The sequence below is a fragment of the Dunckerocampus dactyliophorus genome, chromosome 2, assembly GCF_027744805.1.
Source record: "Dunckerocampus dactyliophorus isolate RoL2022-P2 chromosome 2, RoL_Ddac_1.1, whole genome shotgun sequence".
In the NCBI taxonomy this organism is placed as follows: Eukaryota; Metazoa; Chordata; class Actinopteri; order Syngnathiformes; family Syngnathidae; genus Dunckerocampus; species Dunckerocampus dactyliophorus.
Window position 1 is genome coordinate 4,316,333 of NC_072820.1, and position 117,044 is coordinate 4,433,376.

Genomic DNA, 117,044 nt, shown 5'->3' on the forward strand with positions numbered 1-117,044 from the left:
ATTGCAACAACGCTTCCTCATTGTCACGCGACAGAGTGCGAGAAGCGTTCACAGACACTCCGAAATCACAACAACATTTTTATTATGCATGTACAAGTCAAACCTGTCTATAGCGGCCACTAAAGGGAAACGGCAAAAGTGGCCGCTATAGGCAGGTGGCTGTTATAGACAGGTTGGTGGCCATTTTTATTAACATGTCTGTGATTAGAAGCTTGTTGTGTTTGCAGATACATATAATTATACTGTTACATGTTGACCAGTAGAGGGCACTGTGGGACTGCGGATAAAAGTTGTAAAGCACTCCTAGGTTAATAAACCGCTGTTAATAAAGCGATTAAAGTGCATTGGCGACGTGAGTCTCTCCTTCCCCACAACAAGCGGCATTACAGTATTGACCAGTGCACATTGTCGCACACCAGGAAATAAAACGGTGTCACTGTCTGCAACAAACTCCAAAGAAGATGACTTTTTTTTATGTTGAACAACTGACAGTTTGTGTGGATCTTGTGAATGATTGTGACTGAGCTACGACTCAGTAATTTAAGTCTACACACGACGGCTTCATTGCTTAAAAAACAAAACTTTTTTGTGCATGAAGCTTCTGCTTGAGTCGGCATTTTGGCCGCTATATGGGGTCAGATATTGACCAAGGGAGACTAAATGGGTGGCCGCTTGCCGCGTTAGACAGGTGACCGCTATACACAGGGTCTACAACATGCACATTTTCTGCGGGGGATTTTTCAGGGGCCGCTATAGGCAGGTGGCCGCTAAGACAGGTTTGACTGTATTTGTGGTCTAAATAAACAGAAATGCAATGAAAATAAATAAGTGGATATTCTTAACACTCACTTTGTAACTTTTAATGCGGAAGTACAATTTGCTGAATTTTAAGTGTGCTCGGAAATCCCAGAAAATTCACTCAAAACGTGAATTCAACTTAAATGAAGTGGTGTCTTTGAACGCAACTCCTCGTTGCTCGTAACAACACAGTTAATGTCTGATTCAAGTATTGTGCTATCAAAGAAACCAGTGTTAGGTAAATACATTTTCAGACATGTGTGCCATCTCTTATCGTGATTTAAATGTTAAGTTAATTTGGCGCTGTTAATACGTACAAATACATATAACCCTGCACCGTCATTTATCTTTCTTTCAATAAAATGCAGTCAAAATTGGCATATTTCAGACATGGCAACGGAGTAGGAAGAAGCAAAGCTCATTTAATCTTACCCCCCCCCCAGCCATTCGTTCACTTCCTGTATTCCAAATGTAGTCTTCGCTGTTTAAAATGCATAGGAAAATGATACGGTAATGTGATAATATGAGGTAAGATAGTGTGACATGGTGATTAATCATGATGAATTAATTTGAAAACCGTGATTAATCTGATTAAAATTTGTAATCATTTGACAGCCCGAGCTACTTTACAAATGAAATATCAAAGTGGCCCTTGCATCCTTTCATTGTCAGCATGTGGCCCTCTGTGGAAAAGGTTTGGACACCCCTGATGGAAGTGATGCATTTCCATCTACTTAACATGCAAGGTCGCCGTTTAATGGCAAACCTTGGCTTCAACTTCTTTCGTTTGACTCCATCCCCTCCCCGATGGGCCCGGTTTCTCCAGAACATTCATCTGTCTCGTTAGGAGTGAAAGCTTGGCTGGTGAGCCTGGTGCAGCCCGCGGGGGTTTGCAGCTACAATAAAACTCCCGCGGCTCGGACCCATTCTGCACCGTTTAGCGGGGAACACTCTCTGATGGCTTTTGTCTCGTTCGGACTAATGGTCCAGTGGCTCTGCACGACGCTTCTTTCATGCATCTGATGTGGCTCATTAAGAGTTGAAATTTACACCTGCCGCGCGCATTCCTGCGGGATCCCCCTCGTGCGGGAGTGGGAGTGTTTGTTGTTGTGTCAAGAGCCTCCTGAGCAGCACATTTCTTAATGAACTCAAGTCACAGCTTATTGGCTTTTAACATATTTTTGCATGTTGATGCCTTTTAAAAGGTGCGTTTTAATAGTAATATGATGTTAATGAGACTTGACTAGACTTGGGACTAATGATACAAAAACATTACAATTCAGCCCAAAGGGTAAAAAGCAGACTGTGGGCTCACTGCAGGGAGGTGTTCTCCTTAGTTAATAAATGCAAACATTTGTTCCTGATGGCTCACTTAACCTCTTAATTTATGTATGACCACCAGATCTCTATTCAGGGGAGAGCCACTGGTCAGACGTGGTGTACAGAAAAGGGCACGGCATGCCCTCTCTCTCGCTTTCATCCCCGCTAGAATCAGCGCGTCCTTTCACGCAGCGCAGTCAGAAGTGGCGCCCAAATGTGGCTAATTGTGCCCTGTATTGTCCGAGTCGGTTCCGGTGTATTAGCGATTTTCCGCTGCTTCTCCGAAGGAGCTCCGGCTGAGTTTGGGACATCTGTGGCGGGTCAGGGGTGAGGGCGGCCCTGAAGCAGCGTCCATCTGCCCCGCAAATGCCGTGCAAGTCTGTAGACGCATGGCTGCTAAACACCTCTAACAGCATGTTTAACATTCTCATTAGGAGCCCTAATGAGCCTAATAGGGAATGAGCCCATTGCTTTATCAATTGAATAGCGCCTATAATGAATAATAGCTACAGAGTGAAATGAAAATAATGACACGGTGAAAGCAAATTCTCCCCATTATCTCAGCCCAAAGCTGCACAGCCTGACTTGCCTTCTTTGTACAATCAAAAGGATATCAAGAAGGATCTAGGACACACACATGAAAGCAACACTTTGAAGATGGTTTCCTAATCCCCCCTCCCAACACTTTTTTTCTCCCCCACTCTGAGATATGTACATAAAGTTTGTGGATTTTTATGAAAAGTCAACGGCCTTGCTGCAACTCTCTCTAGATATTTCCAGTCTAAACGTAACAACTACACATAATAGGACGTAGGCAAGGTATTAATTTAATAAGTTCATTGTCGTAATTTGCAATGGTGTATCATACCGACAGCTAAGTATTATTGGTGTTAGAAACACAGTATGGCGTACTGCATCGTATAGTTTCAGAGTTAAATAGATCATTCAATTAATTTCTTGAGGTTTTGTACTTTGTTCGGCGGCCTTTGAACGCACCAGCAACTGGCTATGTCAGGGGTGGTCCAACTTTTATCCACCTAGGGCCACATACTGAAAAATGGAAGGATCGGGCCACTTTGATATTTTGTAATATGCTAAAGAGTTACACAGTCGTCCCTCGCTGCATCATGCTTTGAACTTAGCTCCCTCACCTTTTTCGAAAATTAATAGGGCTGTCAAAAATAGCACGTTAACGGCGGTAGGTAATTTATTTCATTAATTACATGAACATTTTTAGCGAAATTAACGCATGCGCATCACGTCAAGCCATACCGCTCTGATATGACGGCAGATGGAAGCATAGTTATTCTGACCTGAACACATCAACAGCAGTACAGTTCCAACACTACATGTGTACAGTATCTCCAAACTCGCAAAACACGTCTCTAGTCCTCCTCGGAACTACACTTCCTCATTGTCACGAGACGGCCCGAGATGCGTTCACGGACACTCCGAAAATCACAACAATGCTTAATGATGCGCGCATGTGTGTTCTAAATAAACAGAAAGACACAGAAAAACAATAAATGGATATTCTTATCAGTCACTGACGTAACTCTTACTGCGGAAGTACAATCTGATGCATTTAAGCATGCTCGGAAATTCCCAGAAAATACATCTGCACTCAAAACGTGAATCTATCTTCAATTACTTGGTGTCTTTGAAGGCAACTCTGCCTGGCTCATAATAACACGGTTAAAGTGTCATTCAAATGTGCAACTATTACAGAGACTAGAGTTAGGCTAATAGATTTTCAGACGTGTGCTATCTTTTAGCGTCAGTTAAATTTTCAGTTCATCTGGAGCTGTTAAAAAAAACAATTATATATAATTCTGTCCTCTTTTTGTTCATTAAATACAGTAAAAAAAAAAGGGCATATTTCACACATAGTTGCAAAAGTTGATTAATCATGATTAAGTCAGTGGAAAACTGTGATTAATATGATTACAAATTGTAATAATTTGACAGCCCTATTAATTAATTAATTAATGACAGCTGTTTCATGGTTGACTATGGCATATTATTAGTCAAAAAATATTGAAAAACAAGTTATATGTAGTATTTTGGCCACTAGGCGTCAGTAATTTTAAATGACATTAGATTAGATTACCTTCACACTGCATGTAGTCAGCCATGGCGTATCAGAAACAACAGAATTCTCCTCCCATTCCATGTGGAAGTGGTAAGGTTTTGGCTTCTTACTCTGTCCCGCTCCCCCACTCTTTTTTAAACACTTTGTTAAGTTTAGAACAAGTGAATTGGAAAGGCTGATAAGTTAGCTCGGTAGCATGCTATGCTAGCGGCGGCCGTCTCTTGCGTCCCTGCAGTGATCCCGTAGCCAACGCATTACAGTTGAGCAATGTGTTGCAAGCAAAGAATAATATTAGTGTAAAGGTGACTATAGGGGTGTTATTTCATGTCTACAGGGCTCTAATAATGCTAAAAGCGTATTTAGAAAGTCATAAACAGGTTTTCTATGCTCTAACTACGAAAATATTCCATTTATTAATATTGCATCCTACAATCGCGATAAACGAGGGACGACCATATATATATATATATATATATATATATATATATATTTCATTTTTGATGTTTTTTTTTACATTGCCCAAATATTTAAACTTTCTTCTTAAATAATCTTTGTAAAAAAATTATTTTGTAATATTATAACTTAACTTTTCCCCAAACTTTATTTCCCCAAAATTACATTTTTTTTGGCTTGTTTGTTTCTTATAATATTATGACTTTTGGAAAAATTGCTTTTTCTTTCATATTTCAACTCTGCTACTAAAATTGCAATATTTTTATTCTCGGAATATTATGATTTTTTTTCTCATTACAATACAACGTTTTCCTTGTAATATTTTGGTTTTATTCTTGTAAATTTACAGCTGTTTCTTTCCATTTCTGCTGTTTTTTTTAATTCAACTCTTTCAACTTTCTTCTTGTAATTTTTTGTTTCGCAGTGGTATGACTTTATTCCCATAATATTTTGACTTTATTATTTTAACATTACAACGTTTTCTGCAACCTAATTTTCCAAAAATTACAACTTTAGCTTGTTTCTCATATTATTACTAGACTAAAATAATATCCCTGAGATCTCCAGAGTACCAGAGTCTACACACACACCACCCATCTGGGTGGAAGTGCACGTGGGCGGTGTCGAGAACGTAAACAAAGCCAAGGAAGGCGCGAAGGAATACGAGCTAAGCTCAAGCTAACACCGCAGAGACTCTAATTATCGAGCATTTTCCTTGCTAACGTGTGGTCTTTGGTGAGCAAAATGGACGAGCTACGACTCCACATCACCCACAGTAAGAGACTTTTGGATTGCAACCTCGTGATTTTCACTGAAACATGGCTCAACATCAACAGCATTCGATGGTTAGTTGACGATGGACACAATCTACGAATCAGATTTGACTATGAAAATCCTCGAAAACAGCCCTATAAACCTGACTAAGAAGTCATAAAGGACAGTTGGTCCTTCGTATATTTGGTGTGAGCACAGAGTCTCATTGTAATAAAATTGCTGATTTTTTTCGGAAATTCTCTTTATCTCCCAAATAAGGATTTAAATACCTTGCCTTGAGTGTGTACTTGCTTTTTAACAACATTCAAATGTGCTCAATAGCAAATAAAGTGGACTTCACAGCAGAACTTCTTTACGAAATCAAGGTTTTTAGGATCTGACCCAGCCCCCTCTACCCCAGTCAACCCCGCCCACTGTGCACAGACAAAAAGGCCGGTGCTCTGGCGGAACGAACCATATTTGGCCCACTCATTGCATTGCTTAGCCCCACAGAGACCCTGAATATAGAACAGCTATTCTATCTAATGAGGCAGAACTTCATGGTTGCCTCTATAAAAGTTTGTCAGCCTTCTGTTCTCTGGCAGCAACAAAGCCTTGAATTTTTAAAAGTTTCACTCTTTTTCTCTCTCTCCCTTTCTCTCTCTCAGTGACACACAAACTGTTAAGATGAAGCAAATGCGCGCTTTTTTTCTCTCCTTTCCGCGATACTGCACAAGTGCAGCAAACAAAGATGGCTGTGTTGGAGAAATAGGGCGCTTAGACGGGGGTGGAGGGGGGGGGGCAATCAGGAAGAACGCCTCTGCAGGGAGATCTTTGATGGCATGGGGTTGTAGTTTCATGATGTTTGTGTCGCGGGTCTGTGAGGACTACATTCCCCCATTTAGGTTCTGCTTGGTAGACCGACCGCACATTCCGATGAGATCCAACACGAGAGCTGAATCAATCCTTCTGCCGATTCCATACGATTAACAAAGACTCGACTTCACTGACTCACAGGGTGTTCAACGAGTTTTACTGATTGACGGGTACTTGACGAAGTCTCGGGTTTCACTGACTCACGGGTGCTTGATGACAACTTCAGTTTCACTGACTCATAGGTGCTCAACAAAGACTCGAGTTTAACAGACCTGCTGGTTGACAAAGACTTGAGTTTCACTTACTCATAGGTGCTGAACAAAGGCTCAAATTTCACGATCAGTGAAGACTCGAGTTTTATTGACCTGCAGATTGACAAAGACTTGGGATCACTGACTCACGGGTGTTCAAGGACAACTCGAGTTTTACTGACTGACGGGTACTTGACGAAGACTCGGGTTTCACTGACTCACGGGTGCTTGACGACAACTTGAGTTTTACTGACTGACGGGCATGTGATGGAGACTCGAGCTTCACTGACTCACGGGTGCTTGACGACAACTTGAGTTTTATTGACTGATGGGTACTCAATGATGACTCGAGTTTAACTGACCTGCTGGTTGACGAAGGCTTGAGTTTCACTGGGTGCTCAACAAAGACTCGAGTTTAACTGACCTGCTGGTTCACAAAGACTTGAGTTTCACTTACTCATTGGTGCTCAACAAAGGCTCCAAATTTCACAAACTCACGGGTGATCAGCAAAGACTCGAGTTTTATTGACCTACAGATGGACAAAGACTCAAGTTTCACTGACTCACGGGTGCTTGACGACAACTTGAGCTTCACTGACTGATGGAAACTTGACGAAGACTCGAGTTTAACTGACCCACTGGTTGACGAAGACTTGAGTTTCACTGACTCACGGGTACTCAATGAAGACTCAAGTTTAACTGACCTACTGGTTGACAAAGACTTGAGTTTCACTGACTCGCGGGTACTCAATGAAGACTCGAGTTTAACTGACCTACTGGTTGACAAAGACTTGAGTTTCACAGGTGCTGAACAAAGGCTGAAATTTCACGAACTCGCAGGTGATCAGCGAAGACTTGAGATTTATTGACCTACAGATTGACAAAGACTCGTGTTTCAGTGACTCACGGGTGCTTGTTGACAACATGAGTTTTACTGACCCACGGGTATGTGATGAAGATTCAAGTTTCACTGACCCACGGGTGCTCAACCAAGACTCGAGTTTAACTGACCTGGTTGACGAAGACTTGCGTTTCGTTGACTCACGGGTGCTCGACAAAGACTCAAATTTCACTGACGCACTGGTACTCGATGAAGACTTAACTTTCACCGACTCACAGGTTCTTGACAAAGTCTGGAGTTGTAGCGACTCACAGGTTGACAAAGACTCGAGTTTCACTGGCTCATGGGTATTCAACACAGGCTCAAGTTTCACTGACTCGATTTTCACTTGATTTTGTGACACATACTTGAGTGGATCGAGTGAGTGACTCTTAAGGACTCAAGTCAGGAAAAGGAATCAAAGCAAGGTCCATAATGGCCTCCTTGGATACGTTTGGTGTGGAAGGGGTGGAGATCCCCGACCCTAAGAACATCAAACACCCCTGGGTTCAAGTAGAACAGATTGTGAACCAGCAGGCCATCTCTCATGATTCCCACAGACACACTCCAAATCCTGTGGATGGTTTCCCAGGGAGGGAAACTTTCCTGCAGAGACAATGATGCAAAAATCAATAACAAGTCTCGTACAAAGATGCATTTAAGGACTCTGATGTACCACATCTCTTCATGACTGCCACCCAGCAAAGGTCTTGGTTTGGTGGGCACATTGTCACCTCATTAGCCCTCCCGTAGCCTGCATCAACAACAAAACCGCGCTGATGAAATATTGATCAACTCCAGAGTGAGCATCATGATGTGTTTTTTTTCCCAGTTTTTGTGGTGTGGGGCATATTTGTCGAAGGCAGCCTAGTTACTCGTCTTCAGTGGTTGTTTATTCCCGGGGGAATCCAATGCGCTCCCCTTCAAAGTCCCGCTGGCACACGCAGCGAGGATGCACAGAGCGCGCGGTGTGGTGTACAAGCTTGTTTATGTGTGCGAGGAGCCCGCGTGCATTATGGGGAGGTGCCCCCTCGTATTTAGGAATTGTATTATACGAGGCGCGTGCCGTGACGTTCAAAGAGAATGATAAAGTGTTGTTTATGGAGGGTGAATCCATAAACGGTGGCTTTATTGCTCTGTGAGGGAGGAAGCCGCCAGCTGGACTTGTGTTACCTGCACAAGCCTCTTTAGTCACATTAATATGGCTGCGTGCCACGCTCTAAATAGCACTGCGGGGACTGGGAAAGAGTGACAAAAAAGTCGAGAAAAAGAGAGATATGGGGAAAAGGTAAGATGGGAGAGGAGTGGGAAGGGAGATAAGAGGGCGGATTTAAAAAGTAAGAGAGAGTGGGAGTTCTTCTCAAATACTTTGGGAAGTATTTCCACCTTGGCTGCGATTGTCTCATGTGACTCATACTCTCTAAAGTAGGTTAGTGGGTTATCGTTCAACGCTAAAGCGCTAATAAGAATTTATTTGCGACGAGAATCATTCAGCAATAAAGACACTTGTAATAAAGTTTGTGTATGCTAATCAGATGTGTCATTAAAACAGAACCTTTACTGGCCCACTGGCACATTATTGGCTCGCATGAGGAGGAGTCCGACATCATTCACCCTCGTAAGGGAGCAATGGCGCTCATAAAGTGGGATACAGTGGGAGCAGCTGACTGACGTTGGCATGAGCCAAACTCGCCACTGCTTGCACTTGATGGGTGACGATAACATGGATATGTTTCATATGACATTTAGCTAACACAGGGGTCGGCAACCCACAACTCCGGAGCCACGTGGGGCTCTTCAGCCTCCTTTGCTGAGCGCAATGATTTTTTTAAAAACACGGAAGTAGGAAAAAAATGCGAAATATCCGACTCACCGCAAGTCCGTGAATGCATCTAGACTGAGTTCCGACTGCTGATTGGATGAGCGGGAGGGTGGGGGAGGCAAGGTAGTGTATGCAGTGAGTCTCGTTGGAGAGAAAAATGGTGAGGGATGTTTGAGTTGAGTCTGACGCAAGTTACTGCACAGTAAAATAAAACGAGAGCATAGCACTATCTTATATAACAGTGCGCTTGTGACTGCTGTGAGGCGGGGCGGACCTCTCGGCAGCAACCGCAGGACAATACATGCTTTTACTTTCACGTCTCCAAATACCGCTCCCTACATTTGTCGCTAGTCGCTTTTGGGGAAAATAAATCACCGAGAGGTTATGGAAAGTCGGCAGATTTAGCCAGAAAATGGCCACGTTGGCAACGCGGGGCTGCACACGAGATGGGAAGGAGGGGGAAGCCGTTTACAGATGGAGAATACACGAAAGAATCGTTCGTAATGAAAATAGCAGAGCATCTATTCTCCAAAGTAAAACATGTGAACTCCGATGAGCTCTTTTATGTTAAAGTCGGCTACATTTTGTTTTCATTTTAAACAAATACGGGTTAAAAAGGCTTAAAGAGTTCAGTGTTTAAATGACTTCAGAGTAGCGCTTTATATGTTTAATTTTGTTGTTCTAAAGGTAACATTTAAAAAAGATTAGTTTATTACCTGTGTAATGCTTTGCGGCTTTTTTTTTTAAACTGGAAAAGGCGGCAAAATGGCTCTTTGGAAGCTAAAGGTTGTCGACCCCTAAGCTAACAGAACTGCTGCAGTAATTTTGTTCTATGTCTTGACTCCAATGACAATAAAGTTTTCACACACGTGCAAATCTTTCTTTCTAAAATATAGAAGCATTGTACCTTTTCTGGTCGCCACCTTCTTTGCAGATGAGTATACAGTGGATCCTCCCATTCACATTTTTGGTCAAAATATTAATTTTTAAAATGTTTTCCCTCCGAAAATAGGCCGCTTTCCCCGAGGAAAACACATCTCATTTACCCTAAGTGGGTAATCATTTATAAATACGTGATAATACAGGTAAAATGTACAGCATACATGTACAACTGTTGCAAAAAAAAAGTCCACAGTTTTTACATGTTTATGTCTTTATGCGTCACTGGTCTGTTATTTTCGTCAAGCGTTGCCATTTCGCACCTTGTATGGTGGTCCTCAAACACACCATAGTTGCCGTGAGACACAAAAATTCAACGTATACATTAGGGGTGTCACAAGATCTCACGTTACAAGACCTTGCGAGATTAAAACATGACAAAATTTCTCATTCAGAAAAAAATGGTCTCATACTCACTCGGCCCGGGACGATAATAAATAAATCAGTGAAAATGAACTTGATCATTTTGCTGGCCTCAATATATTGCCATGTGCTTGCGTGTCCTCGTCTCCCGCTTCCAAACAGGCAGGAAGAGGGTGACTTTTGGATACTTTTTTTCAAAGTAAAGTTAAAATCTCGTCTCTTCTTGTTCTCGTAAACCAAATCTCGTGTATCGTCTTGTGAACCGAGTGTCTCGTGACACCCCTATTATACAGTGGAACCTCGGTTAGCGTGTTTTTCAGTTAACGTCGGAAATTGACTCCACAATTTTGCGTACATTTACAATATGGTGTGCGTCTTGTCGTGTTATTAATACACTGCGTGAGCCCAACTGTGCCCTTGATGTATTATCCTTGTTAGCAGCCGGTTAGCTTGCTAATACATGGATACATACTTTTTTTTTTTACCACAGCTGCAAAATAACCCAAAATGGAGCCAAAGAAAGTTGTAAGTCCCTTCAGAGTGAGGTGGAGGCGGCCCCGCAACACGCCAGCCTGTGACCCCGATGCATCCGTTCTATCCATCATCTTTGTCACTGTTTAGGACTTAAACCTGCACTGCCCATTTAGCTTGCTAGCAAACAATGGCAATTGACGAGAGAAGGGGAGAGTTCGGAAGCTAAATCTAATATCATAATTCCAACAGTCACTTTTTTTTTTGCAAATGTCGGACGTCAACGTCAAGCTAGCAGGAGGGTTTGGAGGGAGAGGAGCGAGGCATGTGTTAAAAATAAACATTTTTATGGGCGTAACAATTACTTGATTACTTCATTTTTGCCTTTTGCCGGTAGGCGCAGAACGTAACCCCAGCGAAAAGCGGGCATCTACTGTATAAACGACTCCCCGTCACTATGCGAGGAATTTCAGTAGGGCTTAACTTTTTGGGGGGTTTTGGGACCCCCAATGGGTAAGTCACTTGCTGACTTATTTTTTTTGTAGCTGCAAAAAAATGCTCTCATTCTGTCAAGACGTTGCATGTGTTTTGCACAAGGAAGAAAATATGTTGCCCCTTTGCTTCAATTGACAAAATATAATGTAATAATAATACAGTCCCAAATACCTCATTAACTGGGGGGAATTGCTACATTATTTTGCTCACAAATGAAAGATCGATCCTTTCTTTCTCTCGCTAAGCAATGGATGCAATGAGTGCGATAAACCCAGAATAGTATAGTATGTGTAATGCTTAGACAGGCTGTAATGAATAATAAATCCAGCATGAAATGAATAGAGCCACAAATAAAACATCAGACTGACGCACATCAGCCAAAACACAAATTAGCCCCAAACTTCTCTTATGGCCATAATGTCCTGGAATGGTTGACTGATTATCACCATTAGAGGGCTGACGTGCATTTTTAAACACACACACAAGGAGGAGGACAAAAGAACTGGAGACATAACTTCATATGAGCGATATCCAAAAGTCTGCCACCCCTCCCTTCCATGCTCCTCTTAAGTGACCCCCCCACCCCCCATCTGTTCATCCAAACACACAACACAATCTGGCTCCCTGCAGCCATCAGGTGCACACACACACACACACACACACACACACACACACACACACACACACGCACACACACGCACATTCACCAGAACAATTTAAGATTTGTCCTTAAATATTTCAGCAGACTACCCCCCCAAAAAAGAGCACCCTTTCTTCCGGCCTGATGTGCGAATCTTTATGGATGTCCTGCTGACATGTCCCCCCCCCCCCCCGTCCCGGAATAGCAGTGAGGGGAAACAGCCCCGAACAAAAGGACGAGACATTGAAAAGCAGTGAATGGGAGACAGGGTGAGTTTTTAGGAGCCGGGGGCTGGGGAGGCGGAGGCCGTGCCAGCCTTTAAATCATCATTGGAAAGTCATTAGAAAGCTGCTGGGGCCGGGCGGAGACGGCCGCACAGATTGCGCGCTCCCGTGCACAATACCAGCAATGAAGTGGAAGCAAAGAGGGAGTGTCCGCCGACAGATTTCTTTGCACGAGTTACTGCGCTTGCCCTAAAGTTTCCCCACAATCTGCGTGGCGGCGTAAAAAGGCTGTATTCATGAGGTGTTAACCGTTTTGTTTATCGGGAGGAATTTATTCAAAGTGTTGCAGCAATCAGCAACAGATGGGCCGGAGTGTGATGGATAGGAGCAGGAGTTAACTAAGGATAGAAAGGATAGAAAAGGGGGAGAATAAATGTTTCATGTAACTGGACATTAGCAATCTGGTGGCGTTCCGGTGCCAATCCTGGTGCCGCTGCTCCGTTCACACCGCACTCAATTTGCTGCCTGTTGCTGCCTCACAAAGCGCTTCACCGATTGATGAAGTGTTGCAAAATGATTCCAGACTTTATACACCAAGTGTGTCCAAAAAGCAAGTGGAACCTCGGTTAGTGTGTTTTTCGGTTAACGTCCAAAATTTACACCAAAATATTGCCACTGTTAGTCCGGTTAGTGTAGAAAATGGCGCGCGTTCTGAATGTTTTTTGCTTTTTCACCACAAAATATTGCTAATGCATGCTAGAATGAGACGAGACGAAGCTTTTAACAATACTTTTAAGAAAAGTACAATGAAAAAATACAAAAAAACGAGGATATATTGAATGTAATGTAATTTCTACTACGTTACACTCTTCTGTGTGTATGCTACCAGCCAGTGGCGAAGCAAGACATTTTTCATTGGTGTGGCAATAAGGTGATACCTGAGTTGTCTGGATGGCCAGTGGGGCGGTCGGAGAGTGACCAGGGGTGACCACGGCCACCACTTGCCACCTCGTAGCTCTGCCACTGCTTTTGGACCGTCTATTAGAGCAATTAATAGCTGGGCAGTGTGCCGAGGACATGTTTTCAATGCACAGTGTCTGGATTCTGCTCTCCATTATGGCGGCCAAACCCGCACAGGGCATAATACGAGAGTGGATGGCGATCGGCACTCCTGTTTTAGCTCTAGACTCCTTGGCTTACATGCCCACTCATGCTGCTACACACAGCTTCCATTATTAACAGGTTCATGTGCTGACTCACGCTTCAGTGTTTAAGTCAAAGTCAACATAGTGAGAAAACTTGACCGGAACCAACAAAAGTAATCACGGAAAACTTAAATACCACCTGCAGTTCATGCAAGACGCGGTTTTATTGACAGCTCCTCCACACGGAAAGTTGTGTGCTGCAGTGAAACGCATCCAAGCGGAAACGACGGTTAGGCCGAACTAATGTTCTGCACCACAGAGCCGCGTTTGTCAAAATTGTCCGTCAGCTGTGGGGGCGGTCACTGGGGTGACGGAAGAGTGACCAAGGGTGGCCACGGGTGGCCTCTGGCCCACCCCGTGGCCCCGCCACTGCTACCAGCCCCGCTTCTATGGAACAAACGCGCCAAGGTGCTGAACGCAATGCACAGAGTGAATCCTCTTCCTGCCAGTTTGAATGCGAGAAACGAAGAAAACAGACACGCATGCACATGGCAATATATTCAGGCCAGCAAAGTTATTGAGTTCATTTTTTATTTATCGTGCAACTGCAATCAATCAATTAACAACTGCAATCAAGCATTTGTGATAACTTGCAATGAGTCTCTTACAGCAAAACTGAAGCAGCAAAACAGCCCCAGACCATCACACTACCACCACCTTATTTTACTGTTGGTATGATGTTCTTTCTCTGAAATGCGGCGTTACTTTTACTCCAGATGTAATGGGACACACACCTTCCAAAAAGGTTTCCAAGAACTTTTGTCCTGTCAGACCACAGAGGATATTCCCAAAGGTTATCAAGATGTTTTCTGGCAAAATTAGAGACGAGCCTTAACGTTCTTTCCATGCCGACTCATGCTGCTGCACAGAGCTCACATTATCAACAGATTTATGTGCTGAATCACGCTTCAGAATTTAGTCAACATAGTGAGAAAACCGGAGCCTTAATGTTCTTTTCGTTCAGCAGTGATTTTCATTTTGTTTTTTCCCAGCGTCTTTCTTATGGTGGAGTCATGAACTCTGACCTTAACTGAGGCAAGTGAGGCCTGCAGTTCTCTGGATGTTGTTGTGGGGTCTTTTGTGACCTCTTGGATGAGTTGTCGCTGACCTCTTGGGGTCATTTTGGTTGGCCGGTTCAAGGTTCACCACTGTTCCATGTTTTCACCATTTGTGGATAATGGCTCTCACTGTGGTTTGCTGGAGTCCCAAAGCTTTAGAAATGACTTTATAACCTTTTCCACACTGATAGATCTACAGTTTTTACACATTTTACAGCATTTTGTGTTCAGCTGTGTTGTCATTGACTGATACTGAAATGTGTTTGATGGTCTGAAACATTTAAGTGCGGCAAACATGCAAAAACAATAAGAAATCAGGAGGGGGCCAAACACTTTTTCCCACCACTGTATCGATCTGTGCAATGGACGAGGAGAAAAAGCGCAAGATAACGTTTAAGGCGGCTTTTTCACCGCCAAGTGTAATGACGTCACATTCTTAACCTTTCAGCCTTAATTGTAGCGACCAAACACACTCACACACACACACACACACACACGCACACGATTGATCCGCACACCACTTTATCATGTTTCCAATTTCCTTAAGAGTTGAAGAACAATGCAGGCACTCCTGTCCTACTAAGTGAAGTGTGATCCTCACTTAAAGACTTCTTTCTTTACAGGTCAGTGACATAAGTGCTGCATTCACGACTAATCATTTTACTAGAGGATGAAGCCATTACACACACACACACACACACACACACACACACACACACGCACGCACACACAGGCCATGAAGAGGGGTACTCTGGTGGAGAGGTGATAATTGGATAATTAGTGCTGGGAACCAATTAGGACTGAGCCGCTTGTGATGGCACGTGAGTTAAGCAAAGGTTAGCTGAGTGGGGGGGGGGGGTTCATGGGGACTTGTGATCGATTATGTCCCCCCCCATCCTCCTGCTCTCTCCTCTCACTCTTTCCCCTTCCATTGCTTATGCGGAGGACAAAAGAGCCCAAATCGTCCATTTCCATCTGAAAGAGATAAGCCCCAACAAGAGGCAGGGGTCGTCCGAGCAGCCTCCCAGCCCAAATACCCTCCGATCACTCGAGCAAATGGCAGCACAATGGTGAAGAATGGAGAGGGATGGGGGAGAAAGAGGGACATCCAAAGATGTATTTATTTATGTTAAAGAAAAATGCTAATACGTGCCGTGAAGAATGGAGGGGATTTGCAGACGCTTTCTAAGTCCGCTATTGTACAACTCGCGTGCAGACGGGCCAGAGCGACACGATGATCACGTGACTGCTTTTTCTGCCCAAGCTGGGTGTCCTTCAAATGACAGCTTTGCTTTTTTTTTTTTTTTTTGAAGGGAGAAAGGGGGGATGCCTGACGCACATGCACACGGTATAATCCTCCATGCAACATGGTGCTAATTTGCATCTGATTGCTCCTTGGCACCGAGTGTGAGAAGTGGAATGCGCGGGCTTCCGGGAGTCTTGTGCACAATGCATACAAATAACGATCAAGACGAACAAATAAATACATCAATGCATGACATTTGTCAGCTTTCACTTGCTACTAGCTGCAGTCAAATGTACTGTACCTTCTACTCACTATTAGCTTTGCTCACTGCTAACCACTAGGGGTGTCGGAAGAGTCTGATTCGACTATCAATCTTGCCGTCTAATCATATAAAAATAAGGTTTTACCATTCTAACTACAGGTGGCGGCCAATGGCTGATGCTGGTGATACATTTTGACAAAGAATGTCTTTGTTTTTGTTATAAATAGCCTATTTTGATTCAAAAACAGCCTCATTTGTGTTAATAAAGGATTGACAATGACGCGTGTGTTTACCGAAGAACTACACTTGAATAAAATCACCCGCTTCAGTGGCGCAATCCAGAGGAGCTGAGGCGAGCGCTAGCTTTGGAAGCTAGGAAGACCGTCAACATCGACGGACTTAGGCCCTGTCCACATGGGAACGTTCCAGAGATTTTTTTGGGGCCGGTTGAAAAGAATTTGTGTCCACACTGTGCCAGATTAGTCAATAGTTGCATCCATACGGGAACGGTTCTCAGCGGGTGAAAACGACGTAACATACCAGGCACACCTACGTGGGACACGCAGACGGAACCGCGTGACACACCAAACTATAGAAGAAGAAAGAAGGCATGCGCATAAGTCCGTCGTCTTCTGCTTTCCAAGGCTCATCACAGACTTACGATGAAGGGGAATGACTTCTATGAGTCATTTTCAGGAAAAAAGACAACAAAATATCAGGAAAATGTCGACCAGGGTGAGTCATGTGAGTGAGGGTGGGGGGTGAGTGAGATATGATGTCGTTAAAGCTCACTTTGGACTTCAGGTCATGTGAGGGCGACGGGGTGGCGGACGGTGACGTCATCGTTTCTGAAAAACAGCGGTTTGGCCGTCTATACGAAAACGACAAGCCGGCTTTTTCAGATTTTCCTACTCCGAAAGCCGTTTTCAAAAATGCATCATCCAACCAATCACGTAATCAAGTAGTTTGTCAGCAGCTCTGTACACATCACGTGACAACAACCAACAGCGTATCATTTCAAACAGTTAAGGCCGTTACGCCAACTTCCTGTTATATCCCAACCGTCAATTTTAAGGCAAGAAATGAGGCTGCCAACTGAGAGTCGTGACAAGTTGTTGATTATCAAGCCACGTGGTTCCTTTTCTGATACGGGCCGACAGCAGCTGTGTTTCGGTTTCGTTCACCTTGCTTTCTGTGTCACTAAATACGGTGGTGCCTCGGTTAACGTCCGCCCCCGGTTGGCGCGTTTTTTGGTTAACAACCAAAATTTTTGCAAAAATTTTGCCTTGGCTTGCGTTCACCCGCTTGTTTAGTGTCCAAAATACCGTCCGGTTTGTTCACGCCACCATCTTGGATCATGCACACAAGACGAAATCTCATGATACTTGCGCGTGATCGCGCATTGCATTGTGGCCATTTTGGGATGTTTGTATCAGAGAGAAAGGCGATGGACCCAACTGAGACAAGAGTGCAAGACCTCAGAATTTTACGGCTTAAAGGGAAGATGGTTGTCATTTCAGAGGTACAGTATGTAAATATGACGGTGAATATATCGTCTGCGTGCACGCGTGCATCCACAGCGTGCCGCGTGACAATCTATCAACCTGGCAGTGCATCGAAGGTGCCTCTGTGTCTCATTTTACGTCCATAACACTCATTTCTGCTTCCAACAACAAAACATAAGCATTCCAACTTACTGTAGCACAGTCAAGCATAGCACACGTCACCACACATAAGACGTCCTCGCTGGCACACTTGCCGCCAGCGTTTTTTTTCCATATTAAACAGCAAGGTACATGTTTATCAGTTCTAGAACGTTGATATTTAGTTTGATAGAGTTTTTTACATTTTTGTAAATTGTGGTTGCAGCAAAATAATGTGTTTATTTTTTGTTGAAATTATGGTTAAATGTTCAGTTGTATATTCATTTGTCATTTGTAATTATTTTCTGCATGTAAAACTATAATTATTGTATATAAAATGTGTTTGGTGTTAACATTTTTGGGTATCTGGAACGGATTAATTGGATTTACATTATTTTCTATGGGAATGTTTGCTTTGGTTAGAGTCCGCTTTGGTTTAAGTCGGACCTTCTGGATCGGATTAATGACGTTAATGTACTGTTGTTGCACACCTACCATGCTTATTTGTTTATCTGAGGTGGAAAATTTCCCAAATGAGATCTGCTTATTTGTCGGGATCGTCACTAGCTCTGCTCGTAAAAACAAACAAACAAACAAACAAAAAAACAGTAGACAATGGGCAAACTCTAACAAATCAGATTTGACTATGAAAATCCTTCGTCGACAACACCCCTACTATCCACAGTCAAAAGTATCTATCAATCACTACTTGCTACAGTCAAATGTAAAGTACCTTTAACTATCTACTAGCTAGAGTCAAACGTCTGTACCCTTCACACACTACTAGCTTCTCTCACTACCTCTTTAATTTACTACTAGTTTCAAGTAAATGTACTACAGCAGGGGCGTCAAACTCGTTTTCACCGTGGCCCACATCGCAGTTATGGTTATCCTCAGAGGGCCACTTTTTATAATTCTATTTTAGAAATTCGTTAATTATTACATATATTTTTCATTAATAAGTAACAAAAAAATAGTCATTTTAAAATTGGATTTGACAACCAAAAAATGTAAGGTTTTCTGTCAATATTGACAACAAATACATTTAGCAAGAAAGATTGTGTTTTTTATTTTAGTTGTTTTTGTTAGTAATATTAATTTTGTTTTTACTTTCTTAATTTATTATTTATTGTAAATGCAACGGCAAATGTTGATTAAATGATGGTAAAAATATGTTTTAAATAGTAGAGTTTTTATATTATTGTAAAAATATTTTGTATATATTACAATTTTTACTTATTTGAATATATTTATATTACGTAAAAACAAACATTAAATTACAGCATACAGTACGTATAAAAATGCAATAATATAAATATAATTTTACAATACTGTAAAAGTAAAATAATGAAAAATGAAGCTTAAAAAAGTAGACAAAATTAATATTAATAACAAAATTACAATATAAATACAATTAAAAAAATAAAATAAATGTCCTTTTGACATGCATTATTTCAAGGCTTTCGTGGGCCACATAAAATGATATGGCGGGCCAAATCCGGCCCCCGGGCCTTGAGTTTGACACCTGTGTACTACAGTATACCTTTCACTCACTACTAGTTACAGTCAAAAGTACAGTACATTTTGGGTAAATTGTTAAATTGCTGTCAAATATCAAAACCTGAGTAGCATGTAAGGGTTAACTGTGTTGACTGTAACATCACCTGTGTGCTTATCAACATTTCACCCCCTTCATTTTCATTTATTCCTTAAATGTGTGTATCTTTTAAATGACAGGCTGCTCTGTCACGCTCCGGTGGTGAAGCGCACGTAATTTCAGTGACTTGTTACCAAGTTTGCCTTTTACAGCGTTATTTATTACTGTTTTTTCTGCTCGTAATTCAAATAAAGCGATAGGTCATTATGCCGCTACAAGTTCAAATGCAACGTAAAGACGTTTGCACAGTGAAGCGCTCCAAGGAGCTGAGAGAATACCATGCAAGCTGCGCGTTTGTGTCCATTCAGGTGTCTCCTGTTTGACTTTGTGTGGCAGATGGCTTCTTTATAGGACATGCCAACTGATATTAGCTTCTACTGCAGGGCAAGTGTTGCTCCTGCAAAGCGTGGTTGTGTGCGTGTGAAGAGCGCGGAAGGAGAGAAAAGGAGGAGGTGGAAATGAGAAGGGGGTGTGGATGAGGAGAATGAGAAAATCTCCTAAAGAGCCGTGACGGGGCCCCAATGGCTCTCTAAATATATTTTAATAGGTGGGACCCTCACGTCCAGAGCAATCCATCTCCCATCTCGCTGTAATGAAGGAGTTATGGACGAGGGTGTGGATGGAAGGATGGAGGGACAAAGGACGCAACAAAGGATGCATGCTGCTTTGCGTCATTGTGCTGCACTTCGGCAGAGGTCTGCGTGGAAGCGGCGGGGGCGAGGGTCCCCACAGACCGGCTCAGGGCCCACAATGCCGGCGTGGATGGCCGCAAAAGGAGACCCTGCCATGCCATTATCCCCCCCGATACTAACGAGGGCTTCATATGCCTTTGATATCATCTCACTATTGAAACCCGCAGACAAATCCCATTTGTAACGCCCTCGTGAAAGACTGTGCTCGTGTGCGTGCATGTGCGTGTCGTCACCTGCTCGCTCTAAGTGTTCGTGGGGGAGGGTGGATTGATGCAAATATCGATAGTGCCGATACTAAGCGTAGTGTGGGTATCCGATTGATACTAGCGTGATTAGATTGACATTTTCTACTCTAGTCTATGTTTATTGTCACAAATATCTGCTTTTGTCATGTCCATATTGTTGATATTGTGACATTTCTATATTGTCAGGGAATAATTACAACACAGGAGGGTTGGGGCAAAAATGTGATAGATTCGATTTTTGTTGTTGTGGTTTATTTGTTCGGACATGCTTAATAAGTTACATTCGTCCTAGTTCTTCGCCATATCTATTACTGATATTTAATTCACACCAGTATCCTTTACACGTTGATACTTGATATTTTGTTGCTTTCATTTTGCTCACTTAAAGAAAAAAAAGGAAGGTGTCAATAAAAGTGTCAATAAGCAAATAGGAGTTTAAAACTGACACTGACACGTAGCTTGTGCAGTGTGGAAAATGTTTAAAAAAAAGGATAAAAAAGGATAAAAGTAAAAATCTAAAGTCTTTTGTACTGTATGTAATAAAAGGGAATGATGGTATTATTTTGTTGAAATTGTGACATTGCCTCACATCGTTGTGCTTATGTAATGTAATTAAAGGCAACATCTCAAAGGATCTTGAAAAACCTCACGTGAAAGGCATCGGTATCGGCAATAATGGCCCTGCACTTACTTGCTATCGGATCGACATGCAGTATCGCCCCGTTTCGCATTTTACGGCGGCTTTAATTAAAAAAAATCCCCTCACTGGCGCGCAAGACATCTCGTGAGCTCATCTGAAATGAGAATAAGCGCAACGTTTAAGTGGATGTTCTTGATAGGAGCAGATAGGCAAACAATTACTGGATTACAACACTCAAGGGGGATGAATAATAGACGGCAGAGGGAATTTATGGAATTTATTAATGAGAATAAAACGAGCAATAAAACGATATTACCAGCAGTTAGACCACTTTACTTTCACGCGTGATTTAGCGCAATAAGCAAATATGCAAATGACGTTTCTGGCATGCGTTAAGTTATCGCCACGATAACGCAACAATGGAAAAAGATAAATCTATATGGTGTGCAGAGCACCCTCCCTATTCTAACGTTCCGTCCTCGAGCTCGGGGACACCGCGCCTCCCTGCACTCATTTAACAGCCGGTGGCGCATAAACAAGCAAGGGAAACTATAGCGCTGCTAAATCACGCCGTGCATTTAGCCCACATATTGGATGCCAAGCTTCTTGACAGTCGAGGAATCTCTATATAGGGTTTGGAGGTCTTTCAGAAGTTACCCCCCTTCCTCCCTCCCTCTCCAACTTCCCTATGGGAGCCCGGATTGGCCACAGTGAGGCTCATTTGCATGCCTCCCCGTATAAACCCTCTTGCAGACGCTGCAGCTCTCTTTGCTGTGAGCTGCACACCTTCACTGGGAAGAGAGCAGAGCGCATCCAGTGCGCGCTGACAGACTTATGGAACATTTTTTACTCTCATTTTAAGTGTGAAGCTGTTTTTGCACGACTTTTTTTTGTACAAGTCAAAAATCAAAGAGTTGGGCTGATACTTTGCTGAATTCAGGCTTGAAAATGGGGGGAACAAGGTGGCTGTTGTTGGTCTCTCTGACAAGCCTGGCGGCCGTCACAAATGCAAAGACTGTGAAGTATCAGACGTTCGAGGAAGACGCCCCGGGCACAGTGATTGGTAACTTAGCCAAGGACGTCTCCTCCACCTCCGCTTATTCCTCGACGGGCTCCCGGTCCAATTTCAGGATGATGAAACAATTCAACTCCTCTTTCATTCGTCTGAGGGAGAGCGACGGGCAGCTGAGCATCGGGGAGAGGATAGACAGGGAGCGAATCTGCAAACACACCCTGCAGTGTCTCATCGCTTTTGATGTGGTCAGTTTCTCCAAGGAGCAGTTCAAACTCATCCACGTCGAGGTGGAAGTCAAGGACATCAACGACAACTCCCCGGAGTTTCCCCGCAAAGAGTCCAGCATGGAGATCTCAGAGAACACCGCCGTGGGGACGCGGATCCCTCTAGATTTCGCCGTGGATGAGGATGTTGGAGTGAACTACATCCAAAGCTATCAGATCTCAGTCAACAGCCACTTTTCAATTGATGTGCTCAGCAGGGCTGACGGGGTTAAATATGCGGAGTTGGTGCTCATGAAGGAGCTGGATCGGGAGACTCAGGCTTCTTACGCACTGGAGCTGGTCGCCATGGATGGCGGGAACCCGTCCCGCTCCGGAACAACCCGCATCAACATCAAGGTGAAAGATTACAACGACAACAGTCCTGTTTTTGACAGGAACAGCTTCTCCGTGGACCTGCCAGAGGATGCTCCAGTGGGCTCCTTGCTGCTCGACCTGAATGCGGAGGACCCAGACGAAGGGCTGAACGGTGAGGTGGTGTACGGCTTTGGGAACCAGGTGCCCTTAGAGATCCGCCAACTCTTCAAAGTGGACAGAAAAAGCGGGCGGCTCACCTTGGAGAGGCCCATTGACTTTGAAAGTAAGAACACATACGAGTTTGACGTCCAGGCCACCGACTTGGGTCCGAACCCCAGTCCAGCCATATGCAAAATTGTCGTGCAGGTGCAAGACGTTAACGACAACGCACCGGAGATCTCCATCACGCCCATGACGTCAATCACTGCGGGGATAGCATACATCACTGAGGCGGCGACTAAGGAGAGTTTTGTGGCTCTGGTCAGCACCTCAGACAGAGACTCAGGTGCCAATGGACAAGTGCACTGCACCCTTTACGGACATGATCACTTCAGATTACAGCAGGCCTACGAGGACAGCTTCATGATCGTGAGCACCAGCCCGCTAGACCGTGAGAAAATCCCTGAATATAACCTCACAGTTGTGGCTGAAGACCTGGGCTCCCCTCCTTTCAGGACCATCACCCAGTACACCATCCGCCTGACGGACGAGAACGACAACGCTCCGGTGTTCAGTAAGCCAGTGTATGAGGTCGCCGTGGTGGAGAACAACGCACCAGGCGCCTACATCACCACCGTGGTGGCACGGGACATGGACATGGGGCCAAACGGAAAGGTCACGTACAAACTAGCAGACAGCTACTTCATGGGCTCGCCCGTTTCCACTTTCGTGTCCCTGGACCCCGCCAGTGGGTCTCTTTACGCGCTGCGGAGCTTCAACTATGAGGTCATGAAACAACTGGAGCTCCGTATCTCAGCCAGTGATGGTGGCTCCCCGCCTCTGTCTGGCACCGCCAGTGTCTTTGTGAGAATTGTGGACCAGAATGACAACACACCCGCAATCACTCACCCGGCGCTCAACAACGGCTCAGCTGAGGTCCTCCTCCCCCGGGATGCTCCGACCGGTTACATCATCACGCGGGTGGAGGCCAGGGATGCAGATGAGGGCATCAACTCGGAGCTTTCCTTCGGGCTGGCCACCGGTGAACCCTCCGTGTTCTCTGTCAACAAAGTCACAGGGGAGATCTACCTGAACCAGGTGCTCAGCCATGATGTGGACGACACCCTGAGCGTCACCGTGACGGTGAGCGACAACGGCAGGCCGGCGCTCACCTCCACAGCTACTCTGCACTTTCTCATCATCGCCGGCGCCCCACCGAGCGACCGCACCGTATACCAGGCAGGCAGCGGGGGAGAGGTGACCGCGCAGTGGGACCTGTCGGTGGTGATTATCGTCGTCCTGGCGGGGAGTTGCACCCTCCTGCTGCTTGCCATCATCCTCATCGCCACCACCTGCAACCGCCACAGAGGGGACAAGAGCGGAGAGGACAGCGACTCGTACGGAGAGAAAGGCACGCTGGAGCGAGGCAGGAACCACGTGGCTGGCAACCCGCTCCTTCCCCTGCACGCAGCCACAGGAGAGGCTGGCTTTGAGGGACACTCCTACAGCAGCCAGGCCGGGGGCTTCAACTCAGCCCACGTCGGGGGTAGCGACATGTGCTCGGCCTCAGAGGACGGCAGCGAGGTGCCATGCGTTTATGACTCTGACACAAACAGCAAACCGAGGAATAAACATGAGGTGAGTGCACCTTTCGGGACATCAGGTGCGATTGATATCATTTTCATCCTGCGGATGCTTAACTCTCTTTTCTCCTCTGCAGGGATACTCAACTCTGCCTGGCTATGGCAACGGGAAGGAGGCTGTGAGGCCAATCACCATCTGGAAGGGCAACTCTTACACCACCATCTCTGCCAGAGACCCCGCCTTCAGTGGGAAGGACAGCGGCAAGGGGGACAGCGACTTCAATGACAGTGACAGTGATGTGAGCGGAGACACTGCCGGCTTGAAGAAAGATGGAGCTGTTCCCCCGATAGGGGCCCAAAATGGTAAGAAAAGGTCAACGTGATGCTTTAACACAAGTTTCGTCAGAGTCTAATGCTTCTCTTCTTTACAGCGTTGTGGGCTTGCACCAGTGAGTGTAAAGTCCTGGGCCACTCGGATCGCTGTTGGAGCCCCTCGGCGGTGAGAGCCAATGCGGCGCCATCACCAGCACCGACCGTCTCCTCCTTCAGCAGTCAGTCCAAGACAGCCTCCCTGCCCAGAGACCCACACCGCAGGGACAACTACTACCAAGCACACATACCCAAAACAGTGGGGCTGCAGAGCGTGTATGAAAAAGTGCTGCACAGGGAGTACGACTATGTCATGGTCACCCCCACTCGGCCTATCAGGGTCCAGGAGGTGTGCAGTGATGTCACTATCCCCGTGTACACACCCACCCCGACACACTGCAACGACGACAACTGAAACAGACTCTGCACATGTGCTCTCACGTAATTATACTATATTCCAAAATATTTAATTTATGATCCGCTGACAATGAGAGTGATGTAAAAATATATGTGGGCATATACCTTCATGTTTGTGCATCTTTGTTTAATGTATAACCAATTCAATCACTTTTCTTCTTTGTTGGACGTGTATTATATGCAAGTTTTGTACATACAGAGATTTTATATTTTTATAAATGCTATAATTAAGCAGACATGTAAAAAAAAGAAAAAGATCTTTAAGCATGCTTCTATTTAAATCTGCCCCAGTCCTATTTGGCTGGTACACTAAGAATCAAGTTGATAAAAACGTATGAAAGAATTTGAATGTAATATGTCATTGTACAGAATTTTTTTATTATCACAATATTGTGACAAGAAATAAACTTTTGAAATACTGCAACCGCTGCAAGATTGTTTGTTTTTTGCCTTGTAAGGAATTACACACAAAGGCCAGCGGGTGTCGCTGTTATCGCAGCAGTGGTATTCCGTCCTTGCGTCACACTGAAGGTCACTTTTAATTTTTTAGAGCATTTTTTTGTTAATACAATAATCTGCAGGTAGCAGTAAATCATTGTCACCTCAGTAACGAGACCAAAAACTTTTGAAATGACCTCATAAATTAAACTACACTCAGGCTGTCGTCATATAAATGAATCACAACCCTGTGAAATATGAACACCGACGCTACTCTCCCATAATTTAAAGTTTAACTTGTCAATTTATTAAGGATAAACCTAAAAACACGACGCTTTTATGTATCTAATCTATTGGCAAGTGATACAACAACAGGAAACAATGAGAGGAAGTGGAAGAAGAAACTGTGGGTACTCAAATGGGGGTACAAAGTACCCTTTGGGGTACTTGAAGACACTCAAGGGGTACTTGAGATTTGAGAAAATATAGGTGGGAGCAACAGCTATTTGATTGCCTGTTGATTTTGTAAGGTTAACTTTTAATTGCAAGTTTATTGGAACTGTTCTTTCTTTGTTAGCAATTTCAGATGGATTTTTGTCCAAATGTTTCAAACAAGACCACTACAGATGTGTACTGTTTCGGACAGTAAGAAATCAAACACGTGGCAAAAAAAACAACCTAAAAGTGCCTTTTTTCCTGGTTAAAACACATGTACATTCCTGACTACAATTTTAAGACCAGAATTTACATTTTGGATCTTAAGGAGGTTCTACGTAGAGCTTAAAAATGCAAAAATAAAAAAACGGGAGTGAGACAAAACAAAAAGTGAAATTAGAAGTGAAATAGGCTGTTAATCAGCTGATCAAAAGTTTTGGATTCAATGTCATCTTCTGTCACTGTCATGATCTCTTGATGGCAAAGGCAAAAAAGCTTTCTCTCTTTGAACGCCGTCAGATTGCTGAGCTGCATGAGCAAGGCCTCTTGCATCGCGCCATTGCTGCTGAGGATGGACGCAGTAAGGCAGTCATTTCAAACTTCTTCTAAGCTCCTGAGGGTTGTGGGCTGGAGGATCCCACTGGCTGTCCGTCAAGACAAGACACGGGACAATTATCGGTCCAAATAAAGGTTGTTACTGGTGCCGAGTGCAGTCCAATAACCATCAGATGCCATCTGCGAGAGAAGGCTCTTAAGAACAAAAAACATCTTTAAAGGCTTCATTTCCATCAAAGCCACAAAATTGCCAGTTTGGAATTTGCACGACAGCATGAAACATGAGACACTGAAAGGTGGAAGACAGTTTTATTCTCCCTTGACGATACTGATTTGCTTCTAACGTTACCGGCATGACAAGGAGATCCCACCTGAGATGTTTTCCACACGGCACAGTGGAGGGGGCGCCATCACGATCCTCCAATAGAACAATGGAGCTTCGGGTTGTGCAGGGGCGTCAAACGGCAGCTGGCTACGTGGGGATGTTGCAGGGGGCATCCCTCATGGCCCTCGTCTGTGTGGTAATGAGTGGGCTTTTTCAACAGGACAACGCTGCACTTCACAAAGGACTTCTTCCGGAGGAATAAGCTCACTCTTTTGGACCATCCTGCGTGTTCCCCTCATCTAAATCCAATTGAGAACATTTGGGGATGGATGGCAAGGGAAGTTTACAAAAATGGACATCAGTTCCAGACAGTGGATGCCCTCCGTGAAGGCATCTTCACCACCTGGAGCAACATTCCCACTAGCCTCCTGGAAACTCTGGTGTCAAGCTTTCCCAAACCAATTTTTGAGCTGATTAACAAGAATGGCGCAGCTACTCATTACTGACTCCTTTTTTGAACATTTTATAACATTTTATTTGTATTTTAGGTTTGTTTAGGTTTGTGTTTTGACTGTGGTCTTAAACTTTTGATCAGCTTAAGAACAGCCTATTTTACGTTAATGCTTGTTTGCAACAAATTGCTTACTCAAAAATGTTTTGTCTCACTCCCGTTTTATTAGAACCTCCTTAAGATCCAACAGTGCAAAATGTAAATTCTTGCTATTTTTTTCATTATCAGGAGTGTAAATTTCGGGATAAAAGTCATCTAACGTACATGAGCGTCTTAAAGCAGTGTAAAATGTAAAACTATGCAGAGCTTTTCTTCACAAACGTTTGCATACAATGGCAAAGAAGTTCAAGTGGATTGTGGAGGCAACCAACCTGCGCGTCATTTACGCAGAGAGATCGGGGGACTTCATTTATGAAGATGGGAGTGGTTGGAATAGCCCCCACAGTTCCTCCCCCTAGAGAGAGAGAGAGAGAGAGAGAGACGGAGCCATAGCGAAAGTGGACCTGCGTTCCTCAGGTGTTTGGGATCCAGTCATGGCCGGGAATTCAGAGAAAGTACCGATCGCCTCAGCGGGACCGGAGGACGTGCAGCAGCTCATGCCTCCGGTGAGAGTCCATTCATGTCGGACTAAAGTGGCTTTGCACGGCGGCCCACTGACTCTTGTTAAAAGTGATCATTAATGCTTGAGCTCTTCTATTATACATTACAGTTGTGTTTTGCAGGCATACTCTACCTTGGCGGTGAAGCCTGCCGCCACCGGGCGCGTCCTAAAGGCCGGGCTCGCGGTGCTCATCGCCGGGGCCCTGCTGCTCCTGCTGGGGGCCGTCGGAGCCTTTTACTTCTGGAACAACAACGAAAAACACGTAAGACAGTAAGCGTGTGTTATAAGACACTTAAATGGGACATTAGAGTCTGCTCATCCAATTCCTCTTGGTTGCAGCAACAATTTGACTGTTTTTTTGAAGCATCAGCTAAAGTTCCAGAAAAAGTCATAAACTCAAGGATTTGTTTGCAGAGGGCTCCAAAGTGGACGATGTGTTTTTGCAGGGTGGGCAAACACATGAATTTAAGTTCAACAAGACATGGTTCCATGATGGAGTGCATGAATGAATGGAGCCCTTGTGTGTGTGTGTGTGTGTGTGTGTGTGTGCAGGATCCTGGCAGGGTGGGGTGGGGTAGGGGGTGTCCTCTCTGGTCCGGCTGATGTTCTAGGGGCAAGAGGTGTGAGGAAGGAGAGGAGAACGTGCAGTTTCTTAGGTGTTTTAACAAAGAGTAGACATCATCAGAGATAAGAGCAGAGTAGTGATATCACTCTCCCATCTAATCTGCACAGGGAGGATGCTCAAAAGTTTGGAAATGTCAGCAAAAGAACACACTGTCGTGCAATTTAATAATACCTGATCCATTTCACAATTGCAATTAATCAGATGATTTGAAAGAGTGATGTACATTTTTGCACAGAGGGCGATGATCAGCAAGCGTGAGTCCTCTGCATCCATTTCCAAGTTCATCATTTAATAAGCAAATTCATTCCCTTTTGGAATTGTGCAGCATAAAACCATTGTATGAATAAAGGTGCATTCCATTCTTAAGGTTAGTTTAGTAGTGAAACATCAGCAGTTGTTTGTTTGCAGGCTCAAAATGCCCAGAAAGAAAGAACTGTCTTTAGAGACCCATCAGTCCAAACTTAAAATCGCTTACAATGCTGTTAACTACAACCTTCAAAGTGCAGCATAAAGCGGCTCTAACAAGGACGGAAAAGGGGATGGGAGGCCCCGATACACAACTGTGCACGAGTACAAATACCTGAGTGCGTGTCGTTTCAGACAAAGTCGCCTCACAGGTTGTCAAGCGGCGGCTGCAGTAAGTAGTACACGTCAAACGCCAGCGTCAGCATCAACAGTGAAGACTTCAGGATGCTGGGCTGTATCACAGATTGGCCATTAAAAGGCTGAGATGGGCACTTTCAGGCAGATGAGTCCAACTTTGAGGTCCTTTGCCTGCCATTACGTCCAGTAAAGTCGTCCCTGTTGGTGTTTGACGAGTAGCTGCTAGTTGACAACCTGCAAGGCATGTTTGTCTCAAACTTCGCCCTCTCAGATACAGTACAGCCCTGATATTTGCTTGGGTTCCATTCCCAGACCACCTGCGAATGCCAAAAAAATGAGTGGCAAGTAACTGAGAGGCCCATGAAGATGTTTATTTTTGACACTCTAATCAAGCCTGGGCTACGGTACATAACACCAATTTGCTTAAGGAAGTACTCTTTATTTGCAAAGAATTAGCTTGACATTTAGACCGTTACTCACGCGACATAAACCAATTGGAGTTCATCAAAACGCCTACGCCGCTGACGGTGCAACCACAAATAACGCATGTGGAACACACAATGTAACTGCACTACTCGGAATATGCTGGTGTCACAATAAACGCTTACATACTAATATACATGCAAAGCAATGCTATTTTATATTAGACCCACAATAACCACTTATAACCCACAAGGCATGCTGGGCAGGGTCCTGTTGGGGAAGTGTGCATGTGGGCTTCCCAGCATGCCTTGCGGGTTGTAAATTTGTATAAAATAGTAAAGTAAGTAAAAGTACAGGTTAAATTTTTGCACGGGGTAACGTCTCGGGGCCACCAGCAAATAGCAAAAATTTGTGCGTAATTGATACGCCCATGTTTTCAGCGGGTGCTCCGCCTTCCTCCCACATTCCAAAAACATGCATGTTTGGTTAATTGGAGACTCTAAATTGCCCATAGGTGTGAATGTGAGTGTGACTGGTTGTTTGTCTATATGTGCCCTGCGATTGGCTGGCGACTCGTCCATTGTGTACTCTGCCTCCCGCCCAAAGTCATCTGGGATAGGCTCCAGCACACCCCGGCGACACTAATGAGGATTAAGTGGCATAGAAAATGAATGAATGAATGATAAGCCCATAAAAAAACCTCCTCCTACCTCTCCAAACCCTCCTGCAAGCTTGACGTTGACATTCTTCTTTGATTTTGGATGAACATTTGCAATAAAAGCGATAATAATAATAATAATAATTACATTAGACTCATCTCAAGCACCAATCCTCTGTCTCTCTTTACTATACCTCACATTTTGAAGTATAAAATGTGTTTCATAATTGTGTGACCACTAATGAATGATAGTGTAAGAGGATCAATGTGAGTCATGGTGTAGACCAAGGGTCACCAACGTGGTGCCCGCGGGCACCAGGTAGGGAGGGAATGAGAGGGGGGAGGGGGACAAAAAAAAAAAAAGAGAGACAAGAGACTAGGACAACAGCAGCAACAACAACAATTGTGACAACAAGAACAGAACAACAGTAACATACAGAACGACATCAGCAAATAAATGTCTGTGACAACTATAAAGACGAACAAGGACTTAAGGACAAAGGACAAAACAATATCAACAACCACAATGATAACGCTGTCAATGACAATCACACATAATAGTAGTCATGAAATGATGAATTATGATCGTGATCACAATGACAATACTGCATTGAAACAGTCACACATAATAGCAGTCATGAAATGATGAACTATGATAGTGATCACAATGATAATACTGCTTTGAAACAGTCACACATAATTGTAGTAATGAAAATGATTATCCATGATTGTCCCATTATCAATGATTGTCCCATTATAAAGCCATTTCTAAAGCTTTGGGACTCCAGAGAACCACAGTGAGAGCCATTATCCACAAATGGCGAAAACATGGAACAATGGTGAACCTTCCCAGGAGTGGCCGGCCAACCAAAATGACCGCACAGAGCGCAGCGACAACTCATCACTCATCAACAACATCCAAAGAACTGCAGGCCTCACTTGCCTCAGTTAAGGTCAGTGTTCATGACTTCACCATAAGAAAGACACTGGGCAAAAATGGCCTGCATGGCAGAATAACAAGACAAAAACCACTTCTGAACAAGAAGAACATTAAGACTCATCTCAATTTTGCCTGAAAACATCTTGATGATCCCCAAGACCTTTGGGAAAATACTCTGTGGTCTGATGAGACAAAAGTTGAACATTTTGGAAGGTGTGTGTCCCATTACATCTGGCCGTATTTCAGAAAAAGAGCATCATACCAACAGTAAAATATGGTGGTGGTAGTGTGATGGTCTGGGGCTGTTTTGCCGCTTCAAGACCTGGAAGACTTGCTGTGATAAATGGAACCATGAGTTCTGCTGTCTACCAAAAAATCCTGAAGGAGAATGTCCGGCCATCTGTTGGTGACCTCAAGATGAAACCAACTTGGGTTCTGCAGCAGGACAATGATCCAAAACACACCAGCAAGTCCACCTCTGAATGGCTGAAGAAAAACAAAATGAAGACTTTGGAGTGGCCTAGTCCAAGTCCTGACCTGAATCCTATTGAGATGCTGTGGCATGACCTTAAAAAGGCGCTTCATGCTGGAAAACCCTCCAATGTGGCTGAATGACAACAATTCTGCAAAGATGAGTGGGCCAAAATTCCTCCACAGCGCTGTAAGAGACTCATTGCAAGTTATCACAAACGCTTGATTGCAGTTGTTGCTGCTAAGGGTGGCCCAACCAGTTATTAGCTTTAGGGGGCAATCACTTTTTCCACACAGGGCCATGTAGGTTTGGATTTTTTTCTCCCTTAATAATAATAAGTTTCATTTAAAAACTGCATTTTGTGTTCAGTTGTGTTGTCATTGACTAATATTTAAATTTGTTTGATGAACATGCAAAAGAAATCAGGAAGGGCCCAAACACTTTCACACCACTGTAGGTACCCACCACTCAAGGATGATAGTGTAAGATGATCGATGAACAGATGGAATTGGCGTCATGGTGTCGAAGTTATATGCAAGTTTCATTTTTGTGTCTCACAGCAACTATGGTGCGTTCAAGTACCACCTAACCAAGTGTGAAATCTCATTGCTAGGCAAGATTAATGAGAAATTGGACAAATGGTGCTGAGGGTGACTCTCTTACCTTACACACCAACCTAAGGCCGCGTGTATGTGTGTGCGTGTGCGCAGGTCTACAATGTCCACTACAGCATGAGCATCAATGGCAAAGTGGAGGAGGGCACGATGGAGATTGACACAGAGAACAACATGGAGAAGTTCAGCACTGGCAGCGGGGCGGACGAGGCCGTGGAGGTCCACGATTTTGAGATTGTGAGTGGTCCATCACCTCAGGAGGCTGGTGTGCAAAAGTAAAACACCGCCCACACTCATTGTCATTGCCTGAGCAACTTCAAGCATGTGAGAGAAAGTTAGATCACAATGAAAGAACCTTGTGGGTAAACACAAAGCGTTGTCTTCTACAATAATTTAGCATTGTAATGAGCACACTATAGACAGACATCCATGCAGAACAGCCACGAGGGCTAATTATACATTTTCTACAGGGAATCACAGGGATCCGGTTTTCAGGGGGTGAGAAGTGCTACATCAAGACCCAGGTGAAGGCTCGCCTGCCTGATGTGGAGGCTCTCGACAAGGATTCAATGACCTTTGACTTGGTGGGTTGTTCCTTTGTGTGTTGTTGCATACGCCTGAGAAGGCATTTTCTCTCGCATGCCGTATTTCTATGATCCACACACACTGCCAGAGAATAATGCAAGAAAAAAAAACAAACAAACCATCCTTTTGCTCTAGAAAGGCTGCATGGAAGCATGCAAGTGCACCAAAGTCAAATGGGAAAAACCAAAAAAGTAAATAAACAACATTTTTTTCCACAAAGGTTAGCCATGGCTGAAGGTTTTGGCAGTGACTCAAATGTTGTGTTCCTCTAACTTTGCTCTACCAGGTTTTTTATTTATTTATTTTTACGCATTTTTGTTATCCACTTTGAAAGAATAATACGTATTTTTATGTTTGAAAGCCTTGTGGTGGAACATAAATTTCAGATCAAAATGGAAAGCTCTGCTTCTTCCTACTCCTTGTCGGGCAATGTGAACGTTCCTATTTCAAGACTTCATAGTCAGAACTAGTTTTAATCATGGCTGCCAATCAATTAAAATATGTAATTGTGATTAATTGCGATTGTCCATAGTTAACTCATAATTAATCACAATTACTCTCAGATAACGCTAATAAATTCCCTCTCGAGCCTTAACTGCCATCTCATTGAGCGCTGTGTGTGTGCCTTTATCCCCACACACGAAGGAGACGCCAGCCCTCCAAATAGGTGTCTTTGGCTATGCCTGCCGCCAACTAGCAGCTCGTACCCAAAATTTGAGCTTGCAGCCGAGAGACGACTCATAAATAAAAAAAACACTCGTTAGCTGGGAACCGCTGTATAAATGACAGTAAAAAATACCTGCGGCGCTCCATCTCATTCTCTAGCTTCCCCGTGTGAGTCAAGCAAGTGGCAGTTACTCGGCGTACACCGGTGACAGTTCAACTCACAGTGACAGTAGGTGCAAAGAACTTTTGACTTGTTGAGAGAGCCATCTCCCAGGGCTTTGAAGCTAAACTTACCATTCAAAATACCCTTTTTAAAATACCATTTGCTCCCGCAGCAGCGCTTTCTCAAACTACAGGGCGCACGTTAATCGTGCAGCCAGAAAATAAATAGTGGCGTTAAAGGGAACTTCTGTTAACTTGTGTTAACTTTGACAGCCCTGGTTTCAATATAATTACAGTACATGAAAGGTGAATTTTTTTGCTGATATTTTGGCGCCCCCTGGAGGTCACTAGCATTCGCCTATATTTTGCGTAATAGGCCATCCGGCTCTGCCTCACACGCTTAACGCGTGCATGATCGATTAACATATGCAATCAATGTCATGGTGCTAAATGCAAGTTTCACTTGTGCGTCTCACAGCAGCCGCGGTGCGGTCAAGGACCAGCGTACAAAGTGCGAAATCTGAATGCTTGATGAAAAAAACAGCGGTTTTATTTATTCTTTTTTTTTTTTTTTACATTCAGCATCTTTCAGTTTTACATGAATGAATGTGTTTTCTGCAGGAAAACTATTTTTTAAATTAAAAAAATATATGTGTTTTTTGACCACAAATGTGCAGGGATCCCTGTACTTCAGTGTAACACCGTTAAACATTTTGAAATAATTTCCACCATAACCAATAAGCTAAATCATACATGTGTCCAACATGTCAATATTTACAATGTACAACTCTACTCTACGGAATTTTTGCAAACATACAGGATTTAGAAAAGATTAATTAAATGCAAAATCAGAGATGCTGTCAAAACCTTTGCCATTGCCCTGAACCTACTTTTTTAGAAGGGATAGCTAGCAAAGTGTTTTTTTTTGGTCCTTTTTCTGCTTTAACATGATTTGTCTTGTTCGTTAAGGGTGCTCCTAACAGTGCAAATTAGTTAATGGCACAGCACATTAGCATTAAAGCTACAGGCACACAAACTGCATGTTCCCATTTTTAAACTTAATTCTAGCATCAAGACTAGATTTAGGGAAATACACCATAACGGGACCCCCCACCCCAATTTTATTTAAAATTGCTGAAAAATAATAGAACGTGACACCTTTTAAATCAAGCGTGAATCAAGGCACGGTCAATTAATCTTTTCTTTGGTCTAGAATCTAATATACAGGTATTATCTGTCATTGGTGAAAAATTGTAGTTACCAAATAAAATACTGTAGCTCAACATTTACAGATCACCATGAACATTTGCTGAGGGTTGAATATGTGGATGGAATTTTGTCAATGCTTGTTGTCAATAATGCGGCCTCAGAAGACACACGCACTGCTTTCCATCATAAATCATGAAACGATAAAGAGTGTTTACCATAAGACCAGGGGTGTCCAGACTTTTTCCAGCGAGGGTCGCATACAGAAAAATCAAAGGATGGATATATTTTGTGTATTAAAGATGCTAAAAGCAATCCAGTGTAGGACAATATATGCTAAACTATCTGAACAAATGATTTGTGTGGCAAAGCAAATTAATGTAACTTCTAATTAATTAGGGCTGTCAAATGATTAAAATTTGTAATCAGATTAATCAGCGTTTATCAATTAATCATGATTAATCACCATTTGCAACTATGTCTGAAATAGTCTTATTTTTACTGTATTTTATTAAAGATAAATGTCAAACCCGATTACATATACAGTATTTAACATAATGTTATTAACAGCTCCAGTTGAACTGTACTGTACTGTAACAGTATTGTAATTTTCAATGCCGTTCAGTACAAATCAGATTGTGACAGACCTGCTTCTGTTGTGTTGTGTTTATGTCCGGAGTTCGGAGTGTCCGTGAATTCACTTTGCGGTAGTGTGGTGGTGAATGAGGAAGCGTTGTTCCGAGGAAGAATGAAGAGAGGTGTTTGCGCGTTGGATATACATATATAGTATAGTATAGTCTATGGTGTTGGAATTGAGCACTGCTGTTGATGGGTTAAGGTAGGAATAAAGCCATGCCATGTATGCGTTTCAATGTAATCAATGAAATTAATTAGTTGCTGCCGAAAATGCGTTATTTTTGAAAGGCCCACCATGAATACACTCCTGATCAAAACTTGAAAACCAGTGGAAAAATGGCAAGAATTGACATTTTGCACTGTTGGATCTTAAGGAGGTTCCCAGCAGAGCTTCAGAATGCAAAAAAAATAAATGGTGGTGAGACAAAACATTTTGAGGAGGCAATTTATTGCAAACAAGCATTAAAGTGAAAGGCTGTTCATAAGCTGCTCAAACATTAAAGGCTACAGCCTTTAAAAGACAAAATCTCGGCAAAAATGTGCATTCAATGTCATTTTCTGTCAAGTATTCACACTCTTATGATCTCTTGATGACAAAAGGCAAAGAAACTTCCTCTCTTTAAACGCGGTGGGATTGTTGAGCTGCATAAGCAAGGCCTCTTGCAGCGCGCCATTGCTGCTGAGGTTGGACGCAGTAAGACAGTCATTTGAAACGTCTTCAAAGATCCCAAGGGTTATGGAAAAAAAAAAGTAAACTGGTAGACCCAAAAAAAAGTTACTGGAGGATGCGACTGGCTGTCCGTCAAGACACGGGACCATCCTTGGCCCAAATGAAGGTTGTTATTGGTGCCAAGTACAGTCCAATAACCCGTTTGGAATTTGGACGAGAGCACCAAATATGAACGTTTTATTCCCCCTTGACGATAGTTTTATTCTCTGATGAGAAAAAATGTAACCTTGATGGTCCTCATGGCTTCCAACGTTACTGGCATGACAAGGAGATCCCACCTGAGATGTTTTCCACGCGGCACAGTGGAGGGGGCACCATCATGATCATTCAATGGAACAATGGAGCTTCAGGTTGTGCAGGGGCGTCAAACGGCAGCTGGCTATGTGGGGATGTTGCAGGGGGCATCCCTCATGACTGAAGGCCCTCGTCTGTGTGGTAATGATTGGCTTTTTCAACAGGACAACGCTGCAGTTCACAAAGGACTTCTTCCAGAGGAATAAGCTCACTCTTTTGGACCATCCTGCGTGTTCCCCTGATTTAAATCCATTTGAGAGCATTTGGGGATGGATGGCAAGGCAAGTTTACAAAAATGGACATCAGTTCCAGACAGTGGATGCCCTCCGTGAAGCCATCTTCACCACCTGGAGCAACATTCCCAGAAATGTTTTTGTCTCACTCCAATTTCTTCTTTTTGAATTTTCAAGCTCTACTTAGACAAGTGTATATGTCATTAATAATGAGTTAATTTTATTTTTAGACTATTCAGGGTGCCAATAAAAACGAGCTGTGGGCCAAAAATGGCCCCCTGGCTGCACGTTGGACACACTGCATAAGCACAAAGTGCACAGGCTTCCGTGGTTCCCGAGCTAAGGCATGTCTACTGTACATTCGATGCACTGTGTGCGCTTACACACATCAAGTCACGTGATTGTGCTCGTTCAACTGAAGCTGTCTGATAATTAACATCATTTCATTCCCCATAAGCTTCACGTCCGCATAAATCCACATCACCACGACGACGGCCTGCGTAAACACACACTCTTAAGTTGCACGCGTACACACAAGTCATTATCACGCTAAGGCTGCTCTTATTGCCTCTCACTGCCCCATAAACGGTCATTTATTTCACATTTGTGCTTTTGTGTGTCATTGTGTTACTCTCTTTGCCATCTAAATGATTGTTGTGTGTGTGTGTATGTGTGTAAACAGGAAGATGTTCTAATGGTTGCTGCAGGCTGGCCATTTACTATAATTTAGAGTGATGGCAAATAAGGGTTAGATAGGCGCTCACACACACACACACACACACAAATCCCCCAGCAGAGAGAATGGGTCAGATAAACTCTTATCAGTTGTGCAGTGGAGAAGGACCCCCGCCTTTATTTTTTCCCTGTAGCAAATCATTTGTGCTGGGGGGGATGGGGGGGATTTTCAACCACAAAAAACGCAGAAGCATGTCTGCAACAACAAATGCCTGCGGGTACAAACCACTAACACCTGCAGGCTGTGTATACAGTATGAATGTCTACAAACCTCATTAGTTTCTCTGCTGCTCATTTTTTATCAACCTGGAAATTTAGGCCATCCAATCTCCCCCTCCCTGCAGATGTTGATGAGTTGTGACATTGTGTATTCAGCTAAATGTAGCGCAAATAGGATTGTTATACTCAAGCCTCAGGGGTTCCTTGCTTGATTTGTTGTTGCTCCGGAGGGGGACAGAATGCACATTGAAAAGGATAACAAGATCAATGACGTGAGGTTTGACGCTTTCATCAGCCAGCCGCTGTCATGTCGACTCTTTTCTTCTTACCGCTTTCATAGGACGACGAAGTGATGCCGGCCAAGTTTGAGGAGGATCTCGTGTGGGTGGCGGCTGGTGCACCTCTCTCGGACTCCGCCTTCCTCAGCAAGAAGATCAAGGATTTGTGTGGCGATCTGCCAATCTTCTGGCTCCGCCCCACCTACTCCACCAGTAAGCAATCATTAGCAACTAAACTTGCAGTAGACAAATGCTTATAAAACGTATAGTTGTTCACCACAAATGAATGACAATGAACTCTTAGTACAGATGGATGGGAGTACCGGGCTAGCGCCTGTAGGCCGCTAGGTCGTCTGGCTAGTCGTCGGAGAAGGCATTTCTCCAAGCCCAGTCTACATAATCCATACCGCTTGCCTGTTGTAACTTCAGTAATGACTTACGCTCATATATTAACTTGTTTTCAACTCGCTATGAGTTTCACTTTTACGTCTCACAGCCATGATGGTGCGTTCAAAGACCACTGAACAAAGTGCGAAACGCTAAGACAAAAAAATATTATCTGTGACGTGAAGCATGAAGGTATGCAAATGCTGTACGTGCTGTATATTTGACCTGTATGATTACGTATTTAAAAACGATTAACAACTTCGGTTGAATGAATAAAACGCGAAGAAAACCCGGCCAATTCTCAGAGAAAAAAAAACCTTGTTATTTGGGGGACCAAAAATCCACAAATTTGCGGGGCCATTGCGACTGTGCGGGGATCCACTGTTTAACTATTAAGATTCAGTAGGATGCCAAAAATACACCCCCTGGTCATATTTTGAGTTTGTTGAATGGGCATACCTTGGCTGTAAATGACAGACGTGTAATGTAACTTCTAATGTTATTGTTGTATGTGAGCTGGAGCCTATCCCAGCTGACTTTGGGCAAGAGGCAGGGTGGGCCCTTGATTGGTCATAGGATACATACTGTATGGGTCCGTCTCCTGAAAAAAAAAAGAAAAAAAAAAGCGTGAAATAGCAAGCAAAATTGAAAGTTAAAAAAAAAAAACAATTTGCATATTAAAATTAAGTATCACTTTAATATATATATATTCATATGATCTATACCAGGTAGCCCCCCATGACCACATGTGGCCAAATCTGGCCCGCTGAACTGTTTGGAAAATAGCACTGTGTTGGCCCGCCTCACGCCACCTTATCAAACAAAGTGCTTACAGCGAGCTGCGTAATTAAGCAATTCCTCCGGTATAAACTACTCTTCTGGAATTTTTTAATTTTAAAAGTGTGCCAGATTCAGACCAAAAGTCAAAATAATTTAAGTGTACACGACTAAAAACAGCAGCACTTTAACTATTACACCCTGTCTGTGCAAAATAACACCTTAAAAGAGGCATAAGACAGTCAACAGTGATCATTTTAACTACAGCAAAGCATGCTGGGAAATGCCGTAATCTCGCGGACTGTGATGTTTTTGCGTTGAAATAAAATACCGTAGCTATTGCCCGGACATTGAGAGAATGACGAAGAAGTGGTCGATCAACACTCACTTTATCCAAACGAACAACCACACCAAAACAACCAGTCATATAGCCGCAAATCGGAAAGTACAAATTTCAAGCAGGAATGAGTGGACACGAAAAAAATGCACATTTCCCAAATACTAACTACTATTTTTCAGCCTGGATCTTTGGGGCATGTCCTGTCATGTTGGCCACTTCAAATGAGCGTCTGTGTGTGTGCACTGATGATGCATATGAGTGTGCTTCGTTCACCAATTATGTTGGTTAAAAGGACAAGAAGGTTTTTTATATATTCAATATGCAGAAATATACAAGTGTTGAAAATTTCAGGATAAATAGTAAAAAAAGATACAAAGTTGGGGGGTTATGTCCACTTAGGTAGGCTTTGAGTTTTGGCCCCCTGTGCGATTGAGTTTGACACCCCTGATCTACAGTCATGGAAAAAATTTTTGTTTCTTCAGTTTATTGATCCATTTTAATGCCTGGTACAACATAAGCTACATTTGTTTGGACAAATATGATGATAACAAATGTAGCTCATAAGCGTTTCATTTAAGACCTGATATCTAGCAACTTCCATGGTTTTCTTCCTAACCGAAATCATTTAAGTTCTTACATGAATAGCTATAACATTCTACTGCCAAAAGAATGAGTTCTCATGAGCTATTTTTGTTGTCAGTGTTATATTTGCCCATGCAAATGTACCTTTATTAAAATGAACAAGAAACTGAAGAAACTGATTTAGTGTCTCCAATTAACCTAAAATGCAGTTTTTTGGGATGATACCCACGCACGCATGAGAACATGCTCCAACGGCTATTTAAACCCTCTTTTCAACACTGTGGGCACAATCAACATAAAATAGTCTTTTTTAAAGTTTCCCAACTGCACTTTTTTTTTTTAGCCTGACAGGAGGTTAAAAGTTGTCAAAAGTACAACCTTCTTCAAAATAGCCAAAAGAATGCATTCAGAAGCCCTCCTGCAGCAGCGCCATTCTGCTCTTGCTCAAAGTTTCTGATGTCGTGCAGGCGGACAAAGGAAGACGGGGGGCACCTCCCGCCGCCGCCGTCAGGCACACAGGGATGAGGAGGAAGAGGACGTGGAGGCTGAGTTCAACCCCGAGAACCCCTATCAGGTGAGTCACGAACGCGGACGTGCAAATTTGTCCTCTTCCTCCTCGCTACAAGAGCCAAAACTGTCCGCTCGAATCTGCTATCCACCTGAGGAGACTTTGTGGGAGGAGGAGTTTCTCACAGCAGCAGATGCCGAGGTCACGGCGGAGGGCCGTGAATTGTCACTGCAAATCTGAGCGTATCCGTTGGTGAGGAGCTCTTTAGGAGAACTTTCCTTTCAGCGGTGAGGCTCCATGAATAATTCCACAGACACCTCCTCCTCCTCTGGCCTGTTTGCCCTGCTGAGCTCACACAGACTCCATACATACACATGGTCACCCTTGCCCTTCATCACTCCATACACACATCTTTGTCCCTTCATGCAGGGCGCGCTCTTCTTAATCCCCTTCCTCCCCCACCACAACCTCTGCAACACACGCCTGACAACTAGAAGATGGTAAACAGAAAGTGGTTTGAACCCTGTGTGCTAAAAGAGAAAATATTTAACAACAAGAACGCTCAAGAGAGCGCAGACCTCCGCCAAAGCTCAAACATTTGCTTGTGAATGGATATGAGGATCTCAATAAAACTAATTTCTCCTCGAGTCTAAGAAACGAAATCTGATGATTTTTGAAAATGACCCCATTAATTAGAGAGCTGGCTCGATGTGGGAAAAATAATTTCCTCCTTAACAAATCATCCCATTAATGACAAAGCAGAGTTCAGTTTCAGCAATCACACACTGGCCTGACTGCTGCAAGACTTGATCAGTCTTGACATCACTTAAATGGTCCTTGTGCCACAAAGTGAAGTTGGATAAAAGATCTTGTAGAGGGTTACAAAGCTATTTCTAAGGCTGTATGTAACTAACGCTGGGGCTCAAACCACGGTCCGCCGAATGAGAGTCGAGAGCGCTAGGCATCGAGCTGAAACCCTAACCTGTCAACTCGATGTGGTGTGCCACTCTAAAGGCGTTAGTGAGTGAGGTTTACCAATGTACCTTCGCACGGCTACAACAGCTGGCATTTGTTATATTTAGGACTTCATCAAACTATTATCCACAAATAGAGAAAACATGAAGCGGTGAACCTTCTCAGGAGTGGCTTGTTTACCAAAGTTACTGCATGGTAATGTCATGTGTTCATTATTCTACCACCCATCCATCTTCTTCCGCTTATCCGAGGTTGGGTTGTGGTGCCAGCAGCCTAAGCAGAGAAGCCCAGACTTCCCTCTCCCCAGCTACTTGATCCAGCTCCTCCTGGAGGATCTTAAAGCTTCCCCAGGCCAGTTGAGAGACAGTCTACCAGTCAAATGTGCCCTGAACACCTCCCTAGTGAGGCGTCTCGGAGGCATCCTGATCAGATGCCCGAGCCACATCATCTGGCTTCTCTCAATGTGGAGGAGCAGCGGCTCTACTCCGAGTTTCTCCCGGATGACAGTGGTTCTCACCTTATCTGTAAGGAGACACCCTACGGAGGAAACCCATTTCGGCTGCTTGTACTCGCGATCTTGTCCTTTCGGTCGCTACCCAAAGCTCACAATCACAGGTGCACTATCGAGGCAAGGATGGAACGCAAGATCGACAGGCGGATCGGTGCGGCGTCTGCAGTGATGCAGACTCTGCATCGGTCGGTTGTGGTAAAGAGGGAGCTGAGCCGAAAGGCAAAGCCAACAATTTACGGGTTGATCTAGATACATTCCTACCCTCACCTATGGTCATGGTCATGATTCTACCATATGGTAAAAATGTCATCATAACACTAGAGCTGTCCTATCTTGTCTTTGAGCATGACCTGAGAGGGAAAACGTCTAGGAAGACAACCTGAACAACCAGTTGCGATCAGTTCAATGCCCTTACAATACAATGACCTGGATGAATGAAAATATTCAGACATGTCATCCACAACTGAGTTCTAAAGTTCAAAATACAACATTTGCCAAAAACATCTTGACCCAAGATGCAAAATTGTATAAACTGCAACTTTTTGGTACGCTTGTCTCCAGTTCTGCACTAAGTCTTAACCCAAGTCCATTGCTTAGAAAAGTAGCTTCCATGCCTGATTCTGATCTCAGTCCTCTGCCTCTGCTTAGAATAACCTCGAGGGGGAAGACACCATGAACATTGACCCCATGTTGGACCATCAGGGCGTTTGCTGCAGAGAGTGCCGTCGCAGCTACACCCACTGCCAGAGGATCTGCGAGCCACTGGGAGGATACCACCCTTGGCCGTACCACTACCGCGGCTGCAGAGTGGCCTGTAGGGTAATCATGCCTTGCAACTGGTGGGTGGCGCGCATTCTGGGTATCGTCTAGACCCCCGGCACGGAAGATGGCAGAGGGATGGATGGCGAGAGTTGTTTTTGTTCTGGTCTTAACAGATATCTGGGCATAATGAACCACATAAAAAGCTATGCTGAGAAGATAGGACACTGGCATGTAAAGGTGCTTGTAAACTGCATATCACATTTAATTGTGCATATCTATTCCAAGCTAGAACATGAAACACTTCTAATAAAATGAATGAACCTGAATAATGTATTACATTGTCATCTGTATCTATAGGGTATGCAAGTATTTATGAGGTAGTAATCTGTGCAATCCCGCCTTCCTGTTTTGATGTAAATAAATGTAATGGGTGCAACATTCTTCTATCAGCATTCAGAATCTTTGAACTTCTCATCGGTCTAGTGAGAAATATTTGTGACGCTTGTGTTGTCCCCACCCCCTTTCCCACTTTACAAGCAGTAGTGGCACTCATTAACATACTGTAAGCTTGCAGATCTATCTAAATTTATCTGTATCTGCGTCAAAGGAGAAATATCGCACAATAAAACTTTTTTTTAAGTAAAATACACTCTGTACCTGGAATTGTTTGTCAATATAAAGTGGTTTAAAGGACAGGTTGTTGGGGGACACGTTCGGTGCATGCCAGAGGCGGGAGCAAGTCAGCGTTTTGCAGGTCAAGTAAAGACGTGCAAGTCAAGTCCCAAGTCACAGGCTTGAAATTTTCGAGTCCTTACAAATCACATGTACTGTTTAGGGTCTCCCCAATAAAATGCCATTTTAACAATGTCGACATATTTTACTCAACATATTCAGTGAGAATCTCAAGTTTTTTCGAGTCATCAGACTAAAGTCAGAGTCAGATCCCAAGTCATTGATGTCAAAGTCCAAGTCAATTCGTGTCCAAAGTCATCAAAATTGTGTGACTCAAGTCTGGAGCATACCTGTCACCATTTGCATTTGAAAATAAGGAACATTTTCCAAAAAAAGCAAGGGAAATTCTTTCCTCCCAACGCAAGAACAAAAAAAAAAATGTTAAAGACACCAGACTGCCCACTGAGCCACGCTTCAGTATTGTCCTTGCAGATTGCTGCAGCTCCAGCGAAGAGTGGATACTGTCACCATTGTCACTTGCAGTACTGGAGTGTTTTTTTTGTTAGTTTTTTTTTTTTTTTAAATGAAAGTTAAAATACGAGAATTTTATGGGAAGGGTGATGGGGAAAGAAAGGCAAAATAAAATGCCGGGAAAAACGCAAGGGTTGAAAGGTAAGATATGCAGAAAGAAGTTTCCAGACTTCTTTAATGCGAGCTGCATCTCTAGAAGTCTTTCATGAGACTAAAGACTGTGTAACCGTCATGCTACCAGATCTTACCCACGATGCAAAGCGCTTAGCTCCGTTTGATGTCACAATGCCGCCTCAGGCTTGGGTCGGGGGGGGGGAAAGATGAGGGCAGTGAGTTTGTGAGTGTGTCAAGTATCCTGGATGAGGTGTGTGTTTATGAGTGTGTGTGAGAGCGCGCTATAAAGCTAAGAGTTCCATCCCCGCAAATGAGTGTTTGATCGTCCCTGGAGATGAAACGATGTGTGAAGAATTTCACACGTGGTTGAGTGCGAGTGGCTTGATGAGGCGGTTAGGGGGCTGATCCATATTAATGCTCTTGTGCCACAGAAGGCCGCCCACTCATGGTCGCAGCTTCAGCATGTACGCGCTTGTGGAATACGGGAGGGGCATCCACTCCCGCATCTTCAACTGCTCTTCAAGGCTGGGCCAAACATCTCCTGGCATTCTGAGATGATACCGAGCAAAGCTAAATCCTGCAGCTGCAGGACATATCTGAGCCCCCTTCAGTCGTATCAGTGACGCCACATTTCATTCGTCTCAGCACAAACACAGAACTGGGATCCCTGCCATCTCGTATTGATGTTCTCGGGGCTGACGGATCACAACCCCCCGTGAGACTTTCCAACCTGTACGAAACAGTTTTCAGAGACAACAAAACACGTGACAGCATTAGTGAGACACACAGTAAACCTTTTATTGAGACCTTGGATTGAATCACACTGAACAAGCGATGCAAAGCCACGTATTGATGCCGCGGTATCTAGCTGTGTCCAAGAAAATCATTCCCAGTTATCGTTTAAAACAACTAAATTACTTATTGTCAACTATACATTTTTATACATGTGCTGATAACAGGAAGTCATAAAGGGCTTTAAAATAGAAAGGCTGAAGGCAAACAGACGGGTAAATTATGTTCTAAACCCCTGATATGGAAGTCGAATTGGATTGTTTTAAGTGTCAGTCATATCCTAATCCACTTTTTCCTTCTGAATACGTTGGCCTTAAAGAAATCATATAATGCAAATCCAAAGTTTTCAAATTAACAAGAGAGGACAAGGAGGGCTTGTGTGGTTTTGGGAGATGATAATAGGAACTCTACGACCCTGTTTCCACTAAGCAGTACAGTTCAGTTCAGTTCGGTATGGTACCATATTATACCTTAATGGTCAAAAGTTGCAAAGGTTACAGAAATGTTCTATATCGCCACTAGCACTCTGTCATTGGGGTACAAACTGCTGTGGAAAATAGTAGACAGAAAGTCAATACTGCCATGCAACAACTGGATGGGAAAGGAGCATTAAAAAGCATTTTTAATGTTGTTATATTGACGCTAACCAATGATAAAATACTTCTTACCATTAATGAGACTTCTGACGCTGCATGGTTTTGTACTATACTTTCTTTCTTTTCACCATCTTCTTCGTCAAAAGGGTTTGCTCTGCAGAATTACGTAACTGACTATCTCATTAAAGGAAGGAAGTTTACTTCTTGACCTCTCGATGACCCTGGTAGGCTACTGCATTATCCAGTAATAGTCAAGTTTTGGTGTCTGACACAGAAAATATCAGAAGGTCAGCTGGCATATTGTGGTAGAAAATGAATGGATAAAATTAGGGATGCTCTGATACATTGGCCACCGATCAGTACCGAACGATTTCTGTAAAAAAAAAAAAAAAAAAATCGCAAATGCTTTTCAACGGCAATCACAAAAGACGATCACCTGTGGTTAGCACTTTGCAACCAGCAGCGATCCTTTCATGCAGTGTAGTGTCTTTCCCTAACTAACATCTTGGACAGTGTCATCCTCCCACCTTCCCTCAAAACGAAAGCAATCACACCTGCCGTGTGGAACCTAACTGCTAACACATGCCACGAAAACAATTTTGCGGGGGTAAAAAGCTTTAATACGGCAATTAAAGAACAACACTTGACGGAGTATGGCGAGTTTAGGAGGCTCATGACAGCTCACGTCAAACAACAGCTAACGCAGCCACTCACCCGTGTGCGTGTGACCGTCAGACGGCTAAGCTAATAACCCCAAAAATAATTCGGACAAGAGCAGCCTCTCTTAGAGGTGGAATTTTACCAAAGTCTCCTTAAAGAAGGCGTCTCATCCTCTGGAAGTTTCGGGAGTTGTCTAGTAAACATGTTTTTGTCTAAATTTGATTTTATGGTTCCTTTTTTCCCCCCATATAGCCAGTAGCAGGGGTGCAGCCAGGAATTCTGCGTCCCATGAAAAAAAAAAATACTAATTATTATTACTAATTATTATACTATTATAATTACTAATTTCATTAAAAATTACCAATTTCCCTGGCAGTCAAGGGACCTTGAAATCGTCCTGAATTGTCCCCTTTATACAGCACCACTGGCCACCAGCACTCATTATAAATAAATTGAAAAATATATAATTAATCCATAGGTATCGGACGATTTCAGTCCTCCATGATCGGTATTGGAATCGGCAGCATAAAACTCTGATTGGCGCATCCCTAGATAAAATACATAAAGTTTTATAGTTTGAATGTTTTTAACAATGTTTTGACTTTAAAATGTCAGCGAAAGCAATGTAAAATACATTTTATCGTGTTAAGAAATGTGTGAGAGCCAGATGCAGTCATCAAAAGAGCCACATCTGGTGTCAGTCCAAGCTGAAGCCCACCTCTATCCATAGGATAGGCTCCAGCTCAGTCATGACCCTAATGCAGCAGTCGGCGTGGGTTTGATTCTCGACCAGTGTCACAACACCTAGCCATTTGAGTTGCTCATTTTCAGGGGCTCAAAAGTATCTCAGAAAAAGAGTATGTATAAACATAACATGTTCATAATTCACAGTTATTGACCACCTGAAGCCGTGAGGTCACGGCCATGCCCAAATTCGGAGTTTCCTCTTTGTTCTCCTCCTTGTCTTCAAAGAGTGAAAAACATGTTCTGTTGGCTGGAAATGAAGCCACCGACTTGTCCATTGAATTTATTCATCTGCCCTGAGAAAGATAGCAATTTGTTTGATTTCAAATCCAAAATCATAAAGTGCAAATACATGTGGACATAACTATATGTAGCTGCTGCAGCTATCACCAACCTACGCCTACCTACACACTCGGCCCAGGAAACACGAGTCACATCAGAGTGTGCTCTTCCAAACTGCATAGCGGTGGGCTGAACTGAAATGAACTCAACTGAACTGAACTGTACTGGCTGCTGGAAACTGGTCTGAGGGAATGGGCAAAGGAGGAGGAAACTGACTTTTTTTTTTTCCTTCTTAAAACACCTGCTGAACTTTGGAGGGGGTAGATAGGGAACGGCAAGGTCAAACTGAGAGGGAAAAAAAAAGAGGGGGGCGAGACAGAGAGACGGAGGTGTTCAGTACTTCCTCAACTCAACATCATCCGGTGGGCTCACGTCCACTTTTCTCTTGCCCACGTCTTTCCAGTTGGTGCTCAGGACCGTACCATGTGACTCCGTCTGCACAGGCAAAAGAGGCACAGCAAGAAATCACTGCAGTGGAATGTGCTATTTCATTAGCAATCTAGTTATGCAACACCTTCCCTCTGCTTTAAAACGCTTACAGCTTAGATTAGTTGACGACAGCAGTATTGCTTTTATTCATTTAAAAAAAAGAACACTTAAGGGCTCAACCCGACTCAGAAGATCCAGTCGGCTGGCAGTCAGCACTTCACGCTGATGAATTGACTCGTGGGAAAAGATGAAGACCGAAAGTTTTTCTTCCAAAAACTCCATATACAAATAAAAGCGTACAGTGTGCATTATCCACCCAGAGAGCCAAACAACCACATCATGTTTATCTCCGAGACCTGCATCTTTATGCCTCTCTTCCTCATCATCTCACAAGAATTGCGTATGAAACTGTACAAAAAGTGCAGTACAGTAATAGTTATTGCCTACTGCTGGCTCAAAACTCTAACACACTCAAAAGCATGCAGGGCCAGAGTCACACTCACAAAAGACTTGTTCATGGCGCGCTTAATCTCGTCAGAACCATCAGAGTAGATCTGCTGGAAGAGCTTGTTGAGGGCCGCATCTCCCTCCAGCTTCTCATTCTTCTCCTCCTCGTTGATGTCCACCACCATTTTGTCCCATTTGCGGCTGTGGTGGGACGATGACGGGTACTCATCTGATGGGAAGCACATTTGTTTGGAGTGGATGTGCTGTACCCCTTCATTACTGACACAAATTATAGCTTTTACAAAACACTAACAGTTTTCTGATGTCTGTACAGTTGTCCCTCGTTTATCACGGCTAATCGGTTCGAGATTCGACCGCACTAAGTGAATTTCTGCAAAGTAGGATTCTTTATTTACAAATCAACATTTTCGTGGTTAGAGCATAGAAAGCTCTTTAAAGCCCAAAGATCTTTTAAATAAGTTTTTTTTTTTTATCATTATTAGTGTCTTCGAGACATGAAATAACACCCCTATAGTCACCTTTACACTCGTATTACCCAATACAGTTGTCCCTCGTTTATCATGGTTAAATGGTTCCAGACTTGACTGCAACAAATGGATTTTTCTGCAAAGTAAGATTCAATATTAATAAATAGAATATTTTCATAGTTTGAGTAGAAAAAAGCATGATATGACTTTGTAAATATGTTTTTGTAGATATGTTATTTACCATTATTAGAACTCTGTAGACATGAAATGTCACCTTCACACTACTATTATTCTTTGTTTACACCACATTGCACAACTCAGGTGCAGGCTACAAGATCACTGCAGAGATGCAATAGATGGCCGCCGCTTTAAGCATTGCACGCTCCCGAGCTAACTAGCTAGCCTCCAATATATTCATTCTAAACTTAAAGGGTTTCAAACGAAGTGGGGAAGAAGGACAACATTAGAAAGCAAAAGGATAACTCATTTTCACTCCGTAATGTCGGTCATGTCACTAAGTCATGTCGGTCATGCCACGGCTGACTCCATGCAGTGTTAAGGTAATGTAATGTATGGTAATCACCCATCAATGTAACATTACTGACGCCTGGTGACCACAATACTACATAAACTTGTCTTTCAATATTTTTTGACTAATAATAGGCCGTGGTCAGTGATGAAAATTAATACATTTAAAAAAAAAAACGTGATAGAGGGAGCGATTTTCAAACCACAAGTGGCGAGAGACAACTGCAGAGTAGACAAAAGAAAATAAGACATGGTATAGACACACACACACACACACACACACACTCCTAGCCGACAGTTTGTGTTAAGCTTCCTAAATGCTTATATAATAATACTGCCGTACATGTACAGTATTTGTATTTCAGTTAATTTAGGCCAAAAATAATATTTTCTTAAATATGCATAGTTTTGACTAATAACAGCTGTAGCCAGTAAATTTACACGTCCCGTATCCAAGCTGACTACTTTACATTATATCCAATTGCTGTTTCTGTAGTGTCGTCCCATGAAAAAACAAAATATAGTATGACATACAGTCGTCCCTCGCTATACGGCGGTTCGATTATCACTCTCTCACTGTATCCTGTTTTTTAAAAAAATTAATCAATAAATGATTGCTGTTTTGTGGTAGACTGTGGTGTATTATTAGTCAAAAATATGGGAATCTCAAGTGATATGTTGGTTCATGGTCACCAAATATCAGTAATAAAACATTGATGAGACATTACCTGAAATGACATTACCTTAACACTTCAGGAAGTCAATCTTAGCCATGGCATGTCCGACATGATAGAGTAAAAAAAGGTTCTCCTTTCATTCCGTGTGGAAGCGGTATGTTTTTGGCTTCTTAAGTTTAGAAGAAATATATTCAAGGCTAATTGGTTAGCTCGCTAACTGCCGGCCTGAGTCATGCAGCAGAAGAGTTGAGCAATGTGTTGTAAATAAAGAATAATAGGAGTGTCAAGGTGACTATAGGGGTGTTATTTCATGTCTACAGGGCTCTAATAATGTTAAAATTGTATTTAGAAAGTCATAAACAGGTCTTTTATGCTCTGCGTTTATCGCGGTCGCGCCTGGAACCAATTAACCGCTATAAATGAGGGACGACTGTACTGTATATACTGTATGAGTTCACTTTTCATTCAAGGCCTGATAAAAAAAACATTATCCGTGAAGCATGAATACATGAACATGTAAAAATTGTGGGCTTTTTTTTTTTTTTTTTAAACAGTGGTACATGTACGCTGAACAGTTAACCTATAATATCAAGTATTTATAAATGATTATCCACATATGGTGAAGGAGATGTTTTTTTCTGTTTTTTTGCCATCATTTTGAGCTTTTAAATGTTTGTGTGAGACGTCAGCTAACCCACATTGGGTTAAGAAACTTTTATTTCTGAGACATTTTTTTAATATCGCATTTGTATGGAGGGATCACATCATCATTTAATTACTGCATTTCCTGCAAGCCTGCAATAAGAGATGAAGGGGAAGGGTGATAAATGTAATCCAGACACAGATTTGCATAAATAAAGCGTCAAACCAGCAGTCGACATATTGGGGCCAAGTGTGGACATACGGCGTTGTGATCTCATAATATTGGGTGTCAAGGCTTGTGTTCAAAAGTGACATAAGTAAACAGGAAGCCTAACGTTGAGCTGGTTGAATGCAATGGATAGTTTGATTGCATTTTTTTTTTTTTGCGTATTATTTCTATCTCCGTACATGCTTATATAAAATGACTAATCCTGTCAGCAGAACATGTGGGCTAAAATATTGAGTCACATTTAGCTGTCAGAACGCTCCCTTTTTGTCCGTATTTTTTGCTGTCACGCTAATGAAAAGACTGTAGGAGAGCTGAACTGCCCACTTTCATTTTCGTCCTCATAATGATTTTTGCAAAGACAGAAAATGAAGAGGAGGGTTCAGGCAGGCAGAAGTGAGGAGAGTCAAGGGAGGTGGCATCAATGCAGAAACTGGACTGACTGGGATTGAAGTGTTTGATGTTGGATTCCTGTCCCTCTCCTTCCAGATTCTCCCATCGGATGGCATCTGTCTTCTTCATCTTCATCTCCACCTGACAAGACAAGGGGGGGGTGACAGTGAAGAAAGGGGTGGAGGCGGGGGGAAGAAGGGAGATAACAATGTGTAACAAAATGTTTTTCTTTGGTGCGTGGGGACAAAAATAACACTTCTATTAAAGTGACATCTTGAAGGTACAGGACATCAGATCATTACTGAGGCCAGAAAGTCTGTTTGTTCTCTGCTGTCGACTCAGGCTGGGAGTGTGTGCGTGCGTGCGTGCGTGCGAGAACGAGACATTGGGGATACACGGGGGGCACAGCTCAATCTCGTACCTCACTGACAGACATACTGCACTAACGAGATGCCTGTCAGCCAGAGGGCCCGTGTGAGAGATGGAATGAGCAGGATGTGTATGTACAGTATGTGTGTGTTGTGGGAGGATCGGGTGGAATTTGGAGCATCTGATTCAAATCATTACACCAGGAAAACATGGTCGACGAGGAAAACAATACGGCTAACACTGGCGTGGTTGTGCATTTTACGTTGAGCTACATTGACAGGGCACATACCAGCGAGACATGCAAGATGGACCCCCCCCCAAACACACCCACCTCCCTGGCCAAACTCCAGCCCCACGACTGTGCTGCCACCAACCATTAATGATGCGTGCGTCTGATATGTGCGTCCGTGTGCATGTGAAAGGCAGTGCTGGTTATGTCGGTGCAATTAGGGGACATTTCTGCTCTGCTGGGCAATGCGATGCTTCATTTATGAGGGCCAGGATTGGAGAGGGAACCGGAGGTGGACAATGTCAGCAACAAGGAGAGCAGCAAGGATGAGGGAAGCGGGAAAAAAAGACAAGACACTAACCTTCGTGTCAAAAGACGCAGAGATTCCTGCTACCTAATTAATTACAGAGCTGCCAACCTTGAAGACATTTCTTACGTACAACCCCCTTGAAATGGAGGGGTTCTTTAATGCGTGTGCATTCAATTTCAGTTATACATATTTAAACAGAAAGCTTTGTGTTACGATTAGTTATTAATAGCAACATCGAAATGTTGATGTTTTTGTATCACATTATGCCTTTTGCTCAATTTATTTATATTTTATTTTATTTCTATGTGCCGTGAGCCAAGAAAATAATGAGCCCCTGGGCCGCATTTTGGACACCGCTGCTTTTATGGCATCAACACTGTGAGCAACCACAACTTTCATCGACTATTTAGCCTGTGAGCTTGCCTTCGCGAGTGAACAATGGTAATTAAAGAGACAGGAATCGTGGAATTGGCCAGTAACAAATGAATCTATTGCTGAACATGGAATCTCATGGAAACTGACATGATGTGAATGAAATGCTGTCGTCGTGAGGAGGAGGATCGTTTGTGTGGGGAGGTATTTCCCCGGTGGAACGCTCAATCGTGGCGGAATCTCCTCACGTAACCTGCACTGCAAGAACTATATTTCAAGAAAGTTAAAAAAGTCCCATTTTAAGAAACCACTTCTTATTTTTTTTCCTGAAAAGAAAAAATATCTTATATTAAGAAAGTATAGCTAGCCAGATCTCAGCTTTTTTTTTTGCCAGAAATTACTCATTTTTTGTAATAACAAGCTAAAAACCTTATTTTGAGTTTTCCTCAACAACAGATTCATATGCATTTCTCTTAAAATAAGAATAAAAATGGTTTCTAAACTTTCTAAATTTAAGAACGGACTCAAATACAGAAAATGTATCTACAGTATACTGCAAAAACTAAATTTCAAGAAAGTTAAAAAAAAGGCCCATTTCAGGCAACCATTTCTTCAAGATTTGCTGATTTCGGATTTTAGATACAATCACACTTTTTTCTTAAAAAAAAGAAAAAATTGCTGAAAAGCTCAGACCGCTGAAGAAGTAACCGACATAACTAACATGCCGACAGGGGGAGCCCTTAGCTGCACGGTGGGCTGAATGGTTAGCATGTTGGCTCCACAATCAGGCAACACAGGTTCAAATCCCATCGGAAAACCTCAGTCCTTCCAACATTTCAAAACTATGCATGATAGGTCATTTGGAGACTACAAAAATTGTCCACAAGTATGAATGGTTGTTTGTTTACAGGAAAATGTCTCTTAAAGAACGATACTCCCATATCTAGAATATGTAAAACATTTCACATAAATCTAGCTACATGAAAGCACATTTTATCTCAATTTAGGAATCTTATAAGAGCATTTGACTTACTTCTAATGGGCGCCACACACGGGAGGCGACATCGCCTCGACTCCATTCGTTTTCAATGGAACCTCCAGCCAAGTGACACGCAAAAGTAATGCGTGTGAAAGTTTGTGCTCATGCGTGTCATGCGACGCGATCCCAGAAAGTTGAAAAATGTTAAACTTTTCATCGCTGTCGCCCAGACGAGGACCAATCAGCGGGAGTTTCATTGATCGACCAATGAGCGGACAGGATGCTAATCAGTACGTTATACTCGCTGTGTCAGATTTCCCGGGGCTATTTGACATTTCTTAAAAAAAAAAAAAAAAAAAAAAAAAAAAGAATATAGAGATATACAGAAAAAAGCAGCGGTATGGGAACTCGTTGGCGCCAGAGTAAACATATGGGGTAAGTTTACATTAATTTACACGGACATTTATGTACGTTTATCTTCAATACAAGCAAGATCCAATACTAGCAAGAGTACTCCATCAACATCGGCTGCTTTTCCTCCTCTGAACTACTTTGATACCCCAAAATTCCCTCCACATCTGACAGCCAATCAAACTGTGGGAGACTCCCGTGTGTATGGTTTCATACGCGATGGCGATGACGATGACTTTCGCCAGTTATGGTCGGTTGTCGCCTCCCGTGTGTGGCGCCCATTATTACCTTGTAATAAGAACATTTGGATCTAATTTGGAAAAAAAAACAACTAATTTCATAGGGCACTCTTGAGTCTTTTTGCAGCAGGACCTAATCGATGCGTGGCAACACTCAGTGGCTCTGAAATCATACTACAAGCCGACCACTCGCAGCCTTAATGTTCAGCGTTGCCGCAGCTCGAGGATTTTTGTTTTCCCCCCAGGAGGTGCACGTCACACTACGTGCAGACTTAAAAAGGAAACTGAAACCGGCGAAATGCAACAAAACGTGTACCTGGGAGCAGAGAAGCGTACAAGCGTATTCACGAGTCAAGATGCGTGCCGTGTAGGAAGTGTACATCCTGACAGGTCTGTAATTACTGGTGTGTAAGTGGTTTGGGCTCCACCAACGGCCACGTTAGTGGATGGATCAGTGCAGAGACAAAATTAACTTGGGGCTCACCTACAGTATGAGGGGGCCGTAGCAAAAACAAAAACAGAATTGGAATGGTCCAGATTTAAGTTAATAATTGCAATTGCACATTTACAGCTGGCTTTGTTGTGATCTGCCACTTTGCTTAATTTAACCCATTATTGTTATGTTTATTGTGAATTTAACAAAAAAAAGAATTTATAACAGATATAACACTATGCTCAGAACTTTGCAATCAAACCATCACCAAGATTAACACTACTAGCAAGCAGAAACATATTTAAACGTAGCTGTGTTGAAACGACTGAAATTGGGGGGCGTGCAATACGTGTTTTTCATCTTCTCTTCCAGCAGTGTCTCACCGGTATCAAAGAAGAGAGACATCTTTCAGGAGAAGACAACTCCGAATCAAAGGGGAGTAGAATTGATCTGCATCACATTGATGTTGTCCTATTTGTTTACATGAGGGCAAAACAGGAGCAACGCCTTTTTAGCACAACACTAAAGAGGTAACAGTGTCAAATGAGCATTTTTGACACAACTCTTTAATTGAATCATATCACGGCTTGCATTTCTGGTAAGCAAAAAACACTATTCTATCTCTAGATCAAATTAGTTTACTAAAAAGCGCGGGAACGTCTGAGACAGTACGGCTCATTTCATTTTGACATGATGCATCAGCAAGGGATCATATTATGTAACACTAAACGCTGCTAATTGACACTTATGAAGGAGTGTTTACTTTAATTCTTTATTCTCGTTATTTAAGAAAAAAAACATTTGTTTCCAGCTGCTCTTCTTAAGCCGGAAGTCTGATCAACTAATAAAATGTCCATTTGGAAAAAAAAAACATGGTGTTCCTTCGGTGCTTAATGTGGCGGCCCTTGTCTTTGTGCATGCACGTGTGTGTGTGTGTTTATGTGTGCGTGCTCCTGGGCCATACAACATTAATCTGCTGCCACATCTGCGTTTCCTGGCTTTTAACGACATGGCAGGCCGGGCGCTGCGTGCGTTTCCGTGTGTGTGACAGGCAAAGCGACGGCCTGTAAAGGGATGTGACAGCACAGCCACATGGAGGGCCACCACCCTCAGGACCTCGGGGCCACACACACAACACACACAGGCAACCGTGGACACACATACATGCTATTTACAGAGGGGCACTGGGGTCTCGTGTCACTTGTCAACTGCCCCCCCCCCCCAAGCATCTTCTCTCTTTTTTTACGTAACCCTGCGAATTTCCAAACCGCCTCGCCTAAAAAGATACAAACGAAAGAAATCTCAACATTTTCGGACACTGACAGGCATGAAAATTAAAGAGGGGAGACGCTACATTAGCTATTTGCAGGGAAAAGATTAGGTCAAAATAAATGCGGAATCAAAGCTGTGTCGGAAGTGTGTGTTTGTATGTGCACGCACATATCAGCCGTCTGTTCTGATCAAACACACTCGTGAGTAATTGGCTCCCCGTTGTCGCAGTGACCCCTGCGGTTGGAATGTCTGTCGTGGTTGAGGACAGGAAGAGGTCATACTGACGATAATGTGCTACCACTGACACACACTTTATGTAAACGGCACAAGTGTGTCGAATGTTGAAATGACTGTTTGGCCTCTGTATTCTTATTTCAATGTGTGTCTGTATGTGCACGAGCGCACTCACACACGCCTGGCTTATCACCCCTACCCCCCGTTAAGTTGTCTTTAAAGACAGTGAGGACATGAAGCTTCATGCCGGGCAGACAGACAGACGTTGGTTGGAATCAACAGCACCCGGAACGATGTATTTTTTAAAACGCTCATTAGGGATGCATGCCAAATGTGGAGAAACTTGATTTGCTGTTGTTGATTTGAATTTTCCCCCCCAGTGGCTTCTTGGCTTGAGAAAATTAAAACAGCTTGAGAAAACCGTAATGAGAGGCTTTGAGAAAGTGGCGATTTGTGAGGCTCGCTCACATTGTGCACACATCACCTACACACTTAATGAGGACATTTTCAAGGGTCAGTGACATGATTTACCATCTTTGCTTCAATATGTTATATTGTTTGTAATTATGTTCTACATTGTTTTTTTTTTTTTGCGAAAGGTAAATTCACAAAAGCAGAATAAAACCCTTCTCGAAGTAGCTCGCCGACTTGGTTCAGTATATTTATCATCAAAATAGTAGTCATGCCAAAATGTCGTATTGCTGCTGGATGTTCATAGTGTCCGAGTGATACTGTAAGTCTGTTTTCTTTTCCAAAAGGTGAAGATTTAAGACTACAATGGAAAAAGAAACTACAGACAAATGGTCGCCCACCTCAAGTTCTGTTCTGTTGTTTGGAGTGAACAATTCACTGATGACTGCTATGAAGGAACACCTTTACAAGAAGCATTTGGCTTGAACTTACGGTATAAGCACATTTTGGAAAAGGACGCTATTCCTGATGTGGTAGACAAGAAAAAAGACAAGAACAACAAACGTGAAAGTTGCCACAGAACAGTAAGTCATGTCTTGTTTGCATATTGTATTCTAAACACCACCATAGCGACAAACCTGTACAGCATTATACATGTTATATAAACATCTTTTCACAGTGATATGTTGACTGCAGGGGGCAGGGGCAGCGGAATATCTAATAAAATAAAAGTGCTATAAAGACCCCTTTTACGCTCATTAAGAAGTTGATTTAAAACAATAACTGAAGGATAAGCAAATCCACAGTAATTTACACTTACCATTCTGTGTTTTGAAGGCGACCAGTCTTCATTTTCATGTCTTAAGACCATGTTCTGCAAGTTCTCTATTTAATCTCCAAATATTTCTCCCTTCTTTTCTCCTTGAAAACTATTGACACATCGCTCAAATCTTTGCTACAATCACTGTAAACATCCTCTGTCTCGTACACCACTATGTTTGTTTACCTGAGTGATGGTACTCAGATGACGTCACTTCCGTAAATGATGCTTTGCTGCGACGAGTTCGTCATGGCTGGTATAAATGTAATTTTTTGAAATTTTGAAACAATGTAGAACATAATTTAAATATACAAAATATTTAAGCGAAGTAGATAAATCATGTCAGTGACCCTTTAAGTCATCTCGGAAAGGCTGCCATTAGCAATGAGGGCGTGTGTGTGTGTGTGTGTGTGTGTGTGTGTGTGTGGGTGGGGTGGGGTGGGGTGGGGTGGGGGCGTGTGTGTCTATGGGCCATGTGTACCCAAGGAGCCCAGTGGACCAGTAAACAGTCAAGGCTTTGTGAGTGAGCTGAGAGTTTGAACACTCTGCTGAGTTAACCTTGAAGTAGGTGCATGTGTGTGTGTGTGTGTGTGTGCGCGCACTATAGGGTGTGTAAGAGCAGGCAGTGTGTACGTGTCCATAAGGAAGACTGACAATGGAAAGATAAAGATGGATATAAGAAGGACAAAATGGCAGCACGACTGTAGATATACAAGAGGCTTTCTAAAATCATTGAAAGCTGTGGTGTCTTTCAAACTGGGCCCGTGTTTAAGTTGCAGCACACGTGCACCTCTGGTATGCAGTGTCCGCTGTTGCCATGGAAAAGTCAGAGTGTTTTTTTTTTTTTTCTGTGCAACTTAGCCTCAGCTCAGCACTCTGCAGCCAGCAGAGACGATGGGCAGAATGTTCTTTCTAACTAATTTCTTCACTCTGAATTTTAAATCATTTGTCCAACCGCTGTGAAAAAGTACTGTTCTTCCATTCTCTCCATGCCCTCACTGAGGCAATATCACTGATTCGAAGATCTTACAATGGACATCGTAGGTCAACATGCCCTGTCCAAATACCAGGTTTTGAATTTTTCGGAACATCGCAATGTTAGTACCGGTTCCCTTCAATACTCAAGACTTGATGCCCAACCCTACTTATATATAAGCTGTTTGAGTAGAACAAACATCTTAGATGTCTATTTAATTGTCATTTTTGGAGGTGTTTGACTTCGCCATGAGAGTTTCAAAGTAAATTTGCAGCGAGCTAGCTTCAAAGTAAAGCCTCTGAAATGGAACTCAGAGTCTTTGAGAACTTATCAGTTATCTGAGCTAGCAAGTAGAGACCAAACATTCGTAAGAGCATTTGAATTGAAAAATATTCTGACTTTGGGTCGCCACTTAAGTGGTGATGGTGGGTTGCAGCCAAGCCAGTTGAGAACCACTGGCTTAAATGACAGCATTCAGTCTGTTTAGATAGGATTCTATCTTCACCTCACCACAATATTTGCACTCTTCCTCCTAAAAGTAACTCAACCTGTCACTGAAAGAGCATCTCTTGTACACGGCACCCTCCAGGAATTAGGTCTGAGTATTTTCCTCATTCAAAGTGGTTTCTTCATTATTTGGATGTATGGTCAAGCTGAGAATGAACAAACTCCCATCATCACTAAATCCTCAGTTCCAGTTGAAGAACTAAAACAACAAGATGATGCATGATGAATCATGGGTATGGTGTTCTAGTGATAGACACCGTTACTTCGGAAACAAACTATTTTTTTTCAAATTGTGGAAAAAATAAAGAAAAAGCACGTGAGAAAGGGAGTTACGGTCTGAAAACAGCATGGCTTTTTTGGCAACAATTCCAAAAGGTAGTTTAGTACACATCACACTGAGAAGCGTGGCGTTGGAAGCGATGGTGTTTTTCTTCCGCTGGAGTGACTTAGGAACAGCTCCAAATACAAGTCAGTTTTGGCCCAAACCCTTCAAATGTCTGCAACTGCCAATGAACAATTCCAGCATTGTCTGAAGCTGCAGACTAATAGCAACACACAAAGAGTTTCACTTAAAAAGAGGTCACTACAAGTTATTGTCTTTTGGTAAATGTAACGCAGCAGCTTCTTTAATGCTCTCTCCCAACTTATCCACTCTTGTGTAAATATTTTGTGTGTCTAATCGATGCAAAGACACCTTTGTATTGAACCAATCAATTGTTTAAAGGCTTTCAACCCAGCACGTACACCAAAACTTTAAGATTTAGAAACTAAAATATACTTCTCTCTGCAAATTATACCAATAAAAACACCAGAAACTAAAACTTTAGTCCTTACACTGAAAACATAACCTGACAGCGGACACGACTTTAAATCTGCACAGAGTCATTAAGAGCCAAGCTGTAATACCCACTAATTAGTTTATGGGTTTAAAAAAGTGCCCTTTCTACTCATTAGGCCTATAATCACTTCAAAAGTGCTGAGGTATTTGAAGGGAGTGTAGCCTGAATGACTGTGAGCGGCCTGAGGATTTGAGTATATATGGGTGAATCTCTGACCTGACTGTGCACAGCCAGAGAGGATTTTCTCATTTCTTCACCAGCTTCGGAGAGCTTTACCTGCATTAAGGATCTATGGACAGTGAAAGCCCAGTTTTACACCGTTTTAAAAGGAAGAGATTATGATCTAGTTGCTCAAGTAACTATTACAATTTAAAAATGTAACTTCAGAAAAGAAAAGCTCTCTTGGAAAATTGTTATTAAAAAAAGTCACCTAAAATATGTTTGCTTCCTTATTGTTTGGTGCCCGACCTACGATTATTCTGTGTAGTTGCATGACTTTGCTGATTTTGCCAAACATTGCAATTAAGAATTAGGGACCGACCACCGATCAGATCGACTGTTTTTCGTGAAAAAAAGCACATGATTGGCGTATGCCTTTCAAAGCAGATCACAAACCCCGATTACCTGTGGCACATATTGCAGCCTACAGAAAACAGTGTGTGTAGTGTAGTGTCCTGCTCTAATGTCTTCTGTAGCATCCCCCTTTCCGTTTCCTTTACACTGCGCAGGCATTCAGATGCAAACCAAAACAACCATGTCCGTGTGTGGAACTTTTCTGCCATTTGTGAGGGTGATGTAAAGTTTCACATCCTGCAACACATGCCACGAAAAATATATTGCGGGGGTAGCACGTTTAATAGCTTTAATTTAATATGGCATTTGAAGAACAAACATTTTGACGGAGTAGTTGAGTTTTTGAGGCTCACGGTGAAGCATTAGTCAAACGCCAGATAACATAGTCATCACTCGCCTGTATGTGCGTGAAAGTCCAGAAGGCTAAGCAAATAACCCCAAAAAAAATTGAATTCATCGGACTAGATGAGCAGCCTTTCTCAGCAGTGGAAGACACTGGGTTCTGCCGACTGCTCTATCACTTTGGGCTCCGCTACCTGCTACCTGGAAGGAAATTTTTCACAGATGTAGCACTGCAGTCTGAGGTCCATCAGACAAGGTACTCTCACATCAGAAAGTCTCCTTATTCGGAAGCAGATTTGAAATTCATAAGCTTGGTTCCTTTTTGACTGGCAGCACAACGAGACGTACCAGAGGCCGGTTGTGGAGTTTGGCTCCTTTTTTCTTTGGTGGCATGACGTAATGTGGTGGTGGTGGACCTAGGCTCCTTTTTTCCTTGGCAGCATTACATGATGTGCCGGTAGTGGAGCTGGGCTCCTTTTTACCTTGGCAGCATTACGTGATGTGCTGGTAGTGGAGCTGGGCTCCTTTTTACCTTGGCAGCATTACGTGATGTGCTGGTGGTGGAGCTTGGCTCCTTTTTTCCCTTGGTGTATGAAGTGATGTGCATAAGGTGACGCTTCAGAGGAAGGTAGCTGCACTTTTTCCCCCCCGAATGTGATCAGAATGTTTGGAATGCTGTTGGAATACCATAAGAATATTTAGAATGCAGTCAGAGCGCAATTTGAATACCTTTTGAATACAGTTCAATATGTTTCCACTTCAAATCCACCTTGAACGTTTTTAGTATGCTCAAAACATTCGGGTCGGCCACAAGAATGGGCCTTAATATTTGGAATGCATTCAAAATTTTAAGACTGCACTTTGAATATCCAGGAATAAACCACAAATTTTCATTCCGAAGGCATTCTGGCGCATTCTACCTCTAGTGTGACTAGAAGTAAAAAAGAAGGCTTCTCATCCTCTGTAAGTTTCATGATTGACATATATTCTCTTGAAAAAAAAAAGGTGATTTTATTGTTCTTTTTTTCAGATCATATAGCCAATAGCATAGATGCAGCCAGGAATCAAGAAAAAAAAAAATCACCCCCACCTTTTTAAAATTGTAATAATTGCCTATTTTTGGTCCCAACTTTCCCCCCATAGGGCACCTCTTGGCAATAGCACTCATCATAAATACATTGACGCATGTGATCTGTACCGAATCAGCTGTTCTCACTCATGGTTGATCGGACTCAGCAGCATAAAGCCTTGATAGGAGTATCCCACTTAAGAATGAAGACTATTAGATCCTTCTCTGCTGAATTGAGCCGTCTTTACAATGTTCATTTAGAACAGGTAAGGTACATGTACTAATGGAAATAACTAAGGAAATCACCAACACTCATGATTATTGTGTTGGCTATTATAGTTTGTAGCATACCCTAAGTGTCAAGACTAGGAACAAAGTGGAATGATACAGACTATCAATTAACTTAAGCAAAAATAAAATTAGGTTATTCGGCAACAGCAGAAAAGACATTGAAACAAATAAGATGCGGGAATGCTGAATTGAGCAAGTGGAACCATATTATGTTCCTCATTGTAGATTTTAAGCATATTCCAAACAAACTATGCCATACCTATTGCCATTAACTTGGTTTAAGGTTGTGGAACAAAATCATGCTGGTTTCTCCCCATGTTCTTTAACACCAAGCAATAAACAGCATGTGCCTTTTAGTGCATATTGGACAATTTAACACAACTGACATTTTTGACAGTTTGTTTCTGCCTCATGAACTTGTCTTCTGTTGCACTGAACTGTCAAAACATTTCAAATATCTGAAAGCCCTGTGACTCATTCAGAAACAAGCGACGCTGTCCATTTTAACATAATTTTCCTCATGAATGTTCACAGTATACCTTACCTTAGTGGTGAGGATCTTGAAGGTGCTCTGCTGTGGGACGATGGGATGCAGAAGGTGGAGATTGAGGTTGTAGTTTTCCCCAGACGCGAGCCTTATTGAGGCCGAGAGCTGGAGAAACAGCATAGATGTCAGGTATTTACACAAATGCAGTAAACAAGCAGTTAAAACAAATATGAATACAATTTATATCGGATCATTTCAGTACTTTCAATTCTACACAAAAGGTGAAAATTCATTTAAAATTCAGGATATTGTTGACTCCAAATCAAAGCGCTAAAGACTTTAGAGCCCGAAGATGTCAGCATGTCCGCAAGAATAAGCATCTGATCTGGCTAGTGTGACAGCCAGAATTCTGCTGCTGTCCCCTACAGCTGCAGAGTGATTAGAGACGATGGAGGGTCAGACAGCTCCTAACAGCCTGTCACTCATTGAGAGAGGATGGGTGGCTTGTTAGCTTACAGGGGCATGGCCTCGGCTCTGGCCCAAATCCCCACACACATATCACACGATTAAAGTTGCCCCGATATAGAACATTACTAGAACGCTACACAAGCTGAAATTACAACAAAGCAGCTGTGCTTCATTAGGACATAAATGAACAAAATCTTAAGAGAGTTGCCTGGTCGTTTTTTGGCAATCAAAGCCTTAATATTCATTGTAGTGATGAATTCCTGTGCTGTCTGTACATATTGGGCTGCAGCACACTCATCCACCAGGGAAAATAAATGCAACTCTTGCCTTTCATCTTTAAATTTCCTTTGTAAATAGTGACCTAATAAAAATATGTGAGCGCATCTGCGCTTCACAACACAGAGGGAGCTTTGGTGTGAAACACAGATAAGTGACTGCGATTTAGAGAGAGTAAACTATTTCTTTTGAAATGAGGGTAAACTTCATTTATTCCATGGAGGAAAGACAAAGCTGCTCCCTGGGGTGCCCTGCAGTTAGCCCTCAGAGAGAGGGGAAGAGAAGTGAGGAGAGAAAATAACAGAGAAAAAGAAAGACTGTTGTCCCCGGGGGCAGCCACTAGGGCTGATCCACTTGTACCTTCTATCTTCAGACAATTAGGAGGTTGGAGAATGTGCAGTGGGTAAATTGTTCTTAGATCTGTACTTTGGGGCAATGCTAACAAGGCACCACTGGAGGCATAGTTGGGTCTGTGGGGAGTGTGTGTGGATGTGTGTTTGTGAGAAAGTGTAGTTTTGTAGGAGACCCATCTAATGGAACCCCTGGAGGAACCCACCCCTGTCTCATACATGCACGCACAAAGCAAAAATTCTTTAATTGCAAATAGTTTGAGTTAATACCTGTTGTTCCGTGAAGTTCACAAACACGCCGTCCTTAGGAACATTTTTTGCCATAACAGTGACAATGACTTGAGATTCTGTTTGGTACCAGTCGTACCTGTAAAAGACACACCGATTAGCTGTCTGAAAAACAGGCAAACAAGGCTTTATTAAAGTTATTTTTTTAAATGATTGCCAATAAACTCAATTAGCAACACCAGTAATGACAATTTGACTATATTTACACATTCCATTATATTCTTCCAGCTAAGCAATTTAACCTTGTTGACTCAAAATGACAGCAGACAGTGGCTTGTTAATCACTTTTTGATGGTATTAACAAATGAACTTAAACCCAAAAAGTGTAATAATATTGATGTACTCACTTCACATGTGGCCCTGCTGGTTTCTGTTGCATAATGCAGCACCAAAGGCGACATGATGTATAAAGAAGACAACATTGTGATAAGCAGGCAACAATAAGGAACAAAACAAGGGCTGAAGAAAATAACACAACAAAAGGGCTTTGTGAGGCTGCTGCACACAAGGCAGGTGCTCTTTATTAAAGCGGAGGGCAACAACGCCCCCAAATGGCCATGCAGAAAAACTCACCGTGTCCACGCTGCTGTTCTGCGTCTTCTCTGCAGGACAAAGAACAACAATGTAGTTGCGTGGCAAGTGCTTACGACTTAACAATTAAAGCCTGATTTTTTTCCCACAATTTTTTTTTCCACAGCAAAAAAATGTACAGGACACACAAATGAGCAACAACACTCATATTTGCCACCAGTTTGTATTCTGGTCCGTCCACGCCCAATGAACACCCTGTGAGCTCCAACGAGCATGATCCCAATTTACCAGCATGCTATCATACATTATTCACAGAAATCAACATACAGAGAGCATGAAGAGTGGAGAGAGATGAGATGATAGGAGGCGTGTGATGTTGTCTTAATCAGGTCATGGAGAGGGGATAAGGCGGGGGGTGGGGGGTCTGGGGGTCTTACATGGCTTATGAAGGGGTTCGGTCTAATCGGGGCTCTCTAGCTGATGAATCACACCCCTCCAGGGAGCGTGTGCGCTCGCAGGATTTAAGCATGTTTGTCAAAACTCTTGTTTACCTGAGACAGTCCAGACATCACCAACACACACACACACACACACACACACACACACAGCCCACCCAGACATGCTATACATCTTTTTTCATTGAGCCAAGCAGCTCTGGCTCAACATTTGATCACAGTAATCAGTCAGATTTATGGATGTGTGCATGCTCATTTGTCTGATAAACATGGAATGGTCAGCTCCCTGATGGTGCCATTTAGAGGTCCAAGTATGAATTAATGGCTGTAGAAGTCTGAAGGAGCAATTTAACACTTATTTATACCAGGGCTGTCAAAAGATTACAATTTGCAATCAGATTAATTGCATTTTATAAATAATCAATCATGATTAATCACCATTTACAACTAAGTCTACAGTAATCCTTCGTTTATTGTGATTAATTATAGTTCCAGACCCGACATGATAAGTGAATTTCGGCAAAGTAGGAGTACTACATAAAAGGAATATTTTCATAGTTATCTACATCTAACATCTAAATAAATTTGTTTACCAGTAGAGTCCTCTAGACATAAAAAAACACCCAAATAGTCACATTATATTACCCAATATAGTATAAAAACTATAGCATAAAAGCATGTTGTTCCGGCAATCAAGTCTGGTGATTGTCTCAAGGAACAATTACTGACACCTAGTGACCAATGTAGAATACTACATTCACAAATTGAATCTTCAGGTTTGTAGTTTTATATTCTTCAATGTGTGTATTTTTTGACTGACAACAGAATGTATTCAACCATGAACCAGAATGATTTATTAATAGATTTTTGAAAAACGGTGAGAATGAAGCTCTGAAATTCGAACCAAGATGTAGCGAGGGATGCACTTTTTCCAGATTTTTTTTTTTTTTTTTTATAAATAGAAAGATAAATGACAGGACAGAATGATACTGTAGATATTTAACATTAAGTATTCTTAATAACAACTTAAAAACTCATATTATCTTTAATAGTTTTTGCTAGTGTTGCTGCATTAATGCACCAGAGGTGCATTTTTTTTTTTAAGTGTCAAACTCTGTGTGCATCTGTGAATGTCACTATGCAATCTTTACCGGAAACACAACGATTTTGATTTTCCGCATGTGTGAGACCTATGTCACTTCCTTCTGTTGCAACTTTTTACGACAGCGCTTCTGCGACGTCACGTGCTGTGGTAGTTAGTTTTTAAATGTATAACATAAATGGTCAATATCCATACTTGATATATCTAACACAATGGTGTGAAAAAGTTTTGCCCCCCTTAAATGTTTCAGAGCATCAAATTTAAATATTAGTCAATGACAAAACAAATGAACACAAAATGCAGTTTTTAAATGAAATATTTTATTAAGGGAGAAAAAACATCCAAACCTACATGGCCCTGTGTGAAATCGTGATCGCTCCCTAAACCTAATAACTGGTTGGGCCACCCTGAGCAGCAACAACTGCAATCAAGCATTTGTGATAACTTGCAATGAGTCTCTTACAGCGCTGGGGAGGAATTTTGGCCCACTCATCTTTGCAGAATTGTTGTCATTCAGCCACATTGGAGGGTTTTCCAGCATGAAGCGCCTTTTTAAGGTCATGCCACAGCATCTCAATAGGATTCAGGACTTTGACTAGGTCACTCCAAAGTCTTCATTTGTTTTTTCTTCAGCCATTCAGAGGTGGACTTGCTGTGTGTTTTGGATCATTGTCCTGCTGCAGAACCCAAGTTGGTTTCAGCTTGAGGTCACCAACAGATGGCCGGACATTCTCCTTCAGGATTTTTTGGTAGAGAGCAGAATTCATGGTTCCATTTATCACAGCAAGTCTTTCAGGTCCTGAAGCAGCACAACAACCCCAGACCATCACACTACCACCACCACATTTTACTGTTGGTATGATGTTCTTTTTCTGAAATGTGGCATTACTTTTACGACAGATTTAATGGGACACACACCTTCCAAAAAGTTAAACTTTTGTCTCGTCAGATTGCAGAGTATTTTTCCAAAGGTCTTGGGGATCATCAAAATCTTTTCTGGCAAAATTGAGACGAGCCTTAATAATAATTTTGTTCAGCAGTGGTATTCCGCTTGTAAATCTGCCATGCAGGCCTTTTTTGCCCAGAAACACTGACCATAACTGAGGCAAGTGTGGCCTGCAGTTGTTTCTTGGATGAGTCGTTGCTGCGCTCTTGGGGTCATTTTTGTTGGCCGGCCACTCCTGGGAAGGTTCACCACTGTTCCATGTTTTCATCATTTGTAGATAATGGCTCTCACTGTGGTTCACTGGAGTCCCAAAGCTTTAGAAATGGATTTATAACCTTTTCCCCACACATAGATCTCAAATAATCTCATTTATGTTTTAACAGGAAGGTAATAACTTTTTCCCCAAACAGGGCCATGTAGGGTTGCATTTTTTTCTCCGTTAATAAAATGTTTTTTTTAAAAATTGCATTTTGTGATCAGTTGTGTTTGACTAATAATTACTTTCATTTGATGATCTGAAACATGTAAGTGTGACAAACAAAAAAATAAACCGGGGAGGGGGCAAACACGTCTTCACACCACTGTATATTGGAGGGTTATTTTATTAGTGACTCTTATCTTCCTTAGCATGCGGATATTTCTATCGTCTTTACTCAGACTGAGCGACGTTAAAACTTACGCAATGCGCCGCAGATGTAAACGTCATATCCGATTACGTATACAGTGTTTCCCTCACTATCGCGGTTTACCTTTCACAGATTTGCTGTTTCGCTGATATTTTTTGTGCTTCTTTTTTGTTATTACAGCGTATGAACACTGTTACAGACCGAGCCTGGCCCTTAAAGAAGAATTGTATTGTGGGAAGTTGAGTGTATCTCTTCTCTCTCTCGTCTGTCTGCACTGCCCATTGGTTTTCTGCATCCCGATTGGCTGTAGACCATTGTCAATCAATCTCCTTTGTACCGTCCTGCCATGTCTCCTGTGTCATCACTAGCTTGCTAGCTTGTAAATATATCTTCAGTTTGTCTGCAGAAATGTTTTAACAAGGATACAAAACACTACAGTACAGCGGAATGGCACCAGGACAAAAAGGCACGGACATGAGTGAAGTAAGTTTGAGTGACTTAATAATGTATTGTGTTCATCATTAAAATTCAAACGAAGGTTTGAACTTTTTTGACAGTGTTTAAACAAGAGAGATATGTGAAAACATGTTATTGCCTGTCTGAAAGAAGTGCATAAAGTGTATGGTGAGGGGTTTTAAAGCTTTAAAACACATACAACATAATGAAATAAATTAAGATACCTCGGTTCACATGTTATTTTTGACAGTCTTAATGTATACGACATCAACATGTTGAAGGGATAGTTGGAATTTTTTGACATGAAGTTGTATGACATCCCCATCAGCAGTGTAGTCCAATAACAGCAACTTACCCCCACTTGGTCTCCTAAGTCCAGTTCTGGTCAGATTTCCGTGGTGAAGAACTTAGGGCCTCATTCACGAACATCTTCTTAAAAGTCTTCTTAAGAAGTGTACTTAAGAAGGCGTGGGTTGGAAACTGCGCCACATTCACGACACGTTCTTAAGTAGGGATAATCGTTCGCACCGGTGTTCTTAGGTTGATGAATGCCAACAGCAATGCACATGCATGTAAGGCCTAATTTGCATAGGTCACCGTCTACTATTTCCTATATAAAGGTTAAAAAATGTGCCGTGCGCAACAGGCAGCTGGAGGCGGAGATGGCAACGCGCAAGGGCAAGACTGAGGAGCAGCTGGACAACAAACGAAAAAAAAAACTTAAATTCTACTGAAATAGAGGTGCTTAAAATATTTACACAATCATGATGGAAAAATAAAGTCAAAATACATAGTTTGTGTGTGACAATTTATTTTTTCTGTGGTTACATTTGATTAGACGCTGCCTAATTAATACAGCAGCCCCGTGCTCTGGCTCTGGGGGTGCATGTCGTTATCTGGGGGTGCTACGTGCGCAATAGACACACCACATTTCATTGTGATGTTATTCTGATGATCCTGCACACCTGCAAGAACAGAGAGGGAAGCCTGAAGCCTGAAGCGGGACATCAAATATTTGTCGCTTTCAGCAAATAAATCTACATGGTCCCTTTACATTCTCTCTCTGCGCAGCGCACGTCCAGCCAGGTACATTTTTTTTTTGATGAATTGGGATTTTAATATATATTTATCGATGGAGTATATTTTAGTTGTTTTGATGATAAATAATTGTTGGGATATTTTATTTGCACTACATTTTTTGGGATCAGGTTGCAAAATCCATCATGAGGGCGATTGCGCATTGAAAGTGCAAGCTTTGCTTGTGCGTAAGAGTCCCCCTGAGCGTTCGTAGAATTTGTTCTTAGATCTAAGAACTGTGAGTTGAGAACACGTTTCGTGAATGCCAAAAATCTTCGTAAGAAGGCTTTAAGAACACATTTGTGCGTAAGAACGTTTCGTGAATGAGGCCCTTAGTTCCACTTAGTCGCTGGGGACAATTAAGTAAAGACTTTGGCATCTCAAAACAATATGCAAAAGATTAATAATCAAAAAAAAAAAAAAAAAATCAGACCTCACAAAATGCTTGGCTCCCGCCGTATTCCTGCGCACTGTCGCGTGTGCGTTCATGTGTATGTGACAAAGACGCTCGCATCTACTTCCGGACGGAGCACCGCGGCCATCTCGGTTACATAGGTGTTCCACAGAAAAAAGTGTTTTCGTCACATTCACATGAACACACAGGCGACAGTGCACAGAGATACGGCGGGAGACAGATCTAACGCCGAACGTTTTGTGAGGTTTGACTTTTTGAGAATGCATTTTTATGATGCAAACGTATTCATCTTTTGAACGCATATTGTTTTTAGAAGCCAATTTACTCAATTGTCCCCAGCAACTAAGCGGAACTACGTTTTTCATCACAGAAATCTGACCAGAACTGGACTTAGGAGACCAAGTGGGGGGTTAGTCGCTCTTACTGGACTGCAATGCTGATGGAGATGTCATACAACTTCATGTCTAAAAATCCGAACTATTCCTTTAAGTGAAACTACAAACTTTGCTTCTGTGTAGGCTCTCAGTCGTACAGGAGTTGTCCATCGAGGAAAAGGCTTCTTGAGACGTCATCTGTACTTCTGTGTAGAAGGTGTCGGACGTTTCGCTCCTCATCCGAAGAGCTTCGTCAGCAAACTAATAAGTGCTGGTAGCTTAGGCCTTAAATACAGTAAGAGTGGGCGGAATTGGTGTGCCAACACCCTCCTCCTATTGGTTCGTTACACTAAGCCTGGGCGGAGCAGTGGTATAATCCTATCCTGTTATTCACACCTACTATAAAAGGGAAGTGTCGCTCCCTGAATCAGCAGTACATCTACACCTGAAAGCTACCAATCACTCTTTTCAGGACAGTGAGGTAAAGATTTTGGCCAAAGAAAACAGATGGTTTGAAAGAGGAGTAAAGGAAGCTATTTTTGTCAAACAACAGAACCCATCATTGAATCGGAATGGTGGTTTGAGGTTTAATTTGGACCCTGTGTTCAGCAGGTTACTGAGACCAAAACCCATAGCTCTTAGTCTTGCAAATGAGGTGAAGGCAGGGCCGAGCCAGAACAATAGATGCTAACAATCCAGTATCAGAGTCGTTCATACCCAATTCAGGGAGCGACACTTCCCTTTTATCGTAGGTGTGAATAACAGGATAGGATTATACCACTGCTCCGCCCAGGCTTAGTGTAACGAACCAATAGGAGGAGGGTGTTGGCACACCAATTCCGCCCACTCTTACTGTATTCAAGGCCTAAGCTACCAGCACTTATTAGTTTGCTGACGAAGCTCTTCGGATGAGGAGCGAAACGTCCGACACCTTCTACACAGAAGTACAGATGACGTCTCAAGAAGCCTTTTCCTCGATACAAACTTTGCTCTAAATAATGGTTTGACTTTCTGAGAGATACAGATAATACTCACCATCCAACATTTCCTCACATCGCTTGATCCAAATCTCAAATGTTTTTTCAGAAACTGTCAGAATCACAAAACACAAAAAAGGCTCTCAGTTTTATATATGAACCTATCCCCTAGAGAAATCTGTGCAGGCAGCGGAGGGCATCTGAAGTGGTACAACTAAATATCAGGACAATAAGAGCACTTCAGAAAAACATTGCTTTGGATCTTTGAGGACATGTGGCCTCATTTTTTATTTAACTCTTCATCCAATTGATTTTGAGTCCTCAAATGATAAATCCAACTTTGATGCAAAGCTAATAATACTACCTAACACACACACACACACACACACACACACAAAATTATATTGTCTGGATCTGCTCCGTATAAAATTTGGTTTGACAATACATTTGCTGACTCAGCATTCACACACCATGTACAGTAATTTATTTGTATCATATAAGATTTGACAAACATAAGCTTTGTGACAAATTATGTTTTTATGACATCCTGACTGTGTTACTAAGTGTGCAAAGGTCTGAAGCCACCATTAGATAACCCTCATTTCAGCAACCATTTTATTTATCTTCTCAAGGAACCATAATACAAATGAAAGAATATAGTAATATAGATTTACTATGTAATGAAATGACTCAAAAAACATTATTTCCATTACAGTGGAACCTCAGTTTTGGACCAGAATTATTGCTAAAAATATGTTTTGTTTATCGTATGGCCAAATTGAGTACCCACAGAAAGCATTCACACATTGGGGCCAGGATGGATAGTGGTTCTTTTAGAGTTGAGACACTATAGACAGATTCCAGCTAGGGAATCCTTTAATCATCTTTATTATGTGTGTGCACGTGGGTGGTTTATTTGTTCATGGAATGCGCACAGAACGATGTACAACTGTTGTATTGGTTTCCTTTCTTCCTCCAAATCCTCTCATTTCCTCAGACTAGAGCTGTCCTACCTAGTGAGAGCATGAAATGAAACCTGCTTGGATGAGAGATAAAGCGTCTAAGAAAACATGAACAGTTCAGTTATGCATGCGGGCCTCCGAGGGCAACTGACACCCGCGGTGAAAACGAGTGTGACGCCAATGACATAGAGAATAGCCTAAAGGGCTATCCACACGGAAACAGTCAGGTCAAAACGGCAACGTATTTTATCATTTCAGCCTTTCATCCACACGGAAACGGTGTCTTGGGTACCCTGAAACTGCATTTTTTGAAAACGGCTTCCAGAGTGGGCAAATCTGAAAACGCCGGCTTGTCATTTCTGTGTAGACAGCTGAAACCACTGGTTTACAAAAACGATGACATCAACGACCCGTCACGTGACCAGAAGTGAGCTTTGACGACAAGCCAACATATCTGAATATTTTGACGGACATGACTCACCGCAGTCGACATTCTCCTGATATTTTATTATCCTATTCTCCAAAATGACTTACAGAAGTAATTCCACTTCGTCGTAAGTCTAGATGAATCTGGGAAAGTGGAAGACGACGGACTTATGCGAATGTGTTCTTTCTTTCTTCTATAGTTTGGTGTGTCATGTGGTTCCGTCTGCATGTCTGTTTACAGCGCCACACAGCAGTGCGCCTTGTGTATTACGCCATGTTCACCAGTGATCCGTTCCTGACTGGATGCAACTACACTAAGTCCCCAAATTACGAACATGCGACATGCGAACATTCGAAGATACGAACACAAGCTGACTGGTCTATATTTTCATGTATTTTGCCTTTTGGAACGCCATATTTATACTGCTACATGCTTGACCAGTAGAGGGCACTGTGACACTGCTAATGGAACCGACAGGTAGAGGAAGAAGAGGAAGAGGAGAGAGGAACGCCAAGTTGTAGTTGTATGATACAACCCGAACAGAGCGTGTGATTAAAGTTTATGAAGAGTTAATAGGCCTGCTTAATTCTACACCACCCACAGAACACTACCTCTTTTAGAAGAGTCTAACAACGACGATTTGTCCTTTTTTTTCCAATAACTCCTCCTCCTCCACCACCGACGACGTATGCTTGACCACTCCTCTTCAAAGGTAAATAACATTTATCATTACATATTATTATAGCATTTTTATTGTTGTTTTTTTCTTTAATTATCCTCGTTTAATATTACTACTGCATCCAAACTCATATTTACATACATACGCATATACTGTATATGTATACACGTACATGTAGTACCTATATCATTGGTAATATTACCTTTTCCCCGACTTAACAACAATTCAACATAAGAACGGTCATCTGGAACCAACTGTGTTCGTTGGTTGGGGACTTAGTGTATTTACTAATCCGGCACAACCCGCCAAAAATAAATAAATCCCAGGAACGTTTCCATGTGGACAGGGCCTAACTATATGTTATTCACTCGGGGACCGTTGTAGGTCATGTGGGGATGCTTTGCAACAGTAGACGAAAGAAAATGCAGCCCCTAGTTTGAAGATTGCTTGTATCAGAGCCATATAGACATTACAAATGCAAAGCCACCTGGTCCTATTTATCATGTTCATGGTTTTACCTGCTTGACTGGACCTTTCACATTTATATGACGGACTGGAGCTGTTAGCAGGGCAGAATGTGAGTAAATGGTGGCATTTTGTGACTAAAACATGAGACATCATGAGTACATTTTTCAACTACTCGTGGATGTGTAAACTGATAAGAATACGACCGTTGACAAGGGATGCACGTATTACCGCAAGAATGAAAAATAGTCTGCAAAATCTGGAGTCAATTAATGACAGCTTGTCACAGTCTAAGCCTATCAATGCCAGCTTGTGTGATCTCATGTTTCAATCGCATTTGATCGACTTTTCTACCATCTTTGTTTACACATTCTGCCTGGCTCTTACTTTCTTCTGTCTCTCTGGCGGCAGCTAGCTAACTAGAGTTATTACCTTAGCCTCTAATCCATGGACTGTTATTATTATTATTATTTTTTTTAAGACCATGGTGACATTTTGCTTTTAAAACAAGCAATGCAGCTCGTCCGGAGCTCGCGTTTGTCCCATAGGGAAGCTACAAGTGGCTGTCACGTTCATGAGGTACGTGCTAACTTTTGTAACCGTCACTTAACAACCTTGCTCTCAGGTCTTGCTCGTACTGCTCTGATTTTACATGGCTCATCAAAGAATATTTGCTTCACCTCTTAGAATTTGTATGACTCTTCAATTCAGACATTACGCCTGTATTTAATGATAAATGACCACAAAATAGCACAAAGACAAGGAGCACACTGTTTGAGTGGAAAAATAAAGTACAATTGAAATGTTGCCAGTCACATAAAACACAAGTAGCTCACCTCTCCTTTGTTTTTGTCAAAGTTGCTTTAATTGTGCTGGGAGTTGGACACAGCAGCACTATCATAAACCTGCACACTCAATTTATACTGTCCTGTTTAAGCAGGACAGATTTCTATGAGAAAGATATTTAAATTGTTATTTTTATTCTGTTGTGTTATTTTTAACTAAAAAATATATTATTGAGCAATAAAAAACCCAAGCAACCCAAAGCAGGCGAGCTGGTTGACCCTGCCAATATGTTGGGAACCCTACCAGCTAATTTGCTGATTTTATTTCATTATTATTGAGTATGTTTTGTTGCTGACAAACTTCTGCTCCACACTTCAGCCCAGTAGTTGACAGCAACGAGCAAATGAGGTAGTCTGCCAACCTGCATTAACTCCTAAAGAGGAACAAAAGAGACAAACACCAAAGAAGATGAAGATGGGCCGATGAGTGCGAAAAGAAGACAATATTGGAGTTAATAGTATTTATCAATATCCATCCATCCATTTTCTATACCACTTCATCCTCATTAGGGTCACGGGGGCATGCTGGAGCCTATCCCAGCTGACTTCGGGCGACAGGCGGGGTACACCCTGGACTGGTCGCCAGTCAATGGCAGGGCACATATAGACAAACAACCATTCACACCCACAGTCATACCTATGGACAATTTAGAGTCACCAATTTTTTTGGGGGGAATGTGGGAGGAAGCCGGAGTGCCCGGAGAAAACCCACACGCACACGGGGAGAACATGCAAACTCCACACAGAAATGCCCAGGGGAGAATCAAACCCAGGTCTTCCCGATCTCCAGGCTGTTCCTGTATTGGCCAAAGTGCTAAACACTAGACCACCGTGCGGCTATTTATCAGTAATGCAGTGAAAATGAGAGGAAATGTCAATGTTTACTTTGCATGTTGATTTCCTTGCACGCCCCTAAATTTTAAGTTAGAGGCCACTGTGCAGTAAAAAAAAGTTAGTCTGGAGCCCTGGTTAGACTTGGTACTTTGGGTGTAATTCTCTCACCCCCCATTGGAAGGTGAAGAAGTTGCAAGGTGTCAAACATCCACCAGCTCTGTGATGTCATCATGGAAGAGGATTACAATAACAGCCTGCACAGCTCTGGTGAATTCCATGCCCAAGAGGATTAAGGCAGTGCTAGATAACAAAGGTGCTCACACAGAATATTGACACTTTGGGCACAATTTGGACATGTTCACTGTGAGGTGCCATCACTTGTGTTGCCGGCTATTGAGTGTTGAGTTATTTTCTGAGGACAGTAAATCTATACTGCTTTCCAAGACTGACTTGGTTTTATCCAGGTTTCATTTCTAGTGAGAAGAATATAACATGGTTGCTGAAATGTCAAATGCTGTTTATTTTAGCTATAATGACCACATATGAATAAAATGTCACTTAGTAGAGCACAGACATCCACCAAAAATAATTGTGGAGGACATTTGTGTGTGTTTGTTATCCGTTTCTTAGTTCACAGGACCTTCCTGGTGCATGGAGACAGACAGATGGGGGTGCAATTATAATTCTGCAATGTGGACCTTTCCCGTGACGGCACACTGACTCAAATTGGAATAATAAATACCTGAATTAGCCTCTTTATCCAAATACCAACCTGCAATGGATGCTGCCTTCTCAACAAAGTTTCGTGGAAATTTTTGTGTTATCCAGCTAAATGTGTCTGTCCTTCTATTCACTGGTGACCTAAGACCTTTGTAGAGTGCTGTATACATCACAAAATGCAGCCAGGAGGTGGCTTGGAACAATGGCTAGGACAAAAACAGGTGTGGATGATGGTGTGCGAGTTCTGCAGGCCAGGAGAGGCTGTACTCACCATCGAGTTGGTGTCCTTGAGTGAAGGCTGCATGGGCTGACTCATATTGGCTCAGGTGGTACTCTGCTACTCTGTAGGTGGAACAAGCGCATTAACAAAAGGCTGGTAACATTTTATTGATTCAAAAGTGTCCAAATGTTCCAGGACAGTGTAGACATCACAGACTGAGACCCCTAACAAAAATGTAAAATAAACACTGTAACAGCATTGTTTTAGATAACTGAATGATGCACAAAGTTGATTAAATCAGGAGTTGCCCAACTTATGAAAACTGCATGGTAGTAGCCAACCATGATGTACCCGGTTGGGCATCTATAAAATTGTTTACAATAATGTAGCCTTGCCCTTCCTATGCTGTACAAATCTATTGAAATGAAGAAAGACATCCCAAGTTCTGTTACAAACCGAGTATGGCATATAAACATAGTTGAGTTTTGCGTCCTAAATATTTCATTGTAGCAGAGGCTTTCAAAGAGCGAGGCACACTTCCCCTGCGGGCAACAGAGCACTTCAGGGGATACGTAAGATGAGGTGGCAGTGGTGAGTAGACTATGATCCGTGCAACATCATAACTGTTCAGTGCCAATCAGTGGGCAAACAGGGATCAAATATTAGCGATGGACATGTTAAAAAATATTAAATCATAAAGGCTAAGTGTTTGAATCAAATGTGATGAATGTTAAAGAAAAGATTAAAAAATTAGGGCCGTCAAATGATTACCGTAAATTCCGGTCTATAAGCCAGTACTTTTTTCTTAAACTTGGAACCTTGAGACTTATACAGTGGTGCTGCTAATTCATGGCTAAGTTATAATCTTATGACATCTCCTTTACTTCAGCCCTACTACTATTCATTAAAATTATGTGTCGCTCGCGAGTCAGTGAGGAAACGGTACCTTTTTCTTTGGCAGAAGCCAATCACGAGCTATCAGCACTCACGACGAGCTTGTCATCCCATGGGAAATCGCAGGATGTCAGTCAAAATAACAGTCTGACTCACGGTGTCATGTTACAAAAAACGCTAAACTCATCATGCAGCAACTTAACTCTCAAAAGGTATACCTAAGAAATATACAAACAAGTACCAATATGAGTTCAAAAATGACAAAAAAAACACAATGCTTTGCATCCAAGCAACAACGATCCCGTCGGGAACCAATTAACCTAAATGAGGGACGACTGTGTATTGAAATATGTCTTCATTATCACACCACTGTGCCCATAGTACACACCCTGTTCGCATGAAAGCAAGGGAAAGGCCTGGACTTAGCTGCTGGGCTTTCTTGGCATCTTCAACAGCGCCTGTAAAAAACAGTATATGCTATTTCAGTTCATCATCATTAAATACAAGCTGGTAGCAACTGAAGGCTTTAGCAAATGATTAGGAAACTCTCTGCAGACTGTTCAACAGCTGAACAGACAACAGTTGACCTAACGATTCTACACTACAACAATAGAGCTAATGACATGTATTTAGGGCCAATGGTTCCAAATATGCTGAAGTAATGTTGCAAAACAAAAACAAGATTCTTTAAACATGCAAACTTACAACTGTAGTTTTTAAGTAGTATGTAGGCGTAGGCACGCTGGCACAGCCACTCAGCATTGTCAGGGTCTCCTTGTAAGGCCTCGTTCAGTCCCTTGAAATAGAAATAACTCACTTTACCAGTGCTTACATAAATGAGTTGATTCATTAATGCTAGATGAGTTCAATTGACTTGATTTATTAATGCGCCGTGTGTAACATGGTAGATAATATTGAAGCTAAAAAGTTTAGCTGTGACGCAGCAGGGGTGTCACAAGACGAGCGGATAAAGGAGATCCATGAGAACGAGACAAGATTTAACATTCATTTTAAGAAAAACAAAACACTTAAAAAAACATTTTTATTTAACTGAGTCACAAAACAATGCAGGTGTTTGATGCAATATGGTGCAATATGACATATTTCATTGTATAATATGCGGAATTGGCATTTATGACATTTTCTCACAGACGAGTCCTACCGTCTGTCAAACGTTTGCAGCATTTCTTGAAATGCTGTCTTTTAAACTGTATATCTTGTGAACGCACACCATTTCCGTTCCGTTTGTGTTTACTTTGCCGACCAAAGGTCTCAGTGAGTATTGACTGTCAGGACAAAGGCTCTGCATCTCCATGTGTAGTTCACCCCCCCCCCCCCCCCCCCCCCCAAGATGCTCCCACTTTCAAATAAATTTGGCACACTTGCTCATTGGTTGATGGGCTCCTTGCTCATTTCCCACACGGGGGCTGTGGCATTTGGCTTTGCAAGCATCTTTTCCTCTCCTAATTTTGACTATGTTACATTGCATTGCTCCTCATAAAGCTCCACTCTTTTGCTGTGTGTAAGCCAGCCGCCCAGCCTTCCACACAGAGACAAAGTGTCTGTACGACTGACGACTGCCACATTATATAAATGTGGCGTTGTTGGTCGTTTTGGGGGGCTTTTTTTTGAAGACACAGAAAATAGAAAGACGCGTGTTCATGTCTCACATAAGGATTGTGCATGATGAGCAAAATTTCCTTAACAGGCAGTCAATTTATTTTTTTTGGAATGTTGATCACTTCTTGTCAATAACGTTTACTCTTGCAGCACAAAAGGTTCCAACAACATTGACCTACCGGTAATTTCTTACCGTATCAGTGAGGATTGATAGTTTTATCTCTTCCTTGACTCCCCTATAGCTGTTAAGCGTCATTTCTTTTAGGCTAACACAAATTGGCAACGTTGATTTGTATTTTTAAGCTTACAAAAGACATGGTCAGTACCAAACGAGTCAAGCTTAAGTATTGAACACTAACAAAGCATTTCTGTATTCTAACATTATTTCCTGAAATAAATTATTTTACTGCACATAACTCTGAACAAAAGGGAGAAAAAGGAAAAAAATAAAACATCCTATGACCCTGTTTCTCCTACAATTTTAGAGTAGCAGCAGGTATTGGTTGGTAGTGTATAATGTTCTTCTGTGGTGTCAGTATTCTATCAATCAATGGAGTTTTATGTTGATATTCTGTCTCTTTCTGTTAAAATAAAGTTAACACAAAGTGAATGGACTGCTCATATCTTTTTAATGTGGTAAACCTGCAAAATTAGAAGAGTATCAAATAGTTACTTCCCCGCTGTTACCATTTGTGGATGCGAATGACAAACAGGCCTTTGAATTGTTTGATAACCTGCAGTTACTGTCTTCTCGAAGTCATAGTTAAATGCCTCATACCAAGGCCTGCCCAGCAAACACAAGATATATATTTAATATGCACCCATCCAAATCCATGTAATTCATTTTTATATAGGGTTACACTTTTAAGACAGGTCATTGGCATCGATTTGTTTTGTTTTTTTAATAATTGTGTATAAAATCCCTATACATTGACAACGCATACCAACACCAGCACGAAGCACAATTAGCAATTCACGTCCTTCTTTTTTTTTTTTTTAAACCACCCGGATTATACTAGTGCATCTTTGTTTGTTTTAGTCAATATTCTCTATGCTTTACCTCGGATGAGGAAAACTTGCACCACTCCGAGCAATGTTTATGTTTGAAGCACAAGTTACCATGGCGATGTGTGCCACTTAAGGCAAACTCCTTATGGATATCATACACTCCCTTAAAATCTAAACCTAACAACTCCTCTCGTACTTGTGAAGTTTGTTCCGATAAACCTAACCATAAACTAATATCGGTGGACACAATACACCACGAGTTAAAAAGGCCCTCGCTAACTTGGCTAGCTAATGACAGTCAAGGCATTGCTAACGTTAGCCTCCGTGCAACCACGTTCATGTTTATTCATATACAGCCGGTCAATTCTTAACACTGCCGCAACCACTTACATATAACATACTTAATACAATTGTTTATAATTGCAATTACAACAAATTAAAAAGACCAGTCAATGTTTACCTCGAGAGCTTTCTGTGGGTCTTCGTCAATGAGGCTGTCATGGAAACTACTAAACCAGAAGAAGATGCCGACAATTAAACAACAGAAACGTAGCACGTATGTAAAAATATTTAGGCAGAGATTGTGTTTTAATAGACTTGCCGTTCAGTCGCCATTGCTGTGCTGCCAATGTGTAGTTGGCCAGGCGGAATCTTTTGCCAGCAGGACCGCCAGTGAGACTGCTTCCGGTGAAGTTGCTAGAAGCCGGAAGTTGTCTTTTTTTTTTTTAAGCCTCGCAACAATGACTGGAGACATGTTGCCAGCATAAGTACATCGGAAGTCGTCCAAACGCTAATGGTATTTACTCAGCTATTTCAGGTATTTAGCTTCCAAGAACGCATTCTTTATAATAGCCTACTATGTTTAGAAATTCATAATGGCATCTAGTCGCAATTTTCGGCTTTTATGTTGAAAGCTTCAGGATATTGTTTTGTTTGTACAGTATGTGCACGAGCGTTTTATGAAAGTACTGCACTGTAAACACGTCTTGCCTCTTGAATTTGTGAGGCAACTGTGCATTTTAAAATACAAATCTGATTTTTCTTATGTTTAATACTTTAAAACCCCTTTTCAGTACAGCAAGCAACAGTATTTGAGTGTTGACATAAAATGAAAATATTGCGTCAAAATAAAACTTTTTAACAGTAACACAGAGCACTATTTGTACCTCTCGTTAAATATGTGCAAATGAACTGGAATCACTTTTACACAAAAACTGAGATTATATTTATTGTGTATAGCTTGAGCATAAGCTTGCATTCTACCACATCCTTACTGCATCATCACACCACCCAAAGCAACAGAAAACGCCACCTCTCCCTCTATTAAAACCATTCAGTATCAAGACACCGCCAGTAAACGCAAATAGTAAAGATTCCCCAATTAATAGTCTTACTTCATGTTAAAGTAGGACATTTTTTGCATAAAGTTCCCAGAGGTCAAAGGCACAGTTATAACTGAAATCGGTTGTCACAAATATTGGTGTAAAACACTTTTTTTTTTTTTTAAAGCTTAGTTTTTATGAGGAGTGTGGGCCGGCTTAGTGAATGAAAGTAAAATGAAATAAACTTGAAAACAAAACACATTGAACTTAGCATTACTTCATTATGAAGGGCCAGCCACTGTCATTTTTGCACAGTCGATATGCAAAACAAAACCTGAGGGAGAAAAATGGCAACAAGGCACAAGTCAAGCATGTTCACAGGCATATTGTAAATATACAATACGTTAATATATCAAGGCTTTACAGTTCCATATAAGCACTTACATAACTTCAGACAAAACAGAATGTGTGCATAGCAGAAACAAAAACTAAATAGTTGCAGTGTGAATATAGGAGGCACAGTAGCTAAATAAAAGTCGAGAGATCACTCATGATTGTCAAAAACAAAAAAAAAGTCTGCTGAAGATACCTTCAATACCAACAGCAGCAGTGCTAAATTACTATTCTAACAGTGATCCCTTATGTTTTATCAATTCATAAGACAAACAGAAGTCCATAAAAAAGTGGAATGTTTCCCTTAATACCCTCACCTTGATAAAAGGAGGGGCAGGATGGACTGAGATCTTCAGGCACTTTCAGAAGAAACATACAGCAGAGATAAACATTAGTGCAAAGTCATTGTCAAGGCAGAGGAATGATTCAGGATACGAGGGGACGGAGGGCAAAAGTAATGGCAGCTCAGAAGTGCAAGCGGAGGTGTGTGCAGAGCCGCTGTGGGTTCCAGTGTCTATCTTTGGTGTCAAATGTACTGAACATAGGAATGGCAGAAGACTTGTGATAACATCAGGTCAATTTCTGCAACGCTATGGGCTGACACAGTCCAACTTAAAGGAAAATGGCACTTTTTTGGGGGTGGGGGGGAATGTTGCCCATCATCCACAATCCTTGTTAGACATGAACACACACTTTTCTCTTTTCTGTGTGTTCTAAAAGATATAAAAACAGCTAAAAAGTGGCCATGTAGTAACAGGCACATTCATGATAACATGTAATTTAAGCATTATCGGAACTTCCTTCCTGGGCGCACTGATTTCACATAGCAACATAGAAACGAACGCTACACCTAACGGTAACTTTTCCAAACTCAAAAACAAAAACACAGCAGCAGTGGCGGCAGCTCTATTATGTAGCGTTACCTTTCGACAGTGGCCTGAGGCGTTGTGAGCGCGATGGCGATGCGCTATGAGCTACTGTGTGGTGAAGCTAGTTGCTAGACGGCTAGAAGTTAGCTGGTGTGGTGTGGCGAGGGGTCACTACGCCTCTGACGTAGTTCTTTGGTGTAAAAATGTTAACAATGTCGCTGTAGCTTGGTTAATATGCATATCATATGATATATAAATGGAGCGTTGTTGGCGCTTTTTCAGAAGGTTTTTTCAGAAGGCTTTATAAGTGCATCCCATTACGTGCATTCTTAGCTGCCTCTTTTTAGCTGTTTTTATATCTTTAGAAGACACAGAAAATAGAAATACGTGTGTTCATGTCTCACATAAGGATTGTGGCTGATGGGCAAAACTCCCCCGAAAGTGCTGTTTTCCTTAAAGAGAATAAATGAAATGCTTTCTGACACTAAAGAGTGGAAGGGGTCAGTGGAGTGCGGTGCATGTGTGTGCTTGTGGGTGGGTCAGTAATCTACTGATCAGAGCCAATAAGAGGCACCAGCTGCGGGGGCTCCACCTGCGAAGCTTTTGGTCCTGGCTGGGACTTCTCGTCGTGTGTATCCGGCGCATCCCTCCTGTCAGCCGAAGCTTGCTGCTCACACAGACTCCCCAGCAGCTGAGCCGTCTTAAAGACTGAGGCGTGACCTGCTGGTTGGAGAGACTGGACTTTCGGCAGATTCTGAAGGGTGCGCAGCATCTCAGCAGACACAATGGGCAAATGCTGCTCCTGGATGAGGCTGGAGTTGGAAGGTCGAAAACCCGTGTCACGAGCAGGCCTGCTACGTTGGGTAAGCGGGGCCTGGACAGAGCTAAGTGACGTCTTTTTCTGTGGGATGGGATCTTTCTCCTCCACCGATTGGTCGCTCGAAGACAGAGCGCTGTCATCAGAGTCTTCACTCACGCCCTCATCATTAGCACTGCTGTCATGTTCTTCATCCTCTTTGCTGCCATCACCATCTGTTATATAAATCATGTCTTCGGGGAGTGAGGTGAACTGGTAGACAAGGCGCTGGCCTTCCACCTTATTAAGGATGCCTCTTTGGTAGTAATACCTACATGACCACATAGGGTAGATAGAAATTAACAGAGCAACAATCCATGTGTTTTTCTCAAGTAAAGATTGATTTTAGTACTGTACCTGAGTGCTCTGCCCATGGTCTCATAATTCATATCTGGCTTGTTCTTGTGTTTGCCCCAGAGTTTTGCCACGGCCTTTGAGTTGACCAGTTTGAAGATTCCTGCGTTGGGATTCGTCCATTTAATGTAGCGGGGGCAAACCTGTCTGTCTTGCAGCAACTCCATTAGAAACTGCCACAGGTAAAGTGTGTTCCCGCCTGAGAAAAAAACACAAGAAGCGATGTAGAGTAAAACCCCACGAGTCATGATGGGTCTGCTCCAATATACTGTGATTTATCAACACGCGGTCGAAGTTTGAAAACCATCCATTCAATTGTTCCAATGGAAGTACAGTGGATCCTCGGTTAGCTTCCACCTCGGTTACCTTGTTTTTTGGTTAACGTCGACATAGGCCACTTTGGTATTTTGTAAAGCAACACATGTAAGATATGCTAAGAAGTTATATATATTTCAAGGAAAAAAAACTGCATCTCAGCTTTGTGATAGAGGTGAAAAATCCTATTAGTATGAACTTTATTCTTTGCCCTTTTTCCCCATTTTTCTTCTTTTTCTTCTTTAATAATCTTAGTAAATGTTTTTTTCATAATATCACTTCATTCGCATAATATTATAACTTTTACCCAACGTAATTTTACAAAAATTACATTTATTTTGTTTCTCATATTACATTAAAAAAACATTTTTTCTTCAACTCTACGCTACTAAAATGACATTTTTCTTCCTCATTTTATTAATGTAAAATTGAGACATTTTTTCTCGTGAGAATACGACTTTTTTTTCTCTTAATATTTTGACTTTATTCTCGTAAAATTACAGCTGGTTTTCCATTTCTGTTGTTTTGTTTTTAATTTTTCAACTATTTCGACTTTTTTATTCTCGTCATATTATGGCTTGATTCTCATATTATAACTTCCCCCCCAACCTAATTTCCCAAAAATAACTTTTATTTTGTTTTGCTTCTCATAATATTATGAGACTCTGACATTAAAAAGACATTATTTTTCCTCAAAATATTACATTACATAATCGTAAAATTCAGACTTTTTCTCGTTAAAGTGCAACATTTTTCTCTCAATATTTTCACTTTATCCTGGAAAAAGTACTGCTGATTTTTCCGAGTGTTGTTTTTTTTTTTTTTTTTTTTTTTTTAGTTCTCTTGTTAAATTCTACTTTTAGAATGTGCCACGGGACATACTGTGGACACTACGGCCTATGACGTCATCAGTGGTTGACTCGCAAAAATGTAAACACAAAACACATTTTTATAGTTTTACAATTATACTCTTCCATGCATAAAACAATTCACATATAAATGAAGAATGAAAGGAATAATAATTGGACATTTAAGGTTACTTTTACTTTCACTGAAGACCTGACTGTTGCCAATGCGGTAGAGAGATCAACCACCACTTTCCTGTTTTGCCATGAGTTATTTCTTGAGTTCAATAGTGTTTCTCACCTTCTTTGTCAAAATTCTGGCACTTGCAACTTTATTTGGCTTTATTATTTATCATTATTGTTATTATTATTATTATTATTATTTATTATTTTGGCTTTATTTACTGAATCCAAGAAATAACTCATGGCAAAACAGGAAGATTATGGAGGTTGATCTCACTGCCACGTTGTGTCTTTGGGAACAGTCATGTCTTCAGTGAAGGTAAAAATGAAGGTTAAAGTAACCTCAAACGTTCATTTATCTCTTTCATTCATCATTTATATGCATTTAGAATTGTTATGTGGATGTAAAACTATAAAAACGTGTTTTGTGTTAACATTTTTGGCTATCTCGTACGGATTAATTGGACAGACATTATTTCTTATCGCTAAAATTGATTTGGGTAACGTCCATTTCGGTAAGAGTCGGACCATTTTGAGCACATTAATGGCGCTAACCAAGGTTCCGCTATAATGCAAGCTGAATTGATCCGGTCCAGAGTCAAGCTATCACCATATTTTCTAACAGCACAGGTACTGTTTTAATGTTTTATAAGCGCAAAACTGTTAAATGCTGCTAATAACAAGATGCAAAATATGTCAAATCAATCAAATGTGTACTCAACAAGCCAAAGCATGAATTTGAGTCTCGGTTTCCAAATTGTACAGTCTTCAAGGCATTCAAATGTTGAGGTGCCACTGTACCTTTATTGTATTTATTCCTCTTCACTATTATGTCAGGAGTAGGAGATTCTGCCCTTCGATGACGTTTTCTACCTGCAAGGTGAAGGGGGAAAAACAATGCAATTTACATGACATTTTACATACTCCAAAAAAAAAAAAAAAAAAAAAAAAATCATCATTAGCAAGTGACTGACTTCTCTTTTTGGACTGCAGCTGTGTCGTAGGCTTATTTGTGTGCAACGAGTGCCACTCCGGCTCTTCAACAGCCCCCACCACCCCTTCTGCTGACACAGTCACCTGAGTGACAGGAGCAGTGATGACGTCACCCAGTGATGGCAGAAAGGTCTGGGCTGTGGGAAGTGTTCAGACACAAATTTAATGGAAAAGCACAGCACGGCGACTAAAAATAATAACTCACTGTCAAATGAGTCCAACACTGAAAGGCAGAGTGGGTAGGTGAGGGCATGCGAGTTAGGGGTTGACCAATAAATCAGACAAAATTGGTATACATTTGACTTTGTGATTTTAAGGCGCACAAAAAACACTTTTTTGGAGAATCTAAAGGGGTCTGAATGCTGGCTAATCATAACAACAAAGTGGCTTAGTTGGCAACACTGATCCCTCCTGTAACGTCTTCTTACTCTCTGGCAGATCAGGTGAGTGTAAGGTGTGTTAAGAAGGGGTGCTACAATGTCATCCACTGTACGTAACTTTTTCCACCAAGGGCCACTCTGATATTTTGTATAGCAACACATATAGACATGCTAAAAAGTTATATACATTTAAAAAAAAAAAAAAAAAACAACTACATCTCACCTTTGTGATGTAGGTGAAAAATACTGATAGCTATTATCACTATTAACTATCGTATTTTTCTTTTGTTTTGTTTTTTTCCCCTATCTGTGTTTTTCCCCCAAATATTTCAACTTTCTTCTCATAATGGAAGTACAGTGAATCCTCACTCTGACCTTATCCCGGGGATGTCCGATAATATCGGCCAATTTATATTATGTGCCTGATATCGGCATAAATATGTAATATTGGCATAAAAATGTGACATCCGTAGATATTGATATCAGGTTATTCCCTATAATGAAAAACAATTTTAAAACCTGCTGTATATAGGCCTATGCGATCCCATACTGGCCGTAGTCAAGGCATCCTGCGCGGCCGACACGCGGAAACACCTCGTCACGTCCTGTGGCACCCCTCGCAGCCGGAACCGGGCTCAACGCGCCAAAACCATGGGGCGTTGGCTGCGCCCCCGGGGCAGACTACACCGACGCCAACCAACTCGCCAGCCTGCAGCGAGTCAGCCAACAGCCCCACCCACGTCGAGGGCCACCAAATGTGGAGATGCGACCCTCAACGAGACAGGAGTCGAGGCAGGTGGCACCAATCAGTTTACTCTCTCTCTTGCGTATGTCTTCAGAGCCTTGCCATTCAGGTTTATTAGGCCCAGGGTCGCCATTTGGTGGCCGGTATTTGGGGCAGCTGGTCAAGACGTGGTCAACAGTCTGTAGGGCGTCTCCACATTCAAGTGGGCACTGTCTGCAAGGCCCCCCCACGCTGCATTGATTCTCCGAAACGTCCCACACCTGTCCTCAGGCGGTTGAGGAGTAGGTGCTCACCAAGGACTTCTGTGGGGTCCTCAATACTCTCCACTCAATAAGCAACCACTCATTTTTATGCCATATAATTAATGAAAAAAATGGTCTCAACAACTGTTGTCAATAATGTTGATTATCGACAATAATTCCTAGGACAATTATCATCCAGAAAAATGCGTTATGACAGGCCTACTTCCCCATCATATTTTGGCTTTCTTCTCAAAATGAAACATTTTCCCCAAACCAATTTTCATGCTACTAAAGTGACATTTTTCCTTGTAAGAGTTTATTCTCAGAAAATTGCCACGTTTTTTCCAATTTGATTACGACTCTTTCCTCTTAATATTTTTACTTTATTCTTGTAATGTTATAATTGTTTCTCAAACCTAATTTTCAAAAAAATTACAACTTCATTCTTTGTGTTGTTTCTCATTCTTTTTTTCAAAATACTTTTTTCTTGAATATTTCAACTTTATGCTACTAATATGATGTAATTTTTCCTCATAATATTACGACTTTATTCTCGTACAACTGCAACCTTTTTTTGTCAATATATTAAAATATGTTTCTGTTAATATTTTGACTTTATTCTAAAAAAATTACTGCTCTTTTTTTCATTTCTGCTCTTTATTTTTGTTTTGTTAACGTGTATTTTTAAAATGTGCCAAGGGCCACACTTTGGACACCCCTGCTTTAAAATATGTTTATGAGTCAGGGCGAACAGGAAGGCCAAATTTCTTTGTGGCGGTACAAATTTACCCGTGGCGGGCCGCTGCAAGTAAATGTATTGTAAACACTGAACGCACAATGTGCACCAGCGCTCCATATACAATGTGTGCAAATCGTTTGGTCACTACGTCTGCTGAAGCTGCCAACGTGCATGTGATTAACGCTTGATAATAATCTCCATAACCTTTAAAGACCCCATGAAATGGCACTCGTGCTTCCTTGAATTTATGAGTATGGCAAAGTAAGGGTGGTCAGTGAGTTCAACAATAATTCCGTCCAACTTTAAATTGTGTTTATATCAGAGATCCTATTCTCCAAAAGCAATTTGCTCCTGCTCAGAAAAAACAACAGACGCATTAATGGAATAGGGGTGAGGGAATAATAGCTTTTTAGTCCACGGGAAATGATGATTTACATTAAGGCTGAAAGTGTATCCTATCTGAGTCACTGTTCAATTTATTTTACCTCAGAAGTGCAAAACTCCCTGCTCTGTGTTGTGTACAATAAAAGGGCCTTCAACTTTCTTCCTAAATGTAGTGATTCATTTTGTACATGAATGCATTAAAATTACTAAAACTGTTCACTTGAGTAGCAGTGCGGCCTTAACGGAATGATATGGGAACCACTGCAATTCATCTATCATGAATTTTCTCATATCAAATGCCCATCCCCGATTCATTATCGATAAAACTCTTTCTCTGAAAACATTTATGAAACATTGGTCGACCTCTAACAGAAGATTGGACGGTGCACACTTACAATAGTGTTGCTCCAACGACAAGGTGTCAGAACAGTCCAAGTCAAGAAGTGAGTCAGCAGCAATAAGTGTTTCCATGGTCTCGTCGTCTCCACTTTCACATGGCTCCACTTAAGACCGCAGAGAAGAGCACACCACACAATGGTTAGATGGCAGATGAAGACACAATTCACAAGTATCAACACAACAATTACTTTGAATCAAGTGGGACTTCCAGGTAATTTCCCTTCAAGAAGCAAGCATTGTATTCCCGCAAAAAACAAACATTTCTCTTACAATTCTTTCTCTTCCGATATGACACCGATATTGCAGACACTGACATCCGATCCAATTTCGACACAAATCATACATATTTTTATTTTGTTTGTAGTGTGGAATGTTAGAGAAGGCTTGATCAAGTGATATTACTCAAACAAGAGTCAGCAACAGTTCCGTAAATTCCGGTGTATAAACCGCACCCACTAAATTTAGAGAGAAAAAAAAGATTTGTACATATATACAATAAGCCGCACCGGTGTATAAGCCACACGTGTCCACGTCATAAAATTATATATTATTACTATAATAATATCAAAGCTCTGGCTTCAAATATATGTAAAAAAAGGTTTTAGCCTTTTTATTCAAACAAATGCATTATTGTCTCTAGTTGATGATTCACATGCTAACAACTGGCAGCTTCATTACATCACTTTTCTGTCAGTAAAGATAAGACTTCAGGATGCTGACCTTTTATGTACAAATATGACGGTTTTAAGCGTGGGGGTTTCCATTTTTGTCCTAGTGTGTATTGCCTTGACTTCTGTCAGTTCAGGGCCCAGACACTATATGAATAATTGTGAATCACAGAGCAGGACTGCTTAATGGACTGTTTTATATGGTGGTGCCACCAATGTGATGAAGTACCTTGTTAAGGTGTATATTTAATTATCAGGGGCAGCCAAGCCAAGAGGCACTAATGTCCAGTTACTGTAACCAGCAGTAGAGTAGTGATAACCGGTGACAAAACCATCATCTCATCCTCTTTCAAGCAAAAAAAAAAATATATTATATATATATATATATATATATATATATATATATATATATATATATATATATATATATATATATATATATATACATACATACATACATACATACACACAGTATATATGAGGTACACTCAGGGGGCGGCCCAGGGGAAATTTGCAGCCCTTGGCTTGTTTTTTATTAGCCCAGGGCACATTCTTAAAAACACAATAAAACGAGAAAACAAAAAACAGCAAATATGTAACAAAAAGCCGTAATAAGGGGGGATATTGTTGAAATATTGATACTAATAGCCCACATAAATCACTCAAATATGCATATTGAAGCAAATAGCATGTATTTTTTTGCATAAATTATGCATTTTCAAGCATAAAAATTGATAAATGAACTAAAATAGAAATACAGTATAAGCCATTAAGATCACCATTCAACTTGTGAATGTAGTATTCTACATTGGTCAGTAGGTGTCAGTACGAGCGCCATACTTGATCAAGATATTGGTTCTACGAGAACGAAACAAGATTTTAACATTACTTTTAAGAAAAGCACAATGAAAAAGATGACAATATACTGTGTGTATGCTGCCAGCCCCGCTTCGACCCACTGAGACAAAGAGACGGTATGACTGACAAAAGGGCTCACTCCGTTCATGCCGTTGTATGGAACAAACGCCTCAAGGTGCTGAAAGCAATGACCAGAGTGAACCCTGTTCCTGCCGGCTTGGATACAAGAGACGAGGAAAACACGCATACACGTGGCAACATATTGAGGCTGGCAAAATCATCACGTTCATTTTCATTTATTGTGTCATTGATTAATTTTTGTATTAATTTTTGCCCGCGAGACATTTTTTTTCTAAACGACAAGTTTTAACCTTGCACTACCCCTAATAACATGGGTTACTGTTGCGGCCATAGCCCACGACAACCTAAAATTCAACTCTGAACCCCCAATGTCACTTCCTGTCTGCCACCAATTCCGCACGTCTACAAGATAAACAGCTTCTTTTCTCAGATGATGTCTAATACGAATGTAAAGGTTGACTACAGTATATGGATGCTATTTCATGTGTAGATGCCTCTAATAATGTTGAAAAGCGTATTCACAATATCGTAAGCAGGTTTTCTATGCCATAACTACGAAAATATTCTATTAATAAAGAAGGAAATTTGCCTGGAACCAATTAACCGCGATAAACAAGCGATTACTGTAATACCTTTTGTCATTTGTAATACGTTGCAGGTTGTCTTCCCCCCGCCCCAATACATACAGTATATAACTATTATTTTTTTTCGCATTTTAATTTTTAGTTTTTCAGTATGTTTGGCCATCCCTGACCTACACAATCGAATAAGATACAACAAGCTCAGTTTTTTTTTCTTTTAGGTCAGAATGGCCTTCATTTATGTAACTGCGCAAAATTAAATTGAATAAAACACCTACCAGCAATGCAGTTTTATACATTACTGAACATTACAACTCTTACAATTAACATAAGATCAACTAAGATTTGACTGTGTAGCAAAACATAGTAAGCAGCACACACTTAATATCGATTACGGAGTATAAAATCCATCTCAAAAAGATCAAAGCAGCATTGATTGACGCTTCTCTTTGAAGGACCTGGAGAACATCTGTTAGAGGGCCACCAAAAGCTGTCAGACATGGATATTAAACAACTTGACAGGGTAACAAGATAAAAGATGCAAAGCAGGTAAGTTATAAAAGGTCATATCTTTTATCTAGCAGGCACAAACGTGGCTTTGCAGTAGTTTTCTAGCTCACCTAGCCTAGCCCGCAGCTGCCCATACAACTTGGGAGATGAGAGTAGAACGAACCGACACAACGGCAAAGACTTACTCTTAACTCCCAGAACTGATGACGGGTAAAGCTATAGCGTTGATGCTGCAGCAGGAACCCACCAAGTCTACATTATCATGCAATTTATGAGCCGTCTTTCGCAGACTACAGCAAGGAATGTTATGTTTAACTTCCTGGATTTTTTTTTTTTTTACGGAGGGTGGTCCTTGACCTCGAATGTGAAACGAGCATGCGCGAATCCCGACCTCGATTTTTATTGGCCACCAGGGAATATTCAGGAAATCATGAACCATTGCGATGTATGTCGATATATTGAATGTTTGATATCAGCACCAAGCGTAGTATCAGTATCAAGTTGATATTTATTTTCACAAATATATGCAGTTTGTATATTGTTATACTGTTTGGGCTTTGAGGTTTAGAATGAGAGCCATTACTATTTTTTTACTTGTTATTTTGTACTATTGCTTTTATTTTTGCTTACGATTATATGCAATATAAGGGGAAAATAGTAGTATTTTGTTGATATTGTTCATTGCCTTCTATTGTTGATATTGTTGATTGTTATCTGCAATCCCGGCCCTGTATATACTTGGTATCGGATTGATCCCAAAATTTGCGGTATAATTACTGAATTATATTTACAGGAAAACTGCACCTTTTGGGGAATTTTGCTCATCATTCACAATCCTTATGTGAAACATAAACGCATATTTCTTTTCTGTGCGTTCTAACTACGTATATCTGAAATTACCACAACCGCCGCCGAGACCTTACAAGGATGACACAGTTAACCAGTTGACACACCTGAGTGGAAATATAGACAAAGCAACAGCGACAGCCTTGCAGAAGGTTAAACACCGCGCAAACAAGCAAGAAAGAAGTTCAATGGAAAAGAGTGAGTATACTATGGCGAAAACCATGGAGGATTATGGAAAACAGATGCAGCAACTTGTGGAGAATTCCAACTCCCTGCATCAACTAATTTACAGTTTGATAGAGACTACCAACGCCATACAAAGAGAAATGCAAGGTCTGAGAGTGGAGAATAAAAAATTACAGGAAAGTTATGACGCACTGGGAGCCACTCTCAAAAAAGAACGTGAAGAAAAGGATAAAATCATTGAGAAGCTGAAAAACACCATAGATGATATGGATCAGAACACACGAATGAATGACGTGGTCGTGACGGGACTTCGAATTAAACCAAGGTCCTATGCCAGAGCAGTGGCGAATACTGAAGAACCAGACGAAAGGGATGTCGCCTCAACAGAGCAACAAGTTGTTGATTTTTTGCAATCGAAGGAGGTGGATGTAGACATCCAATCTATTGATACTTGCATCCCACTGTATGGGAGGAACCGCACTACACCCGTCATCATCGTCAAATTCACCAACAGGAAATACAAGGTTGCCCTGCTGAAACAGGGAAAGAAGCTGAAAGGAACAAATGTCTACATGAATGACCACCTGACCAAGCGCAACGCTGAGATTGCGAAGAAAGCACGTGATCTGAGGAAGCAAGGAAAGATTCAAGGAACATGGAGTGCAAACTGCAAAATCTTCATCAAAGCAAATGGAGGACCAGAGGCCAGAGTTCTTGCTGTCAAAGACATCAAGGACCTAGAAAGATATTGAGGTCTCCCAACATGGAGGAAAACAGCTTTAATATGCTACAAGAAGATCTACAATTGGACACTTTTCACTTTACAGATCACAAACAATTGGATATGGAAAAAGATATTGATCCAGACTCAAATTTTTTCTCTCACATTACAAACGACTGCCGTTATTATACGGAGGAGCAATACAACAACAGTTTCATCAACGACGACAAGTTATCCATCATACACATAAACAGCAGAAGCTTGAACGCAAACTTTACTAATATTAAACAATATTTGAATCAATTCAAAGAACCTTTCAAAGTTATAGCAATCTCGGAAACTTGGATTAATGCTAACAAAGGAATGGACTTCGAGCTGGAAGGATATGAAATGACGTGTGCAAACAGGAACAATGCAAATGGAGGAGGTGTGGCCTTATACGTGGACAAACATTTGAACTACAAAATGGTAAAGAATATGTCATTTGTCATTGATAACATTTTAGAATGTATAACAATTGAAATCTGTAAAGAAAAAAGCAAAAATGTGTTAATAAGTTGTGTGTACAGAACTCCAAAGTCAAAGATTGGAATGTTTGAGGATTGGATTAAGACAACGTTTACAGACATAGGTCAGAAAACTATTTTCATATGTGGAGACTTCAATATTGACCTCTTGAACTCACACAAGTGCAAGGAAACAGATGACTTTATAGATACAATGTATAGCTTGAGTTTATATCCTAAAATCATTAGACCAAGTAGAATAACAGACCACTGTGCCACCCTCATCGATAATATATTCACCAATGACTTTGATAACAACACCATCAGTGGCCTGCTAATTAGTGACATCAGTGATCATCTTCCAGTGTTTACAATCTACAATGAACATTATAAGAAAAAACAGGCGGAGGCAAAAAAGACTTTTCAAAGATTGCGTACAGAGGACAACATCCGTGCCTTCAAGATAGGTCTAGAAGAACAAAGTTGGGAGAGTGTCTACAGTGCAACAGATGTGGACGAGGCATATGACAGCTTCCTTGGTACTTATATGGAGCTCTACGATAAGAACTGTCCCTGGCAAGAAAAGCCCAAGAAGCAAAAGAAAAACCAGCAGCCATGGATGACAAAAGGACTAAAAAACGCCTGTAAAAAGAAGAACACATTATACAGGACATTTATCATTCAACAGACTAAAGAAGCAGAACAAAAGTATAAGACATACAAAAACAAGTTGACAACTATCTTGAGAGTGTGTAAGAGGGAATATTATAGTCACGTACTAAATAAGAACAAAAATAACATGAGAGCAACTTGGGGCATCTTAAATAGTATTATAAAGAACAACGTTAAGAAAGCAGACTATCCTCCCTATTTCATGGTTGGAAACACTTACAGGAATGACATGAATGCGGTAGCTGAAATGTTTAATGAATATTTTGTAAATATTGGACAAAAACTGGAAGAGGAAATTCCAAAACAAGACACAATTGATGAAGGGATTGATATTATCGATAGGAACCTTAATTCTATGTTTCTCACTGCTGTAACCAAAAAGGAGATCACTGACATTGTTAACCATTTTAAGGCAAAAACATCAACTGATTGTCATGGAATCGAAATGGAAACAATTAAAAGGGTCATCAATGAGATCGCAGACCCGTTAACATATATTAGTAACTTATCATTTCAGACTGGAATATTTCCAAGCAAAATGAAAACAGCCAAGGTGGTTCCAATTTTCAAAAAAGGAGACAAACACCAATTTACAAATTATCGACCAGTTTCCTTGTTACCACAATTCTCGAAAATTGTGGAGAAGCTATTTAATAATAGGTTGGACAAATTTATTAATAAGAATGAATTATTGGCAAGTAGTCAATATGGTTACAGAGCCAACATTTCAACTTCTATGGCACTGATGGAAATCACGGAGGAAATCACTACTGCCATAGACAACAGAAGATGCGCAGCTGCAGTATTCATGGATCTGACAAAAGCTTTCGATACAATTAATCACACTATTTTAATTTCAAAATTAGAAAGGTACGGAATTAGAGGTTTAGTCTTAAATTGGGTTAAAAGCTACCTAGCAAAGAGGAAACAATTTGTAAAGCTAGGAGAATATACATCTGGGAGTCTACACAATACGTGTGGAGTACCACAGGGGTCCATACTGGGACCAAAACTGTTTAACTTGTACATTAACGACATTTGCAAAGTAACTAACAACTTAAAATTGGTCTTATTCGCCGATGATACCACTGCTTTCTGTTCTGGTGAAAGCACACAAGAACTCATTAAAAAGGTCAAGGATGAAATGGTCATATTAAAGTCATGGTTTGACAAGAATAGATTATCTCTGAATTTAAGTAAAACTAAAATAATGCTATTTGGTAATAGTAGAAAGGACACGTACGACCAAATACAAATTAATGGAACGGATATTGAAAAAGTGGAAGAATATAAATTCCTTGGGGTTATAATAGATGAAAAAATGAGTTGGAAATCTCATATTAAATATATACAACAAAAGGTGGCGAGAAATATCTCTATATTGAATAAAGCAAAATATCTTCTTGATCAAAAATCACTCCACACTCTGTACTGTTCCTTAGTATTACCATATCTAACGTATTGTGTGGAGATATGGGGAAATAACTACAAAAGTAATCTTCACTCACTCACTGTACTGCAAAAAAGATCTGTGAGGATAATTCATAATGCCAAGTATAGAGAACATACAAACCCTTTATTTTTAAAATCACAGATATTAAAATTCGCAGATTTAGTACACTTTCAAACCGCTAGAATAATGTATAAAGTTAATAATAACTCGTTACCCAAAAATCTAATCAAGTATTTCTCAATCAGAGAGGAGAAATATGATCTTAGAGGAAAATTAAACCTAAAACATTTATATGCGAGAACAACGCTGAAAACCCATAGCATTTCCGTGTGTGGAATTAAATTATGGAACGGATTGACTCAAACAATGTACAGAGATGAGCAAATTCAAAAAACAATACAAGCAGTTGATGTTTGCCAAATACAAGGCAGAAGAGTCCTGATTGTTCTGTCAGGTTTGTTATTTTATTTTATTTATTTATTTTTTTATTTTCTATTTTATTTTATTTTATTTTATTTTTTATTTATTTAATTAAATTTTATTTGTTATTTATTTATTTCTATTTATTTATTTATTTTTTTTATAATTTTCTTTGTTGTGTTTAAAAAAAAAAAAAAGCTTTGTTCTTATTTATTTATTTATTTATTTAGTATTGTCATCATATTATCATTATTATGAATGTTCTCTCTTTTTTTGGGGGGAGGGTTATCTCACCGTTATCTATTATGTGTTATCCTGACTATCACTGAAAACATGACATGGAATCCAGGAAGTGAACTACATGTACTGTACTAGATGTAGAATGGATGGGGGGTAGGATTAAATAAGCTTTGCTTCTTCCTACTCCTTTTGGACATGTGGAACTGTCAAAAAATGATTCACGAGATGTATTCCATTGTAACCTTCATGTTCAAATAAACTAAACCAAACCAAACCAAACCAAACCAAATTAGCTTTTTGCTGATAACGGATATGCCGATATTGTCCAACTCTCAATTTCCGATTCCAATATCAACCCATACCGATATGTGCAACATCACATATCTTTTTCTTGAGTAAAATTGTTGTAAAGTAACAATACTTGTAAATGAGTACAGTTGTTTTGTTGGCTACTCCACCCAACTCTGAGTAGATAATTCATGTATTACATATTTTATATAAGAATACATTTGTGTTTCTTGTGCCTTGATTTATGTTGTTGTTTTTGGAAATATTAAATTTATTTTTAGTTAAAGGGGTACTGTTTAAAATACATGAATGTGCTGATTATTATTTTGATAACTTTCATGTTCTTATTTTATATTCTTATTTTATTCAATTATAACTACTCAATGGGATCAATAAAGTTCTTATCTTAGCCACCTGAGAAGATCGAATACATTCTTTTTGGTGCCAAACTGTTTCCCAAGTGTATTAGTGCGTGTGTGAATGTATAAACGACAGGCATTAAGTTAAATTTCTTTGTAGAAAGGCGCTTTATGAAAGTAAGTACATTTATTTGTATTCACTTACAGCGCAGCCTTGCCACACCCAATATGGCGGCGACGTTGACATAAGGCTCAGCGCTTGATGCGGCGTCCATGTACAGTACTGTATATGGTTTTGACAACAGCTCTTTCTGTTTCCCAGCGTGTTTGTTGAACTGTTGTTTTAAATGGCTGCTAAATTACACGATTAGGGCTCACATGTTGATTATTCAGCATTATTTGTTGGCAGTGTCTTGTCTGTTGTTATTTACCTATTGTGTTGCTGTGTGATGTTTTTTAGCACTTTGTTTAAAAAAACCTTGAGTAAGAATGGTATGTGGAATGATACCCTCCTCCCCCGATATTTTTATGATTGTGGTAAGGTTGTTGCCATTGCTCTACTTGCAAAATAAATAGTGACTTCTTCCTCCCTGTCTTGTAAGCGGCACAGTATTTACTTCATGATTCAATATTGTTGATGCAATTCTGCGACTTTGACGGTAAAAATTCGATGGCGGCTTTCAATGTAGGGGAAAAAAACGTTCTCGATGTTGACGGATATTTCATCGGTCACATTTATACTGTATGTCAATATCGGTGGCCGACTACCGACAGAAAAAGTATGAGCCAGCTAACAATGCACGTCATGGTTGGTGCCTATTTTGATGCAGCATGTACTGTAAATAAAAGGATAAAATGTAGTTAGAGGTGTTTTAGAGGGTTTTGTAGTCAAAATAGGCACTTCTCATGACATGCAATGATAGCTGGCTCATACTCAAAGAACAGAAAAGGGAAATAAATATGTTTCCCTTTTTATGTTTCATGTTTCACATAAGGATTGTGGATGATGGGCAAAATTCCAAACAAAGGCCAGTTTTCCTAAGCATTTTCTTTAGCATATCTTGACCGACACTGGAGTGCTTTCAGCGTGTTTAATAACAAATAAAGTAATAGTATCAACTTATTAAAAAATATCAAATTTTGCTGTATGTGGCCCTCGACGAAAAAGCTTGGACACACCTGGCATGAGTAGAAAAATGATTTCTATAAAGGAGAACTTCATCATAGGTATCATAGGCACTGACCTTTAAGCAACTGGGGGTCTTCTGCCTGTGGTTCTTCGCATAAAAACCCTGAATATGCCAGCAGGTGGTGATGTGGAAACGGCTCCATGATCACAGCAGGCACATCTGAGTGATCTTTCAACTGCACAAACGACAAAGAAAGATAAAAACACGTTAATACACTAACCGGCCACAACATTAGGTAAAGACACACAATATAATGCCTATAAAAATGGACGGCACGGTTAATTTTAAACCTCTCCCACTGTGTTAAAAGTGAGTAGAAGTTTCATATCCCAGCAACTATGGTGTGTTCAAGGACCGCCGAATAAAGCGCAAAATCTCAACGCTTGAGGAAAAAACATGATCAGTGAAGCATAAACACATAAACATGTAAAAATTGTGTGTTTTTTTTAATAGTTGTACACGTTTGCCGTACATTTTACCCGTATTATCATGTACTGCGGGGTATACAGCTTTAAAATAAAACAATTCAAGCACTGCGGCAGGCTCATGCATGGGCATTTAAACTGATATTTTGTGAACAGAAAGTTTCTTCTCCATGCGCACCGCTCCGACAGTGTAGAAAAAGAGAAAAAGCTAATGTAGGGCTCTGCCATCATGTATCCATCCACCCATCTTCCATGCCGCTTATCATCACCAGGGTCACGGGTATGCTGGAGCCTATCCCAGCGAGAGGCGGGGTACACCCTGCACTGGTCGCCAGTCAATGGCAGGGCACATATAGACCATTCACACCATTCACACTCACATTTATAGCTATGATACAATTCTAAGTCATCAATTAACCTAACATGGATGTTTTTGTAATGTTGGAGAAAATCCATGGAGAAAACCCACGCACGCATGGGGAGAACATGCAAACTCCACACAGAGATGCCCAACGGAGAGTTGAACCCAGATCTTCCCAATCTCCTGGTCAACATGCTAACCATTAGGCCACCGTGCGTCCCGTGACATGACATACAGTATATAAATTATTACTGATTCAATGTGAACAAGATGTGTTTTCTGCAGAAAAAAACAGCTATTTTCAGCCGGAAAAAAATTAAAGAAGAGAAGCACTCAGAGTGGGCAGACCTCCGCCATAGTCGCCCCCCATATCGTGATTCACACCAAAATAATAATCCTACATTTTTTGGATCTGTCTTTGATATTTTTGTGGCGTTATATGCACAAATGCTGAAAATGGTCCTATCTCACAATCCTTTACAAAAATTCCTGGATCCAGATGGTGATCTGGATCACCCCCAAAATGTAATCAGTTCTTACATATCCCATTTCCGACATTTCCTGTAAATTTCATCCAAATCCATTCAGAACCTTTCAAGTTATTTTGAACGCAAACAAACAAACAGATAAACTGCTGGGATCCACTGGTGTTTAGTATTGCATTGCATCATGCTGAGCTGTTTTAAGAAGAACGTTCAAAAACCGGCACGAAAATTATTCCAAAAACAGAAGGACACAGGACTCAAATACCAGGACTCTGCAAACGTCAGAGGATTGACTCCATGCACTCCATGCTTTTTTTTGGCTTTTTGGCAACCCTAATTCAAAAAGCCACCTCAACGGCAGCATCTCGGGAACTGCGTCACATGCAGTAGAGTGCCCTAACGCCTCTCAAAAAACAAAACAAAAAAGAACTGCCAGGGCAAGACGCGAAAACAGAACATGTCCTGGGAAAACAGGACATTTCTTCACCCCCAATTTAGATCAACGGTATTATAAACAGTTCTACCTACAATACTTTTTCTTTTACATTTAAGTCACGTAATGACTCAAAACATTGCAATAATACACTCTGGTAAAAAAAATTTAAGACCACTTGAAAAATTGCAAGACTTTGCATTTTGCACTGTTGGATCTTAGGGAGTTCTAAGTAGAGCTTCAAAATGCAAAACAAAGAAATTGTTTGTTTAAAAAAAAATCAGAGTAAACAATTTGTGGAGACAGGCATTAAAGTGAAAAAGGCTGTTCATCTACTGATCAAAACTTTAAGACCATAGCTAAAAAAAAAACCAAACTCCCCTAAAATACCAATAAAATGTTAAAAAAAGGACTCGGCAAAGAGTAGCTGCGCCATTCTTGTTAATCACTTCAAAAATTGGTGTGTGCCAGTGTTTCCAGGAGGCTAGTCGGAATGTTGCTCCAGGCTTCACGGAGGGCATTCACTGTCTGGAACTGATGTCCATTTTTGTAAACTTCCCTTGCCATCCATCCCCAAATGTTCTCAGTTGGATTTAATTCAGGGGAACACGCAGGATGGTCCAAAAGACAGAACTTATTCCTCTCAAAGAAGTCGTTTGTCAGGCGGGCATTGTGAAGTGCAGCGTTGTCTTGTTGAAAAAGCCAGTCATTACCACACAGACGAGGGCCCTCAGTCATGAGGGATGCTCCCTGCAACATCTCCACTTAGCCAACTGACGTTTGACGCCCCTGCACAACCCGAAGCTCTATTGTTCCATTGAAGGATCATGATGGCGCCCCCTCCACTGTGCTGTGTGGAAAGCATCTCAAGTGGGATCTCCTTGTAACGTTGGAAACCATCAGGGCCGTGAAAGTTCCATTTTTTCTCATCAGAGAATAAAACTTTCTTCCACCTTTCAATGTCCCAAGTTTGGTGCTCTGGTGCAAATTCCAAATGGGCAATTTTGTGGCATTGAAGGAGACGAGGCCTTTGAAGACCTTTTGTGTTCCTAAAACCATTCTCTTGCAGATGCCGTCTGATGGTTATTAGACTGCACTTGGCACCAGTAACAACCTTCATTTGGGCTTGGGATGGTCCCGTGTCTTTATGGAAAGCCAATGGGATACTCCGGCTCAGGGCCGCTGACATTTATTTAGGTGTACCACTTAACTTTTTTGTTCCATAACGATCTTTGAAGAAGTTTCAAATGTCTTACTGCTTCCAACCTTAGCAGCAATGGCGCGCCGCGAGATGCTTTGCTTGTGCAACTCAACAGTCCGACGGCATTTCAAAGAAAGAAAGCTTTTTTGCCTTTGCCATCAAGAGAACACGACAGTGTGAATACCTGACAGAAAATGGCACTGAATCCACATTTTGGCTTTTTAAGGCACTGGTCTTAAACTTAAATTGCTTACTCATTACTCAGTCCCATTTTTATGCTCTACTTAGAACGTCCTTCAGATCCAACAGTGCAAAATGTAAATCCTTGCAATTTCTCAACTAGCCTTAACATTTGATCAAGGTAGTACCTTTTTAAAGAGACATTTTCAAACAGTACTAATTGGATTTGGCAACCTAACAAAGTGCATTCACCTCCTTTTGTATTTATCACAACTGGCAAAAAGAAAAATCCCCACAATTGACACGCTGTTGACATCTACTCACCCCTGACAGGTTCACATGGTCACTGGCGAAGTCAAAGATGAGCTCTGATTGCTGTAACATGGCTGAATATGCCAAACGAGCCTGCAGATGTAACGGTGTGGCTATAGCATCCCAGTTCTGAGGGCTACGATGTGTTTTTGTCGTTAGGCAGAAGCAATTATTGGGCCGAATCGCCTGGTGAATTGCAGCGGGCAGAAGTTGTGGACCTTCAGTCGATCGTCGGAGAGCATACCCCAGGATGTGATGATACTGACGTCTCAACAGTGACTGTGAGTAGACTAAATGACCAGAAGATGTCACGGGAAACAAAGTTTTTCAACTTTAAATGGGGAAGTGGCAGCTAGGAAATTTGTCCTGTGGTCGGGGTTGAACCTGTCAGAAAAGAACATAAGAGACATGAGTATCATAGGCGCGAAGTGGAAATGGAGACCAAAAGGTCACCAATTGCATACTTATTTGACAGGGACGTGTGCTCACAGAGCTGAAATACACTTTAAACAGTACAGACTGCTTTTTACTATCGTGCATCTCACTCGTATCTTCTAAAAGAGGCCAAACCACCAACAGGAAGGAAGTGTTTGAATTGTGATGTGCGTGTGTGTGTGTGTGTGTGTGTGTGTGTGTGTGTGTGTGTGTGTGTGCGTGCAACTCTGGGGAAGCAGCTGGCAATGAACATGAAACGTTGTGTCTTTGCGCAACATTCAAGGTCCCGCAGTCGTTACAGTCACATTCCTTACAACATGTTGGGGACATTTAGAATCAAAGCAAGCCGTCATTTATTTTGTTTTCTTGTTGTTTTTTTTTTAAATCCTGTAATCACTCCAGTCCTTCCTCTCCCATCCTCTGATGATTCTTGCTCCTCGGTCTAACGCGTTTGAATAATTCTGAGGTTAAAATGATGCTGGAGGGATTTACTCTCTCCCGCTGTTGCACAGATGCTTCTTAATTTGCAAGTTTAAAAGAGAATTCATCAACATGGTGGCACACCTGCACCTTACCTTTAGGTCTTTTCTGTTGAAGATCCCGCCACTAATCAGGTTTTGAGGCCTCTACAGTAGCTTCCTGGGGAAATAGCTTTGAGGAATTAATTCTCTGGCATATTTTAATCCCATTAATCCTCCAACCTTAGCGGCTTTGCGGTTCTTGATGTTTTCTTAGCTTCTCGGGGGTGAGTATGAGAGTGCATCTTAGCGTGTGAGACGGAGGCGCAACATGTTTGGGTCAGTTATCAAACAGGAAGCACAGCTCAGTTAGGAGGCACCGCTTCCTGAGTACTTGTGCCAAACCACTGCCAACATATTAGACAGCAATGGCCTCCTCATTTTTCGCTTCCTGTGATGTTTGCATTTGTTGGCGCTGCTGGCGGCTTTCAAAGAGTAGTTTGCACCTGAGATCGGTACTTTTACAAACGACATCCTGTGCGTGGCGAAGAGAGACAAAGGTGCGAAAAATATCAGTTGAAATTCATTTTAAAATAAGATGATATGTTGCAAATAACCCCATTTTATTGGAATAAAATGATACCTACGAACCAACATGGCCGACTTGCAGGAAGTAGGTTCTAAAAATGCTCTCCAGTCTACACGGCAACACTAGGGCAACATCGATGTAACAAACCTTCTAGCCAGTGAAGTCAGGCTTTCAAAATAAAAGAGGCACACCAGTAAAATAGCACGCTAAAACCGTGTACCGTACAGTCCGCCCTGCACGGGACAATCCGGTCTTATGAACTGCGGTGTGGGTTCGCGATACATTTTGCACAGTGGGTGCGCGCACATGCCTTTCCATGCTGGTGAAAAGCCCTCCCCATTGTGTACATTTCAAGTGAGGGACACTCTGCCTAAAAGTGGAGGCATTCTGTGACAGAGTATATACCTGAGAGTTTAGGAAACAACAAGGCAATGCGTGGAGGCGAATCGGACGCGGCGGATCTCCTCAGCTACGTGCGCCCCAGGACCCCTGCCTCCTGGCGTCGACGTCAAGGTGCGGTGCACCTGCTTTTGAACACTTCGCCTCCGTAAACGGACAAAAATGAAAGCAGCGTGCTGCCATTGTTCAGTATGGGAGCGAGAATAAAGTCAAAATATGCAGAGAAAAATGTTGTATTCAAATTTTAAAAAGTCACAATTTTCTGAGAATAATCTTGTAATATGAGGAAAAATAATGTCATTTTAATAGCATAGAATTTAAACATTAAATACATTTTTTTAAGTCGTATTATGAGAAACACTTTATGAAAATTATTTAAGGAAGTTGAAATATTGGAATATTGGAAGTTGAAATATTTGGAAAAAAAACAGCACAAATAGGATAAAAATAGCAAAGACCAAAGCTAATAGGCTTTTTCACCTATATCACAATGCTGAGATGCACTTTTTTTTTCTTGAAATAAATATAACTTGGCCCTTGCATCCTCTCATTTTTCAGTAGGTGGCCCTTGGTGCAAAAAGTTTGGACTCCCTTGGACTCCGAATCCCTAAAATACATACAATTTCACTTGGATGCAAGATTTGCTCTGTAAACCGTCACACAAATCCGATATTTAAGGTGTTTTTGTCTTTATATAAAGAAAAAATCTTGTGTATGTTGACCTACATTAGACTGGTGTTTAAAAGATGAACCTTCACAACCTTCAAGTGTTCTGTAGGCGGCCCTCATTGGAACAACTCAGTCAGTGAATTACCAGCTACTGTACTTCCTTCCTAACCTGAATTTCAGGCTCCGGTTGCGCAGCGTGGCAAGTTGCCATGTTTTCCTTTTAGTAGCGAATGCAGCAATTTTTTTTTTTTTTTTTTTGCTGCGGACCAAATCTCTAATTCTCGCATTGTTCTTTCTTTGAACGGCAGCTGCTGTCCACCGCCATTGTGCTGCCTGTATATTCATTGTTAGCACGCCCTGCAGCCTGTCAGACGACTCCGCAGCCTTTGTTCATTGGTGCTCTGGTCACATAGGTTTGTCTCTGTGGCCTTTGCACGGGGATCTGAGCCTGTGAAGTGGCTGCCAAGCCCCTCAGGACACTGATAAGGCCCCGTACCGTTCATTCCCCATTTTGCTTGTGTGAGGGTAAGAGCGCGAGATAGAAAGAGTGTGCGTTTGTTGGACAGAGAGAGGTTTGTGTGTGAACTAGGCCGTGCTGATAAGAGTATGGCGAGTGAGGGTGCAGCTGATAAGGCCCTCGGCTTCCCTGCTGTAACAGGGCCTTGTTAAATGAACACTGAAATATGGAGTAAGGGCAGATTGGGTATCAGGGAGTTCTGGTGGTGGTCACAGCAACTCTTTTTTTTACAACACTCCTGATGTTTATACACTATACGTTTGTGTGTGTGTGTGTGTTTGATAAACACCCCATGTTAAAAATGTGAGCAGCCTGCTCTGGAAACTGGTTTCACTTTCCTTTTTAGCACATGCCGTTCACATTGAGCCAGCCTACAGGCTAGCCTGTAACTCTTCTTTTTGAAGTATTATGGCGTCAAACAGAATAGCATTTACTAACATGATGACATCAAAGAAAAAGCAGGAGGTTTACCTTGGGTTGATAAATTGTATGGATGCAGCAGGACAGCGGCCGACCGGAGGATCCAAAAAAAGAAAAGGAAATTGTTCTCATCTGGCAAACACGAAAGCCTCATCTGTTTACATACCAGGGATCGCTTTCCTTTTGTGAGAAGTCCAAGTAAAGTGACTCTGGTTGTTTATCACTGAAGTTAAGGTAGATCTTCCCACCTCTCTTCTCAGTCAGTCCTTGTCAGATCTTGCTCCCTCGCTTTTTTTTCTCTTGAACTGCCCCCCTAGTGAGTTCTGATTGGTTACCTGTGTTGTGAGTCAAGGTAACCCATAGTAACAATTGTCAGCGTGGAGCAAATGTAAACACGGGTGTATTTGCAATGTAAAGCAGAGAACCAAGCAACCTGCAAGCAGACATACACTTTATAGTGGACATTAGGGGTGGGCGATACTGCAAATGAAAAAGGTAAATACCGGGCACAGTATTGCCAACACTGATGCTGATAATGATACTTTACAAGCTCGTTGAAAGATTTTGCCTTGGATTTGTTGATCCTGATCCTGAAGATCAACAAAATAACAAAAATACAGTTTGCACTTTGAATTTTGTGGCTTCACTCTATCATATTTAAAAAAATATATATTCATTATTAAATCATTGCTGTTTCGTGGTTGAAAACAGCCAATTCTTAGTCTTAAAAAAATACGTATTTAAGCAAATGTTTACTATTTTTTGTCTAAATTAACTCATTCAATCCCAGCCGTTTTTCAAAAGACAACCCCTTCGGTACCGGCCATTTTAGACAACTTTGACTGGTTTTCCAAGGCACACAGAATATTGTGTTCTATGGCTATATAAACATGGAACCTAACAAAAGAAAGATTCAACTCCCGTCTTTCATCAGAAAAAAAAGTTATTTTCTACCTTTTTCCATTCTTTAGTAATCAGCAGTAGAACATAGGTACGTTTCAGGAAAATATCAGTTCCCGACTAAAAAAGGAAGAAAACCAGCTTTTTGTGAAAAGATACATTTTAACCATAACCTTCACTTTGACACAATTTTTTTGCTTTAGCTTTGGAAATAACTATACCACAAGATAAACAACACAAAGAAAGGTTTGTTTTACATCAAAATATCAATTTATTTACAAATATAACACCATGAACTATTTACAATTTTCACATTTGGGACTGAACTGTGTGTGTGCATGTGTGCGCACACGTGTGCGTGAAAATGTCCTTGCGTAACCTTCTGCGTAACCTTCTGCACTTCCACATTCTTCCACTTCCTCCTTGCTGACATGTATGTTTTTTTCCATTCAAATCCACATGCCGAGCCCTTTCAAATGCACTTTTGCCACCTTGTGGCCATTTTTGTGGTATAAAACTGTGCTAAAAGTGACATCCATTAGTGTGCAGTTGACTCAGACTTTAGTCTGATGACTTGAAAATACTTGAGAATCTCTGTGAAGCTTTGTGTGATAGCAAAATGTATAGTTTTTGTAATCTTTTAGTTTAAACAGTCTAACATTCCTTGTATATTTCTTCCAGTGTCTCTGCTGTGAGGCGGACAGCCGGAGGTATCCTAGTGGTGCCTGGTAGTTGTTCTGATTTATTGTTCCTTATCTTGGGAGAAGTGTCTGTTTTGCATGAAAAACCTCAGCGTATGTGCTGTTACATCCTCATGCTATAAGGCGGTGTGTCCTCTTTGTCTTGGGGCGCTCTTGCGGTAGACAGCAACATGGATTGTTCTCTCTGCTCGATCAGTGCCTTCCCAAAGTTTTGGTAATAAAACAGATAAAATACAATTTGGTTTTGTGGATAAACTTTATTAATAGAAAACAGTTGAGTAAAATGTGTCCCCATTGAAAGTATTCAACTGAAGTGATTGTTTTTAATGTCATTTCCAGCAAGACGCTAGATTTTCCCACAGAATCTACCTCATTGAATGCATCTATTCATTTCCAGTTAGGTTTAAGGACAAGCAATGAGGGTATGGCTTGCATTTATGTGAGCGGCAGATTGCTGGAGAGTGGCAGTGATGAACACCGAGATGTGTCAACAGCGAGGAGAACTGAATTAGCATTGACATAATTGAAGTCATTTGGAAATACGAGGTCATGGTATTTTATTTGGCAAACACTTAATGCTTATGACTTGTAAGGACTCGAAAATTTCAAGCCTATGACGTCGGACTTGCTCCACCTGTCTTGTCTTGACTTGTGACTTGACTTGGACTTGGACTTGGACTTGCACGTCTTTACTCCAGACTTGACTTCAGACTTGGGATTAAAAACTTGATATTTACTTGAGAGTTGCAAAACACTGACTTTCTCCCACCTTTGATATGTAGTATTCTACACTGGTCACTAGGTGTCAGTAATGTTACTCTAATGTTGGGTGAGACACACAAGCACCAGACTTGATCGTGGGAACTACAGACTTTTATTGCAGGTTTGAATTATTAATTGTTATGAATTAACCGGTACAATAATCCCTAACACAGGCTACTGTTGCTCAACTCTGTTCTGTCCACCCGCCACTGAACTCCTCTAACACCAGAAAACATTTATTGAAACACACATGAGCACGAGTCTTATTTATGTCTTAAATGTCTTATTTTTTTCTTATTGTGTCTTCCTTATTGGGTAATATGAGCGTAAAGGTGACTATAGGGGTGTTATTTCATGTCTAGAGGGCTCTAATAATGTTAAAAAAAAACTCAGTTAGAAGGTTGTAAACATGCTTTGTATGCTCTAACTGTTCCATTTATGAGGAATCCTACTTTGCGGAAATTCACTTATCACGTTTGGGTCTGGAACTAATTAAATGCAATTACTGTATTCCCTTAATCTCTGTCATCACACTGTTTGAGCAAAATAAAGCCAATAGTGCAGAGTATTGGGCAAATTACTTTGACAAAGTAAATTAGTTGTAGTTACTAGTTAGTTTCCCCCAAAAGTAATTGAATTTGTAACTGTATAACTCCTTCATACATGTAATTCGTTACAATGGAAAGTAATTATCACATTACTTAAAAAAAAAAACCTTCCCATATGTAAAAGAAATCAATTTTGTCTTACATGTTTCATGAGATTAGCGGGGGGAGGGGAGGCTGAGAGTGACTCTTGTTGACTAGCTGTTTAGCTTCCTGTGTAGTAGACGGTAACAAAGGCAACTGATGCGATGTCCAGATCGTTTCTATAGATATCAGTGTCTAATAATAAATACATAATAAATAATAATAATACGCCCAACCCTAGTGGACACAGTGTGAACTTTATTATGCATTTTCAGCTTCTCCCAATATGATGAATTTTCTCTTGGTTCACTGGGACTAAGCAGTAGCGTTTGAGGTTCACTACCAGTGAAAAGTTTGGAGACACATTCTCATACATTAATATGATAAAGTGTCTCAAAACTTTTGACTGCTAGTTTGTCGTTAACTTCCACCATGTCACACCCTGATAAAAAAAAGAAAAGAAATAGGTGTTCTGTACTTCACAAGCAACACAAACAAGAATGGACTGTGGCCTTTTACGCAGTCCCTGACACTCCCTAGTGGCAGAAATCTGCACTGACTCCCTGACTATGTCTGCTCGGTCCTTTTATGCCTCCCCCTTCTTTTTTAATAAGTAGCAAACAGACCAGATTAGCTTGTATACTAAAATTTCCCAACTCAATTGGCTGAGACTTACAAGAGCCTCGTGATTTCCTTTACCACGTCTTCCTGAATATTATCAGCCCGACTGTCTGCTGCAGCTAAACCCGCTGTTTTTGTATCAGCGCTTGGGTTGCATAACTACCCTTTATGTGAACTCATACAAACCCAGGTTGCCAAAAAAGTTGCGGAGCTGCATGGAACCTAAATAATATGCAAATTTCCCTTTGACCTATATTTGGGGGAATGCGATGCAATAACAAATTATTTCGAGTTCCAGATGATAAACTTGTTCTTTTGTGATTTCACATGCATTTCAACGAGTACAAACAGCCAACAACAATTGGAAGTATTGAAGATTTGATTTAAAAAACACAGCAACAATGCTACTTTATTCTTTTCAGGGCAATCTGTCCTATAACTGAATGTATTTCAGCATGAACAGCATCTGTTTTCCTCCTGGTGGTGCCTTGCTTTTGGCTTCTTTTCCCACTCTCTGCACGAGCTCAAATTAATTTTTCAGTTTTTATATTGCATACGTTTTTTTAATCTCTTCAGGTAATACAGTCGCCCCTCGCCGCTTTGCAGCTCGAATTTCACGGCATCACTCTATCGCGTTTAAAAAAAAAAAAAAGTAATAAATTATGCATATTTAATGAAATTGGCCTAAATGAAGCATTTTGAAGCATAAAAACGGCTAAATGAACTAAAATACAAATATAATTTATATAACATTCAGATGCGGTAGGTAGCGTGATATCTGTGACTTGTTGTGTGCGCCTCTTCCTGCTAGCTTCCGGTTGACTTTTCTGAGTTCGGATCAACCTTCACAATAAAAGTTGTAATTGTTATATTAGATTCAGCCACAACAACCTGCCCCATCTCACCACTCACCGCTAATAGTTGATAATGAATGATGACGATGACGTTTTAAACATTAAACACTTGCTGCTGCAGTGCTTCTAATTTCTTCCTTTCATCCATCCATCCATCCATCCATCTATTTTCTATAGCGCTTCTCCTCTTTAGCGTCACGGGGGCAGATCCTTCTCCTGCATCGTCATCGCCTTTTTCTGGCGCTGCTTTCCTGTGGATGTGGCGCAACCAGCAGGACGAACAAGGTAGCATGTTGGGGAAGTGTGGTCTACCAAGCATGCCTTGTGTTTGTGTTGATCGCACGGTGAGTGATGCGCTCCTGATCAAAATCTGAAGACCGGTTTAAAAATGGCTAGAATTTGCATTTTGCACATTTGGATCTCAGTGAGGTTTTAAGTAGAGCTACAATATGCAAAAGCAAGAAGGCGGAGTGAGACAAAAAACATTTGGAACTGGTAATTTAAAAAAAAAAACACTCAAATAGGTTGTTTATCACCTGATCAAAAGTTTAAGACCACAGGCTATAAAAGCCAAAATCTGCTCAAAATGTTCATTTTCTGTCAGGCATTCACACTGTCATGCCCTCCTGATGACTAAAGCTAAGAAGCTTTCTCTTTGTGAACGTGGTGGGATTGTGGAGCTGCATAAGCAAGGCCTCTCGCAGCGTGCCATTGCTGCTGATGTTGGGTGCAGTAAATCAGTCATTCAAATTTTTTTTAAGATCCTGAGCATTATGGAACAAAAAAGTCAAGTGGTAGACCTAAAAAAATCACACCTGCGCTGAGCCGGAGGATCCGATTGGCCACATCAAGGCCCTTACTGGTGCCGACTGCAGCGCAATAACCATCAGACAGCATCTGTGGGAAAAGGGTTTAAAAAACAAATTCAAAGACCTCGTCTCCTTCAACGCCACAAAACTGCCCGTTTAGGCTTTGCCAGGGAGCATCAAACATGGGACACTGAAAGCTGGAAAAAGTTTTATTCTCTGATGAGAAAAAATATAACCTTGAAGGTCCAGATGGCTTCCAACGTTACTGGCATGACAAGGAGATCCCACCTGAGATGTTTTCTACCCGGCACAGTGGAGGGGGTCCATCATGGTCTGGGGTGCGTTTTCATTCAGTGGAACACCTGACCTTCAGGTGGTGCGGGGTCGTCAAACAGTGGCTGCTTACCTGCAGACGTTGCATCGGGCATCCCTTGTGACTGAGGGCCCTCGTCTGTGTGGTAACAGCTGGGTTTTTCAACAGGACACCGCTGAAGTTCACAATGCTTGCTTGACCAAGGACTTCTTCAGGGAGAATAACATCACTCTTTTGGACCATCCTGCATGTTCCCCTCATTTAAATCCCATAGAGAACACTTGGGGATGGATGGCAAGGGAAGTTTATAAAAATGGCCATCAGTTCCAGACAGTTGATGCCCTTCGTGAAGCCATCTTCACCACTTGGAACAGTGTTCCCACTAGCCTCCTGGAAACACTCGCATCAAGCATGCCCAAACCCATTTTTGAAGTGATTAACAAGAACGGTCTTATAAGTCAGTTGAAATAGATCTGTCAAAATCCATCCATCCATCCATTTTCTATATGTCACTTATCCTCATTAGGGTCTCAGTTTTGCTGGAGCCTATGCCAGCTAACTGGCATAAGGGGAGAGGCGGGGTACACCCTGGACTGGTTGCCAGCCCATAGCCATAACAATTTAGTCGCTAATGAACCTAACATGCATGTTTTTGGAATATGGATGGAATCTAGAGTACCTGGAGAAAACCCATGCATGCACGGGGAGAACATGCAAAGTCTACCGGAGATTCGAACCCACGTCTTACCGATCTCCTGACTGTGTGGTCAACATGCTATGCCACCGTGCAGCCCAGCCGTCAAAATGTATTTGGAAATCTATCCATCCGTATGCTTCATGGAGAGGCTGGAAGCTGGAGCCTAACCCAGCTGACTTTGGGGGAGAAGCGGGGAACACCCTGGACTGGTAGCCAGTCAATGACAGCCACTGAGCAGGAATAGATCATGCGCTGGCTCGACGTCCAACATGAGAAACACTACTACTACAATTTTATTTAATGAAACACCCTCTATTGGTTGATAATGTGGCGCTACTAGCCTGCTCCTGCTTAAAACGTTCTTTGAAATGTCCATATGTCCATGTCCATATTTCTAAGCTGGTTTATCCAACATCCCCAGAGTTGAACAGAACAGAACGGCGGACTACCCCCAACAACACCTGAGGTCCATATGCGACATTGCCATTCATGGCTAATTTATTAATTTAACACGTTGTTAAAAACCCTTCTGCAATCATGTTAATACAGCTGGAAACTCTTTATATGATCAAAGAAATAATACAATTGGCCTTTCTGGGAACAGATGAGTATCTGGAGCATCGGAATTTGTGGATTTGATTAAACAGGCCACATCTGAGACTGGCCAATGTCTGTGTTCTTCTGCCCGCATTAATCTTTTCCTTTTATTAACCTTTTTCGCTAGCACGCTGCCGATGATATACTGTACTTCCCTCATTAGAGGTTGTCTTCTCTCCATGGACAACGAGACTGATGTTTAATGAGACCCTGCCAACTGAGATGATGATGTCCTCCTACTTGTTCTTATAGCTAATTGGTGCAGTCTTTGAAAAAAAACCACCTCTAATGTCAGATTTTTCCAAACTGACCTTCATTTCTAAAAGCAAGTCTCAAAATAAGTTTTTTATTTTGTTGTCTTCACTTTTGAAGCCACACTATTTCTTCCAAAATGTCATGGCATGCATGACGCAGTTATGGTACATCAACAATACAGTATATGGAATTTGCAGTCAGTCATTCTTTAGAAAAGTGCATATTTACACTGCCCTCTAAAAAGTATTGGAACAGCGAAGCCCATCCATCCATCCAGCCAGTCATCTTCTATGCTGCTTATCCTCACTAGGGGTGTGACAGGACATTCCAAATGGTTGTACTGGCGATGGCTAAGGTTTGTGCAATGGTTCTAATTGACTTTCCATCTTCTCTCTGATCCACAATTGCTTGTTTTTCACCCATAGACAGCTCTCTGGTTTTCATGTTGTTTTCACCTCTAAATGAAGTCTACACAGGCAAAACCTATCCTACCCAACCTGAAACTGAGCGTAGACATTTGGTGCCATTTATTGATTGAATACGCAATGCAGTAGGACACACAACAGATCTGTCAGTCATATGTTCCAATATTTTTGCTAATATGAAAACTGGGCGGATCCAAACAAAAGGTGCATCCGATCCAGATGTAAAGACCTGGAAGTAAAAAGTGAAATCTTTCTCTCTAGTCCCATATTCAACTTTTGGTGTCAAACTCAAATGTTTTCAGTCAGGGGTTTTTTAGTGAAGGCCACTTAGTGAAAAATGGAAGGATGCAAGGGACACATTTTGTAAAGCAACACATGTAGATATGCTAAGAAGTTATATATATTTTTAAAAAAAAACTGTGCGGGGGGGGGGGGTCCAAATATATATCTTTTTAAATAATCCTTGTAAATTGTTTGTTTCTAATAATATTATGACTTTAAAAAAATAATGTATTTTTTCTTTAATATTTCACCTCTATGCTACTAAAAAGACATTATTTTTCCTCATAATATTACACGTTTATTCTCATAGAATTGCACTTTTTTTCTTGGTTGAATACAACTTTTTCCTCTTAATATTTTCATTTTAGTTTTATAAAATTAAAGCTGTTTTTTTCTGATAATAATATTCATATATATTCATATTCATATATATTCATAATATTTTGACTTTATTCTTGTAACATTACAGCTTTTTCCGCATCCTAAATTTCCCAAAATTACAACTTTATTTGTTGTTTTGTTTGTTTTTCATAATATTACACCTTTTAAAAAAGGTTGAAAAAATATTTGTTTAATATTTCAACTTTATCCTCCTAAAGTAATGTTATTTTTCCTCATATGACGTTATTCTTGTAAAGTTACAACATGTTCTTGTTAGATTACAACTTTTTTCTTTTAATATTTTCACTGTGTCATGTAAAATTACTGCAGATTTTTCCATTTTTGCTTTTTTTTTAGTTTTCTTGGTAAATTATATTTTTAGAATGTGGCGCGGGCCAATAAAAAAACAGCCCGCGGCCCGCACTTTGGACACCACGGGTCTATAGCAAAACTAAAGTAGTTGACCTCACTGCTGTACTTTTGGAGGATGTATTGTACATCCTACATACGTCTACATTTTGCAATGCACTGCGCTGCAGTGGTTTATAAACTACAACAGCAAAAATAAATACATTTGTTCAAGGAATACTTCTCTGTCAAAACCGAGCACTGTCATCTTTACCAAAGCAGAATCTGTGATAGAGTTGTTGTATCTTATTAGTTTGTGTGGGCGTGCATAATCCCCCAAAGTGGTCTTGTTGGTCTGTATTCATGAGGAGGCATACAGTGGGTACTACACAAATCCCTATGCAGGCTTACTGTGTCCAAAAAAATCCCAGAGCTACAGCTCTCCCCCTTTCCTGGCCTGCTCTTCACCCCCTTGACCCGCTCTTCTCCTCTCTTGCTCATTTCCTGTCATTCCCGGCTCTTATAATAAACTCCCTTTGAAACAACTCTACCTGCTTCCTGAGTCTTCTTTTGGTTAGAAAGCTGCAGAGTATAACAGTTAGAGCATCTCCTGATGTAGAAATGAGGAGGAGATCAAGGAAGGAAATACTCTGGAGTCCACGGAATGTCAGCCAGATGAACTCCTTTTTCGCTGCACCTTTTTGCCCATCAGCTGTATGTGTGTGTGTGTGTGCGTGTGTGTGTGTGTGTGTGTGTGTGTGTGTGTATTGTACTGTACACTTTGCATTCCTGCATGTGCAAATATGTCAGTGATGAGCTGATGTCTGGTCAGAGTTTGTACAGTAGATCCCCACTTTTCACAGGGGTTGCGTTCCATGCCTACCAGCAAATGGTGAAAATTGTCAAATAATAAAATACGCACCTAAAAATGTCTATTTTTAACACAAAAACCCTCCTACTAGCTTGACGTTGAGGTTCTCCTCCGATTTTGGATCACCATTTCATCATCTGTTGTGGGACTGCCTCCATATCACTCTGAAGCTGCTAGCGGTAGCACGAGGCTTTTGTGTCTCACAGCAACTATGGTTCATTCATGGACCTCTTGACAAAAAAAAGCATGAAGACATAAACATGAAAAATTTGTGGGCTTTGTTTTACCTGTATTATCGCATTTTGGCCCACTCATCTTTGCAGAATTGTTGTCATTCAGCCACATTGGATGGTTTTCCAGCATGAAGCGCCTTTTAAGGTCTTTTTAAGACTTCATTTTGTTTTTCTTCAGCCATTCAGAGGTGGACTGTTTTGGATCATTGTCCTACTGCAGAACTCAAGTTGGTTTCAGCTTGAGGTCACCAACAGTTGGCCGGACATTCTCCTTCAGGATTTTTTGGAAGACAGCAGAATTCATGCTTCCATTTAATCACAGCAAGTCTTCCAGGTCCTGAAACAGCAAAACAGCCCCAGACCATCACACTACCACCACCAGATTTTACTGTTGCCATGATGTTCTTTTTCTGAACGGCCAGATGTAATGGGACACACACCTTCCAAACAGTTAAACTTTTGTCTCGTCAGACCACAAAGTATTTTCCCAAAGGCCTTGGCATCAAGATGTTTTCTGGCAAAATTGAGACGAGCCTTAATGTTATTTTGTTTCAGCAGTGTTTTTTGTCTTGCAAGTCTGCCATGCAGGCCGTTTTTGCCCAGTGTCTTTCTTATGGTGGAGTCATGAACTCTGACCTTAACTGAGGCAAGTGACGCCTGCAGTTCTTTGGATGTTGTTGCGGGGTCTTTTGTGACCTCTTGGATGAGCCGTTGCTGTGCTTTTGGGGTAATTTTGGTTGGTCGGCCACTCCTGGGAAGGTTCACCACTGTTCCATTGCCCCCAAAGCTTTAGAAATGGCTTTATAACCTTTTCCAGACTGATAGATCTCAATTAATCTCAGTTAAGTTATGTATTAAAGGGGGACAATCACTTTTTAGGTAGGTAGGTTTGGACTTTTTTCTCCCTTAATAATAAAAACTTTCATTTAAAAACTGCATTTTGTGTTCAGTTGTGTTGTCATTGACTAATATTTAAATTTGTTTGATGATCGGAAACATTTAAGTGTGACAAACATGCAAAAAAATAAGAAATCAGGAAGGGGCAAACACTTTTTCACACCACTGTATACAATTGCATGCTGTCATTTATCTTTGTGTTCATAAAATACAGTAAAAATGGGCATATTTCAGACATAGTTGCAAGTGGTGATTAATCCTGACTGATTAATTTGTAAACTGTGATTACTCTGATTAAAAATTTTAATCATTGAATGAATGAGTTTTTTTCATGGAAAAATGTGCCTGTTTTTGGATTTTTCCAACCAAAATCTTCGAATTTGCCTGGCCGTGAATGCTGTGTCAGAGCTTGGTCCGCATTGCCAACAAAAAGTCTGATTTTTTCCAGTGAGAATTGGACTCTGCCAGGGCTGCCCTTTGCCACCAATTCTGTTCATTGCTTTTATGGACAAAATTTCTAGGCGCAGTTGAGGGGATCCAGTTTGGTGGCTGCAGGATTGAGTCTCTACTTTTTTAGATGATGTGGTCCTGCTGGCTTTATCGGGCCGGATCTTCAACTCTCACTGCATCGGTTCGCAACTGAGTGTGAAGCGGCTGGGATGAGAATCAGCACCTCCAAGTCTGAGTCTATGGTTCTCGCTCGGAAAAGGATGGCGTGCCATCTCCGGGTCGGGGATGAGATCCTGCCCCACGTGTAGGAGTTTAAGTTCCTTGGGGTCTTGTTCACGAGTGAGGGAAGGATGGAACGCGAGATTACAAGTCAGATTGGTGCGACATCTGCTGTGATGCAGACTTTGCATTGGTCCTTTGTGGTGAAGAGGGAGCTGACCCGAAAGGCAAAGCTCTCAATTCACCAGACGTTCCTACCCTCACCTATGGTCATTAACTTTGGGTACTGAGTGAAAGGACAAGATTGCAGGCAAAAGTGGCCAAAATGAGTTTTTTCCCGTAGGGTGACTAAGCTCGTCATCTGGGAGAAACTCGGAGTAGTACCGCTGCCCCCGCCTCATTAAGAGGAGCCAGATGAGGTAACTCGCGCATCTGGTCAGGACGCCTCCGTGGGGAGGTGTTCAGGGCACATCCGACCGGTAGGCGGCCTCGGGGAAGACCCAGGACACGTTGGAGAGACGATGTCTCTCAGCTGGCCTGGGAACACCTCGGCATCCGCCGGCAGGAGTTGGACGAAGTAGCCGGGGAGAGGGAAGTCTGGGCTTCCCTGCTAAGGCTGCTGCCCCTGCGACCCAAAAGGAATGCTAAATCGTGAATGTGCGGGGAGCCACTGTACTCTTCTTGAGCGTATGAAATGTATTAATGTGTAGAAAGCTTATTTTACAGCCTTATTGATTATGACATCCATCCATTTTCTATACCACTTCTCCTCATTAGGGTCGCGGGGGTATGCTGGAGCCTATCCCAGCTGACTTCAGGCGACAGATGGGGTACACCCTGGACTCGTCACCAGCCAATCGCAGGGCA

At 41.5% G+C, this 117,044-nt stretch overlaps 4 protein-coding genes across 9 annotated transcripts; 2 read left to right on the forward strand and 2 right to left on the reverse strand.

Annotated features, from left to right (window-relative positions):
- The first annotated feature begins 21,792 nt into the window (after nucleotides 1–21,792).
- LOC129176790 (protocadherin-8-like) lies at nucleotides 21,793–25,562 on the forward strand. Its single transcript, XM_054767195.1, has 3 exons — nucleotides 21,793–24,415; nucleotides 24,498–24,723; nucleotides 24,792–25,562. The coding sequence occupies exons 1-3, from the start codon at nucleotides 21,974–21,976 to the stop codon at nucleotides 25,142–25,144; spliced, it is 3,021 nt and encodes a 1,006-aa protein (XP_054623170.1). The 5' UTR covers nucleotides 21,793–21,973; the 3' UTR covers nucleotides 25,145–25,562.
- Nucleotides 25,563–27,893: 2,331 nt separating this feature from the next.
- On the forward strand, nucleotides 27,894–43,570 carry LOC129169817 (leukocyte cell-derived chemotaxin 1-like). The gene is made up of 7 exons (XM_054756652.1): nucleotides 27,894–28,015; nucleotides 28,133–28,273; nucleotides 32,443–32,583; nucleotides 32,817–32,930; nucleotides 38,153–38,303; nucleotides 40,644–40,750; nucleotides 42,819–43,570. Exons 1-7 carry the CDS (start codon nucleotides 27,944–27,946, stop codon nucleotides 43,038–43,040), a joined length of 948 nt encoding a protein of 315 aa, XP_054612627.1. The 5' UTR covers nucleotides 27,894–27,943; the 3' UTR covers nucleotides 43,041–43,570.
- Nucleotides 43,571–45,026: 1,456 nt separating this feature from the next.
- On the reverse strand, nucleotides 45,027–80,107 carry sugt1 (SGT1 homolog, MIS12 kinetochore complex assembly cochaperone). 3 transcript variants are annotated; one of them, XM_054756618.1, is made up of 13 exons: nucleotides 79,993–80,107; nucleotides 79,852–79,900; nucleotides 77,469–77,559; nucleotides 77,152–77,221; nucleotides 75,921–75,991; nucleotides 70,776–70,829; nucleotides 64,332–64,360; nucleotides 64,106–64,128; nucleotides 63,741–63,837; nucleotides 62,434–62,541; nucleotides 51,264–51,354; nucleotides 48,316–48,488; nucleotides 45,027–47,818 (listed from the first exon to the last, which is right to left on the reverse strand). In XM_054756618.1, the coding sequence occupies exons 1-13, from the start codon at nucleotides 80,004–80,006 to the stop codon at nucleotides 47,717–47,719; spliced, it is 972 nt and encodes a 323-aa protein (XP_054612593.1). In that variant the 5' UTR covers nucleotides 80,007–80,107; the 3' UTR covers nucleotides 45,027–47,716. The 3 variants fall into 3 exon arrangements, with proteins under 3 accessions (XP_054612593.1, XP_054612603.1, XP_054612612.1); XM_054756628.1 differs by having other exon boundaries at nucleotides 79,852–79,897; nucleotides 79,993–80,090; XM_054756637.1 differs by lacking the exon at nucleotides 70,776–70,829.
- Nucleotides 80,108–80,498: 391 nt separating this feature from the next.
- Nucleotides 80,499–105,171, reverse strand: LOC129169799 (ETS-related transcription factor Elf-1-like). 4 transcript variants are annotated; one of them, XM_054756592.1, is made up of 8 exons: nucleotides 105,040–105,171; nucleotides 101,399–101,770; nucleotides 98,044–98,164; nucleotides 88,407–88,514; nucleotides 85,503–85,658; nucleotides 85,330–85,401; nucleotides 83,189–83,384; nucleotides 80,499–83,102 (listed from the first exon to the last, which is right to left on the reverse strand). In XM_054756592.1, the coding sequence occupies exons 2-8, from the start codon at nucleotides 101,456–101,458 to the stop codon at nucleotides 82,523–82,525; spliced, it is 1,293 nt and encodes a 430-aa protein (XP_054612567.1). In that variant the 5' UTR covers nucleotides 101,459–101,770; nucleotides 105,040–105,171; the 3' UTR covers nucleotides 80,499–82,522. The 4 variants fall into 4 exon arrangements, with proteins under 4 accessions (XP_054612567.1, XP_054612548.1, XP_054612559.1 ...); XM_054756573.1 differs by having other exon boundaries at nucleotides 104,925–105,165; XM_054756584.1 differs by lacking the exon at nucleotides 105,040–105,171 and adding an exon at nucleotides 102,397–104,849.
- Between the last annotated feature and the right edge of the window lie 11,873 nt (nucleotides 105,172–117,044).

Coding starts and splice junctions, on each gene's coding strand:
- LOC129176790 (XM_054767195.1), top strand. CDS start 21,974: ATGGGGGGAACAAGGTGGCTGTTGTTGGTCTCTCTGACAAGCCTGGCG. Junction 24,416..24,497: donor AACCGAGGAATAAACATGAG/GTGAGTGCACCT, acceptor TCTCCTCTGCAG/GGATACTCAACTCTGCCTGG. Junction 24,724..24,791: donor CCCGATAGGGGCCCAAAATG/GTAAGAAAAGGT, acceptor TCTTCTTTACAG/CGTTGTGGGCTTGCACCAGT.
- LOC129169817 (XM_054756652.1), top strand. CDS start 27,944: ATGGCCGGGAATTCAGAGAAAGTACCGATCGCCTCAGCGGGACCGGAG. Junction 28,274..32,442: donor GGAACAACAACGAAAAACAC/GTAAGACAGTAA, acceptor GCGTGTGCGCAG/GTCTACAATGTCCACTACAG. Junction 40,751..42,818: donor ACCCCGAGAACCCCTATCAG/GTGAGTCACGAA, acceptor GCCTCTGCTTAG/AATAACCTCGAGGGGGAAGA.
- sugt1 (XM_054756618.1), bottom strand. Junction 70,830..75,920: donor TCAAGGACACCAACTCGATG/GTGAGTACAGCC, acceptor TGATTCTGACAG/TTTCTGAAAAAACATTTGAG. Junction 62,542..63,740: donor TGAACTTCACGGAACAACAG/GTATTAACTCAA, acceptor CTGTTTCTCCAG/CTCTCGGCCTCAATAAGGCT.
- LOC129169799 (XM_054756592.1), bottom strand. CDS start 101,458: ATGTTACAGCAATCAGAGCTCATCTTTGACTTCGCCAGTGACCATGTG. Junction 85,659..88,406: donor GTCGTTGGAGCAACACTATT/GTAAGTGTGCAC, acceptor CACTTCCCACAG/CCCAGACCTTTCTGCCATCA. Junction 85,402..85,502: donor GCTGCAGTCCAAAAAGAGAA/GTCAGTCACTTG, acceptor TTCACCTTGCAG/GTAGAAAACGTCATCGAAGG.